The 128,800-nt window shown below is 57.5% G+C and overlaps 6 protein-coding genes across 6 annotated transcripts; 2 read left to right on the forward strand and 4 right to left on the reverse strand.

Annotated features, from left to right (window-relative positions):
* Positions 1–5,826: 5,826 nt before the first annotated feature.
* NKAIN1 (sodium/potassium transporting ATPase interacting 1) lies at positions 5,827–33,063 on the reverse strand (the record flags this gene model as incomplete). The annotated part of the gene is made up of 6 exons (XM_079325837.1): positions 32,975–33,063; positions 10,965–11,102; positions 10,646–10,726; positions 8,781–8,978; positions 8,104–8,164; positions 5,827–5,912 (listed from the first exon to the last, which is right to left on the reverse strand). Exons 1-6 carry the CDS (start codon positions 33,026–33,028, stop codon positions 5,827–5,829), a joined length of 618 nt encoding a protein of 205 aa, XP_079181963.1. The 5' UTR covers positions 33,029–33,063.
* Positions 33,064–38,968: 5,905 nt separating this feature from the next.
* On the reverse strand, positions 38,969–52,675 carry SNRNP40 (small nuclear ribonucleoprotein U5 subunit 40). The gene is made up of 10 exons (XM_079325823.1): positions 52,427–52,675; positions 51,522–51,651; positions 50,972–51,065; positions 49,829–49,994; positions 49,083–49,205; positions 46,959–47,079; positions 45,628–45,710; positions 45,188–45,249; positions 41,441–41,544; positions 38,969–39,377 (listed from the first exon to the last, which is right to left on the reverse strand). The coding sequence occupies exons 1-10, from the start codon at positions 52,646–52,648 to the stop codon at positions 39,328–39,330; spliced, it is 1,155 nt and encodes a 384-aa protein (XP_079181949.1). The 5' UTR covers positions 52,649–52,675; the 3' UTR covers positions 38,969–39,327.
* Positions 52,676–52,930: 255 nt separating this feature from the next.
* ZCCHC17 (zinc finger CCHC-type containing 17) lies at positions 52,931–66,512 on the forward strand. Its single transcript, XM_079325839.1, has 8 exons — positions 52,931–53,037; positions 53,154–53,257; positions 54,288–54,345; positions 55,461–55,561; positions 55,641–55,732; positions 56,036–56,136; positions 58,175–58,323; positions 66,316–66,512. The coding sequence occupies exons 2-8, from the start codon at positions 53,216–53,218 to the stop codon at positions 66,481–66,483; spliced, it is 711 nt and encodes a 236-aa protein (XP_079181965.1). The 5' UTR covers positions 52,931–53,037; positions 53,154–53,215; the 3' UTR covers positions 66,484–66,512.
* Positions 66,513–68,284: 1,772 nt separating this feature from the next.
* On the reverse strand, positions 68,285–71,758 carry FABP3 (fatty acid binding protein 3). The gene is made up of 4 exons (XM_079325558.1): positions 71,597–71,758; positions 70,729–70,901; positions 68,733–68,834; positions 68,285–68,576 (listed from the first exon to the last, which is right to left on the reverse strand). The coding sequence occupies exons 1-4, from the start codon at positions 71,667–71,669 to the stop codon at positions 68,523–68,525; spliced, it is 402 nt and encodes a 133-aa protein (XP_079181684.1). The 5' UTR covers positions 71,670–71,758; the 3' UTR covers positions 68,285–68,522.
* Positions 71,759–76,979: 5,221 nt separating this feature from the next.
* On the reverse strand, positions 76,980–78,239 carry LOC306811812 (cAMP-dependent protein kinase inhibitor beta-like). Its single transcript, XM_079325843.1, is given in 4 exon segments — positions 76,980–77,147; positions 77,149–77,192; positions 77,800–77,951; positions 78,186–78,239. Coding segments are annotated over 3 exon segments (228 nt in total). The 5' UTR covers positions 77,945–77,951; positions 78,186–78,239; the 3' UTR covers positions 76,980–77,108.
* Positions 78,240–100,558: 22,319 nt separating this feature from the next.
* SERINC2 (serine incorporator 2) lies at positions 100,559–113,805 on the forward strand. Its single transcript, XM_079325819.1, has 10 exons — positions 100,559–100,611; positions 108,390–108,551; positions 109,719–109,906; positions 109,995–110,074; positions 110,185–110,322; positions 110,432–110,601; positions 111,016–111,106; positions 111,214–111,349; positions 112,134–112,349; positions 113,064–113,805. Exons 1-10 carry the CDS (start codon positions 100,573–100,575, stop codon positions 113,200–113,202), a joined length of 1,359 nt encoding a protein of 452 aa, XP_079181945.1. The 5' UTR covers positions 100,559–100,572; the 3' UTR covers positions 113,203–113,805.
* The last annotated feature ends 14,995 nt before the right edge of the window (positions 113,806–128,800 follow it).

Below are 128,800 nucleotides of genomic sequence, written 5' to 3' on the forward strand. Positions count from 1 at the left end.
GAGGGGACAGGGGCACAGAGAGGAGACCGGGGCACGGGGAGGGTACAGGGACATGGGGAGGGGGATGGGGCTGTGCAGAGGGGACAGAGACATGGGGAGGGACAGGGACATGGGGAGGGGACAGGGACATGGGGAGGGGACAGGGACTGTGTGGTGGCACCGTCTGGGGCCAGGGTGGGAGGGGTTCAGAACGCCTTCCCCCAGACTCCCCCATGTCTGTTGGTATCAATACAACGCCCACACTCACTGGAATTAAAATTTAAATTTGGGCTGCCCCGATGGTTTTTTGGGACGCTGCACCCGTGTCCCGGCTCCAGGCTCGGGTGGGAGCGGGTGGGGACATCACACGGCACAGGTGACTTTTGGAACAGCTTTTGCCCCGTGTTTGTTTCGAAGAATTCTCCCTGCTGCTCTCAAAGGGCGATTCTGGCTCTAAAACCAAACCTGTGGTTATGAACGTCAAGTCGTCCCCCAAATTAAAAGTTTAATGGAAAAGCACTTTAAGGATCCCATTCCAGCCTCCAGTTCAATACCCTCCCTCTCCTACCGGGACGAGGAGAGGAGAGGAGAGGAGAGGAGAGGAGAGGAGAGGAGAGGAGAGGAGAGGAGAGGAGAGGAGAGGAGAGGAGAGGAGAGGAGAGGAGGAGAGAGAGGAGAGGAGAGGAGAGGAGAGGAGAGGAGAGGAGAGGAGAGGAGAGAGGAGAGGAGAGGAGAGGAGAGGAGAGGAGAGGAGAGGAGAGGAGAGGAGAGGAGAGGAGAGGAGAGGAGAGGAGAGGTCCATGGGATGCTGCAGCGCTGTGATCATGAAATGAATCAACCTGCAGAGCTGCCCCAGCCCTGGAGCCTCCAGTCAAGGATGTGGAGCTGCTGGAGAGAGCCCAGAGGAACCCAGGGAGCTGCTGCAGGGCTGGAGCCCCTCTGGAGCCAGGCTGGGAGAGCTGGGGGGACACCTGGAGAGGAGAAGCTCCAGGAGAGCTCAGAGCCCCTGGCAGGGCCTGGAGGGGCTCCAGGAGAGCTGCAGAGGGACTGGGGACAAGGCAGGGAGGGACAGGACCCAGGGAATGGCTCCCAGTGCCAGAGGGCAGGGCTGGCTGGCATCTTGGGCAGGAATTGTTCCCTGGCAGGGTGGGCAGGGCTGGGATGGAATTGCCAGAGCAGCTGTGGCTGCCCCTGGATCCCTGGCAGTGCCCAAGGCCAGGCTGGACACTGGGAGCAGCTGGGACAGTGGGAGTGTCCCTGGATGGGATTTAAGGTCCCTTCCCAATCCAAACCATCCTGTGATATAAAATTAAGAAATCTGAGGGATTCAGAGCCCAGGAGGGAGGTGGCAGTGTTAAGGAAGGGAAAAAGAGCAAGAATTAAAAAAAAAAATAAAGAACCACCCCCACCTTTAATCACCTGAACTGCCCAAGGAAGGGAAGTGCCCCGAAGCAGAACAGCACCAGCTGAAACTTTCCTTTGACTTTTATAATTACAGAATAGAAAAGAAATCCTCGGTTCACGTTACAAAGACGGGCTCATAGAAAACCAAGCCAAAGGAACAGAAACACCCAAGGTCCCAGAGCCCCGTGCCCAGGGGAGGAGGCTCTTCCCAAGAGCTTTAATGCCAGCGAGCTCTTCCTGCTGGGTTTGGGAAGGGTTGGGAGCAGGGGAGTGTCTGCATGTCCATCCCATCCCATCCCAACCGAGCATCCTTGGTCCTGGAGAGGAAAATAAACCCCAAAGATGCTGCTGGCCCTGGGGCTTGGGGATGGGGATATGTTCTGGGGGATGAGGGGATCACTGCCTGAAAAAAACCACGATTTTCCTTGGAAAAAAAGAGGGGGAAAAGGTGGAAAAGTTATTGCCTGCAGAGTTCACAGCTTGGCTGGAGGTGTTGGGGGCTGGGGGGGCTCAGCCCATCCCAGTTCCGGGCGGTGGCACTTCCACAGCTCCCTGCTGGGAAGGGCCAAAAAACCATTCCAGGGTGTAAACATTACCCTGGCACTGGAGGAGAAGCACCTGGGAGGTGAAATCCCCCCGAAATCCCAGCACCCAGGGGGGGCAGGGCGGGCTCCAGGCTGGATTTGGATCCACACAGACCGAGGAGGTTGTGGGGAGCTAGGACACTTCTCCTTTTTATCTTCCAGTTTCTTCCAAGGCTTTTCCTTCTCAGCTGATCTTCTTTCTGCAAAGCACTCCCTGCCCAACCCACCTCCCACCCCCCCGAAATTCCCTCCCCTCGCACCATGTCCCTGTGCCGCTGCAGCTGATGGATTTGGCACTGAGCCCCCCGCGCTTCCAGGGGAGGGACCCCCCAGCCCTGGGCGAGGTTTTGGGGGGCCCTGGGGGGGTCCCAGCGATGCTGAAGGCACGGTGTCAGCCTTGGGGGGGCCCGGCTCAGCCAGAGTCTACTCAGGCACTTTAAATTAAACAAAAACCCAAAGGAACGATTGGAAATAAATCCCAAAGCAACCCGAAACATTCATCAGGTCCGTTGGAACAGCCGGGGTGGGGCTGTGCTGCAGCACTCGCTGTTCCAGGTCGGAGCAAAGCCCCAAAACGTGGCAGGGACGGGGTGCAGGCGGATTTCAGAGTCCTGTGTGTCCCCCAACGTCCCCAAATGTGGGGGTTGAGGCGATGCTGATGGATGGATCCAGCTCCTCGGGGCAGCCCAGACCCTTCAGTGCTGCTTCATCCAGGCGTGGGGGGCTGGAAAATTCCTGCTGGGAGCAAAGTCCCGCATTTTGGAGGCAGTCTGAGCCCAGATCCAGAGCTGCGGGGATTGTCCCATCCCCACGGGGATTGTCCCATCCCCACGGGGATTGCCCCAGCCCCAGGGCGGCCGTGCTGCTCTCTGTCCCCAAGGCTGTCCCTGTCCCCAGCCCGTCCCACTGCGGGCTCCGCGCTGCTCCAGGGAAAGCCAGGCCGGGAGAAGCAGGCGGTGTCCCGTGAGCGCTGCCACCTCCCGCGTGTCCCCGCTGTCCCCAGGCGGGCAGGGGCGCCGGGCTGGCGCAGCTTTGGGCTGGGCGGTCCGCGGGCGGCTGCGGTTCGGGGTGCGGGGGCTGCAGGAGGCAGGAGGGGACGGGACATCGGGGGTGGGGGCTCCGCCGGGCTCCTGGCGCCGCTGGCTCCGCTTATCCCGAGCTGGAAAAGAGCCGAGAGGAGGGGCTGAGAGACCCCAGCGGGGACAGGGACCTGCATGGGGTCACTGCTCCCGTCCCGCCCCAAAAGTGTCCCCAAGCCAGCCTGGGACCAGGGCTAGTGTCCCCTCAGGGTGTTCTTGGGGGTCATTCCCCTCTTCTTGCTGTGTCTATCATCATCATCATCTTATTTTATTTATATTACTGCTATTACTGTTCCTATTATTGTTATTATCATCAGCATTGTTATCACTGTTATTATTAATAATTGTATTGTTGCTATTATTAGTAATAATAATACAGTTGCTACTGCTACTATTGCTAGTATTGCTATCATTCTTTTTGTCATCTTTCAATTATTAACCTGTTGCTACCCCACAGGTTCTCCCTATTATTGTTGTTATTGTTATTATTATTATAAATAATAAGACAGTCCTCCTACTATTACTACTATTACTATTACTCTTGTTATTATTTTTTACTTCATTTCAATTATTAAACTGTTGTTACCCCCCCACAGGTTCTCCCTGTTATTGTTGTTGCTATTTTTATTTTTTATTAATAATAATAATACAGCTCCTCCTACAACTGTTACTACTACTACCATTATTATTATTCCTGTTGTTATATATTTTTAAATTTAAATTATTAAATTGTTGTTACCCCAGGTTTTCCTTATTATTGTTGTTGATATTGTTATTGTTAAGACAGCTCCTCCTTCTATTATTCCTATTATTCTTGTTATCTTAATTTCAATTATTAAACTGTTGTTACCCCACAGGTTCTCCCTGCTACTGTTGTTGCTATTGCTATTATTATTGATAATAATAATACAGTTATTACTACAACTATTACGCCTATTACTATTATTCTTGTTATTATCTTTTACTTCATTTTAATTATTAAACTGTTGTTACCCCACAGGTCCTCCCTATTATTGTTGTTGATATGTTATTATTAATAAGACAGCTCCTCCTACTATTACCACTATTAATATTATTCCTATTATCTTTTAATTTCAATTATTAAACTGTTGTTATCCCACAAGTTCTCACTATTATTGTTGTTGTCAGTGTTATTGTTATTATTATTATTCAGCTCCTTCTACTATCACAACTATTACTATTATTCTTGTTATTACATTTTTCTTAATTTCAATTATTAAACCACTGTTATATCACAGGTTTTCCTTATTGTTATTGTTGTTATTAATAACAATAATAATAACAACAGCAATGCTATTAATACTTCATTATTCTTGTAATCATTCCAGGACCTCCCCACGCCACTGTTAATTAATCACAGCTAATTAGGAACTGCAGGATGAGTTGTAATTGCTGTGGCTGCAGCCTGGCTGGCCCTGGGGACATGAGTGACCCTGGGGACACCTCTGGCCTTGGGGACACAGTGACCCTGGGGACACTGCTGGCCTTGGGGACACAAGTGCCCTGCCCTTCAGAGCCAGGCCAGCCCTTGTTTGTCCCCTCACTGGTGAGAGGATCCTGCTGTCCCTGTCCCCCCATGAGCCACCATGTCCCACTTTGGGGACAGGGGTGTCCCCAAGTCCCTGAGCTGCCACTGCTGATGGGGGATGGAGAGGCCTTGATGGAAATGACAACTGCATTAATTAACCAGTGGGTCATTAATGAGCTGCTGGGGACAGGGGGGAGCTGGCAGAGCAGGGACAGTGTCCTGTGTCACCAAACAGCCCAGCTGGGTCCCTGGCAGCTGGGGCAGTGCCAGGGGGACACTGGGAGTGGCAGAGGGCACAGGGAGGGGACAGTGCCCCAGAGTTAGGGACAGGGACCCACCCGGGACACCCCGAGGTGTCCCCAGCCTGGTGACACTGCCCCAACTTCTCTGTCACCAGCTTTTGTGTCCCCTGTGGATGTAAAACTGCTGCTCCCACCACTCCAAAGTGATTTTTCAGCTGATTTTCCCAAATCCCGCAGCTGTCAGCACTGACTCCGCAGCCACTGGGGTGACATGGGGGGCAGGATGGGGTCCCCTGTCCCCCTGCCCACCGTGCCTCTGCCCTGTCCCACTCAGGCAGGGCTGAGGGGACACAGGGGACGTGTCGCAGCCATGGCACAGCACTCCTGGGTGCCCCTGAGGGTGGCACCGAGCAGGCAGGGGGACCAAACCTCAGTGACCCCCAGGATGTTGGTGCTGGCACTGGGAAATGCCAATGCCACCATCCGTGTCCCCATCTGTGTCACTCACACCCGGGGGCCCCAGGGAAGCCCCAGCTCCGTGCAGGGGGCACAGCACCCATGGGTGCTCCCCTCCACCCACGAACCTGTCAGTGTCCCCAGGGAGGGCCCAGCCTGTCACGGATTTGTCCCTCCCCAACGGCATCGCCTGCCCTTGAATTTGCATACCACGCTTAAAATATAATTAATTTTTGGCAGCGGGCAGAGCCCGCACGAGGTTAATCCCTTTAGATTTGCGAGCCTTATCTCGCTGGAGTGTTTATCGAGTTGGGCTTAATGGGGAAGGCAGAGGGAGGAAAAGCCGGCTGCACTTATCTGGAGAGCGGCGGCTCCCCCGGGCACCGGCCAGGGAAACTCGGCAAACAAAACCCAGCAGAGCACAAAGCAGGATCCTCCCCAGAGCGCCCAGCCCCGCCCGGATGGAGGTTTGCGGAGAGGATGCACAGCCCCAAACGGGAGCTGGGACACCCCGAGGGTCCCGCAGCCCCAACTCACGTGTAGAGCGGCTGTAGCTGCAGGTGCGACGTCTTCTGCGGTGCCTGGTACCCGTAGGAGTCAAAGCCGCCGATGAAATCAACTGGGGAGAGCAGGAGAGCGGTGGGGTGAGCTGGGAAGGGCAGCAGGGACATCCCGGGGCACCCGAGGGACAGGGAACAGCCCGGGCTGCAGCTGCATCCCAGCAAAATGCAGCGCCCCAGGGATATAAAACTTCCCAGTGTGTAACTGGGAAATGCTCAGAGCCTCTGGCAGGGCCTGGAGGGACTCCAGGAGAGCTGCAGAGGGACTGGGGACAAGGCAGGGAGGGACAGGACACAGGGAATGGCTCCCAGTGCCAGAGGGCAGGGCTGGCTGGGATCTTGGGCAGGAATTGTTCCCTGGCAGGGTGGGCAGGGCTGGGATGGAATTGCCAGAGCAGCTGTGGCTGCCCCTGGATCCCTGGCAGTGCCCAAGGCCAGGCTGGACACTGGGAGCAGCTGGGACAGTGGGAGGTGTCCGTGCCATGGCAGGGGTGACACTGGATGGGGATTTAAGGTCCCTTCCCTCCCAAGCCATCCCAAGATTTTGGAATCCTGAGTCACCACAACATCCCGGCAATCCCGGTGCTGCATTCCCGGTGGTGGGAGCATCTCAGGGGAATAAATCAGAAGCACAAACTGGATCAGATTAGAAGCGACCACTGGTGGCCACCCAGTCCAACCCCCTCTCGAGCACGAATTTTATCCAGGCAGCTTTCGGATTCCTGTGGGTTGGGAGACTCCACAGACTGTTTGGGCAGCCTGAAAAGGAGCATGGGGAGCCACAGCAGCATCCTAGCGCGATCGTGGCAGCATCCCGGGAAAACGCCGGTGAGAATCGCGGCAGTTCCCTCCTGCTCCCCAGCACAGCCCCGGCGCTGCCGCCGGACAGAGAGGGAGGAATTCCCTCCCCCTGTCCGCCGAGTGGGCATTTAAGGAGAATTATGGGGGGAATTAGCGCTCGTTTGAGGCTGTCACCCCGGGGGATTGCAGGCACGATGGATCAGCTCTTACTGCTGAGATTTCCAGCCTGGAGGCTCCTCCTGCTCTGAGCCCGTTCCCGGGGGGATCCCGGTGTCAGAGCCCCCATCCCGAGCGGTGCTAGGGTGTCTGGGGGTACCATGGGGGTGCCCTGTGTGGCTGCGGGTACCCAACTTCTCTTTGATCATCCAATGTTTCCCCAGACCTCGGCACAGCCAGCACAGGGATGCAGCCAAGTTGGGAAATCAAACCTTTCCAGCACCACCCAATTCCCCAAACCCAACAGAATCCCACACTGGGGTGGGTTATCCACGGGTGTCCAAGAGCTGAGAGCTCCACGGGAGAGCCCCCCTGTCCCAGAATATTTCCCTTCCCAACCTAATATTCTGCCAGCTCTCGATTTTTGACGCCATCCATCCATTTCCAAATCTAATAAGTTATTCCATTAAAAAGATGCATTTGCATCGCGGGCTGAGGCAGTATTAATATTAAAAGTGTGTTGGGTGCGGGAGTTTGTGGCAGTGCAAACGCTGCGGAGCCGCCGGCGCTGGATAAACCCTCCCGGAAGGGGGCTGTTCCCTCAGGGAGCTGCCAATTCCACACGGAGAGGTTCGTTTGCATGAGAAGGGAGGGAAAACACGGGGGTGCTGCAGCCCCAGGCTGGGCTGGGAGCACCTGTGGGTGCGCGGCACCGCTGGGATGCTGATCCCGGTTCTGATCCCAATGCTGATCCCGGTGCTGATCCCAATGCCGATCCCAATGCTGACCCCAGGGATCAGCACATCTGGGTGGCTGTGGCACAGCCCTCCTGGGATCTGCCAGCTGCTGGGAATTCACTCATGGCAGAGGAGTTTTTAATGCACTTGGACAGGCACAGCCTCGAGCACCTGGTTGATTGGGGCAGGGCGCTTCCCCAGGGGTGCTCGTGGGGATCGGGGTCAGATCAGGAAGAGCAATACAGGTTGGATAAAAGTCAGGCTTCACTTTGCCTAAATGTTTTATCCCTGGTTTGGGGTGAAATCCTGGCAGTGGGGAGGCTGTGGGGACACAGACTGGGGTTCACAGTGTCCCCAAGCCTCTGTAGGTGTTGGGGAGGAGGGAGGGGCTGCTCTGTCACACCCAGCACCTCTGCCTCACCAGGGATGGAGAAACAGGACAAAAACCCAAGGGGATTTCTTCAGCTTCCTGGGACCCGGGCATTGCTTCCCCAGAGCCCTCAGGGTGGCATCAGCTGAGGACATTGTGCCCCTGTCACCCCCACCAAGCACTTACAGCTGTCCTCCTCCTCCAGGAACACTTTGCTGACGTAGCAGGCGTAGACAAAACCGAAGAGCTGGGAAAAAACAGAGAGCAGGGAGAGGCTGGTTATGGGGTAATGGGCAGCACAACCAGCATGGTGCCAGGGGGGGCACTGCTGGGGGCACTGGGGGTAACCCTGGGGCCTGGGAGAGACCTGGGGGCACTGGGACCAACTTGGGGGCACTGGGAGAGACCCGGGGGCACTGGGAACCTGGTGCAGTTTGGGGTGCAGCAGGGCTGGATGGATTCAGCTGCACAAGGGGGGACCCTAAAGGGGCCAGACCTGGCACTCCACAGAGGGTGCTGAGCCCCACACAGTGCTGGGATCCCCTTTGGGGACCCCGATTTCCCTTAAAGCTTTATTTTAGGGAGCTCTGCCTCCAGGTGTGTCCCATTGCCACCTCCCCACAGGAGGTGACAATCACCAACAATCCAATGACTCCCAGTAAGTGATTCCTCCACCTCTGCAGCACCCAGCCCCCAACCTGACAAGTTTTGGGGTGGGCAGCACCCCTGGGATGCTGGCAGGGCTCTGTCTGCTCCTCTCTGGGGGACAGAAATGTGAGGTGGGGGGGGACCCCGACCCGGAGCAGGGCGGTGCCATCCCCTCCCATTGCCGGCTGGGATGAGGGTGGGAGGGGCGCCCTTACCGCCAGGAAGATCTGCGTGGCGCTGCTCACCACCTCGATGTACTGGTAGTCCAGCAGGCAGCCGCTGACCGTGATGACGTGGTGATCCTCGGGCGCCAGCTTGGAGTTGAGCACCGGCGTCACCAGGCAGCCCGGGCCGTTCTCCATCCACCACGAGCGGTGCAGGGAGGTGTTGAAGGTCATGATGAAGTCTCGGTCCTGGAGAGGAGGAGGAGGCACAGGTGGTGAATCCCAGGCTCTTTGCAGGAGGGTGGGATAGAAAATGGGTTTTCCCGAGGCAAGGATGCTCTGTGAGATCAGAGCAGGGCATCTCCCTGACCCCAGCCAGCAGCCCCGGGCTTCAGGGCTTCCTCCCGTGCTGGTGCAGTGGCCACCTGGCCAAGCAGCATGCAGGTGATGCTCAGGTGACAGGATGGGTGTGAGGAAGCAGCTCTTTGTGATGGGACCTCCTGCCATCCAGGGATCCATGGGACTATGGGAGCCCCCATCAGGGAGTTCCAGGGATGCAGGGCACAGCCTGCGGCTTCCCCTGGGGTTTTGGGGTGCCATGCCCTCATCCCATCCCCAGGGAGCCTTGCAGGGTCCCCCTGATGCATGTCCCCTCCTGGTCAGCCCCTCACGAGATTTGGGCTCTGCCTGTGTCCTTTCCAGCAGCTGTGGGGTGCCCTTGGGCAGGCACCAGGCCCCTGCAAGGGGGGGAAATCCTCAGCCCCTGTCTGCTCCTTTTCACCCCATGAGGGTCTCCCTGGTACCCCTGGGGAGCCCCCACCCCACCGAGAGCCCCCCTAGCCCCTCCCTGCCCCCCCAGCCCCGGCGGTGCTGGGGCTGAGCATCCTCCTCAGGAAATCACCAATCTAGGATTAAAAGATTTTTGCTGCTGAGGGCGGCAAAAACTCCGAAAGGGAGCGAGTGATTTTGGGTTTTGGAGCGGAGGATGTGGCTGAGGCTCAGGGAGGAGGACGAGGGAGAGCTGCTGTCCCTGTGCCATGGCAGCGTGACGGGGATTTCCACCAAAATCCCGCGGTGGGAGGGAATCCTCCCCCTCCCCACCCTGCTGCGCGCACCCAGCGCTTCCGGAGAGCCTCAAACCACCTGGAGCTACTCGGGAAGAGGCTCCCAGCCACGAAACACCCCCGGGAGGCTTTTCCCTGCTGGGGGCAGCACGGAGAGAGCGGAGCTGGCTGTGCCCAGCCCTCCCTGATGGCCCAGGGGAGACAAGCACAGCTCGGCACAGGGACCCCGGCTCTGGGCTGAGGGTGCTCAAAGCACTCGGTGCTGCCCCATCCCTGCGGGAAGTTTTGTTCTTTTTGGTGTAAAAGCTGTCATTTTACAGCCCAGGGTGTGGTGAAGGCACAGCCCAGCTCACATCCTCATCCCATCACCACAGGGTGACTTCCTAAAGCCGGGAATGCTGTCCAGCCACGGGGAAATTTGGAATATACAGCTTCTCCCACCCACTGCCCTCCCCATCCCTGCCAGAGACTCTGTCCCAAACTTCCCTGCCATTGCTCGTCCCTGTTCCCGCCGCCCCGCCTCTCCTTTATCCCCTCAGCGGAGACAAAGGAAATAAAGTTTGGGGTTGGAAACGATCGCGCACTGCCAGCCTGGCCTGAACTGGCAATCTGTGCATCCCATCCCATCATTCCATTATCCCATTATCCCATCCCAGTGCTCCGGGAGGCACCTCCGGCATGTGGGTGGGCGCTTTGCTGCGGGGCTGGGGGCACCCACAGGCTCTGAGGGGACACTTTTGGGGGAGAAGAAAGAGGAGGAGGAGGAGGAGCACCAGGGCGGGACAGCAGGAAGAACGGAAGGATGGAGGGAAGGAGGATGCAGGAGGAAGAGGAGGAAGGTGGGGGCGTTACCTGTGACAAGCGCCCGACCTCCAGGTAGAAGCAGATGATGAAGGCGTTCCAGCCGACCCACAGCACCAACCACACCGCGTACTGCGAGAGGAGACAGTCAGCGCACGGCCACCCCGCCCCGCCCGCTGCTGCCCCAGGGGCCCGGCTCTGCATCGGGGAATCGTCAAATCACAGCACGGATCGGGGCCAAGCGACCTCACAGGTCACCCCGTCCCACAGGGACACCTCCCTCTGTCCCACTGTCCAGCCTGGCCTTGGACACTCCCAGGGATGGAGCAGGAGGGACCTGGGGCTGAGCCACCCCCAGGGCGGTACCTACCATCATGAGGTATCTGGATCTGTACTGGATCGTCCCAAAAATACCCAAAATCACGGCCATGATGTGTAAGAAGTTCGCCAGGATGGGGGCCCACTGGTATCCCAGGAAATCAAAGATCTGCCTCTCCAGCGCCGCGACCTGGAACAGAACCGGGGAGGGACCCGGATCAGAACCGGGGAGAGGAGTTGGATCAGAACCGGGGAGAGGAGCTGGATCAGAGCCGGGGAGGGACCCGGATCAGAACCGGGGACAGGAGCTGGATCAGAACCGGGGAGGGACCCGGATCAGAGCCGGGGAGGGACCTGGATCAGAACCGGGGAGGGACCCGGATCAGAACCGGGGAGAGGAGCTGAATCAGAACCGGGGAGGGACCCGGATCAGAGCCGGGGAGGGACCCGGATCAGAACCGGGGAGGGACCTGGATCAGAACCGGGGAGGGACCCGGATCAGAGCCGGGGAGAGGAGCTGGATCAGAACCGGGGAGGGACCCGGATCAGAGCCGGGGAGAGGAGCTGGATCAGAGCCGGGGAGAGGAGCTGGATCAGAGCCGGGGAGAGGAGCTGGATCAGAACCGGGGAGGGACCTGGCTCAGGGCTGGGGAAAGGAGCTGGATGAGAACCGGGGAGGGACCTGGCTCAGGGCAGAGCCCCTCGGGGCTGGAGGCGAGATGCGGCTGGGAATTGCAGGGAATTCCATGGATAACGGGTTGCAGTAGCTGGCATGTCCATGTGATGCAGGACAGAGATTATTTGGGCTATTTGGAGCTAAAAGGCAAATGCAAGGAGATGCACCCCCAGCATCCCCCCATCACCCTCTGTGCCTCAGTTTCCCCATCACTCAGAGCTCGAGTGCTGCTGGAAACCCATCCTGGAGGATGATTTATGATGGGAAAAGCTTCCAGCTCCCGTGTTTGATTCCCTGCCCATCTCGGCCCCGCGGACCCCTCAGGCTCTGATCGCTGTTATCATTTGTAACTGAGTTGGGTTGATGTGACCAGTAATGTGAATTCTGTCCCCATCTGCTGACCCGGGTGGGGCAGGGCCCCTGATCTCCTGGCACACATTATCTGCTAATGGGCCATCTTTAAACCAGCTGGGCAATCATCTTTATCTTCCCACAGCCCATCCTCCCTCCAGGAGATATCTCCTGTTCATGGCCACTGAGTCCCAGTGCATGACTGATAAAATTCCATCATCCCACTGGGAGATGCTCCAGCCAGGGGAGGAGCCAAACATTTCCTACTTAGATAAAAACTGAGATATGGAACAGCAAGTTATTCCATCTTTCCACTGGATTCCAGAGGAAAGCCAGACCTTTCCACATCATCCCTGGAGCTTCAGAGGAAACTGCACCTTCTCCAGGAGCACTGCTCCAGCTGAACCACATCTGCCCCTGCAGGAGGATGCAGCCACCATGGAATGGGACTGTGCCACCACCCTGACTGACTGACGGGTGTCAGCTTGGATTCTGACTCTGACACGGGTTGGGACTGTTCTTTGTGATACTGAATTTCTATTTTAATTTTCCTAGTAAAGAACTGTTATTCCTAATTCCCATCTCTTTGCCTGAGAGCCCCTTAATTTCAAAATTATTATTATAATTTGGAGGGAGGGGGTTTACATTCTCCATTTCAAAGAGAAGCTCCTGCCTTTATTGGCAGACACCTGTCCTCCAAACCAGGACAGTAACCCACGAATGAGGCCGTGCTGCAGGGGATGGATGGATCCCCCTCCAGGGCCGGCAGCTACGGGGACCTGCCCCGATCCCTGCCCCGATCCCCGCCTCGATTCACGGCTCCCTGCGCTGCCGGCTCCGCCTCCATTGTTCTCAATTGCAGAATTAGCTTAGAATTAGGGAAGGGGCGAGCAAAGGCGAGGTGGGAGCTCTGGAACGTTCAGTCACGGGTTGAAGTAAAAAAATGGGGATTTTTGGATGAGGCCATGGTTTTTTAGAGAACTTTTAAGGAAGTTTTAGGGAATTTGAGGGTGCTGGCACACCACAAGGTGCAGGGACAGGTCAGCAGCAGCCTGGAAGCCCCAAATTTCTTTCTATTTGTTTCACTCAGCCCTGTCCTGTCACTTTTTGAGGTGCCCCAGATTCACCCTGAGAACTCCAGGGCCCTCAGTCCTCCCCACAGAACCATTCCCCAATTTCCTGCCTGAAAAGGTGGGAATTTATCCTGAAAACCACAGGAGAAAAGGGCTTTGCATCCCCCCTCCATTCACCAGCAGCTCCCAAAGGGATCTGGAATTAGGGGAGAACCCATGGGGGGGTCCCAGGCAGCACCCCAGCCTGAGTTAGTGAGTCCTAATTACAGGGGGGAAATAATGAGGTGCAGAAAGTCATTGCCTGAATTTTTCCCAAGGATGTGCATCTGCTAGCTGTGCCTCAGCTTCCCCACCATAAAACTTCAAATACTTATTGAATTTTTTTGGTGTGGGCTCACCCTAGGACTGTGATATCCCACCCCCAATCCCACCCTGGGAAAGGATCTACTGGATTAGTGCCAGCAGCACCCTGATTTTAATTAAAGGTGATGCAAATGCACGGATCAGCATCCCCTGGACCTGTGGGGCCAGGACGAGACTGTTTGCACTGAGACTTAATTCACTTCCCTGCTATTTAAACTCTCTGAGGAAACAGCCTCTGGAAATACTCACAGCCGGGCTGTAAATCTCCTAAATTGAGGAATGTAAATAATAAATGATACAGGGAGCTCGATGCTTGGGGTTTTATGGCCACCCATCCATCTGGGGGCTGTCGGCAGAGCTCAGCGGGAGCTGCACGGGAGGTTTGGGTACCAGGGATGCTCCAAGCTGAGGGATGGGGCTGGGAAGAGCCTCTAAGGGCATCCCAGAGAGTTGGAGGGAAGAGATCACACCCGTGTGGCTCCTGAATTCCAGCTGGGATGGCCTGAAAGAGGAGGAGCTGAACCAAACCCTTCTCCATCCCAAAGAGGCAAAATTAGGGATAAACCCCCCAGTTTCCCCAAGGATGAGCAGGGCCTGCCAACTGCACCACAAAGCTCTGCTGGAGCCAGCCCAGCAAGTCCAACCCGGGGTGTTATTCCAGCTTTTCCCTCCGTGGAAAGCACAGATCTTGGTTTTTCCATCCTCATGGGATGCAGCTGAAGGTTAAGACACAAACAGAGACAGCACAAGGGCAGCATGGCTGCAGCTCTGGGCTCTCACTGCCTGCCAAGGGTTCCCAAGGACATCCCAAGGACTTCCCCACGTGTTTCACGAGTGGGGAAACTGAGGCACGACCTCCAGTGGGAGAGTCCAGGTTTGCTGACCCTGCACAGAGAATTGTGGGGCTGAGCGAGCACCCTGAGCTTGGTGCTGCTCCTCAGGCTGGTCTGTCCCCGATCCTTTGGGGATAAAACATCCCTGGGAGGGACCTTGAGGACCCTCAGCCCTTCAGTGTCACCCCGAGCACGGCTCCCCGAGAAACCTCCCAGCAGCATCCAACACCCCCAAAATCGCTCGGTGGGGCTCAGAGCATCCTCCCCAGGCTTCCCTGCCCTGCCCTGGGATGGGAATTCCTGCTGCTCACAGCCCCCCCAGCCCCGCTCACGCCGCTCTCCCCTCCCAGTCCGGCGGCTCTGGGGCCGGGATGCAAACTCCCCCGCGCTGCTAATTAAGATAAACCTGCGGCTGATCAATGCAACGAGTTTTAGGGCTCCCTCTTAATTAAACACTCACGAGTTCATCGATCGGCCCCGAAACTCTTTGCAGCAAATCACATCAATTAGCTGGGGGCGGCGCCGGATCCCGCTCATCCCAGAGATTTTGTTTTCATCGGGAAATCGAAGCAGGAGAGACTGAACTCCTTCAGTGGGTGAGGGGAGGACAGTGCAGGAGGGGACCGAGCTGAGGGGCTCAGCCGGGCTCGGGGAGATGGCACGGGGGAGGCAGAGCTGGATGCAAATGGGATTTTTTCCAGCGTGCTGGAAATTTAAGAGGGAAGGAGATTTTCTGTCCCTGAATCACCCTCTGGTTTTCCCTCACCTTCCTCAGACCCATCGCATCACTCCAAGTTTTCCCAGTGCTCAATCCCCAAGGATGGAGAGCTGGATCCTGCTCTGGCATTGCACGGACACCAGGCAGCACCTTCCCCACCACAGCTGAGAAACTGAGCTTGGAAATCTGACTGCAACCAAGGTGGGGAGTGCTGGATGAGCATCCCAGATCCAGCACCCTCCAAACCGGAACCTTCCTGCCCAGCAGCTCCCACTTCTCCCGGAACCAGAGAATCCCAGAACGCTTTGGGCTGGAGGGACCTTGAATCCCATCCCATTCCATGGCAGGGACACCTCCCACTGCCCCATCCTGGTCTTGGACACTGCCAGGTATCCAACAACTGCTCTGGCAATTCCATCCCAGCCCTGCCCACCCTGCCAGGGAACAATTCCTGCCCAAGATCCCAGCCAGCCCTGCCCTCTGGCACTGGGAGCCATTCCCTGGGTCCTGTCCCTCCCTGCCTTGTCCCCAGTCCCTCTGCAGCTCTCCTGGAGCCCCTCCAGGCCCTGCCAGGGGCTCTGAGCTCTGCCTGGACCCTTCTCTCTCTCCCTGGCAGAGTCAGGATCCTGGAGCTGGCCTGGGCAGGATCCTGGGACGGGCAGGATGCTGATCCTGCTCCCCTGCTGCTCTTCACCCCGCAGCAGCATCTGCACCTCGGGCTGGCCCCCGCGCCCTCCCCTCCCCTCCTGCAGGGCTCCTGACCCCACGATGGGTCATTATTTTCCTGCAGCCGGGTGATTTCCTCCCGCACACCATATGCCCGAGGTTCGCCAGGGATTTAACTTTTCATTTCGCTGCGTTTTGCAGAGATTTGGCCGCTTTGATTCCTCCCGTGCCGCGGCCAAAGATGCTGCGAGAACATCGCTCACCCCGTCCCTGAGCCTCCATTTCTGGGAGTTTTGGCCCCCCCAAAAATATTAGGGCTGGGAGAGAAGCCCCCCCAGGGCAGTGTCTGGCAGCACAGCAGGATTCCCGATCCATAGGGAATGTTCTCCACAGCCCCGGGGCTGTTGGAGCACCCCTGGAGTTCCGGCCGCAGCCCCAGGCACAGCTCCCACCCCAAAGGGGCTCCAGGACCCCGCATTCCCCCCCAACACCCTCCCCCAGCCCCTTTTTTTGAGGCAGTTTAAGGCATTTTTGGCTCTCTTAAGGCCCTCGCTTGCCCATGAGGAGCCCCAGGAACCGAGGGAAGCGGTTCCAGCCCCGGGAAGGGGAATCTGCCGCGATTCAAATGAGAGCAGAGCACGGTTGGTTATTAAGGAGGTGCAAACACCGCTGTGAACCCAGGGACTTCATTTAATGACTTGGAAACAAGTTCCTGACCTACTTCCATCTGCAAAAACCTTCATAAAATCACAGACAGAAAGAAATTAAAGGCGCCGGGGTCTCAATCCCTCTCCAGCACCGGGTGGGGATGAGCAGGATGCGGCCCCAACTGGGAAGAGGCTTCGATGCAGGAGCAAAAAACGGGTGAAAGAGGCACAAATCGGGTCCTTCCCCAGCTGGGACAATCCCCTGTGGATGCCGCAGGTTTTGGAGGGCTGTGGTGGCTGCACAGCCCCTTTGAACGCCCCGATGGGAGCTACGGGAGCAGCCCAGCTCCCCGGGATCGGGATGTGCCACTGGAGATACTTGGGGTCCCCAGCGCCCCCCGCCCATCCCACGGCTTTCCCTCCTCTCTCCTGTTTGATCCCCCACCCTTTTCCCAGTTATTTATTTCATTTCCCGCATCCGTGGCGTTGCCATGGGAACGGCTGGATGCGCCTGGCTGGACGCTGCACCCCGGGATCCCGCTGGAGTCTGCTCCATGGGATGCACCCCTGGGAGCGTCCCCACCCCTGGGAGCCCGCGCGACCCCAGGGTGCCCCCCGAGCCCTGCTCTCACATCCACACTCCTGGCTCCGTCCATCCCTGAGGGTTCCATCAGGGAGGGCTGGGAAATGCAGCCTTGGGGTGGCTAATGGCAATAAATATAAATACATTGCTATTATTGTTATTATTTATTATTGTTATTATTGTTATTAATATTCTTGTTGTTATTAATAATTTCCCCTAAATGTAGAGCACCAAACCCAGCCCTTCCTGTTCTGGCTCCATCACAGGAAAGGGAAACTGAGGCACGGTATAGAGACCCCCCTTCCCCCAAACATTCACGGTGCTCTGAGATGCTGGGAACGCTGAAATCCAGGGAGTTTTGTGTTCCCACATGGAGAGGGGATGCTCTATGATTACCTCCAAATGATTCTCACCTCAGGAGAAAACTCTTCCTCATTTACACCCCTAAAACAAAGCCCTGAGCCCCATCAGCTCCCAAAGTGTGGAGCATTTGGCTCCAATATCCCCATAAAGAACCCCGGGAATTTTGATTATTTGGGGTTGTTTTTTCCCTGAAAACACAATTCCCGATTTCCCCAGGAGAAGGCTGCTCTCTTTTACTTCTGATAAGATCTCCTTAACACTGGCACAATATCGCATTTATATTTTACTGAGCGCTAACAAACACCCAGCTCTTGTTGACAGCATCCCACAAACGGTGCTGTGAGAGATCCCTTTCCCTCTCCTGCCTCCCAGCCAGGAAACTTTTCCAGGCCGAGGGAAAGCCGAGGCGATCGAAGCAGCTCAATTCCCTGGCCGCCCATCACAGCGCTGGATATTCCGGCGGGGAACTGCTCCATCCCCTCGGGAACTGCTCCATCCCCTGGGGATTCTGCTCCATTCCCTGGGGATTCTGCTCCATTCCCTGGGGATTCTGCTCCATCCCCTGGGGAAGTGCTCCATCCCCTGAGGAACTGCTCCATCCCCTCGGGAACTGCTCCATTCCCTGGGGATTCTGCTCCATCCCCTGGGGAAGTGCTCCATCCCCTGAGGAACTGCTCCATCCCCTCGGGAACTGCTCCATCCCCTGGGGATTCTGCTCCATTCCCTGGGGATTCTGCTCCATGCCCTCGGGATCTGCTCCATCCCCTCGGGAAGTGCTCCATCCCCTCGGGATTCTGCTCCATCCCCTCGGGATTTTGCTCCATCCCCTCGGGAACTGCTCCATCCCCTCGGGATTCTGCTCCATCCCCTCGGGAACTGCTCCATCCCCTGGGGATCTGCTCCATCCCCTGGGGATTCTGCTCCATCCCCTCGGGATTCTGCGCCATCCCCTGGGGATCTGCTCCATCCCCTCGGGATTCTGCTCCATCCCCTCGGGAAGTGCTCCATCCCCTGGGGATCTGCTCTATCCCCTCGAGATTCTGCTCCATCCCCTCGGGATTCTGCTCCATCCCCTCGGGAATTGCTGCAGTTCCCGCAGGAGGGAGCCGGGATGATCCCATTAATCCCGGGCTGGTGCTCAGCACCCCACAGTGACACCTTGCAGTGGCCTTGGGAAGCTTGGGAAGCGCGTGGTGGGGGGACAGGGGGTGGTGGCACTTGTGGGAGGGGCTGAGAGGATGCCAGGAGTGTCCCCGGAGAGGGGAATGTGCACCGGGAACAGCCCAGAGGGGAAACGGGACCCAGTGTTCCAGTGAGGCTGAGATGGGGATCCTGCCCTGCTGTGCCTCAGTTTCCCTGGAAATCGCCCTGATTCCTGCTCAGCACTGCACAGGGAGCATCCACCCCCCTGGGCGGGGGGGGGGGGGGGGGGGCAGCTCTATTTGAGCAGGTCCTCAGGGAAACTGAGGCACGGCAGGGCTCCAGCCCTGGAGAAAGGCTGTGCCTTGAGAACACTGAGCTGGGAGCTGCTCCAAGCCTGTGGGAGCGGGGCTGGGACCTCTGGGGTGGCCAGAGACCTGCTGTCCTCTCAGAGCCATCCCATCATCCCATCCCATCATCCCATCCCATCCCATCCCATTATCCCATCCCATCCCAAATAAATGCCTGTCCCAATCCAACGTGGATCCCTGAGCCCCAGCTCAGCCTTGGAGGAATTTGTGATCCCCAGGGACCTTGGCCCCAAATCAACAGCCAGGGAAAGAAAATCACAATTGATCCAGGACCTCAATCAGGAATTCCATTGGAGATTCCCAGCAGGAGCCACTGAGAGGTGCACTGAGAGGTGCAGCACTAATGAAATGAAGGAAAAATCCCTAAAAACCCCCAAGCAAATTGGGAATTGCTCAGGGCTGAAGCCTGGGGGATATTGGGCTTTAATCTGTGGGTTCAGGGATGAAATGTGGGTTTAAACCTGGCAGATCTTGGCCTAAGTCTGAGGAAACTTGGGTTTAAATTCGGGAGGTTTGGGGAATCATTGGGTGAGATCTGGGGAAGCTGGGGCTTAATTTTGGGATCTAAGATTTAGAACAGTTTGTGCTTTAATCTGGGTTTAGGGTTTGGATTTTGGGATCTTGGTCTCCAATCTGGTGGATTTGGGGTTTGAATTTTGGGGCATTTTGTGCTTAAATGATGGAGATCTTGACTTTAAAATTGGACGATTTGAGGCTTAAATTAGGGAGACCTTGGGTTTGAATTTGGGGGATTTGGGGCTTAAATTTGGGGGATCTCAGGCTCAAATTCGTGAGATTTGGGGCTTAAATATGGGGGATCTTGGGCTTATATCTGCGAGATCTTGGGTTTAACTTTGGAGCACTGCCCAGACAGAGCGAATAGGATGGGAAACCAGGAGTGATATGGGGAGCCTGACTCCCCAAATCACAAATTCTGGGAATGAGACACAGACAAAGGCTAGGGCTGGACATGGGAGGGGAACGGGCCGGGAAAAGCAAAGGAATGGGACAATCTGCTCCAAAAATTTGCCAAAGCCCGCCAGGATGGGACAGGATGAGATGCCCCCTCCAGCCCGCGGGGCACAAGGATTAAGCCGCTGGCAATTTCCATGCTAATTCCGGCTCCGTTCTTTATCCCGACATCTGCGAGAGGTATTCTACCCCAAACCTCAAAGACACCCTTAATATAATCCGATAGAGCAGAGGAAAAAAATGAGTATCATATATATATATACACCAAAAAAATCCAATTTACTGATTTATTTAGCGCCACTTTCCGTAATCAGTTCTCCCAGGGAAGAAACCCTGATTAAAGCCAAGCGCATCGCTATGGAAACCGGCGTTCCCTCCTCCCACGGCCCGCGGGCTGGGAAGGAGAAGCTCGGGTGAGGAAATCTGCCTGGTAACAACCCCCTTAATGAGCCGGGGAGCAAAAATAATCCCTGCGAGAGCTGTCGCGGCGAAAGGAGCAGCCGGCGGCAGCCGGTGGGGAGGCGAAACGGCTCCCAAAATATTGATTTTCCTTGGGATTGTTTTGGAGGAGGAGGGGACGCTGCCACATCCCGGAGGGATGAAGCGGACAGCTGGAGGTGGTCCCCGTGTGGGTGTTGCTTGCAGCATTTATCCCAATTTTTAACTGTAAAAGCCGGGATCAAACCACGCAGCTCGGAGGGATTCGCTGCCCGGCGAGGAGGGAGCTGCCGGCGCAAATGGGATTGATGGGATTTCCCTCTCCTCGGGGTAATTCCACAACCCACGGGTGAGGGGCAGCAACCTCACTGCCCACTCCCATCCCGGGTTTAAATATTGGGGGGGGTTGGGGCTGGAATTTGGGGATCTTGTTCTTGGATCTGGTGGATTTTTGTGCTTAAATTTGGGAGAGTTTTGGCTTAAATTTGGGGGATTTGGGGCTTAAATATGGCAGAATTTGGGCTTAAATATGGGAAACCTTTGCTTTATATTTGGGGGATTTGTATTTTAAATATAGGGGATTTTGAGCTTAAATATGGGAGCAAATCCCCATGGTGAGAATTTCTTAGAGGATTGGAGATTTATTATTTCTCCATTGAATGATGGGACCTGGAGGGTTTGGGGTCTCCCCCGGCTGGATGAGCACCCTGTAGGAGAAGGTGCTGGATGCAACCAAGGCAAGGGTAGAAATTCCCATAGGCTGAAAGAAAATGATCGGGGGGTGGGAGTGGTGAGTGGCAAGGAAGGGGCTGGGATGTTTTCTGAGCCTCCAAGGAGCTTTTTGGGGTGGCAGTGTCTGCCCAGAACACCTCAGTATCCACTGAGGAATTCAATAACAATCCCACCCACATTCTCCCTAAAATCCCCATCCCTGTCACAGCTTCCAGCGGTGGGAGTGGAGCCCCTCTGCCCTGGCAATGGGACCGATCCGGGCAGGATCCCACAGCCCCAGAGCATCCAACCATTCCCACCCCGCACCCACACCCGGGGCGTTCCGAACTGCGGGAGCTGGACAGGCACCAAGGGGTGCACAGTCCTAAGGGAACTGGAATATTGGGAGAAACTCCTTCAGCGAGGGAGCCAGTGCTGCTGATCCCAGTGATCCCTTTGCTGCTGATCCCAATGATCCCTCTGCTGTGATCCCAGTGATCCCTCTGCTGCTGATCCCAGTGATCCCCCTGCTGCTGATCCCAGTGATCCCTCTGCTGTGATCCCAGTGATCCCTCTGCTGCTGATCCCAATGATCCCCCTGCTGTGATCCCAGTGATCCCCCTGCTGCTGATCCCAGTGATCCCTCTGCTGTGATCCCAGTGATCCCTCTGCTGCTGATCCCAATGATCCCCCTGCTGTGATCCCAGTGATCCCCCTGCTGCTGATCCCAATGATCCCCCTGCTGTGATCCCAGTGATCCCTCTGCTGCTGATCCCAATGATCCCTCTGCTGCTGATCCCAATGATCCCTCTGCTGTGATCCAAATGATCCCTCTGCTGCTGATCCCAGTGATCCCCCTGCTGCTGATCCCAGTGATCCCTCCACTGTAGATCCCAAGGGCCCCCCTGCTGTGGATCCCACAGATTCCCCGTTTTTCCCGGGCTGGTGCTGTGGCCACCGGCTCCTCATCACCCGCAGCCTCGGCACCGCCGCGCCCGGGAGCTCATCCCAGACTCCTTAAAGAGCCGTAAAAATCGCTTTTATTAATTGCTCCACCCCCTCTCATCCCCCCGGCCTGCGGGAGCGGTTTTTGGGCTGGGTTTTCCCAGCCCCTCTGTCGGGTGGGGATCGTGGATGAGCAGCTCCACGGGCTGGGTCCATCCAGGGCCCTCCCGCTCCGCTCCAACACATCCGTACATGACACGGTGCGACACCGGCATGTCGTGACAGGTGACACCCCGAGCCCTGCAGCAGGGACGGGAGCCCATCCCCCTGGCACCAGGGCCAGCCCCACACTGGGGAAACTGGGATTTCCCCCCAAATTTGGTTTTCCTGCTGTAACCCAGGGGATGGCTTTGCCAGTTGGGTGAGGGTGCTGCCCCACCTCGTTCCCTTATGGACACACCCACGGGAGGGAGGAGGTTTTACACAGGAAAATATTGGGGGAAAACCCAGGTCTGGACCCAGGTTTGGGGTCAGTCCCCGTGTGGGACCCCTGTGCCAAGGACAGGATGCTCCCACCGCTCCTGGGGTCCCCCCGTGGGGTCCCCAGCCGTGGGAAATGGGGCTCTGGAGCTCTTCCCGTGTTCCCTGCCCTGCAGGGTGGGGGACACCAGCCCCACCCTGACCCTGCTAACGAGGCGCCGTTAATTGCCCGCCCTCGCCCCATGTATAATTCAAGGCCTTTGTTAGGGCCAGGTTTGCTTTGTCTGGAAGTGCCACCTACCCGAGGGACCCCGATGCCACACAGCTCCTTCTGGGGGGGAGGGAATTGGAAAAAAAATAATTGGGGCCTGGTGCTGCTGTGGGGTGGGGGATGGGGTCGTTAGTGGGGTCAGCATCCCCCTCCTGGAGGAGGGGATGGGGCAGGGGGAGATGGGGAGAGCCCAGAGCCTCAATTCCCACTGGAGGAGAACAGGGGCACCCCAAAAAGGTGGTGGGAGCATCAGTCCAGAATCCAGGCCATGGGTGCTGCTGGGCTGGGACTTACCCCCACATTTTGGGGTGGAAATCCTCATTCTTGCTGTGGGTACCCCAGAAGAGGGGAAGGTTTGGGGCCTGTGGGTGCCAAAGCTGGGGGCAGCACCCAAGTCCTGGATTGGATGGATGCTGGAGAGGACCTGCACCCATGAGACATAAACCAGCTCCAAATGGGTGAGGCTGTCCCTAAATACAGCTCCTACACCCCAAAGTCACCCCAAATTGCCCAGACATCCTCAGCTCCCAGTGGTGCTGGACCAGGATCAGAGCCAGGATCAGAGCCAGGCTGGGCTCAGGGGGCACCAGCCTGAAATCCAGGTGGGATGCAGCCCTAGGAAGGTTGGGAATGGGACAGGGATGTCCTCACCCCAGAGGGACTGGGGGGCCTGCACCTCTCCATAGACCACTACCATACAGCTGCTGAGCTTGGGGGAGAAAAAAAGATGAAAAAATAAAAATAAAACTTTTAATAACCTGCTGGTGTTTCTTGGTCACAGCAGCACCAGGCTGTGCTGCTTAAATGGAATCCCTGGGGGAGCCACCAAATCTGAGACACGAGGGAACAAAACAGGGAATAAAACACTGACCGTGAAATTCCCATCACTCCAGGCTGCCCTGTGTCCCTCCCAGGGGACAGGGGGACACACTGGGTGTCCCCAGGAGCACAGGGTGACCCCAGAGCTGGGAGCTGGAGGGGTCTGAGGCACAGCCACGGTGGGCACAGGGACCCCCAGCCCCTGGGGACTCCCATGCCTGGTGCAAAGCCCACAGCATCGTCCCCAGGATGTCCCCAGAATGTCCCACCCAAGCCTGGCTATGTCACCATGGCCCCAGGGCTGCTCATCACCCCTCAATGGTCATGGGATGCCACCAGCCACCCACAGGTGCCATCCCCCAGTGCCACCCCCCAATGCCACCCCCCACTGCCACCGCCAGCCCCGGGCACCCTCAGCCCCCCCAGCAGCTCTGTGACCCCCCAGCAGCTGCCACGGGCACTCAGTGCCACCCCATGCCCGTCCCAGGGCTCTGCCACTCCCTGAGCCAGGGAAAACAGTGCCAGGTGCTGCGGGAAGGGCCAGGGAAGGACGGATCGCTGAGAGCCCCGGCAGCTGCCGAGGGGAATTGGCGAGCGCCGGTGACGGGCTGGGAGTGGCAGCAGAGGAGGGGACAGCAGGGGACAGGAGCTCAGGGGGTCCCACAGGCACAGATGGAGATGCCAGGTGTCCCCAGGGTGGGTGAGAGGGATGGGGCTGGTTCCTGAGCCAAAACAGGGCAGGGAAAGCAGAGAAAACACAAATGTGAGCCTGCAAAGGGTTTGTGCAAAGCTGCCGACCCCAACCTGGCTGCTGCTACCAGGGGTGGGACCTGCGTCCTTTCCCGGGGCTGGGGGACACAAATCAAGGCAGGAGGGACCCAGAGCCACGGCTGTCACCACTGCTGAGAGCCAGTGGGGTGAAGAGGAGCAGGAGAGAGCCCGGGAGGACGGGCCAAGGGCTCTCGGTGAGACGCAGGCTGAGCACCACCATTAATCCCAGCCCTTCCTGCACGGAATTAGAGCACGGGCTGGGCTTCCCTGGGGCTCCCGTGAGCTTCAGCACTCCCAGAACCCTCCAGTCCCTCTGTGAGCATTCCCCCATGCTCACCCTGAGCACCCTTCACCCATCCCAAGTACCCTCTGCTCCTCCTTTGAGCACCCTCCTTGCTCACCCCAATCACCTCAAGCACCCTCTGTGCTCACCCTGAGCACCCTCCACTCTGACCCCAACCACCTTCTATTCCCACCCTAACCACCTCAAGCACCCTCCAGTCCCTGAGAACTCTCCATTCTCACCCCAAGAACCCTCCACTCTGACCCCAAACACCCTCCATTCCCTCCCCAACCACCTCAGGCACTCTCCATGAGCACCCTGAGCATCCCTGATTCCCCCCTGAGCATCCATGACCCAGCACCCTCCACTCCAACACTCCCACCCCGAGCACCCTCAGCTCCCACCCTGAGCTCCCTCCTCTCCCCTGGGACATTTCCCACTCGGGGTTTTACCTGGGAGTCCCTGTGGGGTGGCACGAGTGTGCCCAGGGGGAGTGCCACTGTTCCAGTGACATTCCCACAGCTCCCTGCAGCCCCAGTTCCCAAACTGGGACAGTCACAGAGGCCACCCCTGGCCCTTTGGCTCCCCAAATCCCATCCACCAAAGGTTCCATATTTTCCTGCCCCAGCAGGAGGCCAGGGGAGGCAAATCCGCCCTGCTCTGGCTCCTCTCCCTCCCTGTGCCACATTCCTGCTGTTCCCAGGACACACCCGCGGTGGGGAAGGGCCTCGCTATCGATCCGGCCATGGGAAGACACCAGAGTGCCCCAGAGTGCTAATTAGCCCTAATCAAGGTGATGAGCCTGGGAGCCGAGCAGCAGGGCAGCCCCGGGCGTGGCTGTGTCCCCCGCGTGTGACAGCACAGCTGTGACCCGGCCAGGCACGGTGGCCCTGCCCAGAGAGCTGTGTGGGCAGTGAGGGTGAGCAGGGGACAGTGTCATTGTCACCGCCAGCCCCTGGGCACCCCAGCACCCCCAGGGCACAGGACAGAGCCAGGAGGTGGCACCAGGTGACACCCCCTGTGACAAAGGGGGGAAAATCCCTCTGGATTATTCCCAACCCGAGCCCAGCTGGATTCACACCTGGATCCCCCAAACCCACCTGGATACCTCCTCCCTCCCCCCAGCTCCTGCTCCCCAAACCCCCAGGCAGTGCTGAGCCCTGGGGCTGAGCAGGGAACCAGCGCCCCAAGGCGGGTCCCACTGCACCTCCCATCCCAGCTGGGAGAATCCCTACGGATGAATGTCACCCCACGGGGACACATCCTGTCCCACTGCCCCCAAGCAGCACTTGGGCCATCGATTTCACCCCCCAAATCTCCTTCTGCTGCAGATGAGACCCAAAGGAGGGAGAAAAATTTCCCCCAAGCACAAGGGAGCTGTTATTAATCTTATTAAAAATCTCTCGGGGTTTAATGTCCTGTTTAAACACAGCCTGGGCTGCTCTCTGCCCACTTTGCCTTCCCAGTTTTCCAGCCCGTTACGTCCTTATTTTGGAAATTGAAATAAATAGCTGCTTTCAAATAGGGACAAGGAAAAAATCAATGCCAAGGGGACCATTCTGAGCTGTTCCAAGCATCCCCCAGGATTTGGGAAGAATGTTCTCTCCCCACTCAGCCCCCAGCGCTTCATCAGTTCCAGCCAAGCTGCGCTGGGGACAGGGACATCCCAGGGCGTTCCAGGAGCGGAGGGATGGGGACACAGCCTGGGGCGGGCTGGGACGGTCCCGCCCGCACTCGGCTCATCCAGGCGCTGCAGGGATGGGCTCACATGGCACAGCAGCCGCTGGAGGGGCTGTGACAGCATCCAGGGCGTGAGGGGTTTGTGGGTTTCCCAGCCCTGCCCCTTCCCCAAGGATGGGATATCCCCAGGGATGGCTGCAGCTCCCCCAGGGCTCCCTCCCAGCGGTGCCAGCAGGATCGCGTTCCCGCGGGGATGGGCAGGGGTACAAAGCCTTTCCCAGCCTCGGGAATGGGCACGAGGCTGGGAGGGTGTCCTGGCACCCCCTCCCCTCCCCCAGCATCCCCCCAAACTCCCGGCCCACCCCTGTGCAGGGGCAGGGCTGGCAGCTCCCAGTCGGGTCCGTATCCCAGAGAAGGATGTGGGGTTTCCCTTTAGGAACTGAATTCCTGCACTGTGAGTTTTGAACTGGTTGAGCCCCACCCCTCGCTGCTCCATTATTTAGCCCCTCCAGGCCTCCCTGGTTTCTCTCTGGAACAGAGCAGAGAGGAGCCAAGAGCACCAAGAGCTGTGGAGGGAAGGGGTGGTGGAGCCAGCAGTGCCTCGGGCAGGGAGAGCTCTCCCCGGGCTGGGAGCCTGCGAATAAATAACACCATGAGGAGCTCACGAGATGCTCCTGGATCCTCCAGCAGCGAATTCCCTCAGCAAACCCAAGCTGTTTGCTGGAATAACAACCCAGGGCACTCAGCACCCCCTGACTGCTGCCACTGTGACCTGTGGGGATGTCCCTGCTGTCCCCAGGGACAAACATGGCCCTGAGCCCGGGGCAAGCACTGCCAAAGGCAGCAGGGGAAGGTCAGCATAGCCAGAGTTAATTTTGGCTGTGGTTAATCACCTTCAGGGCTGAAAAACTACTTTTCTCCCAAAAACCCACTCACTTTGCTTCATTTCATGGCCCTGCATTAAGGGCTGTTAGTACTGGGAATCTCTTCAGGGGGCAGAGGGGTGGTTTTAAACCAAGAGGAAGGATTCAGATGGGATCTTGGGCAGGAATTGTTCCCTGGCAGGGTGGGCAGGGCTGGGATGGAATTGCCAGAGCAGCTGTGGCTGCCCCTGGATCCCTGGCAGTGCCCAAGGCCAGGCTGGACACTGGGAGCACCTGGGACAGTGGGAGGTGGCACTGGGGTGGCACTGGGTGGGATTTAAGGTCCTTTCTCATTCAAACCATTCCAGGTTCTGTGATGTTCCCTCAGAGCAGCCACAGACCCTGAGCCGCTCCAGAGGCTGTTTTGTCCCATCTCCATCCTCAGGTTCCTCTTCCCACCCCCCTCCCAACGGCCTGGCAATGGATTTTGGGATGAGACACGCACCTGCCCCATGGGATGCACTTCCAGGGGGACTCTCCCATGCCAAGCTCTGCTCACCACCATTCCCTCATCCCACCCCTTTTCTCCAGCCATGATTTTATTCCTTCTCTTCTTTCTGCCTAGTCCTGAAATGAGCATCATTGATTTTTTATAGCCCTATTTTTTTTTCCTAACAGAAGCCACCTGGGATTAAATGAAATTCCTTATCAGCATCCAGACATTGCTGGGGCAGCCCAGCCCCTTCCAGCAGCCAGACCTGTGAGCTCAAGAAGAAACAAGAGCCAGCTTTGGCTGGGCAAGACTCATTTTCCCAGCTCTCCATGAGCCCACCTGCTTTATGCTCTTCTGCTCACATCAACCTTTCCTTCCCGGGCTCTGACGGCTCTGCTGTCTGGCCAGGCTGGTTTCAGCCTCATCCTCTTTATTTTCTTTACAACCCAGTCCTCTGAGACGTTTATTTTCCAGTCCCCCTCACTCCCAGCTCTGTTTAGAACCGCCATGAATGATTTAGGGAGTTCTTCAGGCGGCCTCGTTAATCCTCTTGGGTGCACATTAGCTGGTCCTGCAAATTTAGACGTACGGCACTTTAATCGCGGTTTTAATTGCGAGCTGTGAGGCCCTGCCTTCCCAAACTCACGTCAATAAACCTTCCCAGCCCTGCCAGGAATGTGGATGTGCCGGAGGATGCTCACCCACACGGAGCTCCGGGCTGGCTGATGCCTCGGTCCCTCCGGGGCTCTCGGGGCGCTCAGCAGGGAGGTGACGGGTGGGGTGGGGTTTTCCAGGATTTTAAAGCACATTTCCCACCTTGGGGCCGGCTCTGCATCCTCATCCCTCCATGTGACCCCACCGAACCGCGGGTATCACCCCCCCATAACGCCCGCCCCAAGCAGAGCGATGTGGGGCAGCGAGGGGGCTCAGGGAAGTGAGGGACTCCCCTCGCCATCCCCGCGCTCCTGCCAGCCCCCCATTTCCATGGCAACCATGCAAATGGGAAAGCTTTCCATAATCATTAGGGAGCGGAGCGGAGCAGTACAAACAGTGGCGGCAGTAGATTACAAGCCCATTATGAACAGTCGCACCTTCTGAGCGCTGGTAATTACACCTAATTGTGCATTTAATTGTGTAATTGAAAACCTCCATCCCGGGTTCAGCCCGGGCTCCTTTCCCCCTCTCCGGGCGGGGGGATGCGGCCCCGCGGTCCCCGGGCCACCCCCGAGCAGCCGGAGCCGGGCGAGGACAAAAGATGCCGGCAGATGTCGGAGGAGGGTGGTTCCCACCGCTGCTCCCGGCGGCGGCCAAACCCATGGAAAGGGTTTGGAAAGGAGCAGGAAGGGAGAACGGAAAGGAACGGGAGGGCGCCGGAGCCCGCAGGGGGCAGAGGGGTCCCGCTGTCACAGGGATGTGACACTGGGCCGGGGATGAAGGATCACCCTCTCCTTGCAGCCATTCATCCTCCCAGCTCCTTCTCCAGGCTTGAGCCGGGGGTCACATCCCAGAGGCTCCCGCTGCCCTGCGCGGACCCCACGGCTCGGGAGAGGATGGGATGGACCCGCGGCGCCTCTGCTGCGCCCAAGCCCGCAGGGCGCGGGGATGGCAGTGCCGGCATGGCATGGCATGGCATGGCATGGCATGGCATGGCATGGCATGGCATGGCATGGCATGGCATGGCATGGCATGGCATGGCATGGCACGGCATGGCACGGCACGGCATGGCATGGCATGGCACGGCATGGTATGGGCTGGCACGGCCCCGCACGGCCCCGCACCGCACCTCGCCAGCCCGGCAGGCTCCGGCAGGCGGGAGGTGCCAACCCAGCTCTGCTTTTCCAGCCAATTAAAGGAGAAGGAGAGAAACAAAGAAGGAAAGGAGAGCCCGGCTGGAAGCGGCTCTTCCCGGCGGAGGTGGGAGCGCGGCGCGTCCCCGTCCCCGTCCCCACCCAGCTGCGGGGCTGAGCGGCCGCAGGGAGCGGAGCGGGAGCGCCGGGCTGGGATGGAGAAGGAACGTCCTGAGCAGCTGAGCGCGGCCGCGGGCACCGAGCGGGGGGCCGAGGGACATGCGACACAGCTGGGCACATCCGGCCCGACAGCTGCCAGCAGCGCGGGTCCCGATATCCCAATACTCCGATATTCCAATGTCCTGATGTCCCGATACCCCGATATTCCAATGTCCGGATGTCCCAATATCCTCACATCCCGATATTTCAATGTCCCGATATCCCGATGTCCTGATATCCTGATGTCCCAATACCTTGATGTCCCGATGTCCTGATATCCCGATATCCTGATGCACAATACCCTGATATCCCGATACCCCAATACCTCAATATCCCTATGTCCTGATATCCCAATATCCCGATATCCTGATGCCCCAATACCCCGATATCCCTATGTCCTGATATCCCAATATCCCAATACCCCGATATCCCTATGTCCTGATATCCCAATATCCTGATATCCCTATGTCCTGATATCCCGATACCCCGATGTCCCGCTGTCCCATCCACTGTCCCCAAGGCTGGCCCAGCCCCGGCAGCAGCTCAGCTGTCCCAGCCCCGCCAGGCTGCAGGGTTAACAAGCGCTGGGTGGCTCCCACAGCCCCGTGCCCGAGCAGGGCAGCGTCACCTCGGTGTCACCCTGCCCCACCCAACCCTTCAGCAACTCCCCTCCCCAGAAAGAAAAGGTGAATCCCACAACAGGCACAGGTTTGTGTCTCCCAGGTGCTGGGAAATCCAGCAGAACCCCGGAGCTTTGCTTTTATCCCACCTCATCACCATGAACATCTGCTGGCAGCCCCTCCCGAGGCAGGGCAGAGCTGGCGGGTGGATTATTCCAGGGGAAAATGGAAATGGAGGCAAAACCTGGCGTGTGCTGCTTGTCCCCAAGCGTGGAGTCACCCAGCACTCACAGCACAGCCTTGCCAGGGGTGAAGGAGCTTGGAGGAGTGTGAATGCTCCAAAGCAGCTCCCTGTGGTGTCATGGCCCAAAAACAAGTTTCCCAAACCAGTTCAGGTGTGGGTTGGAGGGGGCAGGGCTCAGCAGGGTCCCTCTGGATCAGGGACCTTGTGCCCAATGGATGCCAGCCGCACCTGGAGGCCTGGAGCCTCCATGGCACCCCCGGGACCAGGGGGCAAGGGAGCAGCTCATGGATATTGGGAAACCAACTGGGATGTGAGAGGGGCACACAGGGTGACAGTGGCACACAGGGAGCCATGGGAAGCTGACAGTGGCACACAGGGAGCCATGGGAAGGTGACAGTGGCACACAGGGACCTAAGGGAAGGTGACAGTGGCACACAGGGAGCCATGGGAAGGTGCCCATGAGGTGACAGTGGCACACAGGGAGCCATGGGAAGGTGACAGTGGCACACAGGGACCCAAGGGAAGGTGACAGTGGCACACAGGGACCCAAGGGAAGGTGCCTGTACCGGGCAGGGAGGACCAGCCAGGGATGGTGGCACTGCCTCAGGGAGGGCTGGATGTCACCAAGCTGCTGTTCAAAGGACACTGAGGCCCAGGCTGGGGGGGCTCAGCAAAGCCGTGCCCTCCCTGGGCAGCCCTGCCCGTGGCACCAGCTGGTCCTGCAGCCATGGGGCACGGCCTCCCAGGCAGCCCCACACACACCAGTGCAATCCCAGCCCCAACTGGGCACACTGGGAGCACAGCTGTCCCCACCCACAGAACAGAGCACCCAGGACAGGTGTCAGGGCCACCAGGGTGGGGGGACATGAGGCCTCTGGTGCCACCCCCATGCTGGAGGTGAAGCAGAGGAGGGGAGCAGGGATGGGGTCAGGAATCATCCCCACTCCCCATCCCAAACCTCAACTCTGCCTGGTCCAGGTGCTGTGTCACCTCAGGGTGGCCTTGGTCACCCCAGGGGATGCCTGGGTGGCACTGCCACCTCCAGTCTCATGGGGCTGGCTGAGTAGGGGACCATGGGTGGGCACCCAGACCCCTCACCCCGGGATGAGGAGCTGAGGGTGGGGGCATCTCCCCACAACTGGCGGGGTGGAAGCTGCTGCTTCCAAAACCAGGCAGGAGCTTTGGAGAGCATCCCAAAGGATGAGCTGGTGCAGGGGGAGCCTGGAGTGGAAAGGTCCCTGGAAAGGGACTGGAGCCTTTGGGGATGCCAACAGCACCAGGACACACGGGGTAGGGTGGAGGGGACAGCCTGAGCCCCAGCAGAGCACAGAACTCCTCCAGGTGTGAGCAGGAGCTGCTCTCCCAGCCCAGCAGCTTGCACCCATTCAACCTTGCCCTGAAATCAACAGAGTAAAACCCCTCAAATCTGGGATATCTCGGGGAATAATCACCAACAAACCTGCCTGGGAGCTGAGTGGTAAAAAAGGATGTGACCAAAAACCAAGAAACTGCACACCTGGAAAAGTCCTGCTGGATTTATCTGAACCAGATGAGGGAAACGCCAAGTGAGACCAGAGCGAGGGGACAGCTGGGGACACCGAGGCCATTCCCGCTGGGAATGGGGGGACTCCAGCCTGGGGATGATCCCACGGTGCCTCTGCTGCCCAGGGCTCAGCGCTGGCTCCAAAGCTTCCCCATCCCCCCAGCACCTCGTGTCCGCCCCCATCCAGAAGTGGGGACCCCTCCCCACCCGCTGCCTGCTGAAGGATGAGGAATGAACAAGAGCTGGGAAGAAAGTGCCTGTCAGCAGGATGCCACCCTCATCTCCAGAGGGCTCCGGAGCCCGTTTCCATCGGCGCCTCCATCCATCCATCACTCCGCGTCCCCGGGGACACCACGAGCTGACCCCACAGATTTCAGCAGTCCCTCCCTGCTCTCCTCGCCGTGACGAGCCCGGCACGGCCGAGGGGGCAACTTGGAGGCTGCTGATTCTCCATTAACGCACCACCCTGCCGGGATAATTAATCGCAAGCTCGCCAGCGCTGGTTCGAGCAGAAACCCCCCGGATCCCCCCCGCGCTCCCTCCGCCGGCTCCTCTGGCAGAGCCTGATGAAGATTGATTCGCGGGCGGCGGCAAGCGCGGCACGGAATTGTCACGAAACCCGACAAGCCCGTGCAAATGAACCCTCTCCTTCCTCCCTGCCGCCACATCCCCGTGTCCCCCCACCGCGGGCAGCCGGGTCCCGCTCAGGAACGGGAGAGTTTCCAAAGTGCTGGCAGCGGCTCCAAGTTTCCTTCTCGCCCCGACTCAAGGGATCAGCACCCCGAGACGCATCCGTGGAGTCACCAGAATGGGAAACCGCGGGCGGGAGCGAACTCGGAGGGAAGAGATTGCAGTTGGGAACAAAGCTCACACCTGCTGGAGACGCAACCTCGGGCACCGGCAGCGCAGGGAAAGGGTCCCCATCCATCTCCCCGGCCAGCGCTGCCTCGAGGCAGGAGATCAGGGTGGCATTGCCTGTCTTTTAGATCAGCATTTTTCCTTTTCTGTGGGCTTTTTTTTTGGGTGATGGTGAGGCATCCCCGAGCAGGTCCCAACACAAGGTCACCGCCGAGGCGGCGTGGGAGCGGTGACAGGCAGCATCTCGCACAAAGCTCCCCCGGCATGCCGATGAGCCTTACCAGCTGCAGGCAGCAGAATCCCACCAGCGTGCATCGCCCGTTGCATCTCCCCATGGCTCCTCAGCCGGATCCTCGGGGCTCCCTCACCGTGGCCTCGCTCCGCCGCCGCGCTCCAGCTCCTCACCCGGGGAGCGTCACGGGGGGCTCCAGCACCATGTCCCGCTCTCCAGCCTGCGGCCAGCCCCGCCGGCTCAGCACAGCGGCGGGCTGGGCTCGGCACGGGGCATCGCCGCCCTTCTCCCTCCGCCCCCCGCCCCGCTACAGCCCGCTGGGGCGGCGCGGGGGCCGCGGGGCCGCGCAGCCCTGGCCGCCCATGCCCGGCCCGGCCCGGCGCGGAGCCGCCCGCTCCGCTATTGTCTCCCGCACAGCCGCGCTCCGCGCCCCGGGCGGGCGGGCGGGGGGCGCGGGCGGGGCCGGAACAAGGCGGGACGCGGCGGGGCCGGGCGGGGCGGGGGGGGCCGGGCACGCAGCGCCGAGCCCTTGGCGGCCTCCGGGGCTGCGGGCAGCGCGGCGCCTCCCGCCCGACCTTCGCCTTATCCGTCATCATCGGCGTTTGTCCGTTCAACCGCAGATTTTTATTAGTAGTATTTTTAACCCGGGTGCGGCTGGGTGAGACCCTGGGGAAGGGCTGCGGGATGCTCCCCCCGCATCCCCCCCGCATCCCCCGGCCCTGCGGCCCTTGGGCGGCGCCTGGACCCGCAGCGCGGGGACCCGCGGCGTCCCCTGGGTGGCCGTGCCAGCGCAGCAGCTGGGCTTGCGGGGAGGACAGATGGGCGAGCCCGGCGGGAGCGCCCGCGTCCCCGCAGAGCCCCGCTCCGCAGAGCCCCGCTCCGCACACGCGGCTGGGGCCGGCTGCCCGGGGGAGCTGGGTGCAGGCAGGGCTGACACGGCCCCGCTCCGCCACCCAGCCTCTCGCCTTTGTTCTGTTTCACGGCGCACCTTCGGGGACATCGCGGAGCGCGAGCGATCACCGGGATGCCGCTTTCCCGGCGCTTCAGAAACCTCTGGCTGAAATGCCGCCTGGCAGAAGCAATTGGAAACAGTTTGCTGCTTTTAATTTCGGTGATTTCTTAATCCTCAGCGCCGATGCTCAGGAGGAAGCATCTCCTAAAGCGGCCGCACGCAGCCTTAGGTGTCAGAGCACTCACGGGGCATCAGAGGGATGAAGCTGCGTTTGTGTGTGTGGTCCAAGCCCATCCAAGCTTGCCAGGCTCATCCCTGTGCACTGCTGGGACCAGCCTGCAGCACCTTCCACACCTGGAGCTTCTCTTCATCCTCCACCGTGGGGATTTCTCTCCCCCCCGCGGCAGTTCCTGCTCCCAGGTGCGTTTGGGGAGGCTCTGCCTGGCTGAAGGACGGGGCTCTGCAGGAAATGCTTTTGTGCATTCAGTGAAAGGTTCCTCAGGGGATGCTCTGAGCTGCACTCCTGGGAGCAGGAGCAGGCTGAGACATGGAGCCAGCTCTGCTTATTCCACCCTGGCCTGGCTGAGTCACCTGCAGCAGCCCTGAGATTCCCACACCTGCCAAGGATCCTGGCTCTGGAGCTGGGATACCCCACCGTGGGCTGTCCATCCCTCCCAGCTCTCCAGCATCCCCAGGTTTTCACCTGGGACAGGACCCATCACCTTCATCCCATTGTGTCCCAGGCTCCTGAGGGTTATCCAGGTACACACACAATTTCCAGATCCAGCTTTTGGCCTCCTCTGGGATTTAAGCACAGCAGAAACCTGGAGCAGAGGGATTGGGATCACCCCACAGGTCAAAATTAAGGATCAAACCATCCCACAGCATCTCCTTGGCCCTGGTCTGGCAAATCTGCCCAGCTCAACCCACCTGCAGCCCCCAAACACCAGGGAAAGGCAAAATGCTGGGATGGAAAATCATAAATCCCCATCCAAAGGCACCGAGATCCTGCCTGGCTCCTGACCAGGTGGAGTTTTGCAAAGAATCAATTTTAGATTAAAAAAAGGTCAATAAAGCCTGTCATGGAGCTGCCCTGGAAGGAGAGGAGACAACTTCATCCAGGAGAGGGTGGGAAATGAGCCCTGGGCTTTGTCCTTTGCTGTGCTCAGGACCTGCCACTCCACACCCCCCACCCTGGGGTTTATGTGCAATAAAAACCCCAGAGGCCAAAATTACAGAGAAAATATGGAGAGGAAATCAAAACAGGGTCATGTAATTAATTGGGAGGATGGAAATGGGAGGGAGCCATCAGGATCTGTGCTTTGATCCCAACCAAGCCCTGCTGTGCCTCAGTTTCCCCAACACCCCTGGTGGGGTCAGAGCCTCATCCCAAATCTCCTGTGGGATGGAGAAGGGAGAGGAACACTCCCCATCAAGTGGAGACTCCACTTCTCTGTCACCCCACAAGTCATGGTGGGGTGACAGGGCTGTCCCTTGTCCCCCATGGCCACCTGGCTCTGGCAGGATCTGACCTGGATCTGACCCAGCTGAGCTCTCCACCCCCAGGGCAGGAGGAGGCAGATGGGATCTCTTCCCCAGGTACACAAAATCCTCTCCTTCCACTAAACCCGAGTGTTTTAAGTCAAAAACCATCTGTATCTTCATGCCAGAGACAGCTCTCCCTGCCAGGGGTATAAACAGAACAGAGAGAAATCAGTTTTTTTTTCACTAAACTGATATTTTTGTCCCAAAATGTCAGGTTTTAGTCTATTTGGGCAGGGCTGGAGCAGCCTGGGGACAGGGACAGGGACACCCCAGTCCCAGAGCCAGGGATGCTTCAGCTTTGGGTCTGGAGATGGCCCAGCTCTGGGGTAAAGGACAGCCCAGCTTGGGGTCAGGAGTTTTCCAGCCCTGGGGTCAGTGACACTCCAACCCTGGACACCAGGGATGTCCCAGACCCAGTCCCAGGGGCAGGGCTGCCCCATCCCTGGGCTCAGGTCCAGCCCACCTCCAGCCTGGGATAGTGGAATGTGTCTCTTCCCACAGCAGGGGTGGAATGGGATGAACTTCGTGTCCCTACAGCCAAACCACTCTGGGATTCCATGATTCTGTGACTCCTCCAGGAGAAAACACACATTTATTTAACCAACCTTTCCCCAGTTTGAACATAATTAGCCCCCAGCTGCCAGTCACCATCAGCTCCATGTGTCCCAGGTAATGGATCGAGCTCAGGTGGCTGTTGGAGAATCGATGGAGAAATTAAAATGAGTTCCCACCATTCCTTCTCTGTTGTCATCTTATCTCTGTGTGGGGGAGAAGGGCTGCACATCACTGGATCCATCATCATTTCGCCTTTGTAGCTCGCAAAATTCATAATTAACAAAAAAATTCTATTCACTTGCTCATGTAATTTAATTAGCTTTCCATTAAATGGAGACTAAACAGCATCTATTCCCCAACAGAGCAAATAATTGTTTTCCATTCTTTCAGAAATCATCACCCGCTCCTTGGAACTCTCAGAATTCATTAGGGAGCCTTGGAGCAGCAGTGGGAGAAGGTGGGGAAAGGAAGGGAAAGGTGCAGGAAGGACAGGAGGGGTGGCAGGGCTGGAGCTGGGATGTCCCAGGGTGTCCCCACTGATCCCAGGGTGGGGGAGCTGCATCCATCCAGGATCTCTGAGTGCTGGCATTGCCAAAGGGTCAAGGAGGAGGGTGGGGATGGGGACAGGGACACCCCCAGGGCCACATCAGGGTCACCTCCAGCCCCACTGCAGGCTGGGGCTCAGCTCCTCCCCCTGCACAGCTCCTTGGAACTGGGGCTGTTTATCTGGATCCCAGGAAAGATTTAATTTCCACTGGAAATCTCTCAAGCAAATACCTCCCTTGGAGGAATAAACCTGTTTAAGGAAACAATTTTCTCTGCACTCAGATGAAGCCTTGAATGCTTTGCTGCTGCCATGGCCCAGGGCTGGTGTGGGTCTGCTGTGGGATGGGAGCCAGGAGAGGTCTGGGGGCAGCTGGGGGCAGTGGGACAGAGGGGACTGGCCCCAAATCCCCCTGGGTGCAGCTGGGAACCAACAGGAACAGAGAGGGACTGACTCCAAACCCCTCTGGACTCTCTGCAGCACAGGCCCTGTCCTGTCCCCAAGGGTGGTGGCAGCACTGGCCCTGGCACCTCTGGGGTGGTTGGTGCCAGCTCTCCATGCTGTGTTCCAGCCCACAAGGGGTGTTCCAGCTTCTCCCAAATCAACTTCCCTCTCTCCCAGCAGCTGGGACCTGGACACAAGGTCCAAGGGATGGGCATTGTCCAGCCCCAACCTCAATGAGCAGGGAAACCTTGAGCTGCCCCTTCCCTCCTTAGCATCCATCAGGAACAAAGTTCTTTGGCCCTGGGGAATGGTCACAGCACTGGGATGGGCACAGGGATGCTGGGCTGGATGCTCATTGCTGTGGGGAGTTGGCCAGGGGCAGCTGGGCATGGGCAGGGAGTGCCCACAGAGCTGCCCAGCCCTGGCTCTGTGGCTCTGTCCATCCATCCCTGGCTCTGTCCATCCATCCCTGGCTCTGTCCATCCATCCCTGGCTCTGTCTATCCATCCCTGGCTCTGTCCATCCAGCTCTGGCTCTGTCCATCCATCCCTGGCTCTGTCCATCCATCCCTGGCTCTGTCCATCCCTCTGGCTCTGTCCATCCATCCCTGGCTCTGTCCATCCATCCCTGGCTCTGTCCATCCCTCTGGCTCTGTCCATCCATCCCTGGCTCTGTTCATCCATCCCTGGCTCTGTCCATCCCTCTGGCTCTGTCCATCCATCCCTGGCTCTGTCCATCCAGCTCTGGCTCTGTCCATCCCTCTGGCTCTGTCCATCCCTGGCTCTGTCCATCCCTCTGGCTCTGTCCATCCCTCTGCTCCTCAGCCCAGGGATTTATCTTTAATCCGGATCATTTCCCTGATCTGGGTCATGGCTCCATGTCCATCATGCCCAGGCCATGGAGGGGTGTGCAGGGCACAGGGGGTGACACCCAGGCTGGGGTGTGGATCCATCCAGCCCCCACTGCCCCATCCTGGGAGCAGCCCCTGCCTGGCACCCCCAGCTCTCAGGAGCCCCAGGACTGCCCAGAACTCGGGGCAGGGGAAGAATGATCCCCCTGCCTCACTTCACTGCTGGCTCCTGGGCTGGGAATTTGGAAAAAAAACCTTTTTTGGTTCCTTCAAAGAAGCAGGACACAGTGAAGCTCAGGACTGTTGTCACAGATCAGCCCCAAGGGTCTCTCTCTCCTCTGACACTTGGTACAGATCCAAATAAACCCTTGGGATTATTACAGGATCTAATTAATCTGTGGCAGCCCCTCCCCAGCCAGGGGCAGGGGCTCATCCCTGGGAACCAGGCTCCCACCCTGGGGTGCCCAGGGTCCCTCCTGGCAGCCCCAGCCCCTCAGCCTTGAATACTCTGCAGTTAAAAATAACCCCCCGTGCCTCCAGCCCTGCCTGCTGCTCTCCAGGGAGGGGTTTGTCTGCTCAGAGCTGCTCACCCATCACATGGGAGATGGAGCTGCCAGCACCCCCCGAGGGCTCCTGTCACTCACCCACTGAGGGCAGGGACAGTGGGACACCCCAGGGGACAGGGACAACTCCAGGGACCACCCAGGGCTGCAGCAGCCACGGGGAGTGAGGGGAGGGAACTGGGCAGTGACAGGAACCTGCTGAACCCTCCCTGGAATTGGGACAGGGACTGGGACAAGGCAGGGACAGGACCCAGGGAATGGCTCCCAGTGCCAGAGGGCAGGGCTGGCTGGGATCTTGGGCAGGAATTGTTCCCTGGCAGGGTGGGCAGGGCTGGGATGGAATTGCCAGAGCAGCTGTGGCTGCCCCTGGATCCCTGGCAGTGCCCAAGGCCATGCTGGACACTGGGAGCAGCTGGGACAGTGGGAGTGTCCCTGGGGTGGCACTGAATGGGATTTAAAGTCCCTTCCAACCCAAATCATTCCATGATTTTAATCTTGATGATTTCCCTGGTTATCCACAGGTGAGGACTTGGATTTAATATTGGAGAACAGAAAAGCAACCAGAGCAATAAACCCCAGGCACTGAGCTGTGTAAAAAGCCATTTATTGCAGTTTTAACTGTATCAAAAAACTCCAAAACAAACAGGACAGGGAATATACAGGCCACGTGTAGAACTGAAACAAAAGTTCTCAATTTCAAGGGATCTGAAGAAGGGTGTCATGGTCAGTGGCAGAGCCAAACCAAAATTCCTTTCATTTCCAAGTTTTCCTGCCTCCCCAAAGATAGGGGAGGTGGAAAAAGCTGCCCAGTGAGATGTGGAGAGGGGACAGCCTGCAGCAGGGTGGCTGTCACAGAGCTGCTGTCACCGTCTGCACTGGCAATGGATCCATCCAGCTCCTGCAAACCCAGGATCCCGAGGGCACAGATCCCACCAGCTCCTCATGGGCCTCACTGGATCTCCCCCATGTACAGCCTTTTGTCACTGGATGCAGAGAGAACTGAGGGGCAAAGAAAGAAAGGAAGGAAGAATAAAATGAGAACATAAAAATTAAAACAGAATATAAAAACCGAAACAGAATATAAAAACTAAAATAGAATATAAGAATTAAAATAGAAAATAAGAATTATCCCAGTGGTTTGAGACTTCCCTAAGGACACAGCACTGAACTGTTCATTTTGCTGGAAGCCAAATTGCAGCTGCTCCCCAAAAGAGCCATGAACAGTGCTGTAGGCCAGGCTGTGCTGGGAGAGCCTGAGCTGGGATGTGGCAGGAGGGGGATGAACACCTCTGGGAGGCTCCCGAGGTGGGATCTTCATCCCCAGAAGTGTTGAGGCTCTGCCAGCACCACTAGAGGGCACATCTGGCCAGGAGAGTGTCCCCAGGACAGCATTCCCTGGGAACAGGGAAAACACAGCTGGCCCCACCCTGAGCCACAGCCCAGGGACCCCTGAGGTTGGGGAACATCCCCCAGATCACCCAACCCCACTGAGCCCCCAGGGTCACCCAGTGCCTCAGCCCCTCTGACACCCCAGGGATGGGGAGCCCTTTCCATGGAGAAATGTTCCCCAAATCCAACCTAAACCTTCCCTCTGCTCCTGTCCCTGTTTCTGGAGAAGAGCCTGTCCCCTCCTGCCAGGGAATTGTGCAGAGCCACAAGGGCCCCTGAGCCTCCTTTGCTCCAGGCTGAGCCCCTTCCCAGCTCCCTCAGCCCCTCCTGGGGCTCAGACCCTTTCCCTCTTCAGGGAATTCAAAGCACAAAGAATGACCCAGAAGATACCAGCAATGGTTTAATCCCTGTCCAGAAGAGCTCTGGGGGCTTCTGCACCAATTCCCAGCCTGGTGTTTGACACCCTGCACCAATCCCAGCCTGGTGTCTGTCACCCTGCACCAATCCCAGCCTGGTGTCTGTCACCCTGCACCAATCCCAGCCTGGTGTTTGTCACCCTGCACCAATCCCAGCCTGGTGTTTGTCACCCAGCCACAGCCTGGCTCCCCATGCAGGTGAGAATCCTACAGTGATTTATGGGATTTACATTCCCAGGAGTTCCCAGCCATCAGCTGCATGAATCAATAGGTTTTCAGTAATAGTTTTTTAATCTTTATTTGAAGCTCAGTGATTGATGAGCCCAGCACAGGATCCCACACCCAGCCAGGAGCTGCCTCTGCCCCTCCAGCTCAGGCAGAGCTGTGGGTACCCAGGGACAAACCCAGAGCTCCTGCCCCTTGCCCTGGCTTTGGGGCTGGCCTGGCCAAGGTGAGTGTTTCCATGGAACACAGCTCCCTGCAGCCTGCCCAGCCCATGCTGGACCAGGAAATGGGAATGGAACCTGCCCCCAGCTCCTGCAGGGGGTTCAAATGGCTCTGAAAAGGCACCATGAGCTTTGCAACACCCAGCTCTGACTGTGGTGCCACGTGTGAGACACCTCCAGAACAGGGCCTAGACCCACTGCACCAAGAGCATCCTCTGGGTGGGATTTTGGGCAGGAATTGTTCCCTAGAGGGTGGGGAGGCCCTGGCACAGCGTGCCCAGAGCAGCTGTGGCTGCCCCTGGATCCCTGGCAGTGCCCAAGGCCAGGCTGGACACTGGGAGCAGCTGGGACAGTGGGAGGTGTCCCTGCCATGGCACTGGAGGGGATTTAAGGTCCCTTCCAACCCAGACCATTCTGGGATTGTGATTTTGTGATTCTCTGATATTTGTTTCCTACAGCTTGGGGGCAGTTAGGACCCCCCAGGTGATCCATGTCCTCATGCAGCCACCAAACAAGGTTACATCCCTGGCATCCCATGTATTCCAAACCCTTTCCTCAGGGCCCCTGGGAAGGCTGGACAAGCCCTGGCCAGTGGCAGCCACCCCCAGCCCACCCAAGAGCCACCCTGCTGCCCTCTGGGTGTCCCCACCCCAGTCCCAGGGTCCCTGTGCTCAGCTCAGAGTGCCCCCACCCAACAAACAGGGCTCTGCCACCCTGCTGCTAACTGGACTCTGAGCCACTCTGGCAGTTCTGGGGCTGCTTCCCAGAGGATGAGCAGCTCAGTGAGCCCTGGGGAGGGGGCAGCACTTACTGATGGGTTCCTCAGGGTGGAAAGCCAGTTCATTGACAGAGCCAGCATGGCCAGGCAGCTTGTACAGGATCCTCCTGGAGGTGGTGTCCCACACGTACACAAACCTGCAACACAATCCTGGTCAGGGCAGGCACAGGCCAAAGGAAACACCTGTCCCCCCAGGGGGTTCACCTGCTGGCTGGAACTATCTTTGTGTGGATAAACAGCAACTTGCCAGAAGAAAAATGCTGCTCTGACTGGCCCAGGAGAGCAGAGAGGAGACAACAGGTCCAGAGGCAAAAACCTCCCTGCCAGCACTTCACCCCTCAGGGTGATCAGAGATCAACATGAAAGTTGAGAGGCCAAAGAAATCCTTGATAGGGCAGGGAGAAAACCAGCACTGGGAATGGGGAGGGATGTTTCACCCTCCCAGGCACCCCCCAAACACTCTGCATGTCCAGGCATCCCCCTGGGCTGGCAGTGAAGAGCCCAGAGCACCCCCAGCCCCCAATCCCTCCCAGCCAGCAGCTCTGAGAGGACATTTCCCCCTGCTCTGCCATGATCCACTTGCCAGCATTTCTTGGGAGTGATGGGATCACACTGAACCTTTGATCACTCCCTGTCAGGCCTCACCCACTGCTGGCTCCTGCCTGAGTTGGGAACCCCCCAGGACCCTTCCCTGGGGGCACCAGGCACAGCTCAGCTCCCACAATTCTCTTAAAAATGATCTGACAGTCAGGGAAACCGAGCCCAAATTCCCTGTGGGAAGCTCTGCTGGGATGCCCTGCCCCTGGTGACAGAGATCTGGATCCACCAGAACAAGATCAGCATCCCCCAGGCAGGGCAGGGGCTGCACCCCCCCTGCACAGCTCTGCCACAGCCCCCCCTGCCCAGCACGAGGGAAGGGAATTTGGCACAAGGCTCACAGCTCTGCACAACCAAAACAAAAACCAGTGCCTGGGCAGAGGTGATGCTCAAACTGATGCCTGGAAAGGCTGACCTGGAACAGAGACTAAAGAAATAAAATATTTACTGAAAGGATGCACGTTGGGCAGTGCAAGAGCCTGACTGGGGCTGCAAACAAATGAAATCCAATGAGTTTTACACTTTTGTAAGTTTTGGTTCATTTACACATTGGGGTCAGTTGTCCAACCACAGCCCCAGGCCATGCACTCCCAGCCCCCTGCCTTGCCCCCTTCCCTTTGCTGCTGTTTCTGATTTTTGGGTACTGGTTGTCCTTGATTCTCCTGCTGGGAAGGGATTGTTCTGTCCAAGCCTGTGAAGAGAACTCACTAACACCTAACAGGAAGTTTCAGAGTTACACAGCAAGCAGCAGAGTCTGGAAAATGTAAAATCTCAAACCCAAAGCATCAACCCTGCCCTCCCATCCCCTCCTTGGAGGTGGCTGAGAGCTCAAAGGAACTCCTGGGGCAGGAAAGGGCAGGAGAGGGGTGTGGTGGGAAAGGCAGCTCTGCTGTCACACCCCAGGGCATCACTGGGCTCTCAGAGGCTGAGGGATGGTGTGTTGGGTTGCTGTGACCAGCAATGTGAATTCTGTCCCCATCTGCTGACCCGGGTGTGGCAGTGCCCCTGATCTCCTGGCACACATTATCTGCTAATGGGCCATCTTTAAACCAGCTGGGCAATCATCTTTATCTTCCCACAGCCCATCCTCCCTCCAGGAGATATCTCCTGTTCATGGCCACTGAGTCCCAGGGCATGACTGATAAAATTCCATCATCCCACTGGGAGATGCTCCAGCCAGGGAGGAGCCAAGCCTTTCCCACCCAGATAAAAACAGATTTTGGACACCAAGGCACCTTCTCTCCACTGGATTCCAGAGGAAAGCCAGACCTTTCCACATCATCCCTGGAGCTTCAGAGGAAACTGCACCTTCTCCAGGAGCACTGCTCCAGCTGAACCACATCTGCCACTGCAGGAGGATGCAGCCACCATTGAATGGGACTGTGACACCACCCTGACTGACTGACAGGTGTCAGCTTGGATTCTGACTCTGGCAGGGGTTGGGATTGTTCTTTGTAATACTGTATTTCTATTTTAATTTTCATAGTAAAGAACTGTTATTCCTAATTCCCCCATCTTTGCCTGAGAGCCCCTTAATTTCAAAATAATAATAATAATAATTTGGAGGGAGGGGGTTTACATTCTCCATTTCAAAGAGAAGCTCCTGCCTTTATTGGCAGACACCTGTCCTCCAACCAGGACAGATGGGGACAGAGCAGGAACAAATGGGGAAGGGAACATTTTGCAGGGACACATGGGAGGTGGATCCCTGCTCCAAGGCAGGTTGCTGTGCAGCCCATGGCTCCCCTGCAGGGACTCAAACCTGCTGGGCATGGACAGCCCCTCCCTCAGCACCAGGGCTGGAGCCTTCCAGACTTATTCTGGGCTCCTCACTTTCCCCCTTCCTTTCCATGTCAGGGCTTTGCAGACCTGACAAAAAAGATTTGCCTGTACAATCAGCCTGGAATGTCACTGAAATGCTGCTTTTCACCCCAAAAATGCCCTGAATGATCTATAACCCCTGCTGGCTGCCCAGAGAAGCCACAGGGTACCAGCACCATGTGCTCCTCCTCCCCAGGAGCTTTTCAGGCCAGTGCTATTCTGTGATTTATTTTCTTGAGGGAAACTCTCAGGCCTGCAATGTAAGCCTTGAATCAGGAATGTTTCAAGCCCAACTCTTACCTAGCAGGCAGGGATTGTGTCTGTTCCTTTCTCAAAGCACTCTGCTGTTGTGGTTTTAAATTTGGTGTTGCAAAGGAGGCAAAGTGGCTGATTTTACTACAAAAATACTTCTGAATACTACTTTGATACTTTTGAAGGGCTCACCAGCAAAAATAAAGACTCAAGTAATTGGCCCTCCAACACAGACCCACAGGAGGAGAGAGGAATCACCAGGGGAATGTTCTGTACTCAAAACAAAACATTTGTTTAATCTTGCTTTGCTTTTTCTCCTCTCCCCCCATCAGGAACTGCTCCATCCCCCATCAGGAATTCTCCCTCCCCACGTGCCCCCAGTAGGGCTGGGGGCAGAATCAGGCCCCAGCTCATGCTGGGACAGCTGCCCCACTAAATCTGGACAGGGAGAGCTCGAGTTCTGCCTCTCTGCTTTCAGAACCTCATTAATCTGGTGATTACTGCTGCCCCATGCCCTGGCCCCCAGCCTGCAGGAATTCCTGTCTCCCTGGCACTGGATTTGGGCCTGGATTTGCTCCAGGGGTCAGTGGTGTCCTTCACAGGGACCTTCAGACCCAGTTCTGCTTCATCCCTCTGCCCTTTTCACTGCTCAGCTCACTTTACTGAATATTTCATTTACAAGTCTGAGATGTGCCAATTGGTCCTTATTTCTGCTTAATTAAAGGAGAGGTCATTAATGGTCCCTGGAATCCCACCATGCAGGGATTTAAGTGGGATTTGTGCTCTTTATCCTCCAAACCCCCCCCCCCCCCAGACCCTGCTCTCAAAGGCCCCCCCAGGTCTGCCAGGACACCCAGTGGCAAAGATGTCCCTGTCACCTGCTGGGGGATCCTGTGGTGGGACAGGGCAGAGCCTCAGGCAGGTTTTGACAATAAGAACCAGATTTTACAACAGTCAGATACTCCTGCAGAGAGACTAACAACAGAAATTCCCTGTGGAAATCAATAAAAATCCCTGAGGGCTGTTTGGGATTTCACACACAGCCCTGAGCATTGAGATTCTGATGCAGGAATGCTGCAAATCCATCATGGATTGATGGGGACAACTCACCTGTCAGCAGAGCCCCCTGCAATTTTACTGCCATCTGGGGACCAGGAGCACCTCAGAAGGTTCTACAACAAAAGAACATGCACAGATCTATTTAGTTTCCCCCTTCTCCTTGAATTAAAAGCACCACATTAATGATCTCCCTTGGAAGATAAGATGGTAATTACAGATTTCATTTTATTGCTGGAAACAGCCAGTGCCTTGTTATTTTACACAAAGTAGATGGTAAGTGTAGAAAATATTTAATTTACAGCTAATTACAGCTGAACTGAGCAAAGAAATCTTGTTCCTGAGGCTTTAATTGGAATCCCACTTTGAGTATTTATCTTTCTTTGAGTTCTTATTAAAGCCTTTCTGGCCTACACTTGAATTGAAAAAAAAAAAAAAACCAATTTAGAGAAAAGTTAAGAGCAGAGGGAATTGAATAAGCAGTGAACACTCACCTTTTCAAAATTATGGACATTTCCCTGGAAAATCTTGACACATCTCTCCTTGGGGGCGAAGGGCCTGACGTCCCAGATCCGAACTGCAAGAGAGCCAGAGCAGCAGCTGAGGGCACAGGGAGGGGGCAGAGGCCAGGCCAGGCCCCTGAGCCCTCAGTGCCCACAGGAACCAGCACTTCCCCTGCTGCAGCCCCTGCTCTGGCAGCACAACAGCAGCAATGTGCACTCACACCAAAATCCAAACCTGCCCTGCCACAACTGAGCCACCACCCCATCACAGGAGCCTTTTCTCCATCCTGACACAGCCCAGGGACAAGGTCCTGATGGGCTCAGCCTCAGAGAGGGACAGTGGGACAGGCAGGGTGACAGCTGGGCTGTCACTGCTGCTGAGGGAACAGAGCCAAGGCAGCCTGACACCAGCCAGACACAGAGTGCAGGATAACCTGTGCCATGGCTACTGTCCCCATGTCCTGCAGGATAACCTGTGCCATGGCTCCTGTCCCCATGTCCTGCAGGATAACCTGTGCCATGGCTCCTGTCCCCATGTCCTGCAGGATAACCTGTGCCATGGCCCCTGTCCCCATGTCCTGCAGGATAACCTGTGCCATGGCTCCTGTCCCCATGTCCTGCAGGATAACCTGTGCCATGGCTCCTGTCCCCATGTCCTGCAGGATAACCTGTGCCATGGCCCCTGTCCCCATGTCCTGCAGGATAACCTGTGCCATGGCTCCTGTCCCCATGTCCTGCAGGATAACCTGTGTCATGGCCCCTGTCCCCATGTCCTGCAGGATAACCTGTGCCATGGCTCCTGTCCCCATGTCCTTCCTTAGGATAACCTGTGCCATGGCTCCTGTCCCCATGTCCTGCAGGATAAGCTGTGCCATGGCCCCTGTCCCCATGTCCTGCAGGATAACCTGTGCCATGGCTCCTGTCCCCATGTCCTTCCTGCAGGATAACCCGTGCCATGGCTCCTGTCCCCATGTCCTGCAGGATAACCTGTGCCATGGCTCCTGTCCCCATGTCCTGCAGGATAACCTGTGCCATGGCTCCTGTCCCCATGTCCTGCAGGATAACCCGTGCCATCCTCCTGTCCCCATGTCCTGCAGGATAACCTGTGCCATGGCTCCTGTCCCCATGTCCTGCAGGATAACCTGTGCCATGGCTCCTGTCCCAGCTCCCTCCAGGAGCCCCCTGAGGCAGCTGCTCCCCCTCCAAGGACACAGACCCGCGGTTCAGCTCTAGAGCCCAGCTCCCTGCATCCCACCCCCCCCAGTGCTGTTTTCCCAGGAGGAGCACCCATGGGTGTCCCTGGTGCCCCCAGCAGGCTGTACCTGTGTTGTCCATGGCGTTGGAGAGCAGGTAGGAGCCCTCAGAGCTGAGGCTCAGGCCGGTCACTGAGTCGGCGTGGCCGCGCATGCTGTAGGTGAGCTTGTTCTGCCGCAGGTCCCACACCTGGCACGGGGACAGCAGCACTGCTGGGGCACCCACAGAGCTCTGAGAGCACCCACAGAGCTCTGAGAGCACCCACACCTAGCACGGGGACAGCAGCACTGCTGGGCACCCACAGAGCTCTGAGAGCACCCACAGAGCTCTGAGAGCACCCACAGAGCTCTGAGAGCACCCACACCTAACACGGGGACAGCAGCACTGCTGGGGCACCCACAGAGCTCTGAGAGCACCCACAGAGCTCTGAGAGCACCCACACCTAACACGGGGACAGCAGCACTGCTGGGGCACCCACAGAGCTCTGAGAGCACCCACAGAGCTGAGAGCACCCAGCACTGCTGAGAGCACCCACACCTGGCACGGGGACAGCAGCACTGCTGGGGCTGCAGCTCTGGGCATTGAGGACCCAGCTGCTGCCAGCAGCTCTGCCTTCCAGATAATGGGCTCTGCAGTTTGATGGGAGTTGTAGGAAAATGGTGTTTGTGCCTTAGATTTGTAACTGGGTGTGTTCAACCCCCAAGGAGTTCCATGGCAGCAGCAGCACACATGCAGGGAATGGCTCCCACTGCCAGAGGGCAGGGCTGGCTGGGATATTGGGGATAAATCCTCCCCTGGCAGGGTGGGCAGGGCTGGGATGGAATTGCCAGAGCAGCTGTGGCTGCCCCTGGATCCCTGGCAGTGCCCAAGGCCAGGCTGGACACTGGGAGCAGCTGGGACAGTGGGAGGTGTCCCTGCCATTGCAGGGGGTGGAGTGAGATGATCCTTCAGATCCCTTCCCACCCAAACCATTCCATGGTCCTATGAAAATATGAGGCTGGAAGTTAATGTGTGTTCCAAAATGACAGAATTTGCTTTTGTGAACATTTCTAAGCAAATGTGTTTAACCTCCAAGGAGTTAAATGCCAGCAGCCCCACACCTGCAGAATTCCTCTTGAATTCCTCAAATCCTCCTGCCTGATGGCACAGAGCAGGAGCTCCCCAATTCCCAAAGGGGGAAGCTGCAGGGGGACAGCTCTGGTGGCAGTGGGACACCAAACACTGGCTGGGACAGGCTGGGGACAGCTCTGGTGGCAGTGGCACACTGAGCACTGGCTGGGGACAGTTCTGGTGGCAGTGGCACACTGAGCACTGGCTGGGGACAGTTCTGGTGGCAGTGGCACACTGAGCACTGGCTGGGGACAGCTCTGGTGGCAGTGGCACACTGAGCACTGATTGTGACAGGCTGGGGACAGCTCTGGTGGCAGTGGCACACTGAGCACGGGCTGGGGACAGCTCTGGTGACAGTGGCACACTGAGCACTGGCTGGGGACAGCTCTGGTGGCAGTGGCACACTGAGCACAGGCTGGGGACAGCTCTGGTGGCAGTGGCACATTGAGCACAGGCTGGGGACAGCTCTGGTGGCAGTGGCACACTGAGCACTGATTGTGACAGGCTGGGGACAGCTCTGGTGGCAGTGGCACACTGAGCACTGGCTGGGGACAGCTCTGGTGGCAGTGGCACACTGAGCACTGGCTGGGGACAGCTCTGGTGGCAGTGGCACACTGAGCACTGGCTGGGACAGGAGTGGAGGGCACAGGGACAGCCTGAGCCCTGCAGTCAGCAGGGCAATCAGCTGAATGAAATGCTGAGCTCACTCTTACATAAGAACTTTCCACACCAGCAGGTGCCAGGGGGAGCTGCAAACTGGGGCAGAGGGCACAGAGGGGACACATCACCACATTTTCTCCCATTGACCTCAGCCCTGGCTCTGTCACAGGCTGCCAGCACAGCCAGCATTCCGTGCTGGCTCCAGCAGGTGACAGCAGTGCTGGGACACTGGGATGCCAGGCTGTCACTGCCAGCCTGGAGCAGATCCCTGCCACTCTATTGGCCCTGTGCCACCACAGGGATTGACACAGCAGGGCCAGGGGGGCTGGGATGTCAAATCCAGCAGGTGACCCCCACGGCTGCCCTTGAGCAACACAAGGTGTGACAGGATGAACAAGTGAAAAAGGGACACAGGGTCCTACCTTGATGTCATTGTCAATGCCTCCAGAGATGATCTGGTCACTGGTGTCATTGAAGGTGACAGCCAGGACCTGGTAGGTGTTCTGGAATGTCTGGACAGCAGCTTTTTTCCTGATGTCCCACAGCTGGAAAGAAATGTGGCACTTTTAAGAGCTGGGCATAGATATTTAACAACAAAATCACAGGGAGCTGCAGAGATATTGGCAGAGACTCAGACTGTTCTGAAACTCCTTTGTAGATCTCAGGAAACCATTATAAAAAACATCTCATCTAGAAATCTTCATTAGAAACATTAAACCTGGTGTGTTTGGAGCATAGGAATGAAGGGAAGGAAGAAAGGGCCAGCACAGATTTTAGGAAAGAGAAGAAAGGACCAGCACAGATTTTAGGAAAGAGAAGAAAGGACCAGCACAGATTTTAGGAAAGAGAAGAAAGGGCCAGCACAGATCTCAGGAGAGAGAAGAAAGGGCCAGAACAGATTTTAGGAGAGAGAAGGGGCCAGCCCAGATTTCAGGAATAGTTTTCTCCTACTTTGCTGATTCAGAGCAGCAAAAAAAGCCCAGCTGAGCAGCTCAACCCCCCTGACAAGAAGAGAAAAAACAGAGCAGTGAAATTTGACGTCACATTTTCCACTCTGAACTCAGAGCGACAAGATAACGAACCGAGTAACAAAAAGCTGCATTGGGCCCAGGTAAAGGGGAACAGCCCAGAAGCTTCTCCCCCTTTGGCCAGGTGTCCCCAGGCTGACCTTGACAGTGCCATCGTCGCTGCCAGTGCACACCAGCTGGGGCCCCCTGCGGGCAGGGTAGCAGGAGTTCACAAAGGACGTGTGGCCCTTCAGCCGCTTCACCCTCTCGCCCGTCTCGCTGTCCCACACGGCCACTGTTTTGTCCGTGGATGCTGAGAAGAGCATGCTGCAGGCAACAAGCACTGTCAGGGAGCAGCTCCCTCCCATCCTCCTCTCAGCAGTAACCAGTGGGAGAAGAACCTGCCCCTTTGTGTTTTGGAGGAGCCTGACTGACACTGGAGTGGCTGCATGGAACTCCCTTTAGTCCCTGCTATAAATTTTCTGTCTCCTCAAGGAGTGTCTGGTATTAGCACAGACAGCAAGGTGGAACAGCTTTTAAATTATCAATATTTCACTAGTTCTCTCTCCCCCTCCCCAGTGACTCCCAGACACCCAACACAAACTTCCCTCTGTTCTCCAAAACTGCATCAATGGCACAGGAGGGTCACAGGTACCCCCAGATCATTTGCTCATACTGGGAAAGCCAAACTACAAGGGCTTGGTGTTCCTGGACTGAGCAAGGGCAACAATCCCAGAATCACCTGTGCTGGAAAAGAGCTCCAGGAGCAGCAAGTCCAAGCTGTGCCTGATCCCCACCCTGTCCCCAGCCCAGAGCTCTCAGTGCCACATCCAGGAACTCCATGGGCACCTCCAGGGATGGGCACTCCAAACCCCCCTGGGCACTTCCAATCCCTGCCCACCCTTTCCATGGGGAAATTCCTGCTCTGCCCACCCTGAGCCTCCCCTGCCCAGCCTGAGCTGTTCCCTCTGCTCCTGTCCCTGTCCCTGTTCCCAGAGCCCGACCCCCCCGGCTGTCCCCTCCTGTCAGGGAGTTGTGCAGAGCCACAAGGGCCCCTGAGCCTCCTTTGCTCCAGGCTGAGCCCCTTCCCAGCTCCCTCAGCCCCTCCTGGGGCTCAGACCCTTCCCAGCTCCCTCAGCCCCTCCTGGGGCTCAGACCCTCCCCAGCTCCCTCAGCTTCTCCTGGGGCTCAGACCCTTCCCAGCTCCCTCAGCCCCTCCTGGGGCTCAGACCCTTCCCAGCTCTGTTCCCTGAGGTTCAGGGAGTCCCTGGGGTCTCTGAGCAGCAGCAAGCCCCTGCCCTCACCTGCCATCTGTGTTGTAGTGCAGCTCCATGACAGCCCCACTGTGTCCCTTGAGGGTGGCAAAGTTGTCACAGTCCCCGTAGACATTCCAGAGCACTGGGGGGCAGCAAGGAAGAGATGAGCACAGGAAACATGGGAACAGCCTGCTGCTGTGCATGGAGCTGATCTTTGGGATTTCAGCCAAGTGAAGGAGGAGGATGGACCAGCCCCACTGGGATAATCTCCATGCTTGTGTGAGCTCCAGGGCAGAGGTGATTTAGGGGTCGTGTTTAAGGTGAATTTATTAAAAAAGTTGTAATCCTTGCTTCAGCAATCCTAAGCATTAAAAACTGCATTTCTGCAGACCTCTGGAACCTGTGTGAGGGGCACACAGGGCTGTGTTCAGTAATACACATTTCCAGCACTGTCAGGATGGGGCCTGGAGAGGAGCTGGGAAAAGCTTCCTGCACCCCCCTGGGGAAGCAATTCCCACTCAGGAACCAGCCAGGTGAGGGCTGAGCTAAAACCCCTCAGCAGCAGGGCCTGAGCCCAGGGGACAGCAGTGACACTCACAGATGAGCCTGTCGAAGCCAGCTGAGGCCAGGGTGTTGCCATTGGGATGGAACTTGCAGCAGTAAACCTCCCCCTCGTGTCCTGACAGCAGCATGATGGGGGCCTGCAGTGAGGAGCAGCGTGGGGGGCCCTGGAGGACACGGGGACACCGTGAGGAACAAGGGACAAGCCAGGCTGTGGCCAGCCCTGCTGAGCAGCCTGACCTTCCCACAGCACATCCCACCGGAATCACAGGATTCTGAGGTAGGAAAAAAGCTCCAAGATCATTAAATCCAAGCTGTGCCCCATCCCCACCTTGTCCCCAGCCAGAGATCTCAGGGTCACCTCCAGGGATGGGCACTCCAAACCCCCCTGGGCACTTCCAATCCCTGCCCACCCTTTCCATGGGGAAATTCCTGCTCTGCCCACCCTGAGCCTCCCCTGCCCAGCCTGAGCTGTTCCCTCTGCTCCTGTCCCTGTCCCTGTTCCCAGAGCCCGACCCCCCCCGGCTGTCCCCTCCTGTCAGGGAGTTGTGCAGAGCCACAAGGGCCCCTGAGCCTCCTTTGCTCCAGGCTGAGCCCCTTCCCAGCTCCCTCAGCCCCTCCTGGGGCTCAGACCCTTCCCAGCTCCCTCAGCCTCTCCTGGGGCTCAGACCCTTCCCTGCTCCCTCAGCCTCTCCTGGGGCTCAGACCCTTCCCAGCTCCCTCAGCCTCTCCCCTTCCCCAGCGCCATTTCCCGGACACGCTCCAGCCCCTCCCGCACTGAGGGCCCAGAGCCGAACGCAGCACTGGAGGTGCCTCAGCACCACCCAGCCCAAACATGCTCGAGGTCCTTCCCTCCCACTGGAACCACCCCCGGCCTTCTTCCCGCACCTCTCCACCCACCCCGCATCTCTTCCCACCCTCCCCTCACGTCGCCCCCATTACCGACTGCAGCAGAGCTCCGCTCGGAGGCTGCCCCCCCGCACCGCCCGTGCCCGGCGCCACCGGCAGCTCATGGCGGGGCCGCTTGGCGGGCACGGGGACGAGCGGGAGGTCGGGGCCGGGCGCGGGGGCGGCGCCGGGAGCGGCGGGCGGCGGGGGCGGCCCGGGAGCGGGGCCGGGGCCAGGCCCGGGGCCCGGGACCTTCCGCTTCTGCTGCTCGATCATGGCGGGCGCCGGGCCCCGCCCCCCGCGCCCCATTGGCTGAGGGTGCCGCTGCCGCCGCGCTGATTGGCGGAGCGCCCGGCATGTCCCGCCCCCCACACGCGGCCGGCGCGCCGAGCACAGCGCGGGGATTGCGGCGCCTTCTGGCGCGCCTCGCTCTGATTGGTGAAGCGCTGGCGCTGGGTTACATGGGTAACGCTGATTGGCTGGCGGTCACCACACGGCAACATCGCGCGCTGTGATTGGCGGGGCCGTGGCCTCTCGCCGTGAGGGGGAATGGCGGGGATGGTTGAGGCGATGGCGGCGCCTTGGTGTTGCTGGCCCGGTTGTTAACGAGCCCTCACCGCCCGCGGGCTCTGGGAAGAACCGTCCTGTCCCGCCGCGCCTGTCTGGTCAGTCCTGCACCGGGCACTGCGGGTCCGCTCGGGTCCGTGCCCGCGGTACCCAAAGCGCTGCACCCTGAGGGCTCTGAGGCTTTCCGGGCGCTAATGGAACGTTTCTATTCTAGTGTCCCGCAGAGGGGATGCGGTAGCGCGGGTGAATGCAGCTGCTGCGGGGCCTTTGGAGGCGATGGAGCCGCTCCCAGAACTGTACTCCATCTTCCAGGGCGAGGTGCGCAGAGCGGGCGGCGCGGGCTGGGGGTGCCCGGTGTGTGTGTGTGTGTGTGTGTGTCTGTGTGTGTGTGTGTCTGTGTGTGTGTGTGTCTGTGTGTGTGTGTGTCTGTGTGTGTCTGTGTGTGTGTCTGTGTGTGTGTCTGTCTGTGTGTCTGTGTGTGTGTGTCTGTGTGTGTGTCTGTGTGTGTGTGTCTGTGTGTGTGTCTGTGTCTCTGTGTCTGCGTGTGTCTGTGTCTGTGTGTGTGTGTCTCTGTGTCTGTGTGTGTGTGTCTGTGTGTGTGTGTCTGTGTCTGTGTGTGTGTGTCTGTGTCTGTGTGTGTCTGTGTGTGTCTGTGTCTGTGTGTGTCTGTCTGTGTGTGTGTCTGTGTGTGCTCGGTTTGTGCCCTGGGTGTGCCCTGGATTTGCAGCTGGCCAGGGGGGATTCTGTTCCTCTGCCCCGCTCAGGTGATTCCCCACCTGCAGAGCTCAGAATTCCCACAGCAGCAGCACCTGGAGCTGCTGGAGAGAGCCCAGAGGAACCCAGGGAGCTGCTGCAGGGCTGGAGCCCCTCTGGAGCCAGGCTGGGAGAGCTGGGGGGACACCTGGAGAGGAGAAGCTCCAGGAGAGCTCAGAGCCCCTGGCAGGGCCTGGAGGGGCTCCAGGAGAGCTGCAGAGGGACTGGGGACAAGGCAGGGAGGGACAGGACACAGGGAATGGCTCCCACTGCCAGAGGGCAGGGCTGGCTGGGATCTTGGGCAGGAATTGTTCCCTGGCAGGGTGGGCAGGGCTGGGATGGAATTGCCAGAGCAGCTGTGGCTGCCCCTGGATCCCTGGCAGTGCCCAAGGCCAGGCTGGACACTGGGAGCAGCTGGGACAGTGGGAGTGTCCCTGGGGTGACATTGGGATGGGATTTAAGGTCCTTTCCAAGCCAAACCATTCCCTGATGCTCTGCTAGTCTCCATGGCAGGTTTGCTGTGCAGCTTTTCCTCTGTCAGCACAGAGCTTTGGGAAGGGCTTTCCTTCAGCTCTCCTGTGGATTTTCTCCCCAGGTTGCTGCAGTGACAGATTATGGGGCATTTATCAAAATCCCAGGCTGCAGGAAACAAGGTTTGTGTCTCTGAAGTTGTTTTATGTCCAAGGCAAGCAGCCACCTCAGAATTGAAGCCTTTTAACAAAAGCTCAGAAAATGAGTTTGTCCTCAATTAGGAATAAATTTGGAGTTCTTGGAAAGCATTTAGAGGATGATGAACTTTTGCATGATTACCAAAAAGACTCAGAGGGGTTTTTGGTAACTTCAGGATATCTTGGGGTGGTGTTTGATAAATCCAGGGTGTCTTGGAGTGGGTTTTTGGTAAACTCTGTTTATTTTTGGGTGGGTTTTTGGTAAATTCTGTTTATTTGCTAAATTCCGTCTGTTTTGGGGTGAGGTTTTGGTAATTCCAGGGTGTCTTGGGGTGGATTTTTGGTAAATTCTGGTTCTTTTGGGTGGGTTTTTGGTACCTTCAGAATATTGTAGTGGAGGTTTTGATGACTTTAGGATAATTTAGAGAATCATTTGAAGGCAGTGACAGAGCTGTAGAAATTCTGCAATTAGGGAGTTTGCTGATTTTCCTCCTTTTAATGGTCATTGTAAATGAGAGGGGAGGGAAAAAGACTCTCAAAGTGTTCCCAGATTTCTCTTCCCCTGCACAATCCTGTTGTCCACATATCAATCACCTAAATTAAAATCTAATTTGGGGGATTGTGACCTTTCTTAAGAGTTAAAAAATTGGAGCACCCTCCAAAATACATATTTTTATTCATAAGCATATTTATTAGCTGTACTTATTGTGTACATTTACAGCTTTATTAATGGTGTCTGCATTATAAACAATAATCAAAACTAGAAATTAAAAATTAGTTTGAAATGAAATAGATTTTTAATTTTTAACTTATTATTAACTAACTAATTTATTAAAAACACATTCTTCCACACCCCAAAGGATTATCAGCTCCAAACCACTTTGGAAACTGCAAATCTGAGGTTCAGTGGAGAATTGTCTCTATAAAAATGAAAAAAGAAATAAACACTGTTAATTTTGAAATTCCATTTCTTAATTGTGTAAATACACATTCTTCCCACACCCCAAGGGTTTATCTGCATGCACTTTAGAGCTGCTGTGCTTTGCTGGAAGGTAAATCTGAGGATTTTTCTGTCTCTTCTCTCCCACCCCCATGTCCAGGCCTTGTCCACAGGACTCACATGTCCTCCTGCCATGTGGACAAACCCTCTGAGATTGTTGATGTTGGGGACAAAGTCTGGGTGAAGCTCATTGGGAAAGAGGTAACCTCAATTATAATCAAATATCCTGTGTGTTAATTACCACCATGGTTGTTTACCCTGCCAATTCCATGTTTTCTAGATGAAGGATGACAAGTTGAAGCTCTCCCTCTCCATGAAGGTTGTTCACCAAGGCACAGGGAAAGATCTGGATCCCAACAATGTTTCCCTTGAGTGGGTAAATCTGAGCAGGGCAGAGGGGATGGCTCCCAGTGCCAGAGGGCAGGGCTGGCTGGGATCTTGGGCAGGAATTGTTCCCTGGCAGGGTGGGCAGGGCTGGGATGGAATTGCCAGAGCAGCTGTGGCTGCCCCTGGATCCCTGGCAGTGCCCAAGGGCAGGTCAGCTCTGCTCTTTGGTTTTAGAAAGTTTTACTTAGAGAATAACCTTTAAAAGCCTTGTGGTCAGATGTGTTTGTACCAAAATGAGGGATTAAAGAGGAGAATGGGTTGCAAATGGAGCTGCTCTTGTCCCCCCAGGCAGGATGAGAGGAAGAAACGAACCTTCAGGGACTACACGAGCCAGAAGATCACCCTGGAGGCTGTCCTGAACACAGTGTGCAAGAAATGTGGCTGCAAAGGTGGGTCTGGGCTGCTTCCTTATGGCTTTGTCCCAGCCAGGCAGTGCCTCTTGGTGTATCCATGTGTGTCTCATGGTTAGAATCCCAGAATGGTTGGGGTGGAATTGACCTTAAATCCCACCTGGTTCCAGTCCCCAGGGACACCTCCCACCATCCCAGGCTGCTCCAGCCCCAGTGTCCAGCCTGGCCTTGGGCACTTCAGGGATCCAGGGGCAGCCACAGCTGCTCTGGGCACACTGCTGACATGGTTACATGGGGTTTAGGGACTGAATTTTGGTTCCATCTTTGTCTTTTGGAGGAGGCATTTTTTTATCACTTGCTGCAAAAACAAATGGTTTAATTATAGTCCTTAAAAAAAAGAAAAAGTTAATTCCTTAATATCACACCCCTTTGGGTTACTGGTGAGGGGCCACTGGAGCCACAAAGATGATGAAGGGCTGGAGAAATGAGCAGAGACAGGGAGCTGGGACTGGTTGTTGTGAAGAAAACACTGAGAGGGAATCCTGTCAATGCACAGAAATAGCCCAGGGGGTGTCAGAGGATGGGGCCAGACCCTGCTCAGGGACAGGACAAGGAGTCATGGCCAGAAACTCAGACACAGTGAGCCCCACCTCACTGTGAGGAAGAACTTCTGTCCATGGGGAGAGCAGAGCTCTGGAGCAGGGAGGGAGTGGAGCCTGTCCCTCTGGAGCCATCCCAGCCCTGTGTCACCTGCTCCAGGTGATCTCCAGAGCCATCCCAGCCCTGTGTCACCTGCTCCAGGTGATCTCCAGAGCCATCCCACCCCTGTGTCACCTGCTCCAGGTGATCTCCAGAGCCATCCCAATGCTGTGTCACCTGTTCCAGGTGATCTCCAGAGCCATCCCAATCCTGTGTCACCTGTTCCAGGTGATCTCCAGAGCCATCCCAGCCCTGTGTCACCTGCTCAGGTGATCTCCAGAGCCATCCCACCCCTGTGTCACCTGTTCCAGGTGATCTCCAGAGCCATCCCACCCCTGTGTCACCTGCTGCAGGTGATCTCCAGAGCCATCCCACCCCAGCCATGCTGTCCCTCCTGCTGGCACAGTTCAGGACAGTCCCCTCCTGCACTCTATGGTTCCTGTGTCTCATACCTGAGATCTTTCTCTCATTTGGCTTTTTGAGAAGCAAACAAACCTTGCCCAGGTGAGCACTGTGAGCAGCCAGCAGTGGAATCCCCAGCTCAGCTGCTGGGACACTGGAGCTGTTCAAACCAAGTTTGAAATGCTGTCCTGCCTGCTTCAGCAGGGTGAAGATGGTTTTGTGGTGCCTTTCAGTAGATTTATTCAAGTTTCTGAGGTACAAAGTGGTTTTTTTTTGTGCAGGAGTTTTTGCTGTGCCCTACTTGTGTTATTTAGAGGAAATGGTTAATGGGGCTGTTCTGGAGGAGTTTAATGATGAGTGTGGGCTCTGTAGTATCCTTAAAATACTATTTTAAACAATTACTACTATTTAAAGAACTATTATATATAACCCAATATTTTAAAGAATCCCAAAACCCAGGATTATGCCTATTTCCAATCTGCTTTTTAATAATGGTGTCTCCTCCTGACAGCAGGTGCCATCTCTCCAAATTTCCACTGCAGCTCTTAGTAGGTCAACTTTGATATCTCCAGAGTAGAAAGGGTAGAACCAGAAGAGCTGAATTTCTCTCTCTTTGTGGCTTTAGCTCATTTTCCAGGTGCCAATCACACCAATTTACCTTTTCCCCACTCTTCTGGGCTGATTAAGCCCCTGCAGAGACAGATTTTGGGGACAAGAATATTTTATGTCTGTCTAACCCCTCCCCCCAGGATGACCTGGGTTGTGTTTGTTCCCTGTCCTGTTTAATCAGGGCATGTTCAACCAGTTGAAATTTCAGGATAAAAAATGTCCAGTGTAGATTGTCTTCTTGTAACTGTTAATCAAAAGAGCCTTGACAGCACTGCAAGTGTGTGAAATGCATTTCCTAAAAAAAGAACAAAAAAAAAAAAAAGGAAAAGGGGCTGAGTTATTCCTTCAAACACCTTTTTTTTTCCAGGTCATTTTGCCAAGGAGTGTTTCATGCAGCCTGGAGGAACCAAATACAGCCTCATTCCAGAGGAGGAGGAAGAGGAGGGAGCAGCAGCAGGACCTGAAGGGGATAAAAAGATCAGCCAGGTTGAGGAGTCTTCAAAGAAAAGGAAAAAGGTATGAGGTGGCCTGGAGAAGGAAATGGGGGTGGGGATTTGCTCTGTAGTTACAACTGAGTTACTCCAGCACTGGGTGAGTAGCCAGGTGTGGGCTGAGGAGGTGCCTCAGTTCTGGGCAGATTCTGCAGCAAAACAGGAATTTCCTCTGCAGATTTCTCACTAGTTCTTAGGTTTTCTCCTTTTATTGTCAAACTGCCTTCAAGCTGGTTTTGTGCTCCAGCACACAGGCCTCAGAAGGTGCTCTTAGAGTGAGAAAAAGATGATTATTGCTTTTGCTGGCCTTTGTGAGGCTCTGTAGGCATTGTTTCAGTGCCCTGAATTCCTGTATTCCTGCCAGTGACCTGCTTTCCTCCCTGCCCTCACCTTTCTTTGATCTGGACTCAGTGCCCTGCTGGCTCCAGGGGTATCCTGACCCTGCCAGAGCTGTGGGAATTGCCTTTATCTGCACACTCTGGGGAAAATCCCTGGCTGTGTTTGCACAGGGAGCATTCCCAGGCTCCAGAGCAATTTCTGTCCCTGTGAAAATGGCACCAGATCAGAGACATTCTCCAGGCAGTGTTTGACCTCTGGCTCAGAGCAGGATGGGATTAAATAAAACACAGGTGAGGTTTGAACCCAAACCAGGAGCTTTTGGTGGTCAGGTTTATTCACAGAATCCCACAGTGGTTTGGGTTGGAGGAGGGGACCTTAAATCCCACCCCTGCCATGGCAGGGACTCCTCACTGCCCCAGGCTGCCCCCAGCCCCAATGTCCAGCCTGGCCTGGGGCACATCCAGGGGTGTGGATTGTCCAGCCACAATCCAGTTCAAGACTTCAATAAATAAACTCTTCCATCAACCCCTTCACAGTCCCACTTTTAATTTCTCTTCCAAAGCCCTTTCTCTATTTTTTCCCCCCTCTTTCCAGCTCTGTGGCCTCTCTGCATCCCTGGAGAGTGGCAACAGGCAGAAAAGATTCAAGTTATTTAAATGTTTTGGGAGAAAATTACACAAAAGTGGACAAATAGCACAAATAACTTGTTATCCTGCCCCTGCCCATCCACCAGATGGGGATTCCCTGTGGAGTCTTGCCCTGCTGACACTACAGGAAATGTGGGTCACTGTCCTGAATTTGTTCCTGATTTTTTTTTGGGGGGTTGCTGGATTAATAGCTTTCCTTGAAATCTCCCTTGTTCTTTGATCTCCCTGCCTTCTCAGGGGTGACATCAAAAGTTTTCAGATGTTTTCCAGAGCTGGAATAATAAAACTTTGAGCTTTTTTGGAGGCAGGATGTGGGATCCTGGAGATGAATGGTTCCCTTGTAGTCTGCAGTGCCTGCTGTGATCTTGTCTGGGAGCCACCATGTGCTTGCCTGGGGCTCTGGGGGTTTACAGCACGTGGAAATAGCTCCATGGCTCAGGGACAATCTCCTTGCTGCCCTGTCCCCTCCCATGTGTGTGACACCAGAGTGGGGCTGGGGTTTTTCAATGAGAGGAGGGAGCTGCCAGCTCCCAAGGGATTCCATCTCCACTGAGTGTCAGAGCAATAAAATTAGTCTTTGTGGTTATTCAGCATCAGCATTTTATGCTTTCCTGGATCTGATATTTCCTTGCAGCTTCTGGAGTTTTTTTCCTCTTCCCAAGGATTCCTCTCTGGAGACACTCCAGGATCCTCACCCCTTTTTTTTCTCACCTTGCCTCCCCAGTGTTCCCAGCTCTGGTTATCCCTGCTGCCTGAGCCCCTCAGTGTTCACAGGCTGGAGCTGGTTCAGGTCTCTGCGTGGGAGTGGCACTGGTGTGACAGTGACACATCCTTGGGTGGCAGCACTGAGCCCTGTCCTGTCTCCTGATCCCTAGAAAATGGGTGATGAGGGAGAAGGGGAGAGGCTGGAGCATCCTGAGGGAGCTGGGAGGGCTCAGCTGGAGCAAAGGAGGCTCAGGGGGAACCTCGTGGCTCTGCAAACTCCCTGACAGGAGGGGACAGCCTGGGGGTGCTGCCAGGGAATGAGGGATGGGATGAGAGCAAACAGCCTCAGGTTGTGCTGAGGGAAGTTTAGGTTGGATATTTGGGGAAAATCCTTCACAGAAAGGGTTGATAAAACTGTCCTGGCAGTGGTGGAGTCCCCACCCCTCATAAACCGGGTGCAGGGGCCCTGGCTGGACTGGCTGATCCTGGAGGGCTCTTGCAGCCCCCACAGTTCCCCAGTCCCATGGTGCTGTGGCAGGGAGGAGCCTGCAGCTGCCTGGGCCAGCTGGGCAGCCCAGCCCCTGTGTCCCTGCTCCTGCTGGGTCAGGGGGTGAAGGGGCTCCTGTGGGAACAGCAGTGTCCCTGCTGGGATTGTGTGGGAGGCAGCAGGCTGGGAATGGCTGAGCCCTGCTGATCCTCCTGCCTTTGTCTTCCAAGAAAAAACCTGCAGTGCTGACCCAGGGAAAACCCCTTGCATTGAAATTCTCCATGTCTGTCCCACCTGCTGCTCACACAACCTCAGATTTGGGGGTTTAGCTCCATTTCAAAGTTCCTTATGAGCTTTATTCCCATGGAACAGCTCATCCCTGAGCTGGGTTTGGATGGCCTTTGGGATTGGGGCTTTTTTATGACTTTGCTGCTCTTTTCCCCACCTTGTGGAAGATTTCCAGATTTTCCTGCAGATCTTCATGTGAAAACCACACCTAGTGTGTTTGCTGTGTGACCTGTGGCTCATCCAGCCTTGGTCCATCCTCAGTTTTACTGGTTTTACTGGTTCTTCCATGGCATTAAGAGGGCACAGCCCTCTTCATTAAGACACATTGTCTTAATCCAATTTTTTCTAAATGTGGCTGTCTTTATTTACTGGCTCTAGGCTGGGTTCTTCTCCTCAGCTTCATTCTGACTGCTCCTCCAACAAAGGAGGAGCAAAAACAACAAAGGATGCAAAAAACACCTTTAGATTGATGTAATGAATCTTGTTTGGAATGAAATTGGATGGTGGAATGAGGATAAAAATTAAGATTAAGAAGCCTAGAAGGATTCCTGGCACAGCCCTGGGGGTGCAGACAGACTTTAGATATCCATTTGAGTTTTTCACAAGGACAAGACACAAAGTCTTGGAATGGGATCATAACTCCTCAAAATGGTTTGGTGAGAAATATTTCAACTTCTTGGAGAGTTCTGGGCACTCCCCTCTTATCTCAACCCCAAATACCTCGAGGAGGAATGAGCTGTTGTAACTCTGAGAGCACAGCCTGGAGCAGTTTCCTCACAAAGGGCTGGAGGGGCCCCTCTTGGAGGAGTTTTTGGAGCAGCAGGGAAGGAATTCCATGAAAAGCAGCACTCAGGCTCCAGCCCAGCCTGCTGCTGGCTGGCTGCTCCATCAGGGGCTTGGGGAGGGATTTTGGAGCACTTCTGTTGGGTTCTGGTGTGATAATTGCATAGGTGGAGCAGGATGTGCAAGGAACCGTGAAGTGCAGCTCTGTGTGCTGTGAGCCCTCTGCACTGAGAGGGCCAAATCCTCTCCAAACATTCCCCCAAAATGAAGTGTTTGGAGTGCTGGGTGTGCCCAGAGCTGGCCTGAGCCCCATCCAGCAGCTGGCAGGTCAGGGCTGTACCTGCAGGCTCAAACCTGGCTTTGCTGGGCAGTCCCTGAGCTGGAACAGCCCCTGCACAGAGTTCCTGCTGACCAGAGCAGTGCTGACCCCCCAGGGGAGCTGGGCTGGGGGAGCTGTGCTTGGGGCAGGAGCTGTGCTTGGGGCAGGAGCTGTGCTCTGGGGCAGGCTGTGCTCTGGGGCAGGAGCTGTGCTTGGGGCAGGAGCTGTGCTTGGGGCAGGAGCTGTGCTTGGGGCAGGAGCTGTGCTCAGGGGCAGGAGCTGTGCTCAGGGCAGGCTGTGCTCTGGGGCAGGAGCTGTGCTCTGGGGCAGGAGCTGTGCTCTGGGGCAGGAGCTGTGCTCTGGGGCAGGCTGTGCTCTGGGGCAGGAGCTGTGCTCAGGGGCAGGAGCTGTGCTCTGGGGCAGGAGCTGTGCTCAGGGCAGGCTGTGCTCTGGAGCAGGAGCTGTGCTCTGGGGCAGGCTGTGCTCTGGGGCAGGAGCTGTGCTTGGGGCAGGCTGTGCTCTGGGGCAGGCTGTGCTCTGGGGCAGGCTGTGCTCTGGAGCAGGAGCTGTGCTTGGGGCAGGCTGTGCTGTGGGGCAGGAGCTGTGCTCTGAGGCAGGAGCTGTGCTTGGGGCAGGAGCTGTGCTTGGGGCAGGAGCTGTGCTCTGGGGCAGGAGCTGTGCTCTGGGGCAGGAGCTGTGCTTGGGGCAGGAGCTGTGCTCAGGGGCAGGAGCTGTGCTCAGGGGCAGGAGCTGTGCTCAGGGCAGGAGCTGTGCTCTGGGGCAGGAGCTGTGCTCTGGGGCAGGAGCTGTGCTCAGGGGCAGGAGCTGTGCTTGGGGCAGGAGCTGTGCTCTGGGGCAGGAGCTGTGCTTGGGGCAGGAGCTGTGCTCTGGGGGGCAGGAGCTGTGCTCTGGGGCAGGAGCTGTGCTCTGGGGGGCAGGAGCTGTGCTCTGGGGCAGGCTGTGCTCTGGGGCAGGAGCTGTGCTTGGGGCAGGCTGTGCTCTGGGGCAGGAGCTGTGCTCTGGAGCAGGCTGTGCTCAGGGGCAGGAGCTGTGCTCAGGGGCAGGAGCTGTGCTCAGGGGCAGGAGCTGTGCTCTGGGGCAGGAGCTGTGCTCTGGGGCAGGCTGTGCTCAGGGGCAGGCTGTGCTCTGGGGCAGGAGCTGTGCTCTGGGGCAGGAGCTGTGCTCAGGGGCAGGCTGTGCTCTGGGGCAGGAGCTGTGCTCTGGGGCAGGAGCTGTGCTCTGGGGCAGGAGCTGTGCTTGGGGCAGGCTGTGCTCTGGGGCAGGAGCTGTGCTCTGGGGCAGGAGCTGTGCTCTGGGGCAGGAGCTGTGCTCAGGGGCAGGAGCTGTGCTCAGGGGCAGGAGCTGTGCTCTGGGGCAGGATGCTGGGCTGAGGAGAGCTGTGCTCAGGGGCAGGCTGTGCTCTGGGGCAGGAGCTGTGCTGTGGGGCAGGAGCTGTGCTGTGGGGCAGGAGCTGTGCTGTGGGGCAGGAGCTGTGCTTGGGGCAGGAGCTGTGCTTGGGGCAGGAGCTGTGCTCTGGGGCAGGAGCTGTGCTCTGGGGCAGGCTGTGCTCTGGGGCAGGATGCTGCTCATGCAGGAAGATTTTGCAGCAGCTCTGCCTCCTGCTATTGAAAATCATAAAATCCTGCAATATGTTGGGTTGGAAGGACCTTAAATCCCATCCAGTGCCACCCCTGCCATGGGCAGGGACACTTCCACTGTCCCAGGCTGCTCCAAAGCCCTTCCAGGGCTGGAGCAGCCACATTTTTTCCTCAGCTCTTTGTGTTTCCTGCTGCACCTCCAGCCCAGGCTGTGCTGGTTTGATGTGCTGCCTGCACTTCTGCACTGAACAATCAGAGGATCATGGAATATCCAGGGTTGGAAAAGACACAAGGATCACTTGGTTCAGCTCCTGGCCCTGCACAGGACACCCCAAGAACACCACTATGTGCCAGAAAAGGAGTTTGCCTCTCTTGGAGTGATCTTGGCTGTTAGAAGCCCCCAAAAAGTGGAGAGTGAGGGTTTGTTGATTTTTTTCCAGCCAGCACAATGCCCACTTGTGCTTTTATGTCCCTTGATCCATCCCCAGGAGTGTGTGTGACATCCTGTCCTGCCTTCAGCCCTCACATCCTGAGAAAGTTTCCCAAGCTCTGCAATGAAACTGTTGGTTGTGAAGGTCTTGTCAAACTTTCTCACCATGTGCATGGGCTGGAAAAGCTTGAGAAAATTCTCCTTGCTGCATCCCCTTCTCTGGAGGATTTAACTCCTTCCCATCCTCTCAGGATTGGGAGGATTTACTTCTGCCTTTCTTCTGTGGGTCAGGGACTTTGTGGTGAATCTGTTGTTGCCCCACAGGAACACAGACTCAATTTTGGGTGACATTATTTGCTGTTATGGAGCTAAAATGTGCCAAGGGTCTGGTGGATGTGGAGTGACTCCATCCTCTGCTCCCTTCTCTGGAATGCCAGAGGAGTCTGCTGGATGCTCAGCTCTGAGTGTTGTCTTTGCTCTTCCAGCTCCCTAAAAGAATTGTTCAGTTTGGTTAAAATTAAGCTGCCAGCTCCTTTTCCCCCAGCTGACAGCCTGGGCTTGGTGCTTGGACACCCACTCCAGTTTGGGCACAGCTGCCTGAAAGCTGGGTTAGTCAGAGCCCTGGGCTGAGCTTGCTGGGCCACATTCCTCACTGGAGCTGTCCAAGCCTGTCCCAGGGCTTTGGTCACCTCAGTGGCCATCTCTGTTCCCTGAAACCCTCCTTGGCTTCTTCCCTTGTGTCCTCAAATAGGGCAAAAATTCCTGTTCAGCCCCTCTGGAGCCAGGCTGGGAGAGCTGGGGGGACACCTGGAGAGGAGAAGCTCCAGGAGAGCTCAGAGCCCCTGGCAGGGCCTGGAGGGGCTCCAGGAGAGCTGCAGAGGGACTGGGGACAAGGCAGGGAGGGACAGGACACAGGGAATGGCTCCCAGTGCCAGAGGGCAGGGCTGGCTGGGATCTTGGGCAGGAATTGTTCCCTGGCAGGGTGGGCAGGGCTGGGATGGAATTGCCAGAGCAGCTGTGGCTGCCCCTGGATCCCTGGCAGTGCCCAAGGCCAGGCTGGACACTGGGAGCAGCTGGGACAGTGGGAGTGTCCCTGTCATGGCAGGGGTGGCTCTGGGTGCTTGTTCAGGTCTCCTCCAGCCCAAAGCCCTCAGAGCCCTTTGCCAGGAAGGTCTCTCAGGCACTGATGTGGCCGTGGATGAAGTTGGTGGATCCTGGTGCTGCAGCTTTGCATTAACCATGTGCACAGTTATTTTAGAGGCTCATTCACCTGCTTCCCTTGGCTCCCCAGAGCCCAGGGGAGGAACAGCTGGGTTTTTGCAGGGTTTTGCAGGATGGGGTTTGCCAGGCCCTTGGCAGCTGCTGGCAGCACTCCTGCTCCCTGCTGGAAGGGGATGCAGCAGCACAGGCTCAATCAGATCCTGTCCCCTGTGTTCTGATTAAACATCCCCAAATTGCCATCCTGCATCATTAACCAGTGCAGATCTGCCTTGGGGTGATCCCAGTGCCCCCCAGGGCTGATCTCAGGGTAATCCCTGTCTGCTGCTTCATCACATGCCTCAAATTGGAGGGTTTAGATCCATTTCAAAGTTCCTTACAGGCTTTATTCCAGACCAGCTGTTCTTGTGCTGCAGCCCAGGGACAGAGCTGGAGCTTTTGTTTCAGGGTTTGCAGAAGCACAGCATGGGGGGCTCTGAGGGGGGAGAGAGCAGGAGGGGAGGGTGGAAGAGAAGTTTGGGAACAGGAGAATGTGCAAGGAAAACTGAGAGGCAGGAGAGGGAGTGAAGAAATAAGCAGGAGGGGGTGCAATGGAAATTGGGGAGCAGGATAGGGTGCAGAGGAGATTGGAGGGCAGGAGGGGATACAGAGTAAATTGGTGAGCAGGAAGGAGAGCAGAGGAAACTGAGGAGCAGGAAGGGGTTCAGTGGGAAGTTGGGGAGCAGGAGGGGGAACAGAGGAAGTTGGGAAATGGGAGGGGATGGTGAAATCTTAGGGAGGTTGTGCAAAGAACCATGTCTTGCAGGAGGGCACTGAGCTCACCCTGCTGCAGGAGGCTCCCCTGGGCTCTCCTGGAGCAGGGAGTGTTTGGATGCTCCAGTGCTCCCATCCTGGCAGGCTGGGGGCTGGGGCTGCAGGGATGCTGCTCATGGCTGGCTTACAAACCCATTTCTTAGGCAAAACTTTATCTTTCCAACTTGTATTAATGAAGAACCATGAAATAGTGGAGTGAGAGCAAGAATTTCCATGATTAACCAATGTCTTCCAGCCTTGGATTTCCCTCTGCTCTGATCTCATGCTGTGTGCCCTGCCCCTGCAGCTGAGGGTGGCAGTGCCCTGCTGGGCCCTTTCCATGCAGGAGCAGCCCAGAAAGGCACCAGGGAGAGCAATCCCACATTGCCAGGCTTCCCTGTGTTTTCCTAGGAGAAGAAGAAGAAGAAGAAGCACAAGGCCAAGCAGTCCTCAGAGTCAGACTCAGACAGCTCAGCCTCAGACAGTGATGGAGCTCAGCCCTCCAGCAAGAGGCACAAGCACTCGGGGAAAGCCAGCAGGGCTCCCAAGAAGAAGAAGAAGAAGAAGCACAAGAAGTAGCCTTGGATGAGCAGGGCAGGCTGGGCTGCTGCCAGGGCTGCTCCTGGTGCAGCCAGCAGGGATCACACCTCCTGCTCCAGGGACAAGGAGTTCTCCAGTAACACGGTGTGTGTTACAGGTGTTGACCTTGCTGTGAGCTGTCCTTGTCACCCTGGGCACAGGCTGCCCCTTTGTGCCACAGCTGCTGCCAGCACAGGCTCATGACACCCTGCAGGTGCCCTGCTGTCCCCACCTCGTGTCCTGCTGGAGCTGCTGCCAGCTCCTGGGACAGCTGGGGACAGCAGCCCTGTGCTGGGTTGGGGTGGCACAGGCAGGCCCACAGCCTGCTGGGGACAGGGTTTGGTGTTACTGGTGGGACCAGAAGCCCCTGGCACAGCTCTGGGCTGCAAACCTGCCCAGCTCCCTTGGTCTCTGCAAACACTGGGAGTGGAGGAGCAAGGAGCAAATGGGGGAGTGGAGATACTGGGAGTAAACACGAACCATGGAGTGTTTGCTACCTTGGAAAGGGATGGAAAATAAATCTGCCCTCTCCAGCTGTACTTTGTACTGGCTCCTTTCTTCTGTACCCTCCACACTTCATCTTGGGTGGGGGAAGAGCAGCACTGGCTGGAGGAGATGGGAAAGGGTTTTTTTTGGGAAGTTCTGGCTGCTTCCTGAGGTTCCCTGGGCTGGGAAGGGGTTTGTGGTGAGGTAAGGCATAGGAGAAGCTTCTGAAAGGAGCATAAATCTTGTAACTGGAGCTGAAGGTCAGGGGAAGGGTTGGCAGGGGAGTGTGCCAGGAGCAGCTCGGCCCTGCTGGGGCAGGTGTGAATGGGGGAAGCTGCTGCAGTCTGGGGGTCTGGGGATGTTCTTCATGGTGCCACAACCTTCCTGGAGATGTGGCCAGCAGGGAATGTCCCAGGGGGCACAGGCACAGCCCTTAGTGAGTGATTCCAGCTCTAGTGACTTCCAGCTCTCCTGTGAAGTCACTCTCGGGTGACACAAAGATAAAGAACAGGAGCCTCATGCAGCATTCCACAGAGAGCAAAGCCTTTATTACAGGAGGGTTCTTCACTCTGTGAAGGGTGCAGAGCAACACCTCCAACTGGCAAAAAAATGATTTATATGGGAAAGGCAGGGGAGGGGTAGAGCAAGAGGGCAGAGAATCTTGAGAGCCCAGAACCACAACAAGAGAAGGAGACCAACAGGGGACAGGCTGTTAATGTGAAGGAACAGCACGATGGGGGGTAGCTCTCTCCTCACCATAGCTGCAATGGGACTCCTTCAGGAGCTCTGGCTCTGGGGGGTTTAGATGCTTTTGGCCCTCGGCCTGGCTCCTCCGGGGGAGCACAGGCTAATTGCGCTCCGGCTCTGCAGGGAGCTGGGGGTTGGCAGCTGTTGGCATCGCCAGCAGGAGGAGCTGGGAGTGCTGATCCATCCTCCCTTCATCCATTTCCTTCCCTGTGCTTCCCGGCCCCGCTCCTCACGGCTGCACTCCCCTTTGGGGCCCTTCCCTTCCCCAGTCCCCACACCGAAGCTCGGCGCCTTTATCCCGGGTGAGCCTGCGCTCCTGCTGGGGCCGCGGGGCTCCCTCCTGCCCTGTGGACCGGCCGCGCTGCGAGGGGCATTCCCGGAGCCCGAGGGCTGCGGGGCTGAACATTCCCGGGAGGTCTCATTCCGGGAGAGCGCGTTTGGAACCAAAACTGATCCCCACAGCGTGGAGAGGCTGAGATGGGCTGCTGGCATCACCGGCCATTAACCCATCCCTGCCACCCCCGGGGGTGCCAAAACCGCCTTTTCCCCAGTAAACCGAGCACAGAGCTGTAACAACACCTTTTTTATTTTTCCATGTGACTTTTCCCGCTATCAATTACAAAAGAACCCAACAACAAAGCACGAAAGCACCACCCAAGCCCCTGGAGCCGCAGCAGGCGCCGGGCGGGGCGGGGGCGGCCCCGGCGGGGCAGCGGCTCCGAGCCCACGGGAGGCCGTGCCTGGCACGGGGCCAGCGGTGGGGACCATGTGGCACCGGGTGACAGGCAGGGGACACGGGACAGCCTCTATGTCGCCTTCTCGTAGGTGCGGGTGGAGACGACGTTGCCCATGGTGAGAGTCTGGGGGCAGAGGGGTGGGGGAGTTAGTGCTGAGCTCTTCCCACTTCAAACCATTTCCGAGGTAGGGATCTCAGAATTAAAGCCATTTCCGAGGTGGGGATCTCAGAATAAAGCCATTTCTGAGGTGGGGATCTCAGAATAAAGCCATTTTCTTACCAGAACTAATTTCCCATCCTTCAGTTCCCGGACCAGCGATGTTTCCTTCCCATCCCACTTCTGCACGTGGACGAGTTTGCCTCCATCCAGTGTGACCACGGACTGCAGGGAGGGATTGAGACCCACAGTTACCTTCCTGCCCGTCTTTCTGGGCTCTGGGGGGTTTATGGCTCAGAGGGGACCCTCGGGACCAGCCTAGGGGTGCCACTGTGGGGATGCCCACCTGGGCTTGCTCAGCCCAGCCTGGATCCTGCGCTGGGTCACAGCCTCGGCTGTCCCCGTGTGACCCCGGAGTGCCACCGGCACGGTCACCCTGCCCTCCGTGCCCCGGGAGCGCCGCTCGGGGCCGCGTTCCGCTCCGGGGCACCGGGACCTGTTCCGGCCGCGCTGCCACCGCGGGGACCAGAGAGGCGGGGCCGGGACCGGGGCTCGGAACCGGAGCTGCGCTGCCCCGCAGGGCCCGGAGAGGGTTTTTGGAGCGGCCGGTGCCGCAAACACGCCTGTGCTCGCCGCGCTGCTGTTTGCACAGCGCTGCTGCTGACTCAGCCCCGAGAGCCCGGCCCGTGCCAAGGTTACCGTGACAGCGCCGGCCACAGGACGGGGCTGTGCCAGGAAAAGCACTGGCACCTCCCGCCTGTCCCCATCCTGCCCCCACCCAGCCCCTCCAGAACCGGGGGCTGCCCCCATGGCTTGGGTCTGTCCAGAGCTCAGGTGTGCCCCAGCACCTGGTCCCCACAAGGCTCGGGGTGCTCCCTCAGATCCCAATTCTCCATAGCTGAGTCCCCCATTGCTCAGCTGCTCAACTCCAAAAGTTTGGGTATTTGCAGGGTTTGGGTGCCCCACTGCCCCGGAACCCACAGCCAGAGGGCAGGGATAGATGGAATATTGGGGTGGGTGGGCAGGCCCTGGCACAGGGTGCCCAGAGTAGCTGTGGCTGCCCCTGGGTCCCTGGAATGTCCAAGGTCAGGCTGGACAAGGCTTGGAACAGCTTGGGACAGTGGAAGGTGTCCCTGCCAGGTGATTTAGATGATCTTTAGGGTCCCTTCCAACCCAAACCATCCCATGCTATCCTGGGTACCCCACAGCTCCCCATGGCTGAGCCCCCCTGCCCCAGGCAGCTGTCCTGGCCCCGCTGACCCATCATGTGCCCTCTGGCCCCCGGCCTAGGGCTACCCCAAGGGCACGTCCTGGGCTGTGGCAGCAGCTCCGGGCCGGTCACACGTTCCTGCTGCTTGAACAGCTTCCAGCAGCTGGGGCGGGAGGGAGCTCACACTCAGCCCCTTTCCCCCGCACTTCGAGCCCAGCCCTCTGTGCTTCCTGCGCTGGGGCCAGCAAAGGGGTTTGTGCCCAAAGAGCCGCCAGGTCCCTCCTGAGGTGCCCCCCGGGCTGGGTGTGGGCACAGAGCTGCCAGCTGCTCCTGCATGGAGCGTTCAGTGGGGCACGGGAGCGGCATGAAATCTAGGAAAAGTCAGGAGATGGGCCACTCCTTCAAGGGAAAATGTTCCTGCAGGGTGGGAGAGGCTGCGAAAGTCACTGCTCTCTCTCAGGTGGTTTTTTTCTCGCTGTTACAGGGAGGAGCAGCCTGGTCTGGGAAGTTTGCGCTCCCCAGGGTCCCGCAGCTCTGGACGAGCCTTGGAGAGGCACTGGCCAGCTGGGATTGTCCCGGTGCTCCATCCCTGCAGCGCTGCCGGCTGGGGAGGCAGGCACGGAGGGGGCTCAAGGCAGGGGTGTGGTGCAGGGACACTTCCCACCACCCCAGCACGGGCTCCTCTTGAGCAAGCTGGCACTCGCCTCTTGCACAACCTTCCCGGCAGCTCCGTCCTGCTCCCGGGGGAGCCCCGCCGCCAAACCGACCCGGGGGAGGGGGCTGCTCGGACGGGACCGGGCAGGAGGTGTTCCCTTTGCACAGGCAGCCGGGATGGAGCCCTGGAGCTGATGGAGCGATCCCCCGGAGCCTTTCGGGGTGCCGCGGGGTGGGGCAGGGTTTGGGGCTCACCTTGACGTGCCTGTCATCCGCCGTGGTCTCGTCGAACTCCTCGCCCAGCTTGAAGGTGATCTCGGTGTTCTTGAAGGTGCTCTGGGTCTTCACGGTGACCTTGTCGCCGTCCAGTTCGATGATGGTGGTGGGCTTGGTGAAGCCGGCCACCTGCCGCGTGGCGAAGCCCACGCCTGGGGGCCGAGGGGTGAGGGGTGTGGAGGGGCACGATGCAGCCCCCCACCCCCGGCATCACCCCCGAGCTCTTCCTCCCCGTGGTGGTGGAGAGTGAACCCCAAAGCTGCTGCCCGCTCACGGTCCTGGGGGGCTCTGTGCGCCCCGGGGCAGGAGCAGAGAAGGGAGGGACGGGGAATGCTGTCCTTGCTGAGGGACGGATCCGGGACCAGCACCCACCGGCCCCTCAGCGGGGTGAGGGGGGGACTGGTGTCTGTCCCCCTTCCCCGCACTGCTCTGGGCTGGGGGGCTCCCCCTGACCATGCCGGGCTGGCAGATGCGGGCTCGGGGGCTGGGGAAGGCTGGGGGGGGGTCCTGAGCGACCCCAGGACGGGCATCCCATCCTTCCACCCTCTGCCAAAGGCTGTCCCCGAGGGGGGGCACGGGAAGGACGAGACCCCTCACCCAGCCTGAGACATCCTCATCCAGCCCAACCCCACGTGCACAAAACCCCAGAGCGCCCCTGAACCACCCACCGAGGCAGCAGCGACCCCCATCCCCCCTCACCGCCTGCAGCCCCCACAGGCAGACCGCCATGGGGGGGGCGGGGGTTCACCACGCAAACTGGGGGAGGGGGCGTAGGAAAAAAAAAAAAAAAAAAAAAAAAAAAAAGGGTGATGTGACTCCAAGCCCGCTCTCAGCCGCGCCCACTCACCCAAAGCCTTCATGTACTCATCGAAATTGGCGGTGTCCACCAACTTCCAGGTGCCCACGAAGGCGTCGACCATGGTGAGGGGGCGCGGGGGGGCTGCAGACGCGCGGGGCTCCGGCCGTGTGCGAGCGTGGCACCGCCTGCAGCTGCTCCGGCCCCGCAGCCGCCTTAAATAATGTCCTCATCACATGATTGGAAAGAGCACAACGCGCTCCAGAAATACTCCCCGGCAGCGCTGCCAGCGGCCACCCCGGGCCGGCCACCGCCCCCCGCCCCCGGGGCGACCGCCGGGCCGGGCTGGGGACACGGGAGGGGCGCTGGTGACCTGAGCTGTGCCCGGCTCTGCGGGCACGGCGGGAGGGGCACGGGGGGTTGTGCCCAGCCCAGGTGGTGCCGTGGGTGCGTGGGGAGGGGCAGGGGCTCCCCCGGGCACGGCGGGGCACGGGGACAGCGACAGTGATGATGCCCTGCAGGGACACGAGTGAGGACAGGGGAGCTGAGCTGGGGAAACTGAGGCACGGGGAGCAGGGACCACCGGGGGTGTGTGGGAATACATGTGGGGGCTCCGGGAGAGTGTGGGGACATGTGTGACACCCCCGCAGTGCCAGGTGTCTCTGCGGACGCCTGAGCCGGTCCCTGCTCGGTGTGCCTGTGAGTGTGGGCACGCGTGACCCTGTCCCCTCCCTGTGTGCGTGGGGACACACGCGTGTGCCACCAGTGATGCTTTGGGTGCTGGGGACAAGGCACGGCGCTGGGGGACCCACAGCGGGTCCCCCCATCTCCCCCTGGGAGACCAGGCCCCTTCCCAGCGTGGGTGGGGTCACCCGGCCGTGGGAATCGGTGTCCCCCGGACCCCAGGGGACGGTGCCCACTCCTGTCCCCATCCCTGGGCCGTGGAGGGACCCTGCTGGGGGCTCAGGTGCCCCTGAGGCCCGCGGCTGCAGCGTGTCCCCTTGTCTTGGGGACTTCGGGGTCAAAGGCACCAGGGCTGTGACCGGTGACACTTTCTCCTGTCTCTGTCTCCTGTGTGACATCGCAGACACCCAAAAATAGCCGGAGCTCGTGTTCAGCTTCCTCCTCCTGACACTGCCATCGAGCAGGACCCCTCACCTCGTGCCCTGGGGGCACAGGACCCGTCCCCCTGGGATGGGTGTCCCCTGCCCTGCACCTGCTCGCCAAGGTCACAAGGACAATTTATTCCCCAGACAGACAGAGCCCCCTTGGCTCACGGGGACACAGAGGACAAGGACTGTCCTCTGTCCCCTCACCTGGGTGGTGGCAGTGTCCCAAACCTGCACAGCCCTGTCCCCTTGGGTGCTCCCTCTACAACGGGACTGCGAGATGGGGGCATGGACAGGAACAGCTTCCCTGGCACAGGGGACAGGGGCACCCTGATACAGGGACACCCTGATACAGGCACACCTCACTGACAGGGACACCCTGATAGAGTGACACCCACTGGCGCAGGGACACCCGGGCACAGGGACACCCACTGGCACAGGGACACCCGGGCACAGGGACACCCTGATACAGGGACACCCAATGACAGGGACACTGGGGTACAGTGACACCCTCACTGACAGGGACACCCGGGCACAGGGGCACCCGGGCACAGGGACACTGGGGCACAGGGATACCCTCAATGACAGGGACACTGGGGCACAGGGACACCCTGATACAGGCACACCTCACTGACAGGGACACCCTGATACAGTGACACCCACTGGCATAGGGACACTGGGGCACGGGGACACCCCCATTGTCATAGGGACACCCACTGACAGGGACACTGGGGCAGAGGGACACCCGGGCACAGGGACACCCACTGGCAGGGACACTGGGGCACAGGAACGCTTGGGCACAGGGACACCCACTGTCATAGGGAACCCTGGCATAGGGACACCAGGACACAGGGACACCCACACAGCTGCACTTGCACACTGACCCACAGGAGCACCCATGAACCTGGGATACACACACACACACACAGACAGACGTACACACACAGACACACACAGACACAGACAGACAGACACACACACACACAGACACACACACAGACACACACAGACACACACACACACAGACACAGACACACACACAGACACACACACAGACACACAGACACACACAGACACACAGACACACACACAGACACACACACACAGAAAGACACACACACACAGACACACACACACAGACACACAAAGACACACAGACACAGACACACACAGACACACACAGACACACACACAGACAGACACACAGACACACACAGACACACAGACACACAAAGACACACAGACACACGGACACACACAGACACACACACAGACACACACACACAGACAGACACACACACACAGACACACAGACACACACACAGACACACACACAGACACAGACACACACACAGACACACACACACACACAGACACACACACAGACACACACAGACACACACACAGACACACACACACACAGACACACACACAGACACACAAAGACACACACACACACAGACACACAAAGACACACAGACACACACACAGACACACACAGACACACACACACACAGACACACACAGACACACACAGACACACAGGCACACACAGACACACACAGACACACAGACACACAGACACACACACAGACACACACAGACACACACAGACACACACAGGCACACACAGACACACACAGACACACAGACACACAGAAACACAGACACAGACACACACAGACACACACAGACACACACACAGAAACACAGACACACACAGACACACAGACACACACAGAGAAATACACACACACACACACACACACAGACACACGGACACAAACACAGACACACACACAGACACACAGACACACAGATACACAGACACACAGACACACAGACACACAAGAACACATAGACACACACACACACGGACACACGGACACAGACACACGGACACAGACGGACACACAGATACACACATACACAGAGACGAACACATAGACACACACATAGACACACACATGGACACACACATGGACACACACACACACACACACACACATAGACACACAGAGGACACCCGGACACAAACACAGACACACACACACAGACACACAGACACACAGACACACACGAACACGTAGACACACACACACGGACACACACAAATACACACAGACACACAGACAAACACATGGACACACACATAGACACACACACGGACACACACACAGACACAAACACATGGACACACACACACAGAGATACACACAGACACACAGACAAACACATAGACACACACATAGACACACACACGGACACACACACAGACACAAACACACACACACATAGACACACAGACACACACACAGACACAAACACACATACACACACAGAAACACAGGTGCACACACGTATGGACACACAGACACACACAGACACATGTGTCCATACCCTTGATTGCCCGTGTAAAGGAGTGTCCATGACCATGGATGTGCACACACACTGTTACCCACACAGATACCACTGCACCTGTGCACATACACAGACACAAACACACAGGGATGCACACACAGGGATGCACACACATGGATACACACACATGGATATACACACACACATGGATGCCCACACATGGATGCACATACACATGGATATACACACACACATGGATGCACACATATCGATATACACACACACATGGATGCCCACACATGGATGCACATACACATGGATATACACACACACAGGGATACATACATGGATATACAAACACACGGATATACAGACAGATGGGTGAACAGACATGAATACACACACACACATGGATAAACACACATGGATGCGCACACACACATGGATAAACACACATGGATATACACACACACACACACACACATGGATGCACACACACACACACTTGGGTACACACACACATACGGATGCACACACACATATGGATAAACACACACACACATGGTTGCACACACATGGATGAACACACACACGCATGCACTGATAAGGATGCTCGTGCACATGGGTGCCCATGGATGCCCACACACATGGATGTGCACACACATGGGACCCTGTGCCCATAAATGCCCATTTAAACGAGTGCCCATGATCACACAGATGCCCACCCACAGTGACTGCAGGCTGTGTGGGTGCCCGTGACCCTACACATGGCTGTACACACACAGGAGAGCCCATCCCAATGAACGCCCATGCCAATGGGTGCCCGCACTCAGGGATGCCCATGCACATGTGTCCCCTCGCCACCAGTGCCCGTGTGAGTGTGTGCCCATGCCCACAGAAGCCCATGCACACGGATACCCACACACACGGATGCCCTGCACGTGTCCACTCACACCCAACCCTCCCATCCAGGACTGGCCTCCACGCCGAGGGATGGACACAGTGCTCGGGAGCCCGATGGTGGCTGGGACACCGTGGGGTGCTGAGACAGGGACTGCTGGCCCCGCCTGTGGCCCCGCACTGCTCTCCGGTGGTCAGGGAGGACCTGGGCTGCAGGATTCGTTTTGCTTTGTCCCATAGCTGACCATGCGGGATGGGATGGATGGAGGGATGGGGTGGGTCCAGCTCCACGTCCAGCCACCCTCGCTCCGGCCAGCGACCCGCAGAGCCGGCGCCGAGTCCTCCTCCCTCAGCCCCTCAACTCCCGGGCAGGAGGGTCCCATCCCGCCCTCTGGCAGACGCAGAGGATGTGGGGAGCACGGCCGCAGCCGTGAAAGCCCCACACCCGTGTCTCCCGCATCCCCAAACGCCGCAGGACCCGGCTGACCCCTCCCGGGGCTGAGGGAGGGGATCCAGCGTGGGGACAATGGGTGACCTGGCTCGGGGGGCTGGGGGTGCTCCAAACAGCATCGCCCTGCTCCCCATATCCCAAACTCACCAGCAGCCCCCATCCCCAGGAGCGGGGATCACGCTGGGGTGCTCTGCTCCTCAGTGGGATCCCTCAGAGACGTGCTGGCAACCCGGAGGCTCTGCTTAAGGGCTGGGGAAATCTCGGGCTGTGTTTCCCATCTCACCCCCACAAAACTTGGGAATGGCTCCTGAGTCACCCAGAAGAAAGACCAGGAGACGAGGTGGTACCCAAAAACATCACAGTGAACACCACACTCAGCAAGAAACACCCGTGGCTGCTCCTGCGGCCAGAAGGGCCCCCCCGGGACCCCCCGCGCTCGGCTTCCGCCAAATGCCCCAGAAGAAAAAATATTCCTCCCCCCGGGAGGCAAAAACATCCCCCCCCCCGAGTCCTGGCCCAGGGCGTGGGTGGGAATCAACCCCTTGTCACAGCAGGTCCCCTCCATGTCCCGCCACGTCCCCGCCACGCGCTGCTGCCCCATGGCCGGGGGACGCTCCAGGGTCTCGCTGCGGCAGCACCGAGGAAATCCCAGCGGACTCGGGCTGTGCCAGGAAAGCCGGGCTGCTGCTCCACAGCCTCCTCCTTCCTCCGCCGGTCACAAATGTCCCCCCCCCGGGCGGGGTTAGGACGTGTCCTTCAGCTCGGGGCTGGGGGGGCTGCGGAGGGGGCACCTCCGCTGAGGGCGACTGCATGTCCTGGGCGCTGCCTGCAGGAGAGACCGGGGAGAGGTGATGGGGTGGGATCAGAGCGCGGAATCACCGAATCACCGAGGCTGGGAAAGAGCTCCAGGAGCATCGAGTCCAACCTGTGCCCGATGGCCACCTTGTCACCAGCCCAGGGACCAGGAATTCCTTGGACACCTCCAGGGATGGGCACTTCAAACCCCCCTGGGAATTTCCAATGCCAGAACACCTTCTCCATGGAGAAATTTTCCACAATATCCAACCTGGATCTCCCCTGGCTGTTCCCTCTCCTCCTGTCCCTGTCCCTGTCCCCAGAGCCCGACCCCCCCGGCTGTCCCCTCCTGTCAGGGAGTTGTGCAGAGCCACAAGGGCCCCTGAGCCTCCTTTGCTCCAGGCTGAGCCCCTTCCCAGCTCCCTCAGCCTCTCCTGGGGCTCAGACCCTTCCCAGCTCCCTCAGCCTCTCCTGGGGCTCAGACCATTCCCAGCTCCCTCAGCCTCTCCTGGAACTCAGATCCCTCCCAGCTCCATTCCCTGCCTGGACATGCTCCAGCCCCTCAGTGTCCTGATCCCTAAGCACGGGATGAACATGGGAACCCCTGTCCCCGCTCCCCCCTCCTCCTGGTCACCCACCTGCGCTCAGGGACATCTCGGCCAGTTTGAGGGGCAGGTCCGCGGGGCTGACGCCGGCGGGCGAGCCCAGGATGTCGGGCAGGGCATTGCGCCGGCCCGTCCTGCCGGAGGATGCGAAGTCCAGCACGGGTTCCACCTCGGTCATGCTAACCCTGCCGAGAGATGTCCCCTCTGTCACCACCGGAGGGACCCGGCTGTGCTCCGGGCTGGGTGCTCCCCCCTGCACCCCCTCTGCCCCCCGAGGAGCAAATGCAGGGCCACCCTGCCCCTGGGACTCGCCACCATCTCCCCAGCACCTTTGGGTGCTCTGATCCCCCCACTCACTGCAGCGTGCAGGGAGGGGTTCCCTGGGGTCCCAGCAGCACCCCCACCCCAGGCAGCCTTACCGGGCACCCTCCAGCCTGGCCTGGCACCGTGCCTGCCCCGTGCCCAGGGTGGGACACACGGGGGACAGCGATCAGCCCCGGCTTGGGCCCCTCCGGCTGCCGACCTGGGGGAGGCAGAGCAGGGGTCACCAGTGGGGCAAAAGGAGCAGGGAACGAGTCTGGGGGGGGGGAGGGACAACAGGGAACAACATGGGAACACCCAGAGAACCCCCACAGTGAGGGGCTTGCTCTGAGCCTCGTCCATGGAGGGATGGGGAATGGCTGGATGATGGTATGGATGGATGATGGATGGATGGATGGATGGCGGTATGGATGGATGGATGGTATGGAGGTGGATGGATGGATGGATGGATGTGGATTGGCTGGATGAATTGATGGATGGATGGATTGATGGATGGATGGATGATGAGGATGGATGATGGATTGGATGGATTGATGGATGGAGATGGATGGATGGATGATGGATGAATGGATGGATGGATGGAGGATGGATGATGGATGGTGATGATTGGATGGATGGATGATGATGGATGGATGGATGGATGATGGATGGATGGATGAGATGGTATGGTATGGATGGTATGGATGGATGATGGATTGGATGATGGATGGATGGATGGATGGAGGATGGATGGATGGATGATGGATGGATGGGTGGATGATGGATGGATGGATGATGGGTGGATGGATGATGGATGGTGGATGGATGGATGGATGGATGGATGGATGGATGGATGATGGATGGATGGATGAGGGATGGATGGATGGATGGATGGATGGATGGATGGATGGATGGATGGATGGATGATGGATGGATGGATGATGGATGGATGATGGATGGATGGATGATGGATGGATGGATGGGTGGATGATGGATGGATGGATGATGGATGATGGATGGATGATGGATGGATGGATGGATGGTTGGATGGATGATGGATGATGGATGGATGATGGATGGATGATGGATGATGGATGATGATGGATGATGATGATGGATGGATGGATGATGGATGGATGATGGATGGATGGATGATGGATGGATGGATGATGGATGGATGATGGATGGATGGATGGATGGATGGATGGATGGATGGATGGATGGATGGATGGATGGATGATGGATGGATGGATGATGGATGATGGATGGATGATGGATGGATGGATGATGGATGGATGATGGATGGATGGATGGATGATGGATGGATGGATGGATGATGGATGGATGGATGGATGGATGGATGGATGGATGGATGATGGATGGATGGATGGAGGATGGATGGATGGATGGAGGGTGGATGATGGATGGATGGGTGGATGATGGATGGATGGATGATGGATGATGGATGGATGATGGATGGATGGATGGATGGCTGGATGGATGGATGGATGGATGATGGATGGATGGATGAGGGATGGATGGATGGATGGATGGATGGATGGATGAGGGATGGATGGATGATGGATGGATGATGGATGGATGATGGATGGATGGATGGATGGATGATGGATGGATGGAGGGTGGATGATGGATGGATGGATGATGGATGATGGATGGATGATGGATGGATGGATGGATGGTTGGATGGATGATGGATGATGGATTGATGGATGATGGATGGATGGATGGATGGATGGATGATGGATGAGGGATGGATGGGATGATGGATGGATGGATGATGGATGGATGGATGATGGATGGATGGATGATGGATGGATGGATGGATGGATGGATGGAGAGCAGGGATGGGGATGCAGAGGTGACTGAGAGGGAGGCTGAGCCAGCACTGCCAGTGAACTATGGAGTCTCCCACTTGGAGACACCACCGTGTCCCTTGGAGAGTGGCTCTTGCTGAGCCAGGCAGGCAGCAGCAATGCAGGGCTGCCCTGGAAGTCCCTGGAATCAGGAAAATCCAGCTGGCATGGAGCCATCCATGTGCTCGTGCAGCTGGGACTTTCTTGAGGTGTTTGCTCAGCTCCAGGTGAGGGACTCCAGGACACACTTTGGGCTTTTGCCATGGGAGGTAGAGGGGCACAGGGGCGGCACAGGGGTGGCACAGGAGTGGCACAGGACCTGGCAGGGACAAGGTGCCCTCCACCCCCCACAGAGCACAGGGACCCCAAGCCACCACCCCAGCAGCCCCATCCCCTCTATGTTGGTGGCAATGCTGGGACTGCTGTCCCCAAGTTGGTGGTGGTGGGGGTGTGAACTCACCGGTGTCCTGCTGGGAATCCCTGCTGGGAATCAGTGCTGAGAATCACTGGCAGTCACTGGGAGTTCCTGCTGGGAATCACTGGGAGTCACTGGGAATCCCTACTGGGATTCAGTGCTGGGAATCACTGGCAGTCACTGGGAATTCCTGCTGGGAATCACTGGGAGTCACTGGGAGATCCTGCTGGGAATCACTGGGAGTCACTGGGAATTCCTGTTGGGAATCATTGGGAATTCCTGCTGGGAATCACTGGGAGTCTCTGGGAGTTCCTGCTGGGAATCACTGGGAATCACTGGGAGTTCCTTCTGGGAGTTCCTGCTGGGAATCACTGGGAGTTCCTGCTGGGAATCACTGGGAATCACTGGGAGTTACTGGGAGTTCCTGCTGGGAGGACGAGTCAAGGTCCTTGGGTGCAGGCACTGTGTGCACGGGAGGGGTGACCACGGCTGCAGGAGGGGAGAAACAAATGATTAACTCAGGAGGTGATTAGTGATTAGTTAATTAGTGATCAGTACTGGGGTGGCTGTGCCATGAGGGGCAGGACCCGGATGCTGCTCAGGGGGAAACTGAGGCACGGGGCGGGGCTGGGGTGACAAAGGCAGGGGCGGAGACAAAGGGTCCTGGTACACCTGAACAGCCATGGCCTCTGGAGACACCTGCACTGCCCCAGCACAGGTGTGTGCAGTGTCACACGTGTGTGTGTGTGCATTGTCACATGTGTGTGTGCATTGTCACGTGTGTGTGCAGTGTCACCTGTGTGTGTGCAGTGTCACCTCTGTGTGTGTGTGCAGTGTCACATGTGTGTGCAGTGTCACCTGTGTGTGCATTGTTACATGTGTGTGTGCAGTGTCACCTGTGTGTGCATTGTCACATGTGTGTGTGCAGTATCGTGTGTGTGTGCAGTGTCACCTGTGTGTGCATTGTCACATGTGTGTGTGCATTGTTACATGTGTGTGTGCAGTGTCACCTGTGTGTGTGTGCATTGTCACCTGTGTGTGTGTGCAGTGTCACCTGTGTGCATTTTTACATGTGTGTGCATTGTCACCTGTGTTTGTGCATTGTCACATGTGTGTGCAGTGTCACACGTGTGTGTGCAGTGTCACCTGTGTGTGCATTGCCACCTGTGTGTGCATTGTCACATGTGTGTGCAGTGTCACCTGTGTGTGTGCATTGTCACCCGTGTGTGTGCATTGTCACACGTGTGTGTGCAGTATCACCTGTGTGTGCATTGTCACTTGTGTGTGAATTGTCACATGTGTGTGTGCAGTGTCACCTGTGTGTGTGAATTGTCACATGTGTGTGTGCAGTGTCACCTGTGTGTGTGCATTGTCACACGTGTGTGTGCAGTATCGTGTGTGTGTGGTGTGTGTGTAAGTGTGACCTGTGGCTGGGCTGTTCCATGTGACTGTACAGGTGTGTGCATGTGTGGCACCCCATGACACAGTGTGGCACTCCCTGACACACCTGTGTGACAGTGTGGCAGCCCCTGTCACACACACACGCATTTGTGACATCCTCTGTCACACGTGTGTGCCTGTGTGACACACTCTGTCACATGTGTGTGCATGTGTGACACCCCCTGCACACTGTGTCTGTGACACTCCCTGTCACTGTGTCTGTGACAATCTGTCACACTGTGTGTGACACTCCCTGTCACTGTGTGTGACACTCCCTGTCACTGTGTGTGTGACACTCTGTCACACTGTGTGTGTGACACTCCCTGTCACACTGTGTCTGTGTGACACTGTCACGCTGTGTATGTGTGACACTCCCTGTCACTGTGTCTGTGACACTCTGTCACACTGTGTGTGTGACACTCCCTGTCCCCGTGTGCACATGTGGCACCTCCTGGCTCCCAGTGCTGCAGCCGTGTCACCTCCTTGTCCCAGTTTGTCCTCACCTGCTCAAGGTCACGTCCCTCCCTGGCACTGCCTGTGCCACAGGGGGAGCCCTGGGCCTGGCACAGGGACACGTGTGACATGCTGTGGGTGTCCCCTGTGTCCCCTGGGACTGTTTGGGAACACACACATGGTGTGAGCACACGAGCACACGCATTCCAGGGGGTTCCATGGATTTTGGGAGGAATCCTGCGTGGAAAGGGCTGTCCAGGCCCTGGGGGTTTAACAGCTGTGGGGATGTGGCACTGGGGACAGGGGCTGGTGGCTGAGGGAATGGTTGGACTCTGATCTGGGTGGGTTTTTCCAGGCTAAAGGGTTTTGTGATTCCCAGTGGATCCCTGTGGATCCCTGATGCCGTGTGCACACTCACACACACACCCTCTGCACACCCAGCAGAGCCAGAGCCCCCCCAGGTTGGATCAGAGCTCCTTCCCCACAGCCCAGCAGCTGCTGCTGCCTCCAGCTCTGGACAATCAGCAATTATCAATCAATCAGCAATTATCAATCAATCAGCAATTATCAATCAGCCTCCTGCTGCCTCCTGCCCGTGTCCTTCCCACAGGAAAACGCTCCCAGGGATGGAGGGGGATGGGGTTGGACCCCACATGGTCATCCTGTGAAAAGCCACACCAGGGATCAGGACCAGGGAGCCCAGCCCTGGTGTTGTCACAACCCTGAGCACTCCTGGGATGCAGCATCACTGTCCCTGGGCTGTCCCTGCACCCCTGGGGACAATGTCCAGGCCACCAACACCTGCCCCACCTCCAGCTCCCACAGGCAAATCCAACCCAAACAGGGCAAATCCCACTGGATAAACCCGGTGAGGGAGGATTTCCCCCTCTAACAGGGACAGTTTCTGTGGCTTAACGTGGTCTCAGCCTAAAAAAGCTCCTGGAGTCACATGGAAGGTCCTTGGGGCCGCTGGCTCCTGCTCTAATGCCCCTAATGGGATAGAGGAGGGAAGGGCAGAAATAAACCTTAATCCCTGCTGGGGATGGTGGCAGGGAAGGTGCTGGGAGAGGTGGAGGGAGGGAGGAGATGGACTGGGATGTGTTCCATGGGCAGGTTCCCTGGGACAGCAGAGCCCTGGAGGAAGGTGCTGAACAGGCAGAGAAAGGTGTGACCCACCTGGGGATGGAGCAAAGAAACCCCAGATCCATGATCCCCCCAGCACCTGCACGTCCCCTCTAACACAACTGTTTGGGGTTGCTGGGGGTGGCAGTGACCCCAAATTGCACATGGAGCCTGGATAGGGACCCCAAACTGCACCTGGAGCCTGGAGAGGGACCCCAAATTGCACCTGGAGCCTGGAGAGGGACCCCAAATTGCACCTGGAGTTATAGGGGGTGGCAGTGACCCCAATCTGCACCTGGAGCCTGGGGATCACCACAGACACACCACAGCTTTGCCAAACACATTTCCCCCACCAGAGATGACAAACCAGGAGTGCTCCAGGAATTTAGGAGCTGGGAGGTGTTCCAGGGATCTTGAGGATTCATTTAACCACAAGGATTTGCTTCTTCAGCTTCTGATTGTTGGTGGGTCATGAGCTCCTCTGGTAGGAGGGTTTGGAACATTTAATGCTCTTGGCTTTTCTCTGTTTGGGGGGTTCTTCTTGCTCATTTAATTCAGCATTTTATGGGAATGCTGCAGCCTGTAACAAACCTTCCAAAAATACACCAGCAAATCCTCAATGCTGATGAAACACAATGAAAAATGGGCAGGGTTCAGTGAGATGAAACTGTAACATGGAGTGAAAAGGGAAGGAAAGAGCTGCCCCAGGTCAGAAGGGAACAGGAGAATCATCCAGGAAAATGAGCCAGGAGTCCACACAGGAGGGAAATCCAGCAGGGCTGGGTTAGGCAGAGCCCGACAGGCACCAGACAGCCCGAGCAGCCCCTGGAGCTGGAACAGCAGATGGCAATAATTAAACACAGGATGAAATCTGGAGAGCCAGGAGCTCTCTGGGGACGCAGCAGGTTGGTCCCAGCGGGTTCCTCTGCAGGGAAGGGGCTGCAGGCTGCTGGAGCCCCAGGGAGGCTGAGCCAGGCTGTGTCACCTGCCCAGGGACAGCTCCAGCATCCTAGGGACAGAGGAGGAGGAGGATAAATATTGTCCTGATCTTGCTGTTTCCTGGGAAAGGGGGGAAAGGCTGCAGGGATGTGGGCTGCTGCAGGAATATGGAACGTGGAGGTGCAGAAGGACTTTTGGAGCAGGTTTGGATCCACAGGAGGAAGTGTCTGGGGAGGATGATCCCTCCTGGCAGGGATGCAGCTCCCAGGACCCATTCCCGTGGGATGCTGGCACCTCCCTGCCTCCCCTCAGCAGCAGAACTCTCCAACCATGGCCTGACACCTTTATCCCTAAATCCCCAGGACTCCAGGTGGGCCAGGCAGGAATTTGGGCCAGCTTGGATCTTGCTGGGCACCTTTGGAGTGCTGGTCTGGAGTGAAGCTGCATCCTGCTTGGAGCATCAGCAAGGTCTCCCAGTGTTTTTTTTTTCCAATTTTCCCCTGGCTCTTTCCCAAAGGAATTGTTGAGGAATTGTTCCAGGGGGATTTCTAAGCACAGGTGACACTGGCAACTCCCCAAAGCTCTGAGAAGCTCCAGCAGATCCCAGTAGATGCAGGGTTGGCTTTTCCCTGTCATTCCCTTCCCAGCAAACCCCATGTTCCAAAGGCATTGGACAAGTGGCTCCCACTCCTTCCCTGTCCATGGAGCAGTGGATTCCCCTCGTTGGGATAATGCACTTCCAGAGGAATTCCCAGCACCCTCTGAGCCCCTTCCCATCGTGTCCTGCCTTGAGCTCTGACCTTCCTCCTACTCTTGCACACTCATCCTCACATCCAGACCTTTCCCTCTTCTTCACCACTCCTGCTTGTGCCTGGATTGTCTCATCCACAGATTTGGGAAATGCTGAAGTGTCTCTTTGCCCCCTCCATCATCCTCACATCCCTTTGCCCTGCCCCCTGCCTGGTCCCCATTGCTGCCCTGCAGATGGGCAGGACCAGCTCTAGGCTCAGTCCCACCCTGCTCACACCCAAATCCTGAATTATTCCACCCAGACTTTTCCCTGGATCCCAGGGATCCTTTTAGAGGTCAGTTTTCATCCTGTGCTTCCTTTTGCACAATTTAGGGTCTCACTGCCCAGAGCAGCTGTGGCTGCCCCTGGATCCCTGGCAGTGCCCAAGGCCAGGCTGGACACTGGGAGCAGCTGGGACAGTGGGAGATGTCCCTGCCATGGCAGGGGTGGCACTGGATGAGCTTTAAGGTTCTTTCCAATCAGGGATTCTACGACTTATTTTTTTAGGGATTTTTTTTTCCCAGCTGTAAGACTTGGAATTGTTTTTTTTCCACACAAAACCTGAGCTGTGTCCCAGCTAATACTGGCCTAGGCAGAGCATAAACCCTTCCCTTCAGGGGCTCAGCTGGGCTTGTGGGATACTGGGACCTAAATTCCTGTTCAAGGCAAGGAGAAGGAAGGGCTCTGAAATGGGACACTGGTAATCTCCATTCCCTGTAATTCCCAGCTTCCAGCAGGGAGATGTGCAGGGAGGTGGGGGTTGCTGCTGCACCCAGGGAATGGAGCTCCAGCAGCAGCAGAGGCTCTGCTATTTCTCTGTCAGTCAGGGGGATGATGGCAGAGTTCAGCTGTGCTCAATATCCCACAAAACCCAGGAAAAATCCTAAAATCCATCCCGAATCTGTCCAGAAAGGATTCCAGGCTGTTTGTATAAATTGTCCTTTTGGTTATTAACATTGCAAACACAAACCAGAGCAAGTCCTGCTCCAGTGTGGGAGTGAATCAAGCTCTTGTGCTCCTGACATCCTAATCCTAAGTTTCCCTAAGCAAACCCAAATTCTGCCCACCCCAATCCAGGTGCTTCCAGACCTGGGGGTACTCACACATCCCACATCAGGGCTTGGCATCCCCCCAGGGCAGTGACCCCGGAGAAAATCCCTTCTGGATCCTGCAGGCCTGGGTTGGGCCAGGGAAAAGCTCTCCAGAGGACTCAGCAGTTTAATCCTGGCACAACCCTGCTGAGCTCAGCATCTCCTACGAGTCCACACTGGGATAAAATTGAGGCATTTTTCTCTGGGAGCAGCACATGGGGCATCCTGGAAAGATGCTGAAAGCAGCAGGCAAACCTGGATGTGCGATTCCCTCTGGGCCACCTGGATTCCAGCCCTGGACAAGCCTGAGTTGCTCTAATTAGAAACAAATCACCAAAGGCTCAGTGAGGATGTGGGCTGACACTGCAGGGCTTCATCCTGCATCCCAAACCTCCAGGAGAGTGCATGGAAAACCTGGACAGCCTCAGCTGTGCTGCCCATGGTGCCCAGAGAGGGAATGGCCAAATCCCAGCAGTTCTTGCCCATCCTCTGAGGCTCCCAGCCCAGCACACATCACTGCTTCCCACCCCTGCTGCTCCCCCCTGGGATCCCAGTCTCCCCTAGGGAATGTTTCCATCACTTTGTGCTCATAACAAGGATTTCTGCCTTTCCCCATCACACAGAGCAGGGTTTCTGGAGGCTGGGAGGGATGAGGTCCCTCTGCCAGGAGGCACTCAGGGCTCTGGGAATGCTGCTGCTGGCAGGAGGGCATCCCTGAGGGAGGGATCAGCTCCCTGGCCAGGCTCTGATCCCTGTGCTGGGGACTGGGAGCAGCTCAGGGACAGCAGGAGGGTCCCCTCTGCAGCAGCAGGGGTGTGAAAACCACCAGAAACCACCAGCAGCACTCCAGCCATGGCTATTCCCTGTGGGAACCTGGCAAATCCCAAGGGCTGGCAGTGCCTCTATCCCAGTGCCAGGGGACAGCTCCAGGATCCAACTGGGCACCAGCAGGGAGAGACCCTCACCCACACTGGTTTGGGGATCATTCCTGCAGGAGCAGCTCCCTGGATCCCAGCCCTTCCCCACCAGGAAGGATTCCAGGAAGGAAGGATGGATCCCAGCCCATCCCAGGGAGGAATGGAAGCTGCTCCAGCCACCCAAGGCCAGCCAGGTGCTCACCAGCCTAGGCTGTGACCTATTCCAGAGCTATTCCTATTCCATCCTCCACCCCCATCAGTTAATTCCCTTTAATTAACTGATTAAAGGTAATCAGCTGGAGTGGTGGGAGGAGCACAGGAATTCCTCTTGGGGAGTTTGGCTGCCCATCAGGGGCTCTACAAAGGTGCTGGGTGAGCCTCCCTTCCCCACAGCCCTCAGTGCCAGCAGCTGCATCTGGCTCCTTTTTGAGTCCAAGGGGGAAACACAGTGACCCCTTTGGCATGAGGGGGATGGAGCCACCCCCAGCCCCACAGAGATGGACCTGACACCTGGATAACCCAGCCCCACTCTGGGAACAGGAGTTCCAGCAGGAGCTCCACATCTCTATGGGGAAGGAAAGGATCTAATGAGGGTAATTAAGGTGATTGAGCCCTGGGTAATGGAGCTCCCAGCAGAACCCCCAGTTCCCTGCTCTGACACACCACAAACTATAATTTTGCATAATACAACCAGGTAATTTTGCATAATAAACGTGTCACCCACATCCACAGCAGTTCTATTCCTCACTGGGTTCAGGCTCCCTCCTCCCCAAATGGTTTTCAACCTCTGCTCCAGCCTGAGCAGCCAGGGTGGAGCTGACTGACACCTGGAGATGGGGACAGGGACACCCTGCTTGGGGACACTCCTGGCTCTCCTGGCAGTGGAGCTGTGGAAGGCACAGGGAGTGGTGCCAGGGGAGCCCCAGGAGCTGTCAGCAGGGTGTGGGCTGTCACAGGGTGCCAGCTGGGTGCCACCAAGCACATCCCAGGCTGAGCCATGGGCTGGGTGACACTGGAGCTCGTGCACCACGGGAGCCACATCTCCTGCACAAGCTCCTCCATCTGCCTCTGGTGGCACCTGGAGAGGACCCTGGTCCAGGAGGAGGCTCCCACCCTGCCAGAGCACCAGGACAAGTGCAGGAACCCAGAATTCTGGGGAGCAGAGGCAGCTCAGCCTTCCCTGGAAGCTCTGGCTCCCTGGGGAGCCCTGTGTGCTTCCCCTGGCCCTGGGGGAATCCTCTCCTTCCCACTGCAGCCCAGCCAAGGGGGGAGGTGAAAAAGAACACCCAGGTTTGGGGCAGCAACCCCCACCCAGTGGTGAGGCCTTGCACAGAGGTGATCCAGATGTTTCCTGCCATCCCTGCACTGAGGATGGGAGCACTGTCAGGATTCTCCAGCTGTCACCACCACCCTGTGACAAAACTCCAGCTCCTGGGAGCTGGCAGGGAAGGGAGCAAAAGCCAAGGAGAAGAAATCCATGCAGGAGCTCTGGGATCAGAGGCATGGCTGGAAATCTGTGATGGATCCAAGGCCCAGGGCTGAGCCAGGAGCTGGAATTGCTGTTCCAGGAGCCAAGGGCAGAGCAGGGCCATGGTCCCCATCCTGCTCACCCTGCCAGGACCCCCAGGGTCTGCAGCACCCAGCCAGGGCTCCTCCAGCTCCCCAGGAGCTGAACCCCAAGATCACCTCCTACAACCAAACCCCCAGAGCACCCCCACTCTGCCTCCCAGCATCCCAGTCCCAAGAAAAATGCTGGGATTCCCTTAAGTCAAAGGAGTGAGAATCTGCCTCTGCCACCACCTGTCCCCTTCCCAACCTCCTGCTTTTTGGGGAAGGAGGAGCTGAGCAGGAGAAGGCTGGGGACAGGGGGACAGTGCCAGGGCTGTGTCCATTTGTGACAGCAAGGACTGAGGTGTCCCTTGGTGGACACCCCAAGGTCATGGGCTGGGAGCATTTGGGGTGAGCGTGGGACATCCTGCCTCTGCCACCTCCTCGGTGGCACTGCCACCCAGCCAGGGGACAGCAGCCAGCTCCGGGGACCAAAGGGACCCGATCCAAGCATCTGCAGGGGCAATCTGCCAAAATGATGCCCCGAAGGCAGGGAGGAGGGGCTGTCCCTGGGGGAAGCCCTTTCCTCCCGGGAGGAAGCACCGCAGGAGGTGTCCCCTGCGCGGGGGTGCTCAGCCCTGGGGCGACCCTCCGTGCCTGGGGATCCCCGCAGCTCCCCGGGCCCAAATCGCCTGGGAAGCTCCAATCCGGGAAGCTGAGGGCTGGAGCTGGGGGTGGGGATGGAAGTGTCGTGGTAGCTGAGAGGAGGACAGGGCAGGGGGGAAGGTGAATGGGGCAGGGGTGGCCCAGGACACGCAGGGGGTGGGTGCCAGGGTGTGACAGAGGTGCTGCCGCGCGGGGTGCTCTGAAGTGCCCGCCCCGAGACAGACGAGCCTGGCTCGGTGCCTCAGCACTGCTCCCCCAAATCCTCTCCGGGGGCCTCTGCCCCTGGGCCGGTGGGCACGGACATCCCAAGCCCTCGAGAGACTCCCCACCGCAGCCGCTGCAAACTTCCATCCCCCCCACAACCCACCTGCCCCCGAGACCGCCACCATCCCCTGCCCCCCGGCCTCTCCACCTTCCCTGGGAGGTGCCCAGGGTGGGCACCTCCTTCCCGCGGTGGGCACCTCCTTCCCGGATGGGCACCGGTCCCCGGGGTGGGCACCTGGTCCTTTGCCCCGGTGAGCCCAGGGCACTCTCCGCGGTGGCCCAGGGCCTCGGTGGCACCACGTCACCTGCACCAGCAGCCGCCAGCCGCTCACCTGGTGCCAGCGGCGATCGCGGTGCCGGTGCCGAGGCCGGTGGCGGTGGTGACACCGGCGGTGATGCTGCTGCCGGTGCCGGCGGTGATGCTGCTGCCGGTGCTGCCGCCGGTGCCGGCGGTGATGGGGATGTCGGTGTCGGTGTTGATGCCGATTCCGGTGTCAGTGCCGATGGTGATGCCGGTGCCGATGATGATGCCGGTGCTGGTGCCGGTGCCTGGGGTGATGGTGATGCCGGTGCCGGTGCCCGTGCCAGCCCGGCTGCCGGGGGAAGGATGCTCCACGCTCGGCAGCAGCCGCGGGGAAGCCTCCGGCTCCAGGCGGCCCTGGGGCACCCGGGGCCGAGCCGCCGCCGCCGCCGCCGCCCGCCCAGCGCCGCCGCTCCCGCCCGGCCCGGCCCCCGCTCGGCGCGGGGGGGACCCAGCGCCGGCCCCGCCCGCCGCCCCCCCTCCCCCCGCCGCCGGGGCCGCCCCTCGCCCCCCCCCGGGCTGCTGTGTCCCCGCGTCCCCCCGCTCTGGCACGAGGGGAGGGCTGTGACATCCCCCCGGGTCCCATCTCCCCTCAAGCTCCGCGTGATTCTGCCCCTCTGGGACCCCCCAGCCCGGGCGGGGGGCTCGCAGCCCGCCGTGGCCACCAGCCCTGCTCGGGGAAATGGGTAATTTTCACTCCGATTTCCTCTGGATTCGGATCCTCGGCTGCACAGCCCCACAGCCCCCCTGCTCGCCCACCAGGACAATTTGACCCCAACCCACACAGCTCCATTTAGTGCAGCCAAAAATCAATGTCAAGCTCCGAATCTTTTGGGAAAAAAAAGAATTACAAAATCCGTGGCTGCACCGGTGTGGCATGTGGTGGTGGGGGAGGGGGCGGGGGGCTGGGAGACCCTGAATGCGGTTGGCAAATCCAGCGGATCAGGGCACAGCCCCTCGCTGTGCCCTGCCCGGGGGTGTCCCCGCTGAAAGGACGCTGGGCACAGCCTGGGCGCGGAGCAGATGCCACCAGCTGCTCCTGGCCTGACACCGGTGTCACCTTGAGGGGGGGACACGGCCAAGGCCGAGGGTGTGAGATGGGGGTTCCCACCCCCAGCCCTGAGCTGGTGAGGGCAGCGAGCTGGGGGAGGCGGAGCGGGAATTTAAACCGGCTGGAATTGCGCACAGGAGCAGCGACCACCTCCCAACGCTTCCATCGGCATCCCTGCAACTGGGAAACCGGGTGGGGTTGGTAGGGTTGGTGAGAGGCTGTAAAATGTCCCTCCTGGCCCTGCAGGTGGCTGTCCCCAGGGCTGGGGGAGCGGGGTGTGCTCTGGGAGGGACCCCCGCGGGTGGCGGGGTCCCCGCTCCCCATCCCTGCACGGCAGGAGCGGGGCTGGGGTTGCGATCCCAAATTCCGGGCTCTGACCAAAATCCTCTCGCTGCTGATGGGGCGATGCTCATCACCCGGAGCCAGGTGCCCACCCCTCCCTTCCCCTGGGCCGTGGGGACACCCCGCTGCTGCCCCGGGACGGGCGACGCTTTCCTCAGCGGGACAGCCCCGGCTGTGCCAGGGGACAGCGACACGAGCCAGCGGTGCCCGTGCCCGGTCCCCCCGCACCCCAAAGGCTCGGAGGGGCTGCACGTCCCGCAGGCAGGGCAGGGACACGGTGCCCTGCTCGCTCACGCGTGTGACGGGCGAGCGGCGGCTCCCGCGCGGCCGGCGGGGAGCGCAGCCCGAGCCAGACGCTATTTTTAGCTGCTCACGCTCCGCTTTCTCCTTGACTGTCTCCCCTCGCCAGAGCAGTCTCGGCCCGAGCAGCGGCGATGTTTATCCTGCCTGGCACCCGATCGGATGTGACACTGCTGTCGCGGGCCGAGGGGACGGCTGGGAGCGAGGGAGGGGATGCTGTGGGCATGGGAAGGGACAGGAGGGAACCCGCTGGGATTCGGAGCACCTTGGAGAGTTCTCCCTTTCTGCAGCTCCCGAGCGGCCCCGAGAGGCTCTGCCCTGGGACAGCTGAAGGGAAGCCACACCACATCCCCATTTCCTATTTCCTACATCCCCCATTTCCTCCAAGGCTGAACAATTCCCAATGTGATCCTTTGGGATGGCTGCGCTGGGGGAGCTGGGGAAACTGAGGCACACCAGAGGTGTGTGTCCCTCCACATCCTGGCAGTGTGGTGCTGACATGGAATAACCTCTCCCAGCTCACCTGCATCCAGGGCATGCTGAGCACCAGCAGCCCAGAGCTCCCAAACTCTCAGGTACAAACCCCACAGATTCAGGACAGCAACTGGGAAGGGAAAAAATAATTCCAAAATTATTCCCTGTTCAGGCAGGTCCAGGGCAGGGCCGTGGTGCCTGGTGCTGCACCAGCCTGGGGGCAAAGGCTGCTCTGCTCCTCCTTTGCTCTTTCAGCTGCTGCTCTCGGGCTTTGTACACCTTGGGATCCTCTTTCCAGGATGCTCCCAGCAGGATGAGCTTCCCTGCTGATGGGGGGCCTAAAATAACTCATTTGTGCCCTCCTGAGCTTGGGGAGAGTCCCTGATTGATCCATCAGGGATGAGAAGCCAGCAAGAATGGGTTCAGACTGCTCCCTGCCCTGCCACCTGGTCTAAATCGTATTTTCCCCTAAAAACTCAGGGTCCAGAACTGGGAGAAAATAGGTCTGGAGGAGTCTGTTCTCCTGCTGCTGCTGCCCAGCTGCTTTATCCCCGTGGGCAGGAGGGTCGATAAACCCCAGGCACCCTCGGGCTGCTGCAGGTCCGGGGCAGCTGCCACAGTGGAGGCAGCAGGGAGGGAGCAGAGCTGTTCTCCACTGCCCAGCCCAGCACTGCGGGCTCTTATCTGGGCTAAAAGTCACTGCTGGGGGACAGCAGCCCTTTGCTGTTCCTGTTTTAGACACACCTTCCCGATTTCCAGCCCGGCTAAGCCCCTGCTCCCCCGCTGGGGACACAGGTGACGTGAGGGAAGGTTATTCCTGAGCCCAGGGGCTGCGTCAGGCCCGCGGTTAAGGAGCTATTTCGGGACACGGGTCACAGGGTTTGGGGACCTGCAGGTTGCTCCCTGGCTGGGGGCCGGGACTTTCCATGAGCTCCAGCAGGACACGGCCTCGAGGCCACCCTGGAGCGATGGAGGTGGCTCCTGAGGGATGGATCTGCCCTCGGGGGAAACCTCCCTGCCCGTGAGATCTCGGGGGCCGAAGGCAGCGAGAGCATTTGCTTGTCTGGAGGATTTCAAAGCAGAGGGAAAATGCCAGCAAAGAGCTCCCAGGGAGAAGATTTGTCACCAGGCAGGAGCGTCACACTGAGCTGAGAGTCTGGACATGTCAGCGCTGCAGCAGTGCCCTTCCCAGCACCCTCCCTGCTCCAGGACTCTGCCATCTGGATCCCAGTGTGCTGCTCTGCCCTGTCCTTCGCAGGGCACAAGGATTCTGCAGCTCCATCTGCCCCCAGGACATCGCGGAGCTTTTGGAGATCTTCCCCCGCGGTGTGTGCCCAGCCCAGAGCATCCCGCCCCTCTGGGGGACAGCACACAAGCGGCTTTTCCTGTTTCTATTCCCTAATTCAAGCCCTCAGGGCAGCTGGAATATCTGCAGTGAGTTGCACAGGTCTTTGCAACTCGTCTGCAGCCTTGCTGTCCCTGGCAGAATGGAAAATTTCAACCCAAAGAATGATTTGTTGCTGTTTCTGCAGCAGCAGAAGCTCCTTCCTGACCCAAAGGTGAGGTGGATCCTGCAGCCAGATGCAATCCCAGCCTGAGGCTCATCCTGCTGCCATTTCATCACAGGAGTTGGGGATAAAAAGGGCATTGAATGACTCAAAGTGCCTCTCTTGGGGCTCAGCCACCAAAATATTCATCTCCTGCCCCAGTGGACCAGCAGAACGCACAAATTATTTCTGGGAATTAGTTCAGGAAACCACCTTGCCTGTGCATTGGCTCTGATATTGGCTGAAATCCCACATATCTGGGCAGCAGCCTGGGTTGCACAGGCAGGAGTGAGCCCAGGCAAGGTCAGGACAGCTCAGAGAAGAACAGGAGGACTTGGGAAGAACTGGGATGGGGTGGAAAGAGCTGGGGTGTGGCAGGATTTGCCCAGTTCTTGCTTTAAGAGGCAGAGCAGGGTGGTGAGGGGAGCCTTGGGAGGAAAGGTGTGCTGGAGTTAACCGAGCAGAAAGGCAGCATCCCAAAAAAATATGTTCATGGGCAAAAAAAGAAGCGCTCAAATCTATTCTTCATGCTCCAGTAACTCCCAGATGCCTGGATGGGGATGTGGAGCCTCACAAACACCTTCCAGCTCGGGGGAGAGCCTTGTCCCTCCTGCCTGCCACTGTCCCTTGCAGAGGGGACACAGAGGGGACACAGAGGGGGACACCCGCCCCCAGAACTCGGGGATTTCACCAAACCCACCCGACTCCAAGCCCTGACTGCCCAGCTGAGTGCAGAGATGCTGCAAAGCGTCCCGAAAACCGAGAGCCCCGCAGGTGGGTGTGCAGGGAGCGAGTAGGGCCCGGTGGCACCGGGAGATGCGGGCACCGCCTGCACCCTGCCCGCCTGCAGGGGGATTTGTGCCGAGCTCCCAGCGCCCGGCCTGCGCTTTTTTTATCGCTGGCTGCTCTTACGTTGACATTCTTAGCTGTGCCACTGGCTCCAGCGCTGCTCGCTAACCCCTTTTACAGGCGGCTAAATATAGCCCAGGCAGCCAAGCAAAATCTGCTCGGCACGGCCACGTGGGGCTCGGCAGCGCTGCCGCAGCCGGGCCGGGGGGGCTCCGGCACCGGGGGGCACCGCCAGCTCCTGCCGGTGGCATCTGTCACCCCGCGGGGCCACCAGCGCTGCTTGATGGGTCCCCATCGCTTCTCCCCGCCTTGGAGCGCCGGTTCTGCTCCCACCCCGAGGTTTTCTGGGGTTCTTCCACCCATCTGGAGTTTGTTAGGATCCCTGATCCTGGAAACCCGGCTGGCTGCTGTGCCTAACAAAGAACGGCAGCGCGGCTGCGGGAGCCCGCGGGGTGCAGGCAGCGCACCCCAAATCCCTGCAGGGCTCCCTGTGCCCCACAAAGGCTCTGCAGGGTGGGGACAGCACGCGGGGATGGGCTCGGCTCGGCTCCTGCCTCCCCTGTCACAGGGATATTTCTGCTGGATCCACGAACCCGTTAAACAGACACTGATCTAATTGTCTCCGTGCCGCCACTTGTGTTTTATTTACTTTTTTCTCTTTTTGGTTTGTGAGAACGAGGTGAAAGGCCGACCAGGGAAGTCTAATTGGATCTCCACGGCTCATTAGCCGTTCTCCGAGAGGGAGAATCGTTAAGGCTGCAGATGAAGAGGCTCAAAAGTCGCACGTGATTTGGGCAGCTCTCCCAAATTTGCCCTTGGCATTGCCCCTGGCTCCTGGGCATCCAAGGGGCACTGGAGATGTCCTGACAACCATTGGGACATGGGGAATGACTGGAGGGGCTCAGAGGGGTCCATGAGGGAGTTTGGAGGAAGGTTGGTGACTTTGAGTGACATTGGGTGGCTTTGGGTGACATTGGGTGGCTTTGGACACCAGGAAAGAAAATTGAGGGACTCAGGTCTTGAGGATCCAAGCAGGAGCAGGCGGAAGGGAAGGGAAGGGAAGGGAAGGGAAGGGAAGGGAAGGGAAGGGAAGGGAAGGGAAGGGAAGGGAAGGGAAGGAAGGGAAGGGAAGGGAAGGGAAGGGAAGGGAAGGGAAGGGAAGGGAAGGGAAGGGAAGGGAAGGGAAGGGAAGGGAAGGGAAGGGAAGGGAAGGGAAGGGAAGGGAAGGGAAGGGAAGGGAAGGGAAGGGAAGGGAAGGGAAGGGAAGGGAAGGGAAGGGAAGGAAGGGAAGGGAAGGGAAAGGAAGGGAAAGGAAGGGAAAGGAAGGGAAAGGAAGGGAAAGGAAGGGAAAGGAAGGGAAAGGAAGGGAAAGGAAGGGAAAGGAAGGGAAAGGAAGGGAAAGGAAGGGAAAGGAAGAAGCAGCTCCTCCTGCCAGGTGGGCAAGGACACCTTCAGAGCAGGGTCTCACCCTGCTGCTCCTTATCCTTGGGGAAGAAATGCAGCTCACGGTGGAGTAACTCCCCAAAATTTCCACCCCATGAGAGACCCAGTGGCTGTGACAGCACAGAATCTCTGCTGTGACACCACCATCCATCACCAGGCAGGCGTCTGGGCACCGCCAGGAGAAAGACAAACAGCATCTGTCCGAGCTCAGCAGGGAAACACTGCAGCTTTCCCAGCCTGTCCCTGTGCCTGGGAGCCCAACCAGGATTCAAGGACAGCATTTCCAGCCCTTCATCCTCCTGGATGGGAGAGGCTGTGGGGAGGAGATCCCAGCATGATGACAAGGTTTAATCATGGCCTCTCTGCCTCTGTGTCACCCCAGTGGCCTTTAAGGCACCTCAAACTGGCCAAAGGTCCTTGAAGAGGGTCCCAGCTTCTCAGTGAGTTTCCCAGAGGCAATGCCAGAAGGTGGGAAGGCTGTCAGGAAGCTCAGAGGGATTTCTGGGGCTCCTGGGCTGGGTGGTTCTCAGGGTGATGCCCCAGGGAATGGGCCCAGCCCGAGGCTGCCAGAGCTCCAGGAGTATTTGGACACTACTCCAGGGATGAACAGGGTGGATTAGTGGGGGCCTGGGCAGGGCCAGGACTTGGGATTGATGATCCTCATGGGTCCTTTCCAGCTCAGGATATTCTGCTATCCACGATTCTAGGATTTGAGATGTTCTGGGCTGGGGATGCAGGAGGCTCCTGGTGAATGAAAGGGACACCAAAGGAGCTCAGGCACAGAAGGCTCTGCAGATTCCTGCAGTGTTCCTCCTGAAAATCATCCCCCTCATTTCCCCTGGCTCTGAATCCCAGCTCCTGTGACCCTGAACACCCTGACTGGCTGTAATTAAAGGCTGAGCAATTGCCTGTTGCTCCCGTGTCTCTCTTTATTACAGAGCAGCTTAGTGGAAAACTAATTCCCCACGTGCCTCAGAGGCATCCTCAGACCAGGGGTGCTTCCATCCCAGCCCTTCTGCACTCATCCTTTCACCCCAGCCTGGCTTTGCTCCTGTCCCTGCTCTCACCTGGGGGCTTCAAACCCCGAGGGAAGCAGCAGAGCTGAGCAAAGGCACTTTGGGGGCTCCGTTCCTGCCCCTCCTTGCAGCTCAGGGTGGGTAGGGACCCCCAACTCCCAGGTCTGGGATGGGCCTGATTGCAGCTGGGGGCTGAGGGGAAGGGTCCTGTGTGCCCTAAATCCCACCCAGGAGCCCCCAGGATGCCAAAACAGGACAACCCTACAGACCCCACAGGGGTTTGTCAGCCCCAAACACATCACCCCAAAATTGTATCACGTGCCACAGCTGCATTTCCCTGTCTCAACAATGCTCTGGAGAGCACTGCTGGGTTTAGCTGCTTTTCCAAATGCAGACCCAATTATAAATTATTATTAATTGCTCTAATGTAGGTTTATCCATGACTAGCAGGGCTGGAGAGCAGCAGGATTCCTGCTGGCTGCACCCACAGCTAAGCTGGTATTGTCCCAGATACAGTCACATGAGAGCATTTGTTTTCCTGGCATCCCTGGCACGCTGCTCCTGGCCCTGCTCCCCCAGCCCTAAAATCCCCCCAGGGGGCAGAAATGGGGCTCTGAGCCCTAAGGAACCATATTTGAGGTTTTGGGTGTCTGAGTCCTAATGAATCACAGCGGGGGAAAGATGTCTGGGGGATGCAGGAGAAGAAGCAGAGGGGAGGCAGAGGGAAAATAAAAGGTGTTTTCTTGGGATACAGGGATGTTCCTAGCATGGGACACGGGCCGGCACGGCTGGAGGCAGCCCCGTGTCCCTGAGCTCTGGTGACATCCCACCCCGAGGGCAGGGTGAGTGACACCGGCCTGCCCGGGGCTCTGTCACTCTGTCACCGCTGTCACAAGGTTGGCGCAGCGCTGGGTCACTCCCGGCCCGGGGGCACCCTGGGGACACCGCGGGGCTGGTGTGGTGGCACTAGGGTGGGGGACACCCGGCAGCCGTGCCCGTGGCGCCCCGGGAGCGGCGGGGACGGAGCCCGGGGACCGGCCCCGGTGTCCGGCGGTGCCTCACTCCGCCACTGCCATCTGGTGGCACCGCCAGAGGGACCAGGGGACAGTGACGGGACGGGACTGCTCCCTCCAGGGTGCACGGAAGGATTCCTGCTCCTGGCGCGCCAGCGAGCTCATGTGCCTGCAAGGACAGCAGGACAAACACCTGCACGGCCAATTTATCCTTCCCGGGACGGCGGGCACTGAAGGACATTCCCGCCGCGGGTGTCCCAGGGCTCTGACACCCGGCCAGGAGGGGTCGGGAGCTGCCAGACGCCCCTGGCCCCTCCCGGGGCTGTGTCAGGGCCAGCCCACCGTGTCCCGGGGCCGCAGGGCGCTGCCAGACCCGTGCCCGGGCCAGGATGTCCCCGTGTCCCCGCACACGCCCCAGCGCCTCCGGAAAGGAGAAACCCGAGAGCCGCTGAGATCAGAGCGCAGGTTTTGGGTGCTGACCTCTCCTGCTGCAAGGCCCTGCCAGCAAATTTTGAGAGTCCACAGAGGCTCAGACAATCCTCTATTAATTTGTGCTGATCAGGAGCCAAATCTCGGAGCTTTACCTCTGGAGCCAGAAGTGTGACACCCTCGTCTTCCTCAAGGACACAGGGGACGTGTGGCCCCAGCCCTGTGCCCCCAGGTCTGCTGCTGACACATGCTCATGCACTTTCTCCTCTGTCTAAATTTAGGGTCTGGAAGTGGGCTGGCACCTCCCAGCTTATCCCAGCCCCTGAATTATGCACGGCAGAGCACTCACTGCTCTGGGAGGTCATGCCGGGCTCTGGCTGGGCAGGAAAAGCAGGAAAAACCTGTTCTGTGCCACCCTCAGCCCCCTGACCCAGAGTCTGTCCCTGCAGGGGACTGGGTTCAGGCTGGTGGGTCTGCTGGGAATGGTGGAGCTGGACGGTTTGATGTCAAATCCAGCAAGAAGAGTCAAATCCTGCAAAAATCCTGCAGGAGAAAAAGGCAGATTAGGTAAAACATGGGTCCATTGCTCTGTGAGGTGCCACAGGAAGTGGCTGAGGCAGAGAAAAGGAATTCCAGAGAATCCAGAGATCCCATGGGGAAATGCTGTACCAAGGAAGACAGATCCTCGATAGAGAGGAATCAGATCAGGGCATACTGGGCAAACTGGGCACATTTTAGTCCTGCTGGGATGGTGGAGGGGGACTGGTGGCATTGTGAGGCCGCTCTCAACAACCTTTCACTGATCACAGGGGTGGAGAGAACAGTCTGGAAGGCTGGAGGAAACCAAATGTCACTTCTAGCTCCCAGAAGGGGAGGGAGGACCCAGGGAACTGCAGACACAGCAGCCTCACCTCAGTCCCTGGGAAGGTGATGGAGGAGCTACTCCTGGGAAGCATTTCCAGGCACATTAAGGATGACAGATCAGGGGAAGCCAAGCTCAGCCCACCCAATCAACTTTGGCAGTGACAGCAGTGGCTTGGTAGAGCAGTGGGTGTTTGCATGCATGAGTGAGACCCCCCACTCCCCGCTGCAGGCCCACCAGCCCCAGCCTCTCAGCCTTTCCTCACACATGGGGTACTACAGACCCTTCATTACCTTTGTGGCCTCTGTTGGAGTCTCTCCAGTTTGCCCACACCTCTCTTGTTCTGGAGAGCCCAGAACTGGACACAACACTCTGGGCTGCCCCCACCAGTGCTGATCATGGGATCCCCTCCCTCGAGCTGATGCAGCCAGGACACTTTTCACCTTCTGCAGCAGGGACACACTGCTGCCTTGTGTTCCCCCAGTGCCCAGCAGCACCCCAGGGCTTTTCCCAGAGCTGTTTTCCAGCTGAGTTGCTGCCACCACTTATTGGAGTCTGGGATTGTTCTCCTGGGACCAAAACTTTACCCTTTCACCTTGTTGAACTTCCTGAGGCTCCAGGCCCTTACAGGGCCTAAAAGGGTTCTAGGAGAGCTGCAGAGGGACTGGGGACAAGGCAGGGAGGGACAGGACACAGGGAATGGCTCCCAGTGCCAGAGGGCAGGGCTGGCTGGGATCTTGGGCAGGAATTGTTCCCTGGCAGGGTGGGCAGGGCTGGGATGGAATTGCCAGAGCAGCTGTGGCTGCCCCTGGATCCCTGGCAGTGCCCAAGGCCAGGCTGGACATTGGGGCTGGGAGCACCTGGGGCAGTGGGGGGTGTCCCTGCTAGGGCAGGGGTGGGATGGGATGAGATGGGATTTCAGGTCTATTCCATCCCAAACCCCATGACCCCTTCCCGCGGGCTGCTTGTAGCCCAGACAGGACTCATGGCCGTGCACCCCAGTCCTGGCGATGTCCCAGAGCCCGACCCTGCCCGTCCCCATGGTGTTAACAGGGTCCCCTCGGCGGTAACCGGGGCAGATAGAGGAGGATGAAAGGGAGAGGGAGCGGTATGGAGAGAGATGGAGCGGGGAGCGGAATGAGGATGGAGCAGCCGTGGAGAGACCCCCCAGCGGTCGGAAGCGCCCGGACCCTTCTCGCTCTCCCCCCGCCGCCGCAGGGGCCGCCCCGCGGGAGGCGCGGTGGCAGCGGCCGCCCCGAGCTCCCGGTGCGGGCGGAGCCAGGGCGGCGGCGACGGAGGAGGAGGAGGAGGAGGGGACCGGACCGGGAACGGGAGCGGGAGCCGGAGCGGCGGCAGCACGATGGGGGCCTGTCTCGGGGTCTGCTCCCTGCTCAGCTGCGTGAGTGCCCGCCCGGAGCGGGGGAACCCGGGGCACCGGCGCTCTGGCGGGGCCGGGGCGGGCGCGGCCCGGGGCGGGCGAGTCGCAGCTGCTGCGCGCCCGGAGGGTCCGGGGAGGCCCGGGACGGGGGAGGAGGCTGAGGGACACCCGGGGCTGTGCCCCGCTACACCCGGACGGGGAGGGATCCGAGGGATGCCAGGAGGGTGATGCAGGGTACCCCTGGGGGATGCGCCCCAGTGTTCGCAGGGGATACCGCGACCCCCGGCAGGACACACCCCTGGATACGGGGGGGATGAGGGGACCCCCGAGAGGATGTTCCCTGCCCTGTGCAGCCGGGGGGAGGCGGGCGAGCCCCGGAGGATGCACCCCCGGGTACATGTGGGATGCGGGGCACACCCAGGGGTTGCACTCCTGTATGGGAGGGGGTTCAGGGGGTGCATCCATCAGTGGCTGGAGAGATGTGGGGGATTCTCGGAGCAGGGCATCCCACTGCAGCCCGGGTAACCATGGAGACACGGAGTGTTCACTCCAGAGAACTCTGGAGCTCACGGGGGAGGGGAATGGGCTGGGTGGTGACCCCAGGGCACCCGGGGCAGGTGGGAAACCGGAGCAGCGATATCCTGCCGCACCTGGAGGAGTGGGGGGGGGCCTGACAGGCTGGGGGTCCTGCCTGGTTCCCTCTGCTGAGCCCCCAAGTGGGGATGGAGTACATGAAAGAGCTGGGACAGGGGGTGCAGGGGGCTGCATGTGGGGTGCCATGGCCTGGGGTACCTGCAGGCTGTGTGATTTGGGGTGCTGTGTCCCAGGGCAGGCCCAGGCTGTGTGATTTGGGGTGCTGTGTCCCAGGGCACGCTCAGGCTGTGTGATTTGGGGTGCTGTGTCCCAGGGAATGCCCAGGCTGTGTGATTTGGGGTGCTGTGTCCCAGTGCAGGCCCAGGCTGTGTGATTTGGGGTGCTGTGTCCCAGGGCAGGCCCAGGCTGTGTGATTTGGGGTGCTGTGTCCCAGGGCACGCTCAGGCTGTGTGATTTGGGGTGCTGTGTCCCAGGGCATGCTCAGGCTGTGTGATTTGGGGTGCTGTGCCTGTGACGTGGGCTGTGTGGTTCGGGTGACGCAGGCACCTGCTGACACCAGCACTTCCTGCCCCGGCAGTGCCTCACCTGTGGGCAGGGCTATGGAAACAACAGCCTGGGAGGTGCCGGCCTGGAAACCTGGAAATGAGTTTTGCAACTCGACCTCTGACTGCTGGAGGTTTAATGAACAGGATGTTTAGAAATGAGGGACTGGAGGGAGGGTGGTCTGCAAGGCTCCCCTCTGTAACACATTCCTGTGCTTTTCCTTATGGGCAGGTGTTGGGAGTGCAGAGAGTTACTCCAGGGCAGAGCTGTGGAGTTTTCTCTATGAATTCTGGATTTTTTCCTCCCCAAAATCTGTTGTGGCTCAGACTGTGGTAACAGAGTGTCATTGTATAGGTTTAATTTTTCTGTTCCTTCCTCTGAAAGTTGTTGATGAAGGGGCTGGTTTTGTACAGGTTTGAGCTGAAGAACAGCACTGAAAAAAACCCCAAACCAATTGAAACACTCCCTCTAGTCTGTGTAATTAAAAAAAAAAATATATTTTTAACAGGCTTTTGTTTAATTTTTTTGTTCCTTCTGATGGACCTGGCTGATGAAGGGGCTGTTCTAGCACAGGTCTGAGCTGAAGAACCACAACACTGAAAAACACCCAAACCCAACTGAACAACTCTTAGTCTGCATTTTTTTGCTATTATTATTTTTAACAAGAACATCCTGACTAACTCCTCCTGTTCTGCCTGCATCCCTTGAGTCACAGCACCACGAGACTGCCAAGCCCTTCCTTCAGCGCTTTCCCATTAAAACCCTGCAAGCTGCTCCTGAGTGAAACTGGCACCACAAAAGGAGAATTTCTCTTTCTCTGCCTCCTGTGGTTTTGCAGGCTCTGCCCACAGCTGCCATGAGCAGTGTGGTCATTCTGGGCTGTCTGTTTGGCTCACATAATTGGGGTTACCAGCAGAAGGCTGCTCCAGCCAAAGCAAGCCTTGGGGGCTTGGACAGTCCTTAGACACCCCCTGGGGACACTGAACCTTGTAGTACCAATCCAAAGCCACCTGCCAGGCAGGAGGGCCACCAGCTCCCCAAGCTGTGCCTGATGTGATGGGTTTGGTAGTGACTAATTTGCCTGCTGGTTAATTTGGCAGCAGAAAAACACCGGCTGCTCAGCATTGCTCTGTGTTGACTCACTCTTGGTGTTCCTGGGGCTGCTGGGGTGAAGGCAGCTCCTGATGGGGTAGTGGTGTGGTGTGGTGTGGTTGGAGTGATGTAATTGGGGTAGGTGTAGTTGGGGTGATGTCACTGAGGTGGTGTAGTTGTGTTGGTGTTGTTGGGTTGGTGATGTTGCATTGGTGTAGTTGGGGTGCTGTTGTTGGGTCAGTGTAGTTAGGGTGGTATAGGTGGGTTGTTGTTCTTGGTTTGGTGTAGTTGGATTGGTGTAGTTGGATCAGTGTAATTGGGGTGGTGTATCTGGGTTGGGATAGTTGAGGTGATGTAGTTGGAGTGATATAGTTGTGTTGGTGTTGTTGGGTTGGTGGTGTTGCACTGGTGTAGTTGGGGTGCCGTTGTTGGGGTGGTGTAGTTAGGGTGGTGTAGGTGGGTTGTTGTTCTTGGTTTGGTATAGTTGGATTGGTGTAGTTGGGTCGGTGTAGTTAGGTTGGTGTAGCTGGGGTGGTGTAGTTGGGTTGGTGTAGTTGAGGTGATGTAATTGGAGGGGTGTAGCTGGGTTGGTGTAGTTGGGTTGGTGTAGTTGGGGTGACGTATTTGGGATTATGTAATTGGGGTGGTGTAGTTGTGTTGGTGTTGTGTTGGTGGTGTTGCATTGGAGTAGTTGGGGTGCTCTTGCTGGGGTGGTGTTGGGGTGGTGTAGCTGGGGTGGTGTTGGGGTAGTGTTGTTGAGGTGGTGTAGTTGGGGTGGTGTAGTTGGGATGATGTAATTGGGGTGGTGTAATTGGGTTGGTGGTGGAGCTTTGTGGTGTTGGGGTGATGTAGTTGGGCTGATGCTGGGTTGGTGTTGTTGGGCTGATGTTGGGTTGGTGTTGGGATGGTGTTGGGCTGGTGTAGTTTGGTTGGTTGTGTTGGGCTGGTGTTTAGATAGCTGGGCTGGTGTTGGGGTATCTGGGCTGGTGTTGGGGTGGTGTAGCTGGGTTTGTGGGGTGTATTGGTGGTTTGGGGTGATCTTGGGTGGGTATTTTTAAGTTTATATTGTTGGGGTGGTGTGGATGGTTTGGTGTTGGGTTGGTGTTGTTGGGGTGGTGTGGTTGGGGTTGGTGATGTGGGTCAGTGATGTTGGGGTGATGTTGGGTAGCTGATTTTGGATTGGTGTTGTTGGACTAGTGTAGTTTGATCAGTCATGTTGGGCTGGTGTTGGTGTAGTTGGGCTGGTGGGGTGGGTTGGTGATCTTGGGGTGATGTTGGGGCGGTGCTGTGGGGTGGTGTTATGGTGGTGGAGTTGGGATGATGTAATGGGGTGGTGTAGTTGGGTTGCTGGTTTGGCTCGGTGTTGTTGGGGTCGTGTTTTGCGCTGATGGTGTTGGACTGGTGTAGTTTGTCAGTCATGTTGGTCTGGTGTTGTTGTACTTGGGTTGGTGTTGGTGTGGTTAGGCTGTTGGGGTGGTATTAGGTGGGTATTTTTGGATTGGTGTTGCTGGGATGGTGTTGGGTTGGTGTAGTTGGTCTGGTTTTGGGTTGGTGTAGTTGGGGTGGTATAGTTGGGCTGTTGTTGGGGTGGTGTAGTTGGGGTGGTATAGTTGGGCTGTTGTTGGGGTGGTGTAGTTAGGGTGGTGTAGTTGGGCTGGTGTAGTTTGGTTGGTGTAGTTGGGGTGGTTTTGGGTTGGTGCAGTTGGGGTGGTGTTAGGTGGGTATTTTTGGATTGGTGTTGTTGGGATGGTGTTGGGTTGGTGTAGTTGGGGTGGTGTAGTTGGGCTGTTGTTGGGGTGATGTAGTTGGAATGATGGAATTGGGATGGTGTAGGTTGGTGTTATCAGTGTGGGTGTTTTTGGATTGGTGTTGAGGTGATGTTGGGTTGGTGGGTTTGGGGTGCTGTTGCTGGATGATATTTTGGGATGGTGGTGTTGGACTGGTGTTGCTGGGGTGCTGTTGTACTGGTGTAGTTGGGGTGATGTATTTGGGCCAATGTAGTTGGGGGGGTGCTCTTGGGGTGATGTTTTTGGGGTGGTGGTGTGGACTGGTGTAATGTGGTCAGTTGTGTTGGGCTGGTACAGTTTGGGTGCTGTTGTTGGGGTGAAATATTTGGGGTGCTGTTTTTGGATACTGTTTCTGGGTGCTGTTTTAGGAGTGAAGTTGTTGGAGTGAAATTGTTGGAGTCAAATTGTTGGGTGCTGTTATTGGGGTGAAATATTTGGGGTGCTGTTTTTGGGGTGCTGTTTTTAGGTGCTATTGCTGTGTCAGTGTTTTTGGGGTGCTGTTACTGTATCAGTGTATTTCGGGTGTTGCTATTGGGTGCTGGTTTTGGGGTGCTGTTGCTGTATCGGTGTTTTGGGGTGCTGTTTTTGGGGTGCTATTGCTCTATCGGTGTTTTTGGGTGCTGTTTTTGAGGTGCTCTTACTGTATCAGTGTATTTGGGGTGCTGTTTTTGGGTGCTGTTTTTGGGGTGCCATTGCTCTATTGATACATTTGGGGTGCGGTTTTTGGGATGCTGTTTTTAGGTGCTGTTCTTTGTGTCCTGTTGCTCTGTCGGTATATTTGGGGTGCTGTTTTTGGGGTGCTGTTTTTAGGTGCTGTTTTCGTGTCCCGTTGCTCTGTCGGTGTATTTGGGGTGCTGTTTTGGGGTGCTGTTTTCGGGGTGCTGTTTTTAGGTGCTGTTTTCGTGTCCCGTTGCTCTGTCGGTGTTTTTGGGGTGCTGTTTTTGTGTCCCGTTGCTCTGTCGGTATATTTGGGGTGCTGTTTTTGGGTGATGTTTTGGGGTGCTGTTTTTGGGGTGCTGTTTTGGGGTGCTGTTTTTAGGTGCTGTTTTCGTGTCCCGTTGCTCTGTCGGTGTATTTGGGGTGCTGTTTTTGGGGTGCTGTATTTGGGGTGCTGGTTTCGTGTCCCGTTGCTCTGTCGGTGTATTTGGGGTGCTGTTTTTGGGGTGCTGTATTTGGGGTGCTGGTTTCGTGTCCCGTTGCTCTGTCGGTGTATTTGGGGTGCTGTTTTTGGGTGATGTTCTTTGTGTCCCGTTGCTCTGTCGGTGTATTTGGGGTCCGTGTGGTGTCCCTGCTGGTCCGGCTCGGGGCAGGGCGCAGGGATCAGCCCTCCCCGCGGTGCGGGCGGCGCTGGGGTGAGCCGGGCTGCGGGAGGAAGCGAAACCCGAGAGTTTAATCATCCATCCCCCAGCAGCTGAAAACCGACACTTCCTCATTAACCCCCGGCTCTCCTGCTGCTGCAGCCGCTTCCCTCGCTGGCTTTTTCCATCCTGCTCTTTGTCCCTTCACCGTGTTCACATTTTAGGGCGACTTTAAAAATCTTTGGAAGGAGTGTCCGGCACTGCTGGGAGTGTTCTCCTTGCTGTTAAACACTGATTTTTAAACAAAGAGACTGAAATCGGGAGTGCCCAGGCAGCTGGAGGGGTCAGTGTGTGGCACAAAGGGTTCCTTGGCTTCACTGTGAAGGAGCTTTCAGGGAGTTATCCTAAAAGGATGTCCCAAAAGGAATCCACAGGATTCCTGTGTTACAGAGCAGAGCAGTGGGATGGGGCTGTTGTATCCTGTTACCTGAGCAGGAGCCTGTGAAACCTGAAATACAACCACGGAGTTTGGCTGTGTGAGAATCACCCTGAAAATAAACCTCCAGTGATGCTGTGGGCTCCCAAAAACCTTCTGCCTGCTGGAGAGAGCCCAGAGGAACCCAGGGAGCTGCTGCAGGGCTGGAGCCCCTCTGGATCCAGGCTGGGAGAGCTGGGGGGAACACCTGGAGAGGAGAAGCTCCAGGAGAGCTCAGAGCCCCTGGCAGGGCCTGAAGGGGCTCCAGGAGAGCTGCAGAGGGACTGGGGACAAGGCAGGGAGGGACAGGACACAGGGAATGGCTCCCAGTGCCAGAGGGCAGGGCTGGCTGGGATCTTGGGCAGGAATTGTTCCCTGGCAGGGTGGGCAGGGCTGGGATGGAATTGCCAGAGCAGCTGTGGCTGCCCCTGGATCCCTGGCAGTGCCCAAGGCCATGCTGGACACTGGGAGCAGCTGGGACAGTGGGAGTGTCCCTGTCATGGGATGGCACTGGATGGGTTGAACCCCCAAATCCTAAACAACACAGACCTCCAGATTTTCCTGTTCAGATCTGCTGATTTTGGGACTGGTGCTTTTTGTTTCAGCTGGCACTGAAGGAGGAGGAGCTGGAGGGGTGGATGGAGCTCTGAGGTGCTTTGCTACATCAGATGATGCAGTAATTCTGCATTTAAAGGGATTTTTGTTGTTGCCTATTTTTGTTTTTAATTTGAAGGGAAATACAGTTATGCTGGTGCATTTTAATGCACTCTGATGCATGTGGTGCATTTAATGAGGCTGAAATGAAGCAGTCTCTAATTGAAAGCCATTTTCCCTTGCTTCCAAGTTGAAAACACGATGTGATGGCACTGAGCAGCTCCTGGAGGGGCAGGATGAGAGTTCCCATGGGATACCTTGGGTGTCCCACCCACCCCAGCTCCTGTGGGTACCATCAACACAGCTGTTAATGGGGCAGGGATGTGGGGCTGGCATGGGATAGGATGAATAAGTCAGGAAGGAGGGGATTTGTTCTCAAATAATGGTGTGCTGATGTTTACAAAATATAAAATCCGCCTTTGGTGATTTGGGGACATTAAAGTGGTCACTCTGGCATGGGGTCCTGCCCACCCAGCAGCTCCACACCTGGATTTGTTTTCTGCCATGTCAATTTTTAACACTGATTCCAACAATGAGAATTGTATATTTGAGTTGATAATGAGCCATCTTTAATTAATACCAACCACAGGCCCTGACTGGGAAGCACGTGGCCATCACAAACACACAACTCATGCATGTCCCTCAAAGGCAGGAGAGAGCAGAGCCCTTCCCCTGCCTGGCTGATGTGCTGAAGTCCAGCAGAGAAGAGCTGTTCAAGGGAACAAGGTTTATTCTGCACTGCTCCCATGCAGGAAACTCCCACCAATGCTTTGGTATCAGTGAATTTGGGTTTCCTTAGCCAGGATTTCCCTCCTCCAGCACAGCAGTGGGAGTCTCTGGAATGGGATGCACTTGGCAGCACTGCCTGTGCTGGTTTTGGGAATCCAGGACCCACTGGGGGCTCTTGGGGATGCTGTGCCTCAGTTTCCCCACCTGTAAAGTGCTCTTTACAGAGGGGAAGGATGGCAGGATGAGTTGCTTTCCCCACAGTCTGATAGCAATATCTTCCCATCTGGATTTGGCAGAAAGGGCAGCCTGACATTATTTTGGGAACCTCATTTTTGTACAAAAAGGTGGCTCCTGCAGGACAGGGCTTGCATGGAGGAAAAAACATGAGGGTGCCTTCAAACTCTGGGTGTCACTTTCCACGCTAGCTGTTCCTGCAGCTCTTTTGGTTTTCAGCAACTTTTCTGGGGAATTTGGTGCTGTTTCCATGAGGTCCTGTGGGCTGTGGGCTGTTGTGTGAGCAGCTCCAGGCAGCAGAGTGGATTCTCACGCTGATCTCCTTAAGGATCAGACTGGGCACAGATTTTGGGGCCAGTCTCTGCCCCTCCTCACAGGCTGGTCTCCTTACAGGTGTCATGTCTCTGTGGCTCTGCCCCGTGCCTGCTCTGTGGCTGCTGCCCCTCGACCAAGAACTCCACCATCTCCCGCCTCCTCTTCACCATCTTCCTCTTCCTGGGCACCCTCGTGTCCATCATCATGATAATCCCGGGTGTGGAGAAGGAGTTGCACAAGGTAAAGAACTCCTGGAAATTGCTGGGAAGAAATGACCCAGCTCGTGGTGGGGACTTGAGGCTGAATCAAAAAAGTGAATTTTTGGGCCACGATGTGCTTCTGTTCCTCTTTATTCTGAGCAGTTCACTGGGAGGAGGCATTATCAGCCCTGGTTTTCCACAGAGGGAAAAATGCAGTGGGATCATTTCATGTAATTTTTGGTTTTCCCAGATGTCTCCCAGGAAAGTTTCCTACATCCCTTTTTTTTGGGGTTCAGCCAGTGCCTTGCCAGTCAGGGAGATGGGACTTCAGGTGGAGAGAGCAGAGCTCTGTCAGCTGAGATGGGCTTTAGGGAAAAGCTGGTTTCATGCCAGTCCTACCAGATCTTCGATCCCAACCTTCCCACAGCCATCAGTCCCCGGCAAGATGTGCTGAGATGATTGTCCTGGTTTGAAGGACAGGTATCTGCCAATAAAGGCAGAAGTTTCTCTTTGAAATGAAGAATGTAAACCCCTTCCCTCCAAATTATTATTATAATTTTGAAATTAAGGGACTCTCAGGCAAAGATATGGGAATTAGGAAGAACAGTTCTTTACTAGGAAAATTAAAATAGAAATACAGTATTACAAAGAACAATCCCAAAACCCTGCCAGAGTCAGAATCCAAGCTGACACCCGTCAGTCAGTCAGGGTGGTGGCACAGTCCCATTCCATGGTGGCTGCATCCCCCTGCAGGGGCAGATGTGGTTCAGCTGGAGCAGTGCTCCTGGAGAAGGTGCAGTTTCCTCTGAAGCTCCAGGGATGATGTGGAAAGGTCTGGCTTTTCTCTGGAATCCAGTGGGAAGAAGGTCCCTTGGTGTCCAAAATCTCAGTTTTTGTCTGGGTAGGAAAGGCTTGGCTCCTCCCCTGGCTGGAGCATCTCCCAGTGGGATGATGGAATTTTATCAGTCATGCACTGGGACTCAGTGGCCATGAACAGGAGATATCTCCTGGAGGGAGGATGGGCTGTGGGAAGATAAAGATGATTGCCCAGCTGGTTTAAAGATGGCCCATTAGCAGATAATGTGTGCCAGGAGATCAGGGGCACTGCCACACCCGGGTCAGCAGATGGGGACAGAATACACATTGCTGGTCACATCCTGTACTGCAACCCAAGACAATGATGCTCACTGTCCCATCACTGTTTCAGCTCCCTGGGTTCTGTGAAGGCAGTGGCTCAGTACTGGGGGTCCAGACCAACGTGGACTGCAGCAGCTTCCTGGGCCACAAGGCCGTGTACCGCATGGGCTTCGCCATGGCCGCCTTCTTCTGCCTCTTTGCCGTGCTGATGGTGTGCGTGCGCAGCAGCAAGGACCCGCGGGCCGCCCTGCAGAACGGGTGCGAGGGGTCCCCTGGGCCCTGGGGTGGGGATGGGCAGGACCCCCCATCCCTGCCCCTGCTGGCTGCACACTCTCTCCTCCCACAGCTTCTGGTTCTTCAAGTTCCTGGTGCTGGTGGGGATCACAGTGGGGGCTTTCTACATCCCTGATGGCACCTTCACCTCAGGTGAGGAGCTGCCCTTGCCCTCCTTGGCACCTCTGCCCAGGTTCACACCCAGGGCTGTACTCCTGAGTCTCACTTCCCTGTTCTCAGCTGGCTTTTCTCCTCCTCTCCAGTCTGGTTTTACTTTGGTGTGGTGGGCTCCTTCCTGTTCATCCTCATCCAGCTGGTGCTGCTCATTGACGTGGCGCACTCCTGGAGCCAGCGCTGGCTGCGCAACGCGGGCGAGGGCAGCGCCAGGGGCTGGTATGCAGGTGGGTGTGCTGGCAGTGCCCTGCTCCTGGGGCTCAGCTCATCCCAGGGGGAGGCTGAGCTGCCTGGGGCTGGGAGCTCTGCTCCAGCCCCTCTGGTCTCCTCCCCCAGCCCTTTGTGCTGTCACCTTCATCTTCTACGCCGCCTCCATCGCGGCCGTTGTGCTGCTCTACGTCTACTACACCAAGCCCGAGGGCTGCACGGAGGGCAAGGCCTTCATCAGCATCAACCTCATCCTCTGCCTCATCGTCTCAGTTGTGTCCATCCTGCCCAAGATCCAGGTGAGGCAGTGGGGAGCACCCAAGAGCCTGGGGCTGTGTCACCCTGGGGTACAGGAGCACCCAGGACATTGGGGGCTGTGTCACCCTGGGGTACAGGAGCACCCAGGAGATTGGGGCTGTGTCACTCTGGGGTACAGGATCACCCAGGACATTGCAGCTGTGCCATCCTGGGGTACAGGGGCACCCAGGAGCCTGGGGCTGTGTCACCCTGGGGTACAGGGGCACCCAGGAGCCTGGGGCTGTGTCACCCTGGGGTACAGGGGCACCCAGGAGCCTGGGGCTGTGTCACCCTGGGGTACAGGGGCACGCAGGAGATTGTGGCTGTGTCACCCTGGGATACAGAAGCACCCAGGAGCCTGGGGCTGTGTCACTCTGGGGTACAGGAGCACCCAAGCACCCACTGTTGTGTTTCAGGAGGCTCAGCCACACTCGGGGCTGCTGCAGGCATCCCTCATCACCCTCTACACCATCTTTGTCACCTGGTCTGCCCTGGCCAACGTTCCAAGTAAGCCAGACACCTCCTGGGCTTTGGGAGAGGGCTGGAGGGGCAGGAGCCCTTACTGGGGTGGGTGTTTGTGTGTCCTTGGGGGCTGACCCCCCTGTGTCCCCCAGCCCAGCTCTGTAACCCCACGCTGCTGCTGAGGAACAGCACGGGCTCAGCCACGACCCCCGAGCCACTGACAACCTGGTGGGACGCCCCGAGCATCGTGGGGCTGGTCATCTTCATCCTCTGCACCCTCTTCATCAGGTGAGCACCTGGCTTGTGTCCCTGGGGACAGCCCTGTCCCTGGAGCACAGAGCCATGGCAGGGAGGTCACACCTTGCTCCAGGGACTTTGTCACCAAAGTCTCTTTGTCCAGCCATCCCTGTCCCCAGGGGCACAGGCCTGACCACAGACACTGTTTTTAGGGTTTCTCCATAGCCCCAAATTGCTCTGCCTGTCCTGGGGATGTCCCCAAGGACAAAACCCCTGCCATGGGGTGGCCTTATCAGAGCAGATCGCAGGATGCCCTCCCTGGACCTGCTGGCAGCTTTGCCTGGTGCAGCCCAGGACACCTCTCACCTTCTGCAGCAGGGATATCCTGCTGCCTCGTGCTCCCCGTGCCCAGCAGCACCCCAGGGCCTTTCCCAGAGCTGTTTCCCACCTCAGTGACCCCATTCCACACTGGAGCCTGGGGTTGTGCTCCCCAGGAAAAAACCCTTGCCCTTCCTTTTCTTCGTTGAGATTGATGAGGTTCCAGTCAACCTTCCAGTGCCTGAAGGGGTTCTGAGAGAGCTGGAGAGGGGCTTTGAACAAGGGTGACAGAGATTTTAGGGTTTTCCCACAGTCTGCATCCCCCAAACTGCCCTGACTGTCCCATACCTGAAGGGCTCCAGCAGAGCTGCAGGGGAGCACTGGCTAAAGGCCACAGTCACCGTTTTTAGGGTTTCCCCTCAGCCTGCATCCCCCAAACTGCCCCAGGGACAACCCCAGGGACAAAACCCCCGGCACGGGGACAGTGACCAAGGGGTGCTGATCCTTCTGCCCGCAGCCTCCGCTCCTCGGACCACCCGCAGGTGAACAAGCTGATGCTGACGGAGGAGAGCGGGGCGGGGAGCGGGGCCGGGCCGGGCGGGGCGGAGGAGGGCGGGGTGCGCCGAGCCTACGACAACGAGCAGGACGGCGTCGCCTACAACTACACCTTCTTCCACCTCTGCCTCCTCCTCGCCTCGCTCTACATCATGATGACCCTCACCAACTGGTACAGGTGAGAGTGCCGTGGGCACCCAGGGCTGTCGCCGTTCCTGCTGGGACGCTGGTCTCGTGTGCTGCGCACAGCTGAGGTGTGCGAGGCTGCTGCATGTGCTCCATCAGCAGCTTTAATTATTCTTAGGGTCTGCCTGGGCTTGCCAGCGTCCTCTGCTGCAGCTCGGGATGGGAGGAGGGGGAGCAGGGACCGAGGCTGCGGCTGCAGCAGTGGGGTCACACCCGGGGTGGCTGCAGCTATGGGGTCACACCCTGTGGTGGCTGCAGAGGTGGGGTCACACCCTGGGGTGGCTGCAGCTATGGGGTCACACCCCGGGGTGGCAGCAGTGGGGGGGCCACACCCTGGGGTGGCTGCAGCAGTGGGGTCACACCCTGGGGTGGCTGCAGCAGTGGGGTCACACCCGGGGTGGCTGCAGTGGGGGGGGTCACACCCGGGGTGGCTGCAGTGGGGGGGTCACACCCCGGGGTGGCTGCAGTGGAGTCACACCCTGGGCTGGCTGTAGGGGGGTCACACCCCGGGGTGGCTGCAGTGGGGGGGGTCACACCCTGGGGTGGCTGCAGTGGAGTCACACCCTGGGGTGGCTGCAGTGGGTGGGGTCACACCCTGGGGGGGCTGCAGCCGTGGGTCACCCCCCGTTCCCTGGGTGGCGCCCATCCCTGCCTGCACTGGCAGGGTGTCACGGTGGTGGTGCCACCCTCGCGTTCGCTGTTCCAGGCCGGATGAGAGCTTGCAGGTGCTGAGGAGCCCCTGGACGGCCGTGTGGGTGAAGATCAGCTCCAGCTGGGCCGGGCTCTTGCTCTACCTCTGGACCTTGGTGGCTCCTCTGGTGCTGCCAGACCGGGACTTCAGCTAAGGCGGCCCTGGACGTGCTGCTGCCATCGAGGCTTTGTCCCTCGAGGCTGGGGACAGCCCCAGCTCTGCCTCAGCCTCAGTTCTGCACGCAGGAGCTGCTCTGCTGGGTTGTGCCTTTTTGCAGCTCTTTTGTTTTAATATGAAAGGGATGAAGTGCCAAGCAGAGAAAATTAAGGGCTGGGAGAGACCTGAGGGTGTTTTTAAACCTCTCTCCATCTCCCTGTTTGTGTAGTGCCTTTGGCCGTGCCTCCAGACCCTCCCCACCCAACAGACACCCCTGCCTTGCCTCGGGAGGGTTTGGTTCTCACCAGCTGCTGGTGCCCCGGGACCGTGGTGCCTTTTGGGGTCTCTGGGGTCTGGCCGAGTACCAGGACCCAGGACCCGGCGGGTGTCGTGTCCCCAAACAGCCTGGAGGAAAAGAAATCCCGGGACTTGTGGCTGGAGGCAGAGGTCCTGCTGCATGCCAGCCTCGGTGGTGGCCCCAGCTCCTGGTGCTGTCCCGGCAGGAGGACAGGTCCCTCTTCTCCCCGGGGACAGGTCAGGTTCCCCGCAGGCTGCGCTGGCCTGGCCCCAGCTCTTTGCCCTATAATAAAGTCTCGTTTGGAATAAACACGGTGCGTTTGTGCTTTGGAGTGTTTCCTGGTGGGTGGGTGCCCAGCAGGCGGAGGCAGCGGGGTGTTTTACACTGACCCGAGGCCGGGGTGGGGCACAGCTGGCTGCCCGGGGTGCAGGCAGGGCTGGCATCACTGTGGGGCATGGAACTTGGAGCCCTGAACCCCATAGCAGCCTGTGACACCCCGAGAGAGTGGTGGTGGTGAGCAAAGGGGTGCAGACCATGCCCGGGGCACAGGGGGATGGGGTGAGCTCCACACGGTGCTGGAGGCACAGAGCAGCACCGGATGGTGCTGCTGGTGGTGCAGCCTAATCCCATATCCCATTTCCGTTATCCCATTCCCGTTATCCCATCCCGTTATGCCATCCCGTTATCCCATCCCATCCCGTTCCCGTGCGGGGCGGTTCCAGCCACGCGATGGCGCTGCGAGCCCGCGGTGCGACACCTGCGCCCCGCACGGGCACCGATCCGGCACCGAGCGACTCCATCCTGCACCCAGAGAGTGCCATCCTGCACCCAGAGAGTGCCATCCTGCACCCAGAGAGTGCCATCCTGCACCCAGAGACTGCCATCCTGCACCCAGTGACTGCCATCCTGCACCCAGTGACTCCATCCTGCACCCAGCATCAATCCTGCACCCTGTAACCTTCATCCTGCACCCAGTGACTCCATCCTGCACCCAGTGACCCTGATCCTGCACTCAGCACTCACCCATCACCGATCCTGCACTGATCCTGCACCCAGTGACCCTTATCCCACACCCAGTGACACCCATCATGCACCCAGCAATGCTCAACCTGCACCCTGCACTCACCCAGCACCCTGCACCCAGAACCTGGCACTAATCCTGCCCTCATCCTGCACCCAGTGACCCTGCACCCATCCTGCACCCTGCACTCATCCTGCACCCTTCACCCAGCACCCTGCATTCACCCTGCACCCAGTGACCCTCATCCTGCATTCACCCTGCACCCACTCACCCTCATCCTGCACCCAGTGACCCTCATCCTGCACTCACTCTGCATCCTGTAACTTTCATCCTGCACCCAGCACCCTGGAACCCTCATCCTGCCCCCTTCACCCTTCACCCTGTACCCTCTAGGGAAGGTTCTGAGAATGATCAAATTGTCAGATGTACTTTCCCCTCATGCCTCCCTTCATCATTTATTTCCAGGAGAATGTTTTTGCTCCCTGTTTTCTTCAGGAACCCCTGGCAGATCTGCCCCAATGGCACAGTGCACCCCAAAACGATGCAGGAAACTGAGGCAGGGCACTGGGGGTGACCCTGGCTCTGCTGCCTTTGGCTTTCCTGTATTTGGGATTTCAACACCCCAATGGCAGTTTGTTCCCTGTGGCATCTGCCCCATCCCTCTGGATTTCTCTCTCCATGTTCATCCTGAGCTGTGCAAGGCACCCTGAGCCCTGAGGAGTTCCAGCCTGGCTGCTTTTCCCTTCCTGGCTGTATTGAATGAAAATTAAAAAAAAAAAAAAAAAAAAAAAAAAAGGACTGATGGCACAAAATCCCTCAGGACTAAGCATGAGCTGAGTGAGCCCCCAGTTCTCTCTCTAGGAATATTCTGAACTCTCCACACAGTTCTGGCTGTTCTGCATTTGCTTCTCAGCAAGTATAATCTATATCTGAGTCCAAATAACCAGTTTTCTGCAGGAGAGGAGGAGGGAGGCAGCTCCCTGCCAGCTGGGCACCCCCACTGAGCTCAGCCTGTCACGGTGGAGGCTGCAGGAGTGTCCCCTGTCCCCTGGAGGTGTCACCCCCAGCCCCCGGGGTGCCCAGAACTGCCCCTGGGATTCCCCAGCCAGGGCTGGGCCTCAGGGGTCTGATGGAAAAGGGAAAAGTGCCATGGAGAGATCTGGGAGAGTGAAACAGCCACAGAGCCATGAGGGACTAAACCCTTCCTTTATTTGGTGGCTGTCACTTCAAAGGGAAAAGTCCCCACAGCCAGCAGCAGCAGCAGCAGCAGCATTTCTAGGGGTGCTCCCCTGGAGAGGAGAAGCTCCAGGAGAGCTCAGAGCCCCTGGCAGGGCCTGGAGGGGCTCCAGGAGAGCTGCAGAGGGACTGGGGACAAGGCAGAGAGAGACAGGACACAGGGAATGGCTCCCAGTGCCAGAGGGCAGGGCTGGCTGGGATCTTGGGCAGGAATTGTTCCCTGGCAGGGTGGGCAGGGCTGGGATGGAATTGCCAGAGCAGCTGTGGCTGCCCCTGGATCCCTGGCAGTGCCCAAGGCCAGGCTGGACACTGGGAGCAGCTGGGACAGTGGGAAGTGTCCCTGCCATGGCAAGGAGGAAAACTGGATGAGCTTTAAGATCCCTTCCAACCCCACCCATTCTATTTCCATGATAATTTTCCGGGTGAATAATTCATCAGCGAACATCTGCCACCTCCAGCTCAGCAGAAAACACAGCCCTGGGCTGGGTCCCTTCCCTCCTGTCCCTGCCCCGAGTCCCAGCCCCAGACTGAGAGGGAACCAGGGACACCCTGGGACCCTCCCCACCACACTCATTATCGCCCCAGGTGGCGTTAATTGCTCTAATTACTGTCCCTGGGTGGTCGCTCCGAGGGATGGATGGGGAGGTGAAGGGTAAGTGGGAGCCCAGGAAAAGCTGCGCAGCAGCTACAGAAGGTGACAATGACCACTGCGTTCCCAAATTAAACTGGATTTAACACCAGGGCTGGACACAGGACCCTCCTGGGTCAACAAACATTTGGGACCATGAGAAGGGAGGAGCCCCCAGTGACAGAGCCCCACCCTGGCTCCGCGATCCCGCTGCTTCCAGGGGCTCTCCAGCATCATTTGATTCCCTTTAATGCATGGCCTCCCTTGTTTTTTTATTTTATTCCTGGGATTAACACATCGGGCAGCAGCCGGACTGGCTCCTACTCAAAAGAGGAGGGGAAAGCGTTTACATAATTCATTTAAATGAGGCACCCGAGGAAACCCAAATTGGACTTGCAGCATGTTTACAGAGCCACGCAGAGCTCCGCGATGCGCATCTGGAGCCATTAATGCCTCCCAGACGGAGCACAGGGCATGGATAATTAATTAATTGTGGAGCAGAGCCTTGCCCAGCCTCCAGAGAGAGCGCTCGGGGGCACAGGCAGCGCTCCCCTGGGGTGTGGATTTATTACCCGGGCTTTTCTCCTTCCCAAAATGTTCCTTGCAGCGGGAAGATGCTGGGGGTGGGGGGGGGTTGAAACCATGGGAGGAATGAGCGGAGCTGGGCTGGAAAATCCCAAATCCTTGCCGGGAGGGGTTTGAGGGGAGGAGAAGCCAAGCGGGGACTCCTGGGGGTGATTGGCAGTGCCAGTGTTGAGCCCTGCCCTGGGGAGGGGGCGGGGACCCCCGGAGGGGAGCAAAGGGCCGTGCCCCGCTCAGCCCCAAACACCGCTCTCTGTAGGATCGGGCAGCCGCTGTTCCCAGCAGGGGCTCTGTGACACTTCGGGGGTGCCCCGGGACCCTGCCCCGCGCTCAACCCCCTCCTGCCCTCGGGAATGTCCCCTGGGGATCCCTCGGGCTGGAATCGCTCCCTGGGGCGCTCCAGCTGCAGCACCCAGAGGTAGCTCCCACCCCAAACCCGGCCCTGATCCCGGGGGTGCTTTGGGGCTCTGGGATGGAGCCCCCGGCCCTGCACAGGGACACGGGGACGCCTCAACCCACTGAAAGCTTCATTTGCACCCCCAGCAGCTGGGACAGACTCCCCAGCCCCCCGCTGCTCTGGAGCTGCTGTCTCTACCTTCAGCAGCACTGAAGAGCAAGGAGGGATGGGAAGGAGGCAGGGAGGGGAAAAAAAAAAAGAAAAAAAAATTAAAAAAGCTCCAGTTTGAACCCTGCTGCTGGAGAACATCTGTATCTATAAATATCTGTGCTGGGAGTGGGAACAGGCTGTATCTGTGTGTGCAGCAGCTCCCGAGGCAGCAGCAGCCTCGCCCCAGCTCACCCCGCTCCAGCTCCAGCACAGATCCTCACCGCGCTCCGGGCCCCCAGCCTGGAGGGAGATTTTGGGGATAAAACCCCAAACTGGCCTTTAATAAACAGGAGATAGAGCAGGGCTGTGCTCGGGTTTGCAGAGTGTTCCCAGCGAGGGTGAGCAGCGACTCCGGGGTCACCGGGGGCAGCAGGGCTGTCCTTGCTGGGACACGATGTCCTGCTGATGTCCCCACCCCGCTGTCCCAGTGATATCCCACTGCTGTCCCCACCCCGCTGTCCCAGTGATATCCCACTGCTGTCCCCACCCCCCTGTCCCATATTCTAACTCTAAATCACAATCCCAGTCCTGTATCCCAGTACCATACCCCAATCCACATCTCTATCCCATATCCCAATCCATATCTCTATCCCATATCTCAATTCTGTATCCAAATCTCATATCCCAATCTCATATCCCAATCCACATCCCAATCCTCTATTCCAATCCACATCCCTATCCCATATCCCAATACCATATCCCCATCCTGTATCCCAATCCTGTATTCCAATCCACACCCCTATCCTATATCCCAATCCCATATCCCAATCCACATCCCAATCCTGTATTCCAATCCACATTCCTATCCCATATCCCAATCCATATCCCAATCCTGTATCCCAATATATGTCCCAATCCTGTGCCCCAATTATCCCAAACCTGTGTCATGGTTTGGGATAGTGGGGACACCCCAAAGCACATGGGGTCACCCCACACTGCTCTGTCCCCCCTAAAGTGAAACCTGTGCTTATCCCTCCTGGCTACCAGGAGCCTGCATTCCCAGGCTTTCCAAGAGGTTTTTCTCTTTTCCCATTTCCAGCCAGATTTCATCCATCCAAATTCCACAATCCTGCTCTGGGGCTGCCCAGCTCCTGGGACTCTCTGGCTGTGGGGTGCCCTACCAGGCTGTTCTCAGGCAGCCACTTCTCCACCCCACACCCCAAAGCTGCCGTGCTTGTCATCCTAACACATCATTGTCATTTTCCCTTGGATTGGGGCCATAAATCCTCCAGAATTCCCTCATTTGGCTCAAAGAAGGAGGCCTGGAGCCCCCCAGCTCTGAAGATCCCTGAGGGCTGAGTGAGGATTGGAAACTTTTTTCTGACAGACCTCTGGCTCTTTCCACTGGATTCCATTTCCCCATTTTTTCTGGCTTCCCTCCTCCCAAAATTCCTCCCCGTGGGAGCCTGCAGGGTGGTTTTACTCCCATTACAGGCATCCTACAGCTCCAACTGCTGCAGAAACAGCGAACCCTGGGACACAGCATTGTCCCGGCTTTGCAGGGACTCATCCCTGATCCTGGAGATTCCCGTGCCAGGAGCATCCATCCTCCCTCCCTCCCTCCCGGCACGTAGGGCGGGCAGATGGGAACCCTGGGGATGGCTCCAATGGCAGCGCTGTGGGAAGCCCGGGCTGCCCCTGTGCCCCCCGCTCCTCCGCGGGTCCCCTCCGCAGCGCCGCCCCACAGCTGCCTTGTTTTCCCCTTTCCCCCCTTCTTTTCTTCCCATCTCCCTGTAACAACCAGCACTTTTCACCAGCCGCCTCCCTCCCCCTCTTCTCCTCCCTGACTCATTCCCTCTGTCCTTCCAGCGGGATGTGCCGCTCCCCACGTCCCGACAGGGGACAGCGAGGGACTGAATGAGGGCAGGGAACATCTCCTGCCCTTTGGTGCTAATTCCAGCAGGGAATTGCCGTGCCAGGCACAAACAACTCATCTCCGAGGGACTCAAAGGCAGAGATTCCCCCTCCCGTGGCAGCGGGGTTTTCATGGATGTCGTGGATGGGCTGGATGAGCTTTTCTAGGCTCAGGGATTCCATGATGGATGCAGCTGGAGGTGGCAGTGAGGACAGGCCCGTTGGTGTCTGGGGAGAGGACAGGGAGGGGTCCCCCTGGGCTGGGAGAGGGTTTGGTGCCTGCAGGGATGGAGGAGGCTCCAGGAGTCTCCAGGAGCCCGGGGTGGGTTTGGTGCCTGCAGGGATGGAGGAGGCTCCAGGAGCCCGGGGTGGGTTTGGTGCTTGCAGGGATGGAGGAGGCTCCAGGAGGCTCCAGGAGCCCCGGGGTGGGTTTGGTGCCTGCAGGGATGGAGGAGGCTCCAGGAGGCTCCAGGAGCCCCCGGGGTTTGTCCCCAGGTGCCAGCAGTGCTGTCACATGGCAGCCACCTGGGCCAGCCTTTCTCCACCCCTCTCAGTGACCTGCAAAGCCTCTAAAGCAAAAGCTCCTGGTGGCTGCGAGTCCTGTCTGTCCCCAGAGCTCTCTGGGGACAGTTGTACTCCAGAAAAACAGTGGGGAACAAAAGTTCCCTGCCCCTTCCATCCACTCCCCATCCACATCCCTTTAGCTAAAAGTGACCCCCAAATCCAGTCACTGACCCCTTTTCAAGCCTCATACCCCAACCTCACCCCTAATCCCAGCACACCTCCATCAGCCCAGCCCCACTAAGGGGTGTCTGTACCCCATTAAAGGGAGTTCAAGGGCCTGGAGAAGTGGCCACTGTGACTGACAAACCCAGCCCGGTGACAAACTGGTATTTGTGGCACCCAATGCCACACTGGACACCGTTCACTGTGCTGTGGCTCACCCTGGAGGGGTGGGAATGCTCTGAACCCTTCACTGAACGTGTGGGTCATTGCTGCACAGAGCTGCAGTCCCATCCTGATCTCTGAATCAGAGAAAAACAGAATGAAATAAATCACAGAATCAATCACAAAAATCACAGAATCACAGAGTCATAGAAGGGTTTGGGTTGGAAGGGACCTGGAATCCCATCCCAGTGCTACCCCTGCCCTGGCAGGGACACTCCCACTGTCCCAGCTGCTCCCAGTGTCCAGCCTGGCCTTGGGCACTGCCAGGGATCCAGGGGCAGCCACAGCTGCTCTGGCAATTCCATCCCAGCCTTGCCCACCCTGCCAGGGAACAATTCCTGCCCAAGATCCCAGCCAGCCCTGCTTTCTGGCACTGGGAGCCATTCCCTGTGTCCTGTCCCTCCCTGCCTTGTCCCCAGTCCCTCTGCAGCTCTCCTGGAGCCCCTCCAGGCCCTGCCAGGGGCTCTGAGCTCTCCTGGAGCTTCTCCTCCCCAGGTGTCCCCCCCAGCTCTCCCAGCCTGGCTCCAGAGGAGCTCCAGCCCTGCAGCAGCTCCGTAGTTGGGACATTTTCCAGCACAAAGCAGAGACCCTCGATGTGCAGAAGGATTTAGAGACAAACACAGTGGGGTGGGGCAGAAATGCAGATTGATCCCTGGGCATTTGTGTCAACAAATGTCCCTTTGTGCCCGGGCAGCCTCACCGGGGCGCGGGAGAGGGGGAGCTCTGGGCTGTGCCCTCCTGGGGGACCTTGGTGCCACTGCAGCCGCTGCTCCTGCAGCCGGAATTTCCAGGATTTAAGGGCTCAGGCACCAAAGCGCTGGAGGATTTACTTTGTTTTGTTGCTTCTGGTGCAAAAAGCTGAAAATTGAGGAGAGCCGAGTGTTGGTTCTCCCCTGGCAGGGATGCCCCGAGCTCCCACCCCTGCCCCTCTGCAGAGGTGCCCGGGGTCCCTCCTGGGTGACCCGGCTGCTGCTGGTGCCAGCTTTGCTCCTCTCCCTCAGAGCTTTTCCTCCCGGATTTCGGGGGAGGAGAACTCTCTGCCAAATCGCTTCCAACCCTGCAAACACAGCTTGGTGTGAGACACCCCAAAGCCCCCAAACCTCTGCTGCAGGGGCCCAGCCCGGGGGATGCCCGAGGCCACCGGCGGCTGCGGGAGCTGATGACAGCAGCAGGGTGACACTGTCGGTGTGGCAGCTCCATCCCCTCCTGCTGCAGCCCCGGGCAGGGCTCTGGGGGTGCTGGGGGTGCCTCCCCACCCACGCTGAACCATCTGGGGCTGCATGAGTGAGGCTCAGCTGACGGCGAGCAGGGACCGTGGGCGCGGGGAGCTGCTGCCGGCGCTGCAAAAGGAGCATAAATACATTTTTTTTTTCCCCCAGGAGATAAGGGCTGAGGAGAAGGTGAATGTTTCAGAGAGGGACCTGAGCAGGGAGAGGAATCTGCTGGAAGAATCTCCTCCGTGCTGGGGGTGCTCGGCTCCTGTCCCCGCGGCTCCCCGGGACAGCAGCTGCTCAGGCAGCCCGGACCCCTGGATGTCACGGGGATATCAAAAATAAACGAGCAGCTCTGGCTGCTCTGTGCAGCCTGGATTGGCCGTGGTCACATTCCATCCCCCGGCCCCGGGGGGCTGGTGGGGCACAGCCCGCGGGAGCATCCCCCGGCGGGCAGGAGCATCCTGAGCACACCTGAGCACACACACGGCTCCGCGGCTGCAGCAGCTCCTGGGGCGTGCCCGGGTCCACACCAGGGCTGCAGCTGGCCCAGAAACGGGCGGTCCCCTCCTGTTTGTGCTGTCCTGGACCTTTCCAGGTGCTTCCCGCACGATGTGTAACCCACTGAGTGCAGGATGACTCCAAATAAATCACTCCTGACAGACCTTTCCCCTCTCTGGCCGTTAAATCCTGCAGAGCAGAGTAAATCCCTGCAGCCCCGGGGATGCTGCATCCCCCTCAGGCCGGAGCTGGGGTTGTGTCCCTCCCTGCAGGGACCATTCCCAGCTCCGTGGGTGCCTCTGCCGTGTCCCCAGCACCCCTTCCTGTGTTCCAGTGCTGTCGCTGTTCGCGGGTCCCCCAGCCCCGTCTGTCTCCTGCCGCAGCTGATCAGGTCTGACTCACTCCCGGCGTGTGATCGGCTCCAGCGGCTCCCGAGCTCCTCCAGATCCTTCTGCTCTGGGACCTTGGGCAGGAATTGTTCCCTGGCAGGGTGGGCAGGGCTGGGATGGAATTGCCAGAGCAGCTGTGGCTGCCCCTGGATCCCTGGCAGTGCCCAAAGCCAGGTTGGACATTGGGAGCAGCTGGGACAGTGGGAGGTGTCCCTGCCAGGGCAGGAATGGGATGAGATGGGATTTAAGATCCCTCCCAACCCCAAACCATTCTGTGAATCCACGACTCTTTCCCTTTTCCAAAGGCACAGTCTCAGTGAAGCAAATCAGCCCCAGAAGGAACCTCCTGGAGCTCTGAGCATCAGCCCCAGAGCAGCAGCACCCAGATCCAATATTCCTGCTCAGCATTTGTAAGTGAGGATGAGATGGATCCTGGTCTGATTTTGAAAAATGATCAAGTGGGCAGGAAGGATTGCTGGAGGTTATTTGCAATTGTGGACACTGGCAAAGGAGCGTGGATGTGGTCACAGCTGAGCTGTTCACATTCCCAGGAACACCTGAATCCCTGAGCTGTTCCCATTCCCAGAGATCCCCTGAATCCCTGAGCTGTTCCAGGAACACCCTGAATCCCTCAGGAGAACTCCTGTGGCTGGACTGTCCACCCTGATGGCACAAAACAACTGCCAGGCTTTCCTATGGTCTATATCAAGTGCCCTTTTGCTTCCAAGGAAATCTGGCTGCAGGGATCTTTGTTCCCCATGTTCTGAAACTCTTGGAATATAAAAAGGAAGTGTGAATCATATCCTTGCTTTAAATAAAGCTCCTTCCATCCTTATGGATGTGTTTGTCTCTGATTGTGTGACTCCTGTGATTGAGCAGTGCTCAGAAGGAATAAAGCAGCCAATAATTATCCTGAAATTCCACCAAGGAGTGCTTTATTGAGGAAGAGATAATGACAGAGGTGATATTTGAGGGGAAGAAATAAGTTTTTTATTAAATCAAATTATAGAGCTGGAAAGTAAAGGCTGGATTTTAACCACAGCTCAGAGTTTGGCCATGGGCAGTGGAAAATGTAGAAAAACCAATTTTTTTTCTCTCAATGCTATTTAATCTAAAGAGTTTGTGAGGTCACCCCTGCCTCCTCTCCATCCTCTCCCAGCAGAACTGTCACAGCACTGTCACAGCAGGACAATAAAAGTCATCTCCTCATCTGCCAGAAGATGGACTGGAGAAATTGATTTGTAAAAAAAATGGAAATATTACCTTTCCCTGCTGCGGGTGCCACCTTCACCTCATGTTTTCCTGCTTTTCCTTTGGGATGCTGTGGTGGGAGCTGTGGGAAGGGCTGATCCCAACATTGTGGGTTTGGTGGCCTTTTCTCCCACTCCAAAATGTGCCAAGCCTTTTCCAGGCAATGAAAAGTTTGGAGAGTGTGCCTGGAGTCAGGGGAAGTTTCTCTCTCCAGTGCCTGTGGGATGCAGGGCTCAGCTTCCCCAGGTAATGGAGCCTCTGGAATCCGAGTTCGGGAATCACAGGGAGACAATTTTGTGCCCATACAGAACCCTGTTTTTTCCTTCACTTTCCCCATTTTATCCTATTTTTTTTGTGCTATTCCTGGCCCCCTCTCTCCTCCTGAGGGTGTGAGAAATTGGGCAGAGAAGGGGGATTTTGGTGGCACAGCTCCCACATTATTTTGGGACTGACTGTTCCTTTATCCAGGGAGAAAGTGGAGTCACCATCCCTGGAAATTTTCAAAACCCAAGCAGACACTTCACGCCATGGTTTAGTGGGATGGGGGGATTCAAGGGCTGGACTGGATAATCTTGCAATGTCTTTTCCAACCTTGATGTGATTGTGAAGGATCTGAGCCAGGAAGAGGCTGGAACACTTTGGAACTTTCCTGTCCTGGTTTGGAGGACAGGTGTCTGCCAATAAAGGCAGGAGCTTCTCTTTGAAATTGAGAATGTAAACCCCTCCCTCCAAATTATTATTGTAATTTTGATATTAAGGGGCTCTCAGGCAAAGATAGGGGAATTAGGAATAACAGTTCTTTACTAGGAAAATTCAAATAGAAATACAGTATTACAAAGAACAATCCCAACCCCTGCCAGAGTCAGAATCCAAGCTGACACCCGTCAGTCAGTCAGGGTGGTGGCACAGTCCCATTCCATGGTGGCTGCATCCTCCTGCAGGGGCAGATGTGGCTCAGCTGGAGCAGTGCTCCTGGAGAAGGTGCAGTTTCCTCTGAAGCTCCAGGGATGATGTGGAAAGGTCTGGCTTTCCTCTGGATCCAGTGGAAAGAAGGTGCCTTGGTGTCCAAAATCTCAGTTTTTCTCTGGGTAGGAAAGGCTTGGGCTCCTGCCCTGGCTGGAGCATCTCCCGTGGGATGATGGAATTTTATCAGTCATGCACTGGGACTCAGTGGCCATGAACAGGAGATATCTCCTGGAGGGAGGATGGGCTGTGGAAGATAAAGATGATTGCCCAGCTGGTTTAAAGATGGCCCATTAGCAGATAATGTGTGCCAGGAGATCAGGGGCACTGCCCCACCCGGGTCAGCAGATGGGGACAGAATTCACATTGCTGGTCACATCCTGTACTGCAACCCAAGACATTGGAGCAATGAGAAATGTCCCTGGCCCCAGGGGCTGGGGGTGGAAGAGAGAATCCAAGGAAATCTGGGGTGAGTTCCTGGGAAGGAGAGGTCATGGGGACCCTCTGGAGAGAGCAGTGCAAACACAGCCAGAAATGTGGAGACACATCCATGGACACGGACACACATCCATAAACTGGTATACACAGGCATTAAACATGGACACACATCCATGAAATGGACACAATCTATGAACACAGACACACAGCCATAAACATGGACACACATCCGTAAATATGGACACGCACATGGACATGGACAGTTGTGCATGGATATAAAACAAGCAGCCAGTCACCAGGAACCCACCAGGAACCTTCTTCCGGCAGCTCAGACATGGACACTGGCAAGGGCTGGGTGACCCATGGGATGGATGTGGGGAAAGCCTCCAGACATGGAAAAGACACAAACAGGGTCGTGATTTGGAGCATTTCCAGGAGCTGGCAGGGCATGGGGAGGGGATGCTGTGCTCCACCTCTGGGACAAACTTGCTGAGACCCAACTGTTAGTGCTGGCAGTGCCATGGCTCCTTCCCAGGCTCCTCCTGCCTTCCAGGCCATGGGGTTGCTCCAGGAAATCTCCTTTTCATCCATGTCCATGCTCCTGAGTTCTCCAGACATTTCTCCCTGGCTCTCCTACTCCTGGGCAGCTCAGCAGCTCTGTGGTGAGGGTGACAGCCAGGCTGTCCCAGCCACTGTGCAGGTGGCTCTCAGGGCAGGACCAACAAGGCCAATAATTGCCCACAAACCAGCCAAACCACATCCATTCTTCCTCAGGGCAATTTGGGAAGTAGCTCTGGGACCTCCACTGCTGCTCAGTGGTGAGGAAAAGCTTTGGAGTCTCAGAGGTGAGAGGCTCCTGGCTGGAGGTGTCAGGCACCCTCCAGGGATGATGGGGACAGTCCTGCTCCTGTTGGAGGAGGCACTGGAGAACCTTCATACCCCAAATCAGGGCAAATCTCTGTAAAAATCCTCAGGTCAGTTCTCCCCAGGTCAGTGGGAAGGAGCAGTGAGATGGGAATGGCTCCTCCCTGTTCTCAGAGCTCTGCAGCAGACTCTGCTCCTGCACAGAAAATGGGGACAGACCATGGGTTTGAGGGATTTCACCTTCCCATTTCCTGTCAGCAGCCCTGGAATAGCAGGTGTGGCAGAAAACAACCTTGCTTATGCGCAGGGTCCCTATAAAGGTGATTTTGCTCTGTCATGTGCCACAGTCACCCTCATTTCAGTCACCCTGGGCCAGATTCCCCTGTGGAGGGGACAGGGAAGGAAGCACAGAGCTGCCTTGCCAGAAGAGGAACCGACAGCTCGCTGTGTCTCCCCACAGTCCATCTCCACATTTATCTTCTCTCCCCATCCTGCTCTTCCCACGTGCAATCTGCTCTCTGGAGCAATCCGGGTTTCCATGAAGCCCTGGGGTGATGGGGAGGGAGCTGCTCTGCTTTGGGAGCTGCTTTTAGAGCTGGGTTCAAATCTCTGCTGCTCCTTTTCCCTTCCCAACTCGCCCCAGTCTCCAGGGAGATCAGGGGAACCTTTCCAACAGGGGAGGAATTTTCCACCTAAACACTTTCCTGACCTGAAATCACTTCTTATCTTCCCAGCAGAAAACATTATTTCCATAGAAGGTGCCTTTTCCCTCAGTAAATAAAACCCTTAAGCTCAGCTCCCAGAAAAGAGAGGTTTAATCCTGAGCAATGAGCACCAAAGATGGGTTTCTTGCAAATAAAATTCCCCAGAATCTCTCCTGAGGGGCCCATCCTGGGAGTTTCTAAGCCCCCGGAAGGCTGGGAGCCAGCAGCACATCAGCTCCCTGCAGAGCTGCTCAGCTCCTTCAAACCACCAGCACAGAGCTGGAGAGCCAAGGAACCCTCCTGAGCCAGCCAGACTTGGCTGCCAGAGGGGCTGAACTCACTCCTGGTGATGCTGTTGGCAGCTCTGTTCCCTGGGATCTGTGGATCCGCCCTGGAAAGGCTGGGCTGCCTAATGCAAACACATGGGCATCCCTTCCTTCCCTTCCCTTCCCTTCCCTTCCCTTCCCTTCCCTTCCCTTCCCTTCCCTTCCCTTCCCTTCCCTTCCCTTCCCTTCCCTTCCCTTCCCTTCCCTTCCCTTCCCTTCCCTTCCCTTCCCTTCCTTCCCTTCCCTTCCCTTCCCTTCCCTTCCCCCCTTCCCTTCCCTTCCCTTCCCTTCCCTTCCCTTCCCTTCCCTTCCCTTCCCTTCCCTTCCCTTCCCTTCCCTTCCCTTCCCTTCCCTTCCCTTCCCTTCCCTCCAGGATGGACACTCAGGGCAGGGATGAAGGCTCAGGGCAGGGATGAAGGCTCAGGGATGGGATGAAGGCTCAGGGCAGGGATGAAGGCTCAGGGCAGGGATGAAGGCTCAGGGATGGGATGAAGGCTCAGGGCAGGGATGAAGGCTCAGGGCAGGGATGAAGGCTCAGGGATGGGATGAAGGTTCAGGGCAGGGATGAAGGCTCAGGGCAGGGATGAAGGCTCAGGGCAGGGATGAAGGCTCAGGGATGGGATGAAGGCTCAGGGCAGGGATGAAGGCTCAGGGCAGGGCTGTTCTATCCTCTCCTCTGCTCCAGCAGCTCAGCCCAGCAGGACCAGCTGGCCCTGCATGGGACTTGGCAGCAAATCCCAGGATTCTGGGCTAGAAGGAGCCTTTTCCAGGCCAGATGGAGGCAGGGATGGTGGCTTGTGTGCTGGGGGCTGCCAGCAATGGCAGGGAAAAACCTGCAGAGGGAAAACTTGAAGGTTTCCCTTTGGGTTGTGTCTCCTGCTATCCCCACCTTCAGACAGCCCAGGCCTTGGAGCAGGGGTGTCCTGGGAGCAGCTGGAAGGATTTTCCTTGCACATGGATATCTGCAGGGCCCCATTTGTGCCCACAGCCACAAAGACTGGAACATTTCCAGGAAATCTGTTCCTACCCCAAGGAGTGCCTTGAAAAACCCCTGAGGAGCTGGGGAGGGGCTGGTGGAGCAACTGGAGCCAGCCAAGAGGGAGTACCAAGGTGTGAAACCAGGCCATGGCTTCCAGACAAGCCCTGGCAGAATAATTTGTGGGTTGGTTTTTTTGTGGATACAGCAGGGAGGTTGATATTGTTAAACCTTTCCAGCATGGAGTGATGGCAATGACCATTTGTGGAATAAAAAGAAATGGATTTTGCCCAATCCTCTGTCCCCTGGTACCTCCCAGCATGGGTTGTTGGGTTGCAGATGCCTCATCCTGCAGAGCCAAATCCTCCTGGCAGAAAGTCTGTGACCCCAGGGACAACATTCCCTGAGGAGCCCCTCAAAGCCTAAATCCATCTGCACAACCCTTTGTGTCCATGGTTGGAATAATAAAGTCATTAAAGTCAGAAAATCCCTCTGAGATCATCAAGTCCAGCTGTTAACCCAGCACTGCCAAGCCCAGAATCTCCAGTCCTGGGCTCAGTTTGGGTCCCTCAGGACAAGAAGGACCTGGAGGGGCTGGAGTGAGTCCAGGGCAGGGAATGGAGCTGGGGAAGGGTCTGAGCCCCAGGAGAGGCTGAGGGAGCTGGGAAGGGTCTGAGCCCCAAGAGGGGCTGAGGGAGCTGGGAAGGGTCTGAGCCCCAGGAGAGGCTGAGGGAGCTGGGAAGGGGCTCAGCCTGGAGCAAAGGAGGCTCAGGGGCCCTTGTGGCTCTGCACAACTCCC

The sequence above is a fragment of the Erithacus rubecula genome (assembly GCF_903797595.1).
Source record: "Erithacus rubecula genome assembly, chromosome: 23".
In the NCBI taxonomy this organism is placed as follows: Eukaryota; Metazoa; Chordata; class Aves; order Passeriformes; family Muscicapidae; genus Erithacus; species Erithacus rubecula.

What these genes read in the sequence shown, in the direction of transcription:
- ZCCHC17 (XM_079325839.1), top strand. Translation starts at nt 53,216, where the DNA reads ATGGAGCCGCTCCCAGAACTGTACTCCATCTTCCAGGGCGAG. An exon ending in ACTCCATCTTCCAGGGCGAG is followed by an intron (nt 53,258 to 54,287) that starts GTGCGCAGAGCG and finishes TTTTCTCCCCAG; the next exon opens with GTTGCTGCAGTGACAGATTA. An exon ending in CCCAACAATGTTTCCCTTGA is followed by an intron (nt 55,733 to 56,035) that starts GTGGGTAAATCT and finishes TTGTCCCCCCAG; the next exon opens with GCAGGATGAGAGGAAGAAAC.
- FABP3 (XM_079325558.1), bottom strand. Translation starts at nt 71,669, where the DNA reads ATGGTCGACGCCTTCGTGGGCACCTGGAAGTTGGTGGACACCGCCAAT. An exon ending in TGAGTACATGAAGGCTTTGG is followed by an intron (nt 70,902 to 71,596) that starts GTGAGTGGGCGC and finishes CTCGGCCCCCAG; the next exon opens with GCGTGGGCTTCGCCACGCGG. An exon ending in AGGATGGGAAATTAGTTCTG is followed by an intron (nt 68,577 to 68,732) that starts GTAAGAAAATGG and finishes CTCTGCCCCCAG; the next exon opens with ACTCTCACCATGGGCAACGT.
- SERINC2 (XM_079325819.1), top strand. Translation starts at nt 100,573, where the DNA reads ATGGGGGCCTGTCTCGGGGTCTGCTCCCTGCTCAGCTGC. An exon ending in TGCCCTGGCCAACGTTCCAA is followed by an intron (nt 111,107 to 111,213) that starts GTAAGCCAGACA and finishes TGTGTCCCCCAG; the next exon opens with CCCAGCTCTGTAACCCCACG. An exon ending in ACCCTCACCAACTGGTACAG is followed by an intron (nt 112,350 to 113,063) that starts GTGAGAGTGCCG and finishes TCGCTGTTCCAG; the next exon opens with GCCGGATGAGAGCTTGCAGG.
- SNRNP40 (XM_079325823.1), bottom strand. Translation starts at nt 52,648, where the DNA reads ATGATCGAGCAGCAGAAGCGGAAGGTCCCGGGCCCCGGGCCTGGCCCC. An exon ending in CACTACAACACAGATGGCAG is followed by an intron (nt 49,995 to 50,971) that starts GTGAGGGCAGGG and finishes TGTTGCCTGCAG; the next exon opens with CATGCTCTTCTCAGCATCCA. An exon ending in GCAGGGGGCTCTGCTGACAG is followed by an intron (nt 41,545 to 45,187) that starts GTGAGTTGTCCC and finishes ATTGTGTTGCAG; the next exon opens with GTTTGTGTACGTGTGGGACA.